The 132,137-nt window shown below is 56.1% G+C and overlaps 2 protein-coding genes across 5 annotated transcripts in view; both read left to right on the top strand.

Annotated features, from left to right (window-relative positions):
* The first annotated feature begins 41,653 nt into the window (after positions 1 to 41,653).
* LOC144733301 (receptor-type tyrosine-protein phosphatase delta-like) lies at positions 41,654 to 108,385 on the top strand. Of its 4 annotated transcripts, none has more exons than XM_078615128.1 (29): positions 41,654 to 41,860; positions 51,357 to 51,467; positions 61,722 to 61,991; positions 62,187 to 62,792; positions 64,306 to 64,439; positions 64,870 to 65,014; positions 67,185 to 67,526; positions 73,652 to 73,845; positions 74,267 to 74,293; positions 74,985 to 75,102; positions 77,806 to 78,414; positions 79,216 to 79,313; positions 82,826 to 83,082; positions 83,391 to 83,481; positions 83,727 to 83,978; positions 84,954 to 85,114; positions 86,315 to 86,430; positions 88,789 to 88,886; positions 93,370 to 93,493; positions 95,235 to 95,410; positions 100,818 to 100,937; positions 101,640 to 101,794; positions 102,529 to 102,814; positions 103,357 to 103,535; positions 104,690 to 104,816; positions 105,463 to 105,588; positions 105,793 to 105,947; positions 106,421 to 106,556; positions 107,414 to 108,385. In XM_078615128.1, exons 1-29 carry the CDS (start codon positions 41,707 to 41,709, stop codon positions 107,480 to 107,482), a joined length of 5,436 nt encoding a protein of 1,811 aa, XP_078471254.1. In that variant the 5' UTR covers positions 41,654 to 41,706; the 3' UTR covers positions 107,483 to 108,385. The 4 variants fall into 4 exon arrangements, with proteins under 4 accessions (XP_078471254.1, XP_078471255.1, XP_078471257.1 ...); XM_078615129.1 differs by having other exon boundaries at positions 41,655 to 41,860; positions 79,213 to 79,313; XM_078615131.1 differs by lacking the exons at positions 73,652 to 73,845; positions 74,267 to 74,293; positions 74,985 to 75,102; positions 77,806 to 78,414 and having other exon boundaries at positions 41,655 to 41,860.
* Positions 108,386 to 121,836: 13,451 nt separating this feature from the next.
* Positions 121,837 to 132,137, top strand: part of TYRP1 (tyrosinase related protein 1) — a 26,159-nt gene continuing 15,858 nt past the window's right edge. The window contains exons 1-4 of the mRNA XM_078615126.1: positions 121,837 to 122,836; positions 127,837 to 128,152; positions 128,613 to 128,746; positions 131,372 to 131,636. Of these exons, the coding sequence (XP_078471252.1) occupies positions 122,624 to 122,836; positions 127,837 to 128,152; positions 128,613 to 128,746; positions 131,372 to 131,636 (928 nt within the window). The 5' untranslated portion in view covers positions 121,837 to 122,623. The remainder of the gene's footprint in view (positions 122,837 to 127,836; positions 128,153 to 128,612; positions 128,747 to 131,371; positions 131,637 to 132,137) is intronic.

Here is a 132,137-nt window from a genome sequence, read left to right as displayed (position 1 = left end):
GACAACCGCAAGCCGCCGTCGTTGTTTTACCGCGGGGGGGGGGGGGGTGCAGGTGGGGGGGGAAGGCAGGGGGGGCAGATGGGGGGGCAGGCAGGGGGGGCAGATGGGGGGGGCAGGGGCAGGCGGGGGGGCAGGCGGGGGGGCAGACGGGGGGGCAAGCAGGGGTGGACAGGCAGGGGGGGCCAGGCAGGGGGGGCCAGGCAGTGGGGGGGGACAGGCGGGGGGGGTAGGCGGGGGGCAGGCAGGGGGGGGCCAGGCAGGGGGGGGGACAGGCGGGGGGGGTAGGCAGGGGTGGACAGGCGGGGGGGGCCAGGCAGTGGGGGGGGACAGGCGGGGGGGGGTAGGCGGGGGGGCAGGCAGGGGGGGGACAAGCAGGGGGGGCCAGGCAGTGGGGGGGGGACAGGCGGGGGGGGTAGGCGGGGGGGTAGGCGGGGGGGCAGGCAGGGGGGGGGGCAGGCAGGGGGGGACAGGCAGGGGGGGGGGACAGGCGGGGGGGGGGGCAGGCAGTGGGGGGGGGTAGGCGGGGGGGCAGGCAGGGGGGGGGGGGCTCACCTTTGTTTCTCTGACCCAAGGACGTTCGCTTGGAGCGAACGAATCGGAGGTGGTGCGAGCGCGAGACGCGCGGGGTAGAGAGAGAGCGGGGGGGTCCCGCTTGTTGTTATCGGCGGCTCTGATTAAAAGGGAGTGTGGCGCATGTGAAGTGACGCAAGTGAGAAGTAGATTTAGAGCACGAGTCGCGGCACACATGTCCCGGAGAGGCACAGCAATTAGATTTTCTGGTCGGTGGGGTTGGGGAGGAGGGTACAAGCATGACGGCAGAAGAGAGCAGGAAAGGGGAGAGCGCAACGTGGGATTTAAACGGCGCCGCGCTGCACGCCGCTGCTGGGCTGCGCAGGCTCCATGCGGTGACGGATATCAGGAACGATCGCGCCGTCAGGATCGAGGTGCGCGCGGCAGGATGGCTCAGCAGGGGTCCCGGGAGAGGTGGGGGGACGCCGAGGCCACGTTTTTCTGTTCCCGTTCGCGCCGACCGCTGGGCCAGACGATGCGATGATGATTGTTCATCGTCCGTCGCTGCCACCACCGTGGTTTCCACTAACGTCCACCCCGTGGTTGATGAGGACTCGGTCCACCCAGACTGACTCTTTTGCCTCCCGCACGCAGTGTTAGACCCCAGTACACTGCAGGTCACAGCAACACGCTCGCTCGCTCGTCCACTCACCCACCCACTCAGTCGCTCACTTAGTCACCCACCCACTGACTCACTCACCCACCCACTGACTCACCCACCACTCACTCACTCACCCACTCAGTCGCTCACTTAATCACTCACCCACTCGCTCACCCACCCACTGACTAACCCACCACTCCTCAGTCACCCACACACTCAGTCGCTCACTTACCCACGCACTCACTCGCCACACTGCACTGCTCCACTGTGGATTCTCTCCTCCCATCGTTAGCTGTGACAGGCATCACGTTTTCCAACACTTTCATTCCCTTTAGTTTGGGCATTGATTCTTTCCCCTGGCAGCCTCCCGGAATGAATTACCCTTGAGGTGGTAGAGGCACAGCCTTGCAATGTCCCACTCACGCCACTGCCGGCTCTCGCGCCACTGCCGGCTCTCGCGCCAGACGGAGCTCTGGAGGGTATTTTTGGCCTACTCTTCCATGCTGCCTCGACATCTTGGACGACGTGGGAGTGCCCACACTTTACCCCACCACACATGACCTGCCGATCGACTCACCCATGGTGAAGTCTTTTATTTTACATATATATACTCGTTGGTGGACAGAGGCGGTGTGGGGCGGTGGGCGGGATTTGGGAAACTCGCCTCCATTGTTTCAAATGCTGCTCCGGGGAGATGGAATCAAACCCGTGACATGTGGGTTGCAAGTCCAGTGTGCTGACCATAACACCACACTTGTTTTTTTTTCATCAATTTATATATATTCTTGGAGCCCGCGCATCCTTCGAACGTGTCCAGACAGCCAGCAAAACTTTTTGTTTCATAACATCGTATGATAATTTATTAGTTTATTTTAACAACAAAAAAACCTCCGTTAATCGAGATTGTGTTAATGCACCACTGCTTGTTTACCCGGCGGGAATCGAGGGGTGGCGGTGTGCGTCGCTGTTTGTGTATTTATGTTACCCGCGAGCTGGGAGTTTTGCGAGCCGAAGTGGTCGATGGATGGTGGCCCGGGAGGGAGCGAGCGGTGACGGCCGGGGCTTTATTAACGAGGCCCGCTAATGAGCAACGCAAACACGGCGTAATTAACACGCACGGCGCGCGCGACAATGGTAACGGCAGCTTACGTAAATAATACATTAGCGACGTAAACATACACGTGCGCGCGTGTGTGTGTGTGCGCATTGTATAATGGGGATCGGTGGTGTAGCAGTCAGTGCGCTGCGCTACGACACCCGGAGACACGAGTTCGATTCCCGCTCACGGCCAACATCGGTGACGATTATCTGAATCGGTCCCGGGCGTCCCCTAGGTCGACTTTGGCCTCAATTGAGTTACCTGGTGCTATGTGTAAAAAAAATAAAACATCGCCACGAGGGAGACAAAGGCGGCCGGGCGTGGTGTTGGCCACCCCCACCCCCTTGTTTGCTGTGCCGGCCTTCATAGGTGCTCGCTAACAGCACTTGCCCAAACAGTCTTGTTAAGGCTATACTGGGGATCTTTGTCTTTTTTTATAAATATGCACTGGGTTCAACCAAGACGCAGACGTAGACTTGGAGGTAACACAACACAAAACTGTATTCAGTTCCAACACACGGGGTGACTTCCCCTTAACAGAATAACAACCTATGGTGGTGACCACCCGGCTAACTGCACTAGTCACAACGTAACTGGTGTAGTTAACCGGGTGGTGACCACCAGGCTAGCTACACTAGTTACAACGTAACTGCTACTACAGACCGTGACCAACAGCTTCGGCCCGGGTCCACGTGTTGGAGACTCGTTGAACGGAGATCGTAGATGAAGGGTTTCTTCCAAGATGAACAACTTCCCCGGTCCCTCTGGAGAATATAAGCCGGTGGACCCGGCTTATATTCTCTGTGGCGTGGCCGGCTCCACCCTTGGCCACGTCCACCTTCCAGAATCCTCGGGAAGGATCTGGGTCCCAATCACGTGACCCCCCCCCCCAGCCCCCTCTTGGGGCCCCTCTGTCAACTTACCCGGTCACGTGTCCTCCCGGGTCAACCAGAGCGCCATGGCCTCACATGACCTCATCCTTCGGTCGGCACCCACACACCCTGTCGTGTAGGGCCGGCACTGCACTTGAGACCTGGTGCCATCCAGCGCTATTATTCAGCGCACACCGTGCCCCTCTAAGGCCGGTACCACACCCACAACATGTAACATGTTGGCATCCAGCGATGTCACGACAAATACACATCTACACATGATGTTCACTGCGAGATGGCTGGGAGACGGTAATGCAGTGCTCAATGTTCCGTCTCTCCTTGCGAGCGGCAATACGTCCAGCGGCTAGACAGCAACATCGTAGTCTGCTAGCCTCGAGATGGCTTCGGGGGGGGAAAAAAAGAGCGCATGGTTTTTTGCGATTCCTCCGTTTGAAGGAGTGCAGTGGTTTGCTGTATTGATCATAGTTTTGGTTTGCCGTGGCCACAATCGCACCGCTGTGGCCTGTCTTTAATGTTTCACTACGCATCTCTGCGGGTCTCTGGGCATCCCTCTGTATCTCTGTGGGTTTACTTTGTGGTCCGTAGTTTGTGTCGCATGGCCACGCTTGCACCACTGTGGCTCGTGCCTCTTAGTTTTCCCATTCATGAAGGAGATGCGGTGCAGTATCGGCCTGCTGTTGGTGTTCCGGTGATGTGCGGTTCATGGTTCCACCACCGGTGTCTTCGAGGAGCATGAATGTCAAAGCCAGGAGATGCAATGTTTGAGTCTCGTGAAGTGTTTATTTCGTAGAACAAATCTTCATTTGAGGGACAGATTTGTGAAGGATTACATTATCTGCCTTTTTTAATTATCCGCAGTGATTCTAATGATTATTTTGTGTTGTGTTTTCTAACGGAGTGGACCATTGCCTATAAACATCTGGGCAGTTATCCAGCGTTGGTTCAAGCAAGCGTGACAGTGCTGATGAGACACTCAATGTCAAAACCGGTCCGGAGATTATTTTCTGTTGAACCAATGAATGCTGGTAAAATGATACACTCCCAGAAGGGCCATGTGGCTGATAGGTTCTCCAACATTGATTCAAGCAAGCCTGACAGTGCTGATGAGACACTGAATATCAAAACCGGTCCATATATTTGTTTCTGTTGAACCAATGAATGCTGATAAAATTATACACTCCCAGAAGGGCCATGTGGCTGATAAAAAAATATGTTTCATGCAGAGGAGGTGGCATTCTCTGCTTTTGTATTTTGCCACGGTTGTGGATTGCCGCTGCCAACGTGGCAGAATGCAATTCCCCGCAGAAGCCGACGACGCTTGGCAGCAGCCACGGGGCAGCAATCCGACCACGGGGACAGCAGCAACCCGACCTGCCCCGGGTGGCAACGTGAGAGCCTCCACGGACCAGTCGGGGAATGCGCGCCTAGTCCTCGCGGTCCCTTAGCCGCGAGCCGCCGGCGTGAGACGGTTGAGACGGCCGTGATGACCGCGGCCTGGCCGCCCAGGGCGAGGCCTCGCGTCGCGCGCCGTGACGCTGGGCGCGGTGCTGTCTGGAGCCGCTCCCGCGCCGCTGGGCCCAGAGGGGGGGGGGGGGGTTGCGGTGTTAACCCTCTCACCTCCCCACACGCCTTTGTCGCAAACTCTCCTGGCCTGTCATCTGAACTCAAAAGGCTTCAGGCCAATTTCCTATCCGGAGCATTCCTAGCCTCTTGCTGAGCAGACGTGCTTGAAATTAAGTTTGGTCTAAAGAGAACCTGATTCACAGACGGCCCAGTTTATAGAAGGCTTGGCTCTTAGAAATATGTTTTCAAGATAATGTTAGTTCATAGATCACCTGGTTTACAGATTGCTTGAGTTAGAGAGGAGTCTGGCTTATGTTTTAGGGAGGACCTACAGTTACGAAAGTTTTAAGTAAAAATGTAGGACCTGTCTTATTCTTAGCTTGGAAAGTGTGATTGTCCGTGTAAAATACCCGCTTGGCTCAATGGGCCTTACTGGCTAAAATAACGTCTGCATCTGCGAGTGCCTGGTTCAGAGAGAGAGATGTATTTTGAAGAGTATCTACTTTGGAGATGATCTTGTTTATCCATGACCTGGTTTGTAGATGGCTTGATGTACAGAGGGCCTTGTGTTTAGGGTAGCGACACTAAAGCCACATCTGCTGGTTGCGCTGCATGCCCGGCTGTGCCATCATTTTCACATTGCACTGAACCCACAGAGGCGCGAGCGAGAGAGACAGCGAGAGAGAGAGGGGGGGGGCGAGAGAGAGGAGGGGGGCTAGAGAGAGAAAGAGGGAGCGAGCGAGACGGAGCGAAAGAGAGGGAGAGAGAGAGAGGGGGGGAGGGAGAGCGAGAGAGCGTGAGACTGCGTGCGAGAGTGGCCGCCAGGGTTGGCCGGGGGCCACCGTGCGAAGCGCGTATTGGGGTTAGTTTCGGATGTTTGCCTTCCCATGCGGCAGATGGTATCGGGCGCAGGAATGCCGCCCGGGCGAGGGAGTGGATGTGGGGAGGGCCGGGGTCGGTGCCGGGGCCGGGCGTGGCGGCAGGTCATAGGCCACGCGCCGTCGCGATGGGCAGGCGTGCAAGAATGTGAAGGAGGGCCCCGTGGCTTGTAGACGACGCCCCGTGAGCGGTGATTTATGATTTACGGCGAACCGGGATCGTCATCCCGCACCCGAAACGCGCGGCGTGACATTTCTTTTGTTTTGTTTTTTTTTCTTTCAAATCGTGGAAGGTGAAAGAAGAAAACTAATTGTGCACCTTGTGCGTCAACGTCGAAAGTGATCTCTGGTACGCAGCGTAAAAAAAACTGCTGCTGCTGCTGCTGCTGCCAAAGTACAAAACGCATCACCTGCCAAAGTTGCAAGTGAGCGGGCGAGTGGGTAAGCTACTTGGTGGGTGGGTGGGTGGGGGGGTGAGTTAGTGGGTGGGTGAGCGAGTTGGTGGATGGGTGGGGGGTGAGTTGGTGGGTGGGTGAGCGAGTTGGTGGGTGGGTGAGCGAGTTAGTGGGTGGGTGAGCAAGTTGGTGGGTGGGTGGGTGAGCGACTTGGTGGATGTGTGAGCGAGTTGGTGGGTGGGTGGGTGTGTAGGGGGTGAGTTGGTGGGTGGGTGGGTAGGTGAGCGACATGGAGGGTGGGTGAGCGAGTTGGTGGGTGGGTGGGTGGGTGAGTGGGTGGGTGGGAGGGTGAGTTGGTGGGTGGGTGAGCGACTTGGTGGATGGGTGAGCGATTTGGTGGGTGGGTAGGGGGTGAGTTGGTGGGTGGGTGGGTAGGTGAGCAACATGGTGGGTGGGTGAGCGACTTGGTGGGTGGGTGGGGGAGTGAGGGAGCAGATGAGCAAGTGGTCGGTAAAAGGCAGTGATTGACGAGTGAGTAGTTGGTTTGTGAGTAAGCGAGTAAAGTCGGTGAGTGAATGAATGGTTAACGAGCGAGGTGAATAAGCACGAGAACAGGTCGATGAATGATGCAGCAATCCTCTAAGTTAGGGTCCTGCTAAGTTATCGCAGTCGGGGAGCGACGATGTTCCTGCTGTGTGAGATCTCAGTTGAGTTATTTCGCAGGTAGTTGTTCGGCAGTGAGATGTTTAGCCAATAGCAGTTGCACTGAACGTCTATAACCGCCCCCCCCCACACCAAACTCTGAGCCCGCGAGTGCCATGGAACATGAAACCACGCGATGTGAACTGCGGTTCACTCAACAAGCGCCTGCAACGGGTCTTCTAATCACTGTCACTTTTTTTTCACGAATGAGTGAGTGAGTAGTCGGCGAGTGAGCAGATCGGTGAGAGAGACGCCGTCGTCGGCTCGTTGTCACGATTTGTGTAAACGTTGCTGGGCATCGCCCCGCTGTGGGCACCCGCGATCCTAAACCCATCAAAGAGGTCCCAAATGCCCCCCCCCCCACCTCCCACCCCCGTTTCAAAGCGGCACGGCGAGGGCAAACGCCGCTGCAACTCCACAAGCGCTAATCCCGTAATGTTCCACCGACAAGCAACGAGATTTAAGCGCGGCTGACGTCACCGTTGTTTTGACGGAGCTGTTGGGACCCAGGGGGCGGCTGCGGCGGACGGAGACATCGCGGACACCGTAGACATTTCGGGCAAATGGAGAGCGAAGCGGGGGGGGGCCGGGGGGGGGGGGCAGGTTGAGGTGATTGAGATAGATAGGGAAGCGCTGCAGATAGGCAGAAAGTGAGATGGATAGACGTGGGGAGCGAGCGCGTGAAGGGTGGGAGAGAAAGAAAGACGCGGGGAGGCATGGTGGGGGATGGAGGCTTGCGAGCCGTGCGCCGACCGTGGCGGATGGAATAAGCTTTCGTTTGTTAGAGCGGTGGAGGAGTGGTGGCGCAGCGGTTAGGCTCGCTGCGGTCTAAACGCGGGCGCCTGAGTTCGAATCCCAGGCAAGGCTTGACCATCAATCGCAGGTGATGCCTTAACGGGTACCAGAACACCCCCCCCCTTCCCAACCCAACTCTCACTAACCATCCTGACGGGCGTGGTGAAGTATGGTCAAACAATCGCCGTGACCTAAAGGCGGTGTCGCGGGCGACTCCGTACAGCCAGTGTTGAGTGACCGAAGGGGCTTGTCGATTATTCTGGTTGTTGAAAAAAAAACTGGCGTGGTCCAGATGTCCAGTTAGGGATGGGCCATCAAGTTACAAAATAGAGAAAAGGTGAACAAGTCACGATAAAAAAATACATGTAAATAAATTATGTGAGTCTAAATTGCACATCAATGCCTGCCGACATTTCAACACCAAGTGCGAGCTTGGACAAGGCAGTAAAACAACAAGAACAGTCCCAGACCGCAGCAAGACAACCCACAGTCCCTTAATAAAATTGCACGTAAAAATTGGCCCATCGATACTACACGGGAGCGGGGGAGTGGGATGGTAAGGATCAAAGTGTAAAAAAAAACCACATTTGTAAAGGTGATTGTATACAGCGCACCAATCTTCTGCTTCAGGATATCTTTCGAGAGCTCCGTTCGACGTCGCTCCGTCTCGATGCACAAACTCCGGCAGCAAATGCTGCTGCTCGCTTCCTTCCGTTGGCGGTCGACGTTCGAAGTGGATCACGACCCTCGAAGGAATGGCACTGCCCCCGTGCTCGCCCCCCCCCCACCGCGTGATCCGTGGATCAAACAAATCACTAGAGACACACCGGAATATGGCAACAAGAGCAGTTCACGCGAACGCTTGTCGCAAGAGGTCACACGTGTGCGGCAACGGTCCTTCGCCGACTGTGCGTGATGAATGAATGAGCGTTATAGTTTAGCCTGTGGAGCCAACGGGAAAGCAAGACAAAAACACGAAAAAAAACATTGTCATTTACGTGTAGAGACGCAGAGAGCGGCGGGGGGGACCTTGCCTTGTCTCCGTGTCCTCCGCGTGCTGTGTGGGGTCGTTGGCAGAGGGGGGAATGTGCGGGTACATGGAACCGGCTACGGTGGTCTGCGTGCATCAGTCGGCACGGCGCGCGTGGGGAGGTGCGGTACAACGCTCGCTTGGACCGTGCCCGCCTCCCGAGTATTTATAGCGCGACGTGACGTTTGATATCAACCCCGTTGGCATTTTTCACCTGAATCCCTCTCGTAAATTTCTTAATTAGATTCCAGTTAATTATCGGCGCCGTCACCTGCTGACGTTTGTTCTTTCGAGGGCGTGGCGCAGCGGCGAGCGCATTGCGCTATGAACGTGGCGACCGGGGCCGCGTCTGACATCGGTGGCGAGTGAAATGTGAACCGGTCCTGGGCCTCCCCCCCTCCCAGCCTCGCTCCACCTACCTCTCTCGCCCCGCCTTCACCAACACGCGCACGGACCAGCGTGGTGAAGTATGTCCAAACAGTTCACACAGCTGACATGACGTCGGGAGGGCCTTCATCCGGCAGCGGATTGACCCAGAGGGCTGCAAACAAACCAAAATCAGATTTCTGCATTCACCACCGTGTAAAAAAGTGTATATATATACGTATATTAAATTATCGAATTTTCTCCTTGAAATGCGACAATTAATTAAATCGCCAGAGGGGCTGTGGGCTGAAACATTGCGCATCGAGCCGTTTATTCGACGGCATAACAATCATCGCTATCATCGCTCTACGCCCCCCTCCCTCCTCCCTTCTGTGGGTCCTGCCCCCACTGGAGCCACCACTGCAACGGTGGGGAAATCTCAGCCCGTCGATGGCTCCAGTCGACTCGCTGCACTCCAAATATCTCCATTTATTAATGAACTGGAAGGAGGCCGTCGTGGCCCTGGTGTGGCCCCATCTTGTTGTCCTCGGGTGTTCCAATTTCCAGCCGCCTTCGAACTATTCCTCCGTTTTGGCAAAGAATTCTAGAAAAACGATCAATGAAATGAGTACAAAATTGGCCGCAATTCTGTTTGTGTGAGTGTGTGTGTCAACAGAGGCTGGCGTTGTTGGTGTGCGCACGTCACATTAGGAACGGCCTCCCCGAGCGCTCGATCGCAAACTTTTATCGGAGACCTCGCGAGAGGCGTGTGTTATTGTTTTTTAAATCCGTCGTTTTTCCTCTCATCCTCCCCGTCTTGTGAGCCGCATTTGATTTGGCCTTCCTCTTTTTAAATAAATAAATAGATGAATAAGGGGGAGGCCGATTTACCCACACGCTCTTTTTGTCAAACTCAATGTGGTTTTTAAGTTTGTCGATTTTATTTTGTTAATATTTACCGAGCCCAAGAGCCGGTTTCTCGTTTGCGAGAGCGGGCCCGGTCGCCAAAATGACGGAAAGGAATACAACGAATTGTAAGTGTGTGTATGTTGAACTTCTTTCGCACCGTACGTAGCCAACCGTGTTAATCAGAGGAGCGGGGTCGGACAACAAATGAAATACAAAAAGTAATTCTAAAGAAATTAACAGTGAGAAACGAAAAGAAAATTGCAGCAAAACAGACGCATTGCAGCAGTGAGGGGGGGAGAGATCAGAATGGGCTGGGCAAACGTTTGTCAATATTGAATAAAAAATCTAATTCCCCACGAAATACACATGCTGGCTCTGTCAAATTACTTTCATAACATTTCGAGCGGAATTAAGTTTGAGAAAACAATACCCTGAGCTACCCTGTACTAGGAGGTACAGAGGCATGGATGGATATTTATCAAAAACCGTGGTATTTAAAAAGTAAAATCCAGCAATTGCATTCGTGCTCACTGTGAACACACCACCACTCACAATAAAGTCGACGTACAACCCTCTGTCAGTCCACTGCTGGATGAAGGCCTCCCCGTGCAGTATCAATCGGTCTTGGGGAGGGCGGAGAGAGGGGGACGGGCGGCTTGTCTGATAGTACTTCACCACGCTGACTCGGCGCGGGTTGGAAGAAGCCCCGTATGCTAAAAGCAATATTTACACTTCCACACCGCTGCACCGCGGGACTTGTCAAAAGTATTTTTTTTCAAAAAATTCCTGTATATTTGTTTTTATTTTTATCAAGAAAGAGAGGGGGGGGGGGAAAGCGACGACGCGCGGTTGTTGCAGTACACGGGATGCTTTATAGTGAAGTGTAAAGTAAAGCAACGTCAAACATCAGGCTTTTATGCGCTGGCATAAAAAATCCCGCAAGCGTTGTGCCGTGACCCGTGGATATGGAGGGCGGCCCGCCAGCCCCGCTGCGGTATTTACGAGACACGGCTGGGCCCAGTGAAGGCCCTGCGCGTGCTGGTAGCCACTAGGGGGGGAGGGGGAGGTGGGGAGCGGTGGCGCAGCGGTTAGCGCGCTGCGCTGCAAACCCGGCTCCCCGAATTCGAAGCGCGCTCACGGCCAACGCCGGTGACGATTGTCTAAAGCGGTCCTGGTCCTCCCCTAAGTCGACTCGGCCTCGAATTAATAGCTGGTGCGGTGTGCAAATATCGCCACTGGGGAGATGAAGGGGGTCACACGTGGTGCTGGCCAGCCAACCCTTCGTGTTCCATGCCAGCCTTCATGAATGTTCGCTAATAACACTTGCGCCAACAGTTTGTTAAGGCTATAAGGGGGATCTTTGTCTTTGGGGGCGAGTAAAATTCCTGCCGTCTGACGCACAAAGACAAAGGTCCCCCGTGTATCCTTAACATGATATTGGGGCAAGTGCGTTTTGCAAATATCACCTATGAAGTAATGAAGGCCAGCACGGCACACGCGGGGGGTGGGTGACCAACACCATGCCCGACTGCCTTTGTCTCCCCAGTAGCGATTTTTTGACACACCGCACCAGGTACTCATTTGCGGCTGAGTCGATCTAGTGCACTGACCACTTACGCCACCGCTGCCCACACACAAACACAAATACTGTACACATACTGTACATACAGACACGTGGATACACAAGCACACACACGCTCGCCCCAGCACGCACCCCGCGTACGTAGCTCACACGTTGTCGTAAATATTAATGTGGTTCCAACGCAGCTGACTCGGCATTTATTTAGACATATACCAGACATCGCAGATTAAATTAGCCTCGGCTCGACCTGGGGAATACAGCCCCTACCCCCCTACACAGGTGCGCGCTCCTCCCCTGGAAATAATTCATTTCTATGCCCTCCCCCCCGCTGGTTGATAAAATAACAACAATGCCCTCTGTGATCATCAACCACCAAAGGCTCACCGAGTCTCAGGACTCGTTCTAGGGAGGGTTGCCGCTACATTGCGATGTTTTTTCACTTTCCTTTTCGGAGTGTTTACCCGTTCCACGTGAACCCCTTCCCTGATCCACTTTCTCTCTTTCCCCCCCCTCTCAGCTTTAGTTTCATTTTATTTCACCGACGTCCACGTTAATGATCCGTTATCTCTCAGTGGGTAACATCCGCCAATTTAAAACTCTTTTTTTTCCTCTCTCTCTCTTTCTCGAAGGAAAATTTGCTACGCTGACCGAGATTTCAAACTGTAAATTGGGCGGGCGGGCGGGCGGGCGAGAGTGAGTTCGAGTGCTTTCAGTGGTAAAAGCTGAACTTAAACGATGATGATGATGGTGGCGGCGATAAGCAAGCTCGGGACATTGACAGCGGGCGCTTATTTTTCTTAGCACAAACTTTATTGCCTTAGATTACGTCAGGTGTGTTGACAGAGGCATTAAACTTCCACCAGCGCCGTTAATCTGTTTGTTAGTTGCCCTCCGTGGCCGGGCGGCGTCTACCTCCGCCTGCAACCCACCGGTTGAAGCGGATGGTTATCTCGCTAAAAGACTTAACCACGGTCGCGCAGGGAATCCGGGGGCCTGCTATCTGTGTCCGGACGTGGTGAGCAGGCGAATACGTCGCAGCTTATTTATCTGCCCCATTCCCACGGTATCATCCGTGCGCATCGTCGCTCCAGCCTCACGTTCACAGGCTTCCGTAAACTTGCTGGCTGTAAGATTGTGCTTCCGGTTCCGGCCAAAAACATTTAGATAAAAAACAATTTAATTTTCTCTCTCTTTTTGTTTACACTCAACAAGACGCGGTTGTCTCTGGGTTGCGCGGAAATTCTCCCAGACTGCACGGTGCTCCATTCGGCGATGCCACCTTGTGGAGTCTCACTCCACGACCCAAACGATGCCACGAAATGCCCGGGCGTGTGGTCGCCGGTGCTAGTACTTCATTGCATAGAATGTAAACAATAAAATTAAACAATTGTTGTGTTTTACCAGGTAAGGCCCCCCCCCTCCCTTGAGCTAAGTGGCTAATTTTTCAAAAGCGACCTGGCCCATCACAAATGAGAGCTCAACGAAGTGGCTTCTCACGTGGAACATTTGTAGCAGCCAAATACTCTGAACGCACGTTGATTCTAAATGTGGAGGGGGAAAAAACCCGGAGTAAAATCAACGCGATCCCAGGGAGAACACGCAAACTCCAAATATACAGCAGGCGTCAGTGTCGGGATCGAACCCGTGAACCTCTTGTATACCAGGCCAGGTAGTTAACATCTCGCCACCGTGACGCCCATGGACGCCTGTGTTCGTCAACGTTTGCCACCTGTCCTGGAATATACCCACGATTGCCCTGCTTTTCAGAGGATAGCAATCCTGGGAAGGTAAATCTGTAAGCCTTCCCAGTTGGCTACGTATGATGTGAACGAGGTTCAACATACAGGACACATGTAATGTTGCACATTTCACCATGCCACACTACAGAGGGCGGTTACCTGTAGTTCTGTTCTTATTGCCATGAAATGTCCCAGTTTACTTGTTTTTGTTGGCAGGTCGAGTTTCCACCTGTCCGCGTTTGACTGGCAGGAACTGATATGAGAATAGGTTTTCCCCTTTTAACTGGCAACGAAACAGGTGTTAAGATGTTAAAACACCAAACTGAAACCTTTTACAAGGAATCATGTCATAGCCACAATACTTGTGGTCACAATGCATTCTGACCACAAGTATTGTGGTTAATGCAGAAAAAAGGGGAAAACCTATTCTCATATTTCGGTACTGGCAAAGAAGGTCCCGTGGCATGGGACTGATTTGTGGCCGAGGATTGGTGGCATCATGTTGAAACCTCGTCGCTTGATTGCTGCACAACGTTGATAACACTGGTCAACAACAACAACAAAATTTCTGGCCTGGACTTTTGCTGATTCCAAATCTCATCTCATATTTGCTCTATCACATCTCATTTTTATGCTATAGGCATACCCCATTTTTATTGATTTTACCCGAAATTAACTCTGTCACTTATGATCGCAAGTTGTTGCCAGTCAGTGACTGCTTTAGTGTTAAAATATGGTGCTGTATTTTTAGGATAGTGTGTTTATAATATCATGTTATGTAGATATCCACATTTATTTAATATTTTTCTTCTGCAGATTTTATTAAAAATGCAATATTTTATATCTCAAAAACCTGATGTGATAGCATATTCTCAGGTTTTTTTTTTTTTTTCGGTAAAGTCACGTAGGTAAAAACATTAAAATTAATGAAAGTAAAATAAAACAAAACAAAATAAAATTCACGACGTTTCGGAGGCAACACAAGTCTCCGTCATCAGGTGGGACCGTCACAGCCGAATTAGCTGCATCAAGTGAAGCAATGATTCAAGATGTAATCCCTTATAAGCAACTTGCAGTGTTATCAACGTTGTAAGCAACTTGCTTATAAGGGATTACATCTTGAATCATTGCTTCACTTGATGCAGCTAATTCGGCTGTGACGGTCCCACCTGATGACGGAGACTTGTGTTGCCTCCGAAACGTCGTGAATTTTATTTTGTTTTGTTTTATTTTACTTTCATTAATTTTAATGTTTTTACCTACGTGACTTTACCGAAAAAACCTGAGAATATGAATCATTGCAGTCACGAAAGCTTCAAATCTAGAAGAAATGATGTGATAGCACCCCAAAATTACCTTAAAACCGTTGAAATACCTTATGCCAGAAAAAGTGTGTTGACCAGTGTAATAGACCCCGCACTAACTGGATAATGCTGTCTGGGTTTTGGTCTGCACAGTGGAAAAAGGTGACGAGTTTATTGGTGAGGGGGGCGCAAGCCGGGTTGCCCCACCGCCGCCACTGTCTCCTCTCGATGGCAGTGGCCGGTTGCAGCGCCTGTGCCAACGTTCGGTGCCAGGGACAACCTCCCACCCCTCTCCACCCCTGCCCCTGCCACCATATGGATGGGGTGGATCGCTCCGATGTTTGGTCTGCGTGCCTGCCAGCCGACGGAAATCAAACCTGATTATTTTTTATAAACAAACTTTGCTTCCGCGGGTTGGAGGGGGGTGAAGGGCGATAGGGGGCGGCGGTTGTGGTGGCTGCTTGTTTAACATTTCTCGTTGGTTATTTTAAAGCCGTCCAGATTACGAGGGGAGGGTTGTTGTTTTTCTTCCCCTCGTTGGCTGATTATTATTATTATTGGCTGTGCCTGTAAATGTCGAGGCAGATAAAAAAAAACTAAAATTCCCCTCCGCTGAACGATGGGTTCCTAGAGATACGAGTGGCCCTGCGTTTGGCTTCAAGTCTCGAGTTACCTGGCCCCTTCGTAAGCGAGGAGGAGGAGGGGGTGGGTGTTGGTGGCGCGGCGGTGAGTGGCTCGTTCCCCCGCTTGTGGCAAGGGGTTCGCAGTTCCAGTCCAAACGGGTCACCCTGGCTGATGGTACTGCCAATGAAACAAACTGCTTAACAGGGGGGGAGGGAGAGGGGCGGTAGAGATCCCGTGACGCCATTCGCAAGAGCGACCGTCTCAGTTGCGTGCCGGCGACAGGGTCCGTGATGTGTCACGTTTGAGAATTACACCGGGAAATTACTCGATTTGGGAATCGCGCAGTACACATGAACGGAGAGGCAGGGTTCATGGGGGGGGGAGGGGGTGTAGATTTGCACTTGACACAAAGGGACTGAAGAAGGATTGAAGGAAATCGTCGCCGGTGTTCACCGTGAGCGGGAATCAAACCCGGGTCGCCGGGTTCGTAGTGCAGCGCGTGAACCGCTGCACCACCCCTCTCCAAAGAGAGAGAGACAAAGATCCCCCGTATAACCTTTACAGACTTTTGGGGCAAGTGCTGTGAGCGAGCACCTATGAAGGCCGGCGCACGGCACACGAGGGCGTGGGTGGCCAGCACCACGCCCGGCCGCCTTTGTCTACCGAGTGGCGATGATTCCACACCGCACCAGGTACTCATTCGAGGCCGAATCAACCTAGGCGAAGCCCAGGACCAGTTCACATAATCCTCACAGGTGTTGGCCATGAGCGGGAATCGAACTCGGTTGGGCCAGGTTCGTAGCGCAGCGCGCTAACCACTACACTACCGCCGCTCCCCAAACAAAGAGAGAGACGCACAGAGTGACAGGCACAGACGATTATGGGGTGGTGGTGGTGGTGGGAGGGGGGCACCCCTATGGAAATGGAGGGCACCACGTGTGGGTGCACACCTTGCCAACACGGGGTGGGGGGGGGGACCGTGAGTCTGAACTTCTTTGTTCTTTCGCATCCCGCCGTGGCGGCGGCAAACGCCGCGGCGCGCCTCTGATGTGGAGGAAACTCGTGGAGGTTTGTTTTTGAGAGCGACACCTCCGCCGTGGAGGTGCGGGTCGTCGGCTGCCGCAGCCGCCACTGTCGTCGGCGGAGGCGGTCGCGCGACGTTGGGGCGAGAGGGGGGGCAGGAAGGGGGGGGGTCGGCTGACTCCACGTGTCGCAACGATCAGGCGGCAGAGAGATGGAGAATTGCCCCCCCCCCCCTGCTGCACACAGCCAGGGCCACCCCCACTCCAACGCCCCCCCCTCTCTTCACCACAACCACCCCCCCCCCCGGGTGCTGCTGTAGAATATTAGGAGCCACTTTATGGCGCGAAGCCGACACGCGAATTACAGAGCCCTCGACGGCGCACTCGACAAAATGCGCGTGAAAAATTATCTCTCCCTCTCTCCAGCAGCAGGCACGCACCCTGCACGCACGCACCCTGCACGCACGCACCCTGCACGCACGCACCCTGCACGCACGCACCCTGCACGCACGCACCCTCCACGAACGCACCCTGCACGCACGCACCCTGCACGCACGCACCCTGCACGCATGCACCCTGCACGCACACTGCACACACACACCCTGCACACGCACCCTGCACACACGCACCCTGCACGCTGCACAAACGCACCCTGCACACTGCACAAACGCACCCTGCACACTGCACACACACTGCACACACACCCTGCACACACACACACCCTACACACACTGCACACACACACACCCTGCACACACACGCACGCACACACCCTGCACACACACACCCTGCACACACACACCCTGCACACACACACCCTGCACGCACACGCACACACGCGCACACACGCACCCTGCACACACTCACATGCGCACACACCCTACACACACACATGCACCCTGCACGCACACATGTACACATAAAACCGTGCACACACAAAGATCCCCCGAATAGCCTTAACAGACTGTTGGGGCAAGTGCTGTGAGGGAGAACCTATGAAGGCCGGCACGGCACACGATGGGGTGAGTGGCCAGCACCACGCCCGGTCGCCTTTGTCTGCCCAGTAGCGATGTTTACACATCGTACCAGGTACTCATTTAAGTCGACCTAGGGGTGGCCCAGGACCGGTTCAGATATCCGTCACCGATGTTGGCCGTGAGCGGGAATCGCACTCAGGCCTCGCCGGGTTTCTCAAAGTCAGCAGCGCGCCCACCGCTACTGCAGGCGCGCGTGTTCACGGAACACAAACACATGGATAGCAACATGGACACACACACACACATGGATACCAACACAGACACACACATGGATACCAACACAGACACACGCACGGATCACAAACACATGGATACCAACACAGACGCACACACACACATGTATACCAACACGGACACACACACACACGCACACATGGATAGCAACACGGACACACACGTACACATGGATAGCAACACAGACGCACGCACGCACGCACGGATACCAACACAGACACGCGTACACACGTACACACGCAGAGCCGAATTCGGCCGCGGCGAGCTGAAATTGAAAACAGTGGCTAAGATCCAGTGATAGTTGAAAATGAAAACACTTGTGAGACACTGGGCCACGATCCGGTGGCGATAGCTTCGAATGAAAGCCATCGCTTTCCGAGCCACCGCAACATCTGCGGCCCTATCGGCCGAACATCTCAAAGGTTGTTTTAACTGCTGTTTAACGACCATGTGACAACGCAGTCGGGGGGGGGACGGGTGTCTTGGGGGTGTGCTTGGTGGTCGGGGTGGGTGCTTGGTTTACGCATTGCCAGCGGCTGCCCCAGGGATCATCGGATGTGCTGTGTCCGCTGGGTGCCCGCCGCCGCTGCCGCTTGTCTCGCCATCGCCCGTTGGCATCGCTCGATCTGTGACCCATCCCGGGCCAGAGCTTCGGTCTCGTGGCTTCAACTCTGACGTCTCTGACCTCGGAAGCCGAACGCGCATTCACACCGGAGGAATCCGACGAGGTGTGCGTGGGTTTTAGTTCGTGCGATTTCCGCGTATTGTGCGGCGAACCTATTACTGCCTCAAAATTGGCTATCTCCGGTTTGAATTCACTCAGATGCGGCTTTGCGGTCATACGTGGAGCAGAATCGTTGCGTGTACTGTGCGCGTTAGTCGGCAGGCAGCTGTCTCGTGCGGTGCACTGTGGGTTGGGTGGCTGTGTGCGCGCTCCACGCTACGCGATTTCCCTTCGTACGCCCTTTTTCTTTTTTTGAGAACGCATCTACTACTGCGCCGCGTAGCGCGAGCGAGGGGCGGGGAGGGGGCAAACCTGTCGAGTAATTATTAGGCAGCTGACAACAAAAACATCCAGGAATGTTTCAAACTGCCCGGGAATGTACTGACAGATAGTTAATTTGTGTTACTTCCCTAAACAAGAGAGGGCGCTCCTGGTAAAACAAAAAAAAACCCTGGACAGGCATCCACCCTGGCGGGCAGCCACGCGCGATGGGCAGCCACGCGCGATGGGCAACACGCGAGTGAGCGAGGCGAACGCAACAGCGGCGTCGGCGGCTAACCGGCCGTCAACTTAATCCGGGAAGAGACGAGCAAATGGAGTCGCTGCGGTGTTGCCCCTCTCTTTAGTAGGCCACCCTTCACGTCCGCGTGACGAGGGGGTGGAGGGGAGGGAGGGAGCTGGCTTCACAAACCCCCCCCCCCCGCGGCTTTCGGAGTAAACGGATTGGCTATTCAACAAACGCAGCCTTCGTCCCTCGCCGCCGGGCAAGGCGATGTGGGGAGCTGCTGCTGTTTCTGCTGCTGCTGCCTCTGCTGCTGCTGTAGTTGTTGCTGTAGTTGCTGCTGCTGTCGCTGTTGCTGCTGTGGCTGCTGCTGGAGCTGCTGTAGCTGCTGCGGTAGCTGCTGCAGTAGCTGCTGCTGTAGCTGCTGCTGCTGTAGCTGCTGCGGCTGCTGCTGTAGCTGCTGTAGTTGCTGTGACTGCTGATGTAGCTGCTGCTGTGGCTGCTGCTGCTGTAGCTGCTGCTGTGGCTGCTGCTGCTGTAGCTGCTGCTGTAGCTGCTGGAGCAGCTGCTGTAGCTGCTGCTGTGGTAGCTGCTGCTGCGGCTGCTGCTATAGCTGCTGCTGTAGCTGCTGTAGTTGCTGTGACTGCTGCTGTAGCTGCTGTAGCTGCTGTTGCTGCTGTAGCTGCTGGAGCAGCTGCGGTAGCTGCTGCTGCGGTAGCTGCTGTTGCGGTAGCTGCTGCTGCGGTAGCTGCTGCTGCGGTAGCTGCTGCTGCGGTAGCTGCTGCGAGGTGTTGACGAGGCGTGAGCGCGCCGTGCAGGAGCGCGTCACGGTTGTTGTCGCTGTCTGCGAGACGTCTTTGCGGAAATGAAGCCGCTTCCTTCGAGGCTCTGTCGGCGTCATGAAGGCGCAGCCCTGCAATTCCCTTCTCACAAGGGCTTCGCCAACGGGCGAGATCTCTATGCAAACAGCAAACTATTCACTATTTTAAATAAAACTACCACAAATTTTGTATTTGACCATGTAAGGCCCCCACTGGCTGTGTAGCTCTTCAGAAGTGACCTCGCCACAAAGAATAGCTCAACGAATCGGCTTATTACGTGGCAATGTATTGCAGCCAAACGCTCGGAACGTGTGATGTCGATTATAAATGCGGAGGGAAAACACGCGTGACAAGGCCGACGTGATGGCCGTGATCACCTCGGCAGGTGCTCCTCGCCCTACCACGGTGGACACTGGTGCCGTATGAACTCAAGCATTAGGGGGCAGCAGCGACGGGGGGGGGGGGGGAGTAAGGCGGGGGCTGGTCAGGGGGTTGGGGGGGGGTGCCCCCCTCAGCCCACCAGATAATTGATGGCGCAAACGAAACGGTTTTTCGGTCCACAGATATATTGCTAGGTTAATGTGGCGTGTAGCAATCTGTTACCATAATGTACATCTCTCTCTCTGCTGTGTGCCTTTCCTCCCTCCCGCTTCTCGCTGTCACTCCGCCGGCCGATTCGCCGCACCTCCCTTGCCCGCTGCGTCGGTCGCTCCGCAGGCCAGTCTTGCGCGCGCACGTGGGTCCGTGCGTGCGCACGTGGGTCCGTGCGTGCGCACGTGGGTCCGTGCGCGCGCACGTGGGTCAGTGCGCGCGCACGTGGGTCCGTGCGCGCGCACGTGGGTCAGTGCGCGCGCACGTGGGTCCGTGCGCGCGCACGTGGGTCCGTGCGTGCGCACGTGGGTCCGTGCGTGCGCACGTGTGTATGTCGGTAGCCGCACGTGAGTACAGACCTGGTGCCGGGTGAGGAGTAATCATCGCCCGGAGTGGTGCTGGCCACCGGACCCTCCCCAGTGTGCCGTGCCGGCCTTGATAGGTGCTCACTCACAGCACTTGCCCCAAGAGTCTGGCAAGGCTATACCGGGGATCTTTGTCTTTGTGTGTATGTAGTGGTGACGACACTTGCCCCAAATGTCTGCGAATGCTATACGGGGGATTCTTGCCTTTGTTGGGGTGTGTCTGCACTTGTGGCCTGTCGAATGAGACACTGTGGGTTACCCACAATTTACCCCACAACAAACCGCTTGCTGCAAGGGTTAACGCGTTCTTGCAGAATAGAGTGTTGGGTGTGGATCGGTGGCACAGTAGTTCACACACACACGCTGCCCTATGAACTCGGCAACCTCTGTTTGATTCCCGGCTGTGGCTATTGTCAGAGGCAATTGATGTCTGAACCAGTCCTGGGACTCCTCCAGGTCAACTCGGCCTTAAAGTAGTAGCTGACGCCATGTTTAATGAAACATCAGGGTTGGGGGAATCAATGTTGGCTGGGCCGGTTGCTGGCCACAGTATCCGCTCGTGTACCACGTCGGCCTTAATAGGTGCTCACTAGCGCGACTTGCCCTAACAGTTTGTGTCAGCTATACGGGGGGCGGGGCTTTGTATATGTCGTCTGCTGTGGCTGTGGCTGTGATAATGGTCCGGTCTCCAAGCAGACGCGATGGTTTCTGCCCGTGCCGTACAACGCGCACTGACGCTGATGTCGGAGATGTGTCGATGTGGCCACGTGTGCAGCGCGAGGCGAGCACCAAAATACGGAACAGGGGAACGATAGAGCGGGCTAGCGACGGAGAGAGAGAGAGAGAGTGGGCGAACGATGGAGAGAGAAAGGGAGTAAGCGAGTGGTGGAGGGAGCAGGTGCGCGTTGGGGAAAGAGAGTGGGCGAGTGATGGAGAGAGAGCGCGCGTGATAGAGGTGGCAAGCGAGCGATTGGGAGAGTGAGGGAGAGAGAGACAAATGAGTGAGTGATAGAGAGAGCAGGCGGTGGGATGGAGACCGTGAGCGAGAGGGAGAGTGGGCGAGCGATGGAGAAAGAGAGTAAGCGAGTGATGGAGGGAGCAGGCGGTGGGATGGAGACCGTGAGCGAGAGGGAGAGTGGGCGAGCGATGGAGAAAGAGAGTAAGCGAGTGATGGAGGGAGCAGGCGGTGGGATGGAGACCGTGAGCGAGAGAGGACGGGCAGGCGAGGGCGAGAGAGTGACGATGTTGCAGCGGCGGTAGAGGAGGAGGAGGAAGAGACGAGGCCGTTATTGCCGCAGGCGCTGAACTTGCCGCCGCCGCTCGCCGAGCTGAGCGCTGCCACCGCTGCAGTTTTAAGTGGCCGAGCGGGGAATGGAGGGGAGGGAGAGAAAAAAGCCGACATGAGAGAGGCACTAAAGTGTGAAATTAGAATTTGCAGGACGGGGGGGCTCCTTCTGTTCATGTTTATTGTGGCCCATTCCGGAGGTCGCGACCGCACTCTGGGTACCTTCCCCCCCCCCCACTGCCGTGCCCACCCCAGCCCCCCTCGAGCCCCCCTCCCACACCCCTCCCGCACCCCCACCCCGCCACCAGCCCCTACTGCCTTCTCTCCGTTGCACGGACGCTGACGGTTCTGACATTAGCGCTTCGCTCGGCGCGGCTAATCGGCCGGGCGACGTGCGGACAGCCGAGCGGGAAGCGCCAAGACCCGGGAGAGAGGAGAGGAAAGATGGGAGATACAGAGAGAGACAGGGGGGAGGGGTTGGTGGAGAGATGTCTGGAGAGATGGGCGGCTATTAAGAGAGATTACAGACACTGAGAAAGAACGAGGTACCGACAGAGACCTTGTTGATAGAGAGGGTGACACGAGGGGTAGAGATGGGTGGCAATGGGCGAATTGGGCGTCAATTTTGAGAGTAAGTTGACACTATTCAGAGAGGTGGGTGGGGGTGATGCGACAGAGAGCTGGCTGGGATTGAGAGATGGATGACGTTCTAGAGACAGGTGGCGTTGTTGAGAGGGGAAGGTGCAACGTTGAGAAATGAGTGACGAGAGAGAATGAGAGAGATGAGCCGGATGACGCTTTTTGAGAGATGTGGCGACGTCGTGCGGGGAACTTCTCGACTCTCCATCCTCGGTCCCCAACTGCACGCCGAGCCCACGGAGGAGCGAACTTCTGGGACGCGGTGCAGGTGGGGGGGGGGGGGGCGTCTGGCCACGCGGTCGACCGGGGGGTGAGCCCCCCAAACCACCCCCCTCAACGGCGCGTGGGCGGCTGACAGTGCCGTCCGCTTGTCAGTACTTGAGGTGACATCCTGAAATCAGTATCGTGCGCGGCAAGTTTTTGGGGGGAAGTTTGGGGGCGAGAGATAAGCGTTCTGTCAGCAAGACTATTACAATAACCCCAGATATCACTCAGAGGCAGCACTCACACACACACACACTCGCTCACACTCGCACGCACACGCTCGCAACGCAGGAGTTTTTTTTTTGGTTAAACTATGGGCTTTTGTTCCATCTCGAACGTAATTGTACATTCTTGGGGTGGCTGTCGTGATAAGCATCTGCAAGCGAAGTTGAATGAGCGCTGCTGTGTCCGGCACAAAGCGGCCTGTGTGTTGTCCGGGCGGACGGAATCGGAATAGGAGACCGTCTCCGAAGCTCGCTCTCCCTCTCTCCGCTCTCTTGGCTCCGCCGACTTTCTCCCGACTCTCCCAGCTCTCCGAAGGCTCCCAGAATCCCAAATTCCCGCCCCCCCCCAGCCCAACCCTGGTCCTCTCCACGCCTCCCAGGCTCAGCACCCTCCCCACCCCCTCCTCTCCTGCCCCCAGCAAATCTAAAGAGTTCTCCAAGTTTCCCCACCAACGTGCATGCTGGTCATGTGCCTCGCTCCCCGGTTCTTTGGCTCGCCCCATCGCTCACCCGATCGCTTGTCCATCGCTCATCCTACCTCTCGTCCCATTGCCCGCCCCGTTGCTCGCTCCGTTGCTCGGTTGTTATGCACCCCATCGCCGACCCTGCTGCTCGTCCCATTGCTCACCCTCCCACTCGTCCCATCGCTCACCCAGTCACTTATCCCGTCGCGTCTCGTGCTGTCGCTCTCCGCCCGCTGCCGCGTGTTCCCGTGGGCTGTGCGGCAACGCACGCTGCAACCGCCAACACCCCCCTCCCCCTACCACTGTGTTGAACATCCATGCTCTCTGAAAAAGGACCATAGCCCGAAACGACGCCTGTTACGTACGTTTAATTTTAAGGTCACGGCGTTGTTATTGGCGAACGTGTTTGTGTGTGCTCGTGCGCCGATGTCAACGTAGCGTCACCAGGTAATTTGACACCGCCTGTATATGTTCACCCTGAACATTGACGCTCATCCCATCGCTCACCCCACGTCGCTCACCACCACCCCGCGCCTCTGCTCATCACGAGTGCCCACACTGTGTGCTCGCGCCGTGGAGGAAAAGAACCCGGTGGAAAAGCGCATTCCAGCGAATGTCCAACCACTCGGTGAAAATCCGGCCGGGCGCTGTCACCGTCCGACGCCGCAAAACCCGGGGGGTGGTCGTTGACGGCCTCCTCGACCTGCAGCCGAAGGGAAGGAAACTCGGCGGCCGCGCGGAGGCAGAGAGACGAGAGAAGATTCACCTCCACGGCGGCGGCTGTGTGAAGCCCTCGACGGACCCGGCGATAAACTTTTTTTTTTTAAGAAATCATCGGAGCAGTCGCATCGTTGCGAGAGAGAGCTGTGCGACCTTGGCTGTGTAGACACGGGGCGAGGTGACAGAGCGGCGGGGGGGGGGGGTGCGACCCCCTACAGCCGTGCCCTTCCACCTGCTGATGGGGGGAAGGGGCGTTTGGGGGGGGGGCGGTCGTGTGGGGGGGTGTTAAACGGTTCCTGTTTAACCGTTTACAGCCGTGAGAGAAGGCACACGCAGCGCCCGCACGATGTGGGGGGTAGGGATCGGTAGGGGGCGCGGGGGGGGTGGCTACGTGTGCGATGGGGGATGGGGGGCGACGAGGAGGAGACGTCGCTGTCGCCGCGGGCGATTACGGAGGAGACGCGTTGACGGGCGCTCCCCGAGACGCGGACTCCGCCATCGCCACCCCGCCGCTCACTCGGCCTCGTGGGGTCGCGCGTTGTGCCGGGAGTAGCGAAGGGCCCCCTCGTCGTTCGCGCCGGCTGTACGCACACCGGCTTGCCCCCCCCCCCTTCCCCCTAAGGGCTTGCCGTGTGTCTCCGTAGGCCCTCCCCCCAGCTGTCCCCACTGCCCCCTCCCTTACCTTCCACTCACCCCCCCACTCCATGACATGTCAAAGTTCATACCAAATAGCACGCGGCGGTACAACTCTTTAAGGTCTCCGTTGTCACACTCTCGTTGGTATTGTCCTCGCAGTTGTTCTGCCCGGAGTTTTACACCAACGATGAGCAACGTTTGGTGCTGGCATCGCCCTCGCAGCGCAGCGCAGGGCCATCGCGTAGGAAGGCGCCGTTTCTCACGGGGGCTGGTCTCGCCGTGAGGTCTTTGCTTCGGTGCATTTGCACGCAACATTTCTCGTTTGACAAACTTGGAGCATGACACCCTGGCGCACATGACCTATTTTTGTCCATTAACTTGACGGAATTAGCCGGAGCGACCGCTGGTCTCAAATCGCAAACGTCTGCAGCATAGCGGCAAACGCGCCACGTTACGGCCAAAATACCGGCATGTGGGTAGGTGGGTGAGCGGGTTGGTGGTGAATTTGCGTGTGTGTCCGTCTGCGTACTGATGTGTGGGTGGGTGAGTGGGTTGGGGGTGAATTTGCGTGTGTGTCCGTCTGCGTACTGATGTGTGGATGGGTGAGTGAGTTGGTGGTGAATTTGCGCGTGTGTCCGTCTGCGTACTGATGTGTGGGTGGGTGAGTTGGTGGTGAATGTGCGTGTGTGTCCATCTGCGTACTGATGTGTGGGTGGGTGAGTGAGTTGATGGTGAATGTGCGTGTGTGTCCATCTGCGTACTGATGTGTGGGTGGGTGAGTGGGTTGGGGGTGAATTTGCGCGTGTGTCCGTCTGCGTACTGGTGTGTGGGTGGGTGAGTTGGTTGGTGGTGAATTTGCGCGTGTGTCCGTCTGCGTACTGGTGTGTGGGTGAGTGAGTGAGTTGGCGGTGAATTTGCGTGTGTGCCCGTCTGCGTACTGATGTGTGGGTGGGTTGGTGATGAATTTGCGTGTGTGTCCGTCTGCGTACGATCGCCAGCGCCAGTTAAGTCACGCGGCTGCGTTCCCCATCCTCTGCGGATCGGCTGTGATGATGGCCCCCCCACCTCCCCCTTGAGTCAGGCGCAAAAGATCAGCGGCAATCGGCCTCTTTGCACTCGGGGGCAACGACAGCTGTGCTGGTGGCGGCGGGGGGGAGGGGCGAGTGGGGTGGGGAGCGGCGATGATGGTGCAGGCGATGGTGACGAATGAGTTTGTTTAGTAAAGTGGTGGTGGCGGCGGTGGTGGCGAAGCTGGAAGTTGTCGAGTGCTCATGTGGCCTTGACGGGACAGCTCCCAGCTACCGCCGCCGCCGCCGCCGCATTAGGAATTCGGGAACTCCGGTTGACGGTGCTCGGGCCCCCACTACGCCGATCGCCAGCGCTGCAGTTACCTCGTTTGATCGCCACAGAGGTTATTAGCCCCCTGGTGGCGGCGTGGGGGGGGGGGGCGGGCTGGTCAGTGATTTAAAGTTTGAAAGTGGCTATCCAATCATTGGCCGGATTATAGTCTAATCCTTCCTTGGTTTTCTGGGTTAGGGGTTTAGGCGTAGTGATATTGGTTATGGATAGTTTTGGGGATTAGGGTTACAGTATTGGTAAGGCAACAAAACAGGTGTTAAGATGTTAAAACACCAAACTGAAATCTTTTACAAGGAATCATGTCTGCATTAACCACAATGCTTGTGGTCAGAAACCTATTATCATATTTTGGTACTGGCAAAGGAGGTCCCATGATGTAGAATTGTAGATGCTCACCCCGAGCTCTCATTACTCTGATAGTGCATTGTCTTTGGGCTATACGCCTTTTGGCGTCCTCTGGTCTAACACCGTTTGAGACGAGGCTAAAAAATAAGCTGTCTCTGGTGTGGACCAATCAGTTTCAAAGACAATGCATATATTCTCGGAGAATGTTTTTTGTTTGCATTCTGACCACAAATATTGTGGTTAATGCAGACATGATTCCTTGTTAAAGGTTTCAGTTTGGTGTTTTAACATTTTAACACCTGTTTTTGTTGCCAGAATAAAGGGGAAAACCCCATTATCATATTTCGGTAATGGCAAAGGAAGTCCCATGAGATATTGGTAAGGGTATAACTGTATGGGTTTCGGAAGGAGTTGGCGATTAGGGTACGGGTTAGGATTTAGGTGTCCGAATTGATAAGGTTAGGGGGTTCGGGGGTTCGGGCTTTAGGGTTTTGTGGTTAACCTGCAAGGGTTCTGGGTTCAGGATACGGCGTAGGGGTTTAGGATTGCCGCTTGTGTTTGGGGGCTAGAGCCCGCGCCGGCTGATGTAGCATCATCAGCCCAGGCAGCCGCGGCGACTGCCGCCGCCTCTCATCATCGCCCGCGGCATCACGGGCATCGCGCCGCGTCCGCGCATCAGGCCGCAAATCTGCCACGTTGGGTGAAACACGCCGGGCCGTTAAATTACGGTCGATAATGCACCGTCGCCGGTTCTTCCGCCGAACAGATTAAAGGCCGTGATGCACGGTGGGGGGTGGCAGAGGGTGGGTGGGAGGCAATTTTGGAGCAATTGACGCCAGAAATCATCGGCGGCGACGCGCGTTCGTTACGTGCGACCCGCACGGTTGTGGCCGTGGGCCCCGAAAAGAGAAGGGAGTTTGCGTGTCGAGTTGGGCTCATGGTTCCAACGCGAGAGACAAAAAAAATTTCGATTTAAAGCTTTCGTGACTGCAGGGATTCATCTTCTTGGTTCTTTCGGTAAAGTCACGTAGAATGGAAATAAAATAATACAAATTCAACATAATAAAATAATTTTATTATGTTTTACTTTTATTATTTTATTATGTTTTATTATTATATTATTTCCATTCTACGTGACTTTACCGAAAGAACCAAAACAAAAACATTTTGCTTGTTTTAGCACGAGACTCGGATATATACGTGGGACTTTATTTGAGCACGTCTGTCGGCCGAGTCGCGCAGCTAAAGCCCGGCTAAACGGGCTTTACTTGGGAAAAAAGCTTCTGAATTTGATGTTAGGGTATGCCTCTACCCTGTGCGTGACAACCAATCAAACCACAGGCCACACATTTGTTTTGCGAGACCCAAGCTGAAAAAAGTGTCGCTTTCCGATATGCCCAGGTGTGAGCGTTGCCTCGACCATGTTTGTGCCAGATTTTGGGCTTTGTAAACCCCGCCCCCTCTCCCCCTATGAACATCAGAAGCTTCTCTTTTAACGCTGCCTCTTTGCCGACTGCCTCTATCGACATCAACAAAAAACCTCGTCTTGCAGCCACACGCTTGGCCAATGCTACAGAAACGCACGCGGCACTGCGTTGCAATGCAGCGCATCAGTCGCTCGGTTACAGTCGTCGACATGGATTAGATAAGCTACCCATAATGCCTCGTGACGTGAGCATAATTCATTTAATCTACCCTGTTGCATAGAGGTGGCGAGACACCAAGGGGGGGGTCTCGTATGGAGCAGGTCCCCACGAATACATTTAACAGAAGAGCGTGTTCACCCTGCCCAAAAGCTGGGGGGTGGGGGGGGCAGGTGCATTTGCCCCCCTAATGTTTCCTTCCACCGATGTTCTCGAGGCAATGCGCCCGATGCGGCTGCTCTGAACCTGGGCCCGGACCTCGCAAGAGAAGCGCTGAACGGCAGCGATCCGGCAAGCTCACCCTGTGGCCTCTCCTGAGCACGGAGGGAGGGAGGGATATGAAACAACAGCTCCAATCGAGCGTTTGATGCTCTCTCTCTTAACCCAGCCGTGGGGCTTTGATTGGCAGGCTCGTGTCCCGGCTTGCAGTTTTCGAATTATATATATACTTTTTATAAAAAGACCAAAAAATATAAATAAATTGACTCTTTCTCCCAGAGTATCGCCACTGTTATCGTCGCTTCCATCGCTTCCTGTCCGCGCCGCCATCTGCTTGCGGGAAAATGAATAACGCCCGCCCGCCCGCCTGCCCCGCGCAGCCCTCGGAAACGCACACCCGTGGCGGCGGTGGCAACGGCGCGGGTGGTGAGGAGTGAGGGGTGGGGAATGTGCGGGCGGGCATCGTGGAAGGCATTCCGCCTCGGCCTCGTGCTCCTCGTCCGCGCGCCCCGCTCGATCGGCGGCGCAGCCGCGGTCGCCTGATAAGGAGGGCTTTTTGAGTTGAGGGTGTTGAGGTCACGAGAGCCTTGCGCTTCGACCGGGTGTCGTGACCGCACGAACGACCGTCGTTCGACCGCGTCTCTCGAGTGCACGGCGGTGAAGATTTTCACCCCCCCCCCTCCCCCGGGTTAGCGGTGACTGGCATCGCGATCCGCAGACTCTCGCACGGAGACCTATAACACTCACACGGGAACCAATAGGGATGCAGAGACACCCACAGAAATGTAGCATTCCATAGATAGACGTAGATTTGCAGAGACCCAGATTGCATAGAGACACCACAGGGCCACACAGACTAGCCCTTTGTTTATCCAATAACGGCGTCCTGAGTTTCAAGACTCTCCTTTTAGAAGTTTTTTTTTTAAGCCAGGGTCTCAAATATCAAGAGTTGATGGTCTCAGCATCATGCGGTCACCAGTGATCCTGCATCGTGACCCATAGTCCCCATGTGAGTCTGTGGATAGACTAACATTGGGTCGACACCCGTAGCCTTTCTTACGTAGAGACCCATGGACTCTCAACATGAGCACACAGGTTCTGTGTGACCATGGCACAGCAATTCGTAATGCATCGCGGAGCGCATCCTTCGTCGGCACTCCGCCCACAGCACTTGCCCCGACAGCCTGTGTGGGCCTCACGGGGGGGGGGATCTTTGTCTTTGTGTGTGTGGTCGGTCCCCCCTCGTCTCATCCCTCGGGGCACAAAGAGGGCCATTGTGTCCGCAGGCGTCCGCACAGCCATCATTCTCCAGGCCCTGTCCTGTTAACAGATTTTAATTTTGAGAGCCGCACGGAACAACAACACAAAATCAACACGAAACAAAAGGGAGACAAAGGTGGCCCTGAGAAATCCCGCATCCCTCCCCCCCCCCACACTCTTTCTCGGAGGCGTCAGCTAACGCCGGCGCAGATCTGCGTGCTCAGGTCTATGTGCGCAGGTCTACGTGCGGCGTGACAGCCTCTTGGCTCGCACACCGCTCCCGGACGTTTACAAAGGCCCGCGCTGCTTCGTATACACTCCTCCTGGATTTCTCCTGAATTAAAACCATATTTTAAGGCCACCACTCGGACGCTCTCCCTCCAGAGGGACTCTCTGGAGCTCCCATCAGTGGGAGGCAGTTTCGAGCACACGCGCACAAGCAATTGCGGATGCTGCCCCTTTACCGCCACCACCACCGCCACGGATGAGCGTGTTGAGCAGCGGTGGCGCTGTGACCGACTCGGTGGATTCACAAAGGGCTGCGAATTATTGTATCGCTGTACTCTGTGGTTCTTTCCGTAAAGTCATGTAGGTATAAAATGAAATCAATTACGACGTTTCGGGCGCGACACAAGCGTCCATCATCAGGTGGGACGCTTGTGTTGTGCCTGAAACGTCGTGATTCATTTTATTTTATTTTCTACCTACGTGACTTTACACAAAAGAACCAAAGAGTATGGATTCCTGCAGTCACGAAAGCTTCAAATCAAGATTATTGTATTATTATTTTAAATATAACGGTGATCATGATTAGAGTGGTGATCAGGGTTTAATTGCTGACCAAATATTGCCCAGGTCGCTGCGAGACTGGAGTAGGTGGTACGTGCCACAGCTTGAGCAAGGTGTATACTGGATGTGGTGTGCCGGGTCACGTACATATTTTCCGGGATGACGACCCGGACAGATGCGGATGAAGCGACAACCTTGGCGGTGATGACACCCGGGTAGCGATGTCACCGATGAGGAGAAAGTCGCTGTGGTAGCGAAGCATCGATGATGTCATCGGCGGTTGTAGTGAGATGTCCGTGGTGGCACGGCACGCATAACTCCGGCAGACGGGCATCGTCTAACCGCCCCACCACGCACGAGATGCCAGCCTCTGGAAAGTCTCCCATTATTTACTCCGGTCCTCCACAGTCCAGACCCCGAGTGTGCCGGTCAATTAAGCTGCACCAATCACGAGGCCCGGCCAGGGAGGTTGGATGAGGAGGAGATGGAGTCGGGGGGGGTGGAGTGGGGCTGGGGTAGTGGGGTGGGGGGGTGGGGGGGAAGGGGACGTGTGGGGCAGCATTGAACAGATTAAATTCTCCCAATCGGGGCACCAAACCCATAACTGTAATTGAAAGCATCTCTGCGCGATCGTCCGGCGCGTAATTACCGAGACAACCTGCAGAAGCCCGCGCGGAGATCGGAGATCGGGCGTGCGATTGGGCGGGGAGGAAAGAAGGGGGGGGGGGTTGGGGGGGGGCTTTGGGTGGGGGGAGGTGCAAAAACGAAAAGATATATGGAGTTGTCGAGGGGGGGGAAAGGTGCATTAGGGGGATGTAATGAATACGGATGGCACTAGCATTGTGGGGTCCTGATTGATGCGACCTGGCTGCTGTTTGCATTATTAATACAGTTGTTGCACACCGCCGTCCTTCTCGCAAACCCTAAAGGTCGTTTTGCCTGATTTGACTTTAACTGTCGGCCGCTTGCCTCCGCCGCCGCCGCCGTCGCCGCTGGCCCGTGGGCCGCATGCGGAATGGGAATTAGGGGCCGGGTTTACGGCCCCTTCCCGCTGACGCCCGCGAGCGTCGTAATTTACACGCGCGGGGGAAAATCTGCAAAGCTGCGATGAGAGAGAGAGAGCGAGCGAGCGAGGGCTTGTGTGGTGGGAAATAAATAACCGTCCGTGGGGATGACGACGACGGTGGTGGTGGTGGTGGTGCCGCCTAGCACTGGCCAATATCGGGTTGCTGTCTCAACCCTTGGATGCGCGTGGGGGGGGATTTGATTTCGGCTGGGTTGGCGACCTCGAATATATTTCCGTACCTGGATTGCATTTCGGTAGCCCGACATGTCACCACACCCGCCGCACCTTTCGCTGTGGCCGCGGTTACACCGCTCGCATGCCACGCTTCTCTCGAGCCGACCGCCGACCCGGAACATATTCGGTCGGAAACGAAGCCCTGGCTGGGTGCGTATTGCGTCGCTGTCACTTGGAGTTTCTCTCCTCTCGATGATGTCTCGACAGTGGAGCGGAGAGGCATTCCGGCACGTGCTGTTTATCTGAACGGATGAACCACCGCCAGCCCCCCAACCCTCCCTCGGGCTTGGATCCATTTCCTGTCGTTCATCCCAAGTGATCGTCCCAAACCTCTTCTGAAGGCTCCATAAGGCCTCGGATCGCACCCCTTGACCCCTGCCCCCCCCCAAATTCTCACAGCTGGCACCTGTCACCCTTTTTAGGGGGGCTCCTGCCGCCCCCACCTGCCAGCCCTCACGTTCCTTGCCGCACGACTGCATCAACAACAAAAAAAACTAATTAGGAATAATCCTGCGGAAGGATGGATTCTGCGAGGCTCGCCAACGCGCACTCAAGTTGGATGTATTTATTGAGCGGAATGTAAGCGAGGTAGTCGCACAAGCTAAACATATAAATAGTCTCCTTTGCGTTGCTGGTATGTCTTCATGTTTTGAGCTACGCTCTCACGAATTTGTCTGCTTTGTATTTGGCAACTTCATCCCAAAGTTTTGTTCATATTGGATAAATAAAGAGTTATCGTTCTGCCACCCACCCCCCCTCACCCGCCGTCAGTGACACGCAGACAAAGCCACAGGCTGAGCTGAAACTCTTTCAAGCTCGGTTGGAAAGGGTTCAAAAACACCGGTGAACCTTTTTTTCTTGCGACAAATAAATCACCGGCTGTAATGAACCGCAATTCTGACTGGAGGACTGACACCTGGCTATGCATCGCTCAGGGACACACGGGGGGGGGGGGTGTGGGGGGGGAGTAGGAAGGGAGGGAGGGGTGGAAGGGGGGTGGGGTGGGAGTGGGGACGTCAAAAGGAGAAAACCTGCGGAAGAAGCACGTTTTCTGATTTAATTAAGCCAAAGGCCAAGCCACGTTTGGCTAAATCGGGGAACAAGAAAACCCGCCGACGCAGGCGCTTATGTTAAACAGGGTGCTCGCTCGAGGGCTGTGTGGTCGAGCGGGTGGCGATGTGGGGGGCCCAGCGTGTCAGCCACACTGTGCCTCTCTCTCTCACCCCGCCCCATGCGCCCGCCCGCCCGTTTGCCCGTCAGCAGGGCGCCAAATAAAAATTTTAACAAAAATCCACCCTCTTATCGTCCTCGTGAAAGGAACGGGCCACGTGGTCTGCACGCGGGTCCCCTCATGGGGCCTGTTGGTACGACGCCACCCCCTCCCCTCCCCCCTCTATAAGCCTGCACCGAATTACTGAACCACTCCCACGCTCGCGGCAGTTCTCATCGTAACAATGACATCTTACATCAACTTATCGGCGGTAATTCGTTATATCCGTGGTAATGAACGTATCGGTACGGGGTGGAGGCCTCCCCCGCACCGTGTCAGCCATGGGGGGTTGTGTGGTCCATACTTCACCACGCCGGTTCGGCGCGGGTTGGTGAAGCGGGGCGTGGGGTGGCTCGGTAGGCACCGGTCGGCGTGAGCCGCGGCCGGGAATCTGAGTCGGGCCGCCGGGTACGCAGCTGTTTGTGACATCAGCCCCGAATTGTAACAACCTCAAAATCTCGCTTGCACAAGTCCCGAATCATCCGTTCTCACGAGGACACCTCTGTGTGTGGGAAGTTGCTCCCTCGGGGTTATTTTACTGCACCGCGAAAAGAATCCAGAATGCCGCGTAGGATACGCCAGGGGGCCCAGGGTCACCGTCGCCCTCACCCTCGTATATCCCCCCCAGCCCCTCAACCCCCCCACCCCTTCTCTCGTACATTCCACAGTGCCCTCAGTTTGTATCTCCCGGCCCTCCTCTATTTCGAATCGGCTGCCAATCAGAGGGCGCCCTCTGGCCAGTTTGGCCATTCAATTTGATTCGGCTTACTCCTCAACCAATAGGAGCAAGCCCGGGCAGCTACTGAGCCTTACGAAGATTGCCAGTGCCGAGTTCAGGCATCAACGGTGGCGAGTTTACGCCGGGAGAGGTGGCGTTGTTTGTACAATGAATGAGGTTCGTCTTTCAACGACGCTACACCTCAATTATAAGCACGTGCCACATTGAAGAGAACGTTTGAGAAAACGCTACTAATGAGGTGGTGAAAGCTAGAGGATAAAAACAACATCCGAGCGTGCTGTTGGGTACGACCTGCCGTGTTTCAATCCACGTTGCTGCATGGGAGAGCTGAACATTCGTGTCCTGAAGCACGTGCAGCGAAACGTCGGACACCGTGCCGGATAGTGCGCAGCGGCACGACCCTAAAACGCGTCGCAGCACAACTTCGAAAAAACGCGACGCGGTGGTTTAAAAAGGATTCTCGAATCGCATCGTGACCTCTAAAATAGCGATGAGTCATTATCTCGTGAGCGGCGGGTGACCTTCCACGTGCCTAATAACCGCTCGCAAAATTGGAAAAACCCGACGGGGAAAGTGACTGCGTGGCTGTCAGTTCGGGGTTCGCTGCCACGCAGGAGGCGAGGCCCCCCCCGTGACACTTGACCCCTTGTTTTTTTTGGTAAAAAGAAAAAAAACTGAAGACATTTTTTTTTTTGCCCAGAGGTCACTCTCAGCCTTCAAAGGCGCTACTGCCAGGGACCCCGTGAAGTGCCCCGAGTCATGGACCGGACCCACAGTGACGGCAAGGGCCCACCACGTGTCGGGTTTCCGGTTTCGCCCTTCACGGATCGAGACGCGGAAACGTCCACCGCCTTGTGAAGCGGCAAATGATTGCCGGAGCCACCCCGCCGAAACGAGCGTTGGCAGGAATCGAGCGGTGATGAGCGAGTCACGCACCGGTTTATTTATGGCCTCCAATGATGGGTTTGGCCAATTTCGTCCAGGTGGCTTTTACATTTTCGGGCCGCAGTTACCAGGCGACGAAATGGGTTATCTCTCCCGATGCGTTTCCGCGTTGCGGCACACGTTCTCACGAACATCAGCGGTGGAAGCGGCCCTCCCGGTGCGCAATGCCCCATATCTGTCGATCCGTTCACCGCGACGGAAATTTGCAGGCACGCGATGAAGTGGCACGTGGTCATATTCTGCCCGTGCTGGGTCAATGTATTCTGCGTTTTTGAAGAGAAAGGCTCTGCAGTGAATCTCCCCTCTCTGCCTCTCTTGTGAGCGCCATCTCATTGCTCGGCACTGAAATGGCTTCTCCGGGCCCGTGTACCCATGCGTGCATCCTGGGTGTGCGACGCGTGATGCCGTGGGCCGGTTTGTCATCGTGGGGCCTGTACAGATGCTCATGGCGCTGGTATTTGATTTATCCGACATGATCATCGCTCCAGGTGACAAGACTCTGCTCTGGGCTCGTCTTGCAATTTGTCCCACACGTACGCACACAGATATACGTGGATAACCCTCTTTGCAAATTGAGGCAAGTGCCGGCACAGCACACGATGCGGTGGGTGGCCAGCACCACGCCCGGCCGCCTTTGTCTGCCAAATGATGACGTTTACACACTGCACTGGGTACTCGTGCAATGCTGAGTCTACCTAGGGGATGGCCAGGAACGGTTTAAATATTCACCCACTGTTATTGATCGTGGACGGGATATCGAACCCAGGCCGCCGGGTTCGTAGCACGCAACGCTAACCCCCCCCCCCCCCACCACGGTACGGCGCATAAGGAGTCGCGAGCACGCGCGCCTTGCGCCGCGTACACGCGGGCACCGCGCGCACGCACAGACAGCCGCTACCCGCCTACCGTTTTCAAATCGGTTATGAGAAAGTGACACGAGCGAGATGAATGAGGGGGGGGGGCCCGCGCGCGTGCGAAGGTCGTTACCCGAGCGTGGGGGCCGGTCCCCCCCCCACCACCCCCACCCCGCACAGAAAAACCTCTCCCGTCAGCAAATGCTCGAAGGGAACTCCAATCGCGGCCGCTGCCGCAGGTGCCTTTTAAGTGTCGGGGCCGGGGAGAGAGGCGCGATGATATTGACGCAGTAAATCTCGCGCTCGTGGCCGCCTCTCGAGTTTCCATGCGAAGGAGCAGCCGGCGGGAGACCGATATAAATAAAGAAAAAGAAAGAAAAACAGCGCTTACCGCACGTGTGTGTGTGTTGAACTTGTTTCGCACCGTATGTAGCCAGTCGTGCTAATCGGAGGTGCGGGGAAGGACGACAAAACAAACGCAAAAAGCAGGTTGAAATCAAATAAAGTTTTCAATCTAGATTTACATGGCTATTGGGTCCCACCGTGCTGTACATAAACTCGCACCTGCCGTAGGAATGCGGAACTTCCACCACTGCCTCAGGACTATAAACATGAGATGGGCACCATTGCCTCAATGCTCAATTGAGAAGGACGTCTCCGTCGCTGCATGGATTCCGTGGCGCTTCTCAGCGTGCGTTGGTGTTCCTCGGAAGCGTTTGATTTGCCTTTAATTCGCGTTTTATTGACGGTGGTAACCACGACCCTCCGAATTCGCCCGAAGAAAAGGCTTATCGATTGTTTAATTTTATTTTTTTTATCGTCAAGCATTGGGTGACTCCTCGATCAATTTGCGCGGTTTTAGTTTTTTCTAAGTGTAGGTTCCTAATAGCTACACGACTCATCTTCTTGGTTCTTTCGGTAAAGTCACGTAAAAGGGAAATAATAAAAGAATAAAAATAAAACATAATAAAATACAATTCTCACGACGTTTCGGCCACAACGCAAGCAGCCGTCCTCAGGTGAAGAACAGGTCTGTGACTTTACCGAAAGAACCAAGAAGATGAATCCCTGCAGTCACGAAAGCTTTAAATCGAAAAAAGCTACACGACTGTATACTGAGATTTAACTCACATCGGCTCATCTTTGCGATAGTTATCATGACCCGCATATTACGGACAGACGTGCGGAGCTAATGCACGAACGCTTTCAACCTTTTTGAAAGGCATCGGCGAGAAGGAAGAATGGGAGCGAGAGAGTTGTGAATACATTAAAGAGAACCACATTTATGATATGGGCTAAGACCCTGTTTGAACGCTGTGGGAGTTTCCGCTCACTGCGGTGCCCTTTATACCATCACCCGTTACATTATGATAATTATTTTAAAAGTGAAATTGCATAGATCTCTTGGAAGGAGGGAGCATTGGGTGTACAATGCAAATGACAGATTCTGCATTCACGTGTCATCTCAGCGACGTCGGTTCTCGCTGTTGCGCTGCGCGGCTCTCCGACGCGCATGCGGATTGTTCTGCACGACGTTCGTCGTTTGGCTCCACGTGCTGGTCACGTGGTGCGAAACCTCGGCCGTCACGCCGAACATCGCGGGGTTGTGACCCGAGAGCACGTGGGAAAAGTGGCATGCGTCGTCTTGTTTGTTTCTTTTTCATTTCGAAATTATTTTTTTTTACATCTCTATTCGTATCGATCGGCGTCAGCGTCACGAGAATCCGAAATCTCACCGAGCAGTGCGAGGGGCAGCACTTCCCACTCGCACGGCCATAGGAGAGCGAGTTTCGTCACGTGACGGTCAAACAGATTTACCAAATCTCAGAGCTGATTATAATTATTATTATTATTATTATTTCAAAATGAGCGAAGAACCACATATTTCACGTCGCGATTTTCTTGCTGTGCCGTCGCCGGTGACCGCGTCGAGACAAATCCATTCGCTACAATTGAGAACGCGGTCTGTAATGACGGGCGGCTTGAAACATGGATTCGAACCCGTGATACCTGCGGTGTCAGATCAGCGCTCTGACCTCGGAGTCACCTAGTTGGGCCCTGCTCCACGTGTCACCTCGGACAGCACATGGAGCCTCTCCTGCAGAGGCGGTTGGGTGGGGGTGGCGGGATTAGGGAAACGTTTAAGGGATGCTGGGTCGCCGCTCAATTTCTGGCTCCAGATTTCGAGGTTTCTTGGAAACTCCCCGTCAAGGCGCGCTGCGGCGGCGTGTAACCCCCTAATCAATACGTCCGCGTGACTCCGGCGTGCCCATTGCGAAGGGGGCCCCGACTCCTTTTAATGTGCCCGCTCTCTCGTTAGGATCTCGCTCCCCCTCCTCCTCCCCCTCCTCCTCCGGTGATTCCCACTCGTGGCAAAAGGTGGCGGTGGCGCTCACGGTCTGTGAAGCGTTTCTGGTGAGGGGTGGGGGGTCGGTTTATAACGATGAACGTGGGAGGCAGTTCGCCTTGCAGGCACGCACACAGTGCGGGCATTAAGCAGCGCTAACAAACAACGCCCACGCTGTGTGTCTATTTTTGGGGGGGTTACAAAAAAAGGGGAGAGAGAGGGTGAGAGGGGAGGGTCCCCCTCGATCCGTTTGTTTTGTTTCGCGGTGTGAAGCGACTGAAGCGACGCTTTCAAGGCACGCCCGGGCAAGCGGGAGCACTCGTTGTAATGCGTCCCAACAGAAGAAGGGATTTGTGTTCAAAGCCATTTTTTGGTGCATCTAGCTTGCTGCTCCCTCTCTGTCGTGTCGGTCCTTTACTGGGTGCGGGGCGGTGGCCACCACGATGGGTCCGCGTGCGAGATTCTGTTAGACGCGAGTGGCAGTGAGGGCCGAGACACATTGTCGTCGTACCAAAGCATTGGCAATCAAAACTCTCATAGCTACCCGTCGGCTTCTGCCCCCCCCTACCGTCACCGCCAGTTAAATACCTTGCGAAGACAACACGCACGTTGGAAAGCGTTACGTAAGCCCATGCACACGCGGCCCCGATTAGCAACGGTTGGTTACGTACGGTGCGCAAGATATCTTCATCATGCAAGTACAAAAAAGATGCCCTTTGCAAGGAATCAAGTTTGCAGTATCCACGCGTGCTTGTGTTGAACGTGCAAACGAGACGTGATCCGATGATAATATATGGGCATTGTCTTTGAGGCTGATTGGCCTCCACCAGAGATATTAGCCTTCTTCATGGCTTAAGTCTCACCAGGGTATCTGTCGTATTGCCAGAAAGGGTAAAAACCTACTCTTGTTTTTCCTACTTTGCTACTGGCACAAAAATAAAGATCCCATGATACGTACTTAGGATCTTCCACCAACGTGTTGATCTGGCGGGTGACATGGCCGAGCCGGGAGCGCGCTTTCCGCCCCTTGCAATTGCGTTCTGACAAATCTATCCGAGCGTCCGCCCTGGTAAATACTGCCGAGTGTATTTCACCGCCCCGCTGTTAAATGTTTTAAAAGATTGGGTTGAAAGCTCACGGCAACATCGCCCCTTTACTGGCAGACTAAAAGGCGAAGCAGCGCCTTCACGATAGCCGCTTGCGCTGTCGCAATTGCGTGAATTCCAAACGTATTTCAATCACTATTATTACACACGCTGCACTGTGTAATTATAAAACCGCGTGCTGTCCCTCAGCGGTGGAGCAAGCGGCTGCTGGTTGAGGGCGGAGGGAGGCGGATTGCCTCCGCTCACCACCCCTCCGGGGGTCGATAAAATGAGTACAATCTTGATTTGAAGCTTTCGCGACTGCAGGAGTCCATACTCTTTGGTTCTTTCGGTAAATTCACGTAGGTATGAAATAAAATAAGTCACGACGTTTCGATCTCAACACAAGCAATCTTCACCAGGTGGAACAACCACAGCAAGAAAATGCTGATAGGCGAGAGGGCTGCCGTGGCAAGAGGTTACATAGGTAAGAAAGGGAGGAGGCAAGGGGAGAGAGAGAGAACATTAGTACAACTTTGTGGGATGGGAATGTGTAATTTCCCACCCACCGACTCTGAACGTTGAGCATCGGGACGCGAATGCCCGTTTTGAGCAGCACATCGCTTTGTTACGACTCGTTATGGTCATCACTATTTAATATTTAGTTGCATGCAACCTCCGAGGAGGAGGAGGATGACGCGTGACAAACGAGCGCCGGTGACATCATCGCTGCAAATGTCTCTCTGGCCTGGGATCGGCTTCGCTTCTCACGGTCCACAGGCCCATGACGTCAGCTCGCGTGCGCGCGCCCTAATCCCCCCCACCCCCTAAGGCATGGGGGGGTGTGGGCTAGAGTGGGGGCTTGGGGAGGGGCGGGGTGAGGGCTGGGGGGGCGGGGGTGAGGGCTGGGGGGGTGACACCTGGAGGAGGGGGGGGTACTGGGGTGTGGGGACGCGCCGGGGTGTGGGTGCGGTTGCCACCTGTCCTGGTTTTTTTTCACCCCAAATGGCTCTTTGTTTGTTGTGAGACAAGATTTGTGTTGAGTTTGTTGTCCTTTCCCCGCACCAACGTACATACAGGCATACAAATAACCCCCCCCCCCCCGCCGAAACGTTAAGCGGTCAGCAACAAACAGCACCAATCGACATTGTCACGAATAACGTGTCACGCGTGTGCAAAGAGGGCGGGGGTGTCCAGCGCCACGCCTCGGTCGGCCGCCTTTGTCTCCCGAGTGCCGATCTCTCTGCGCCGTGGTCCTCGACGGCTCTCCTCCTCCGCCCGCCTGTCCCGCGCTCGTTGTCTCCGGCCCCGTGGCCCCGTCGCGTCTCGCTGCAGCAGCAGCAGGAGGAGGGGTCAATGGGGTCACGTCCGCGAGCTCGCGTCGCCGTGGATGTTTCGCCCGGGACCCCGAAGGCTTCGCTAGTCTGGCTGCTTTTCATCAGAGCTGCTCTGTGAGCCGTCCCCATCTCCCCCACCACCACCGCCTCCCCTCCAGCCCCCCTCCCCTCCCACTTCCCTGTACACAGGCCCCCCCCCCACGCCCCCCAACTTGCCTCCATTCATCAGCCCACGGCATACACAAGAGCTTCAGCTATCTGGGAAATCCTTGTCTCTCAGCAACTCGCGACAATGTGACCCCGAGTGTGCATACCCGCGCAAGGACGCGTGCAAGCAAAAGCTGTTTGCGCGCGTTTATGCGTTCCCCCCCCCCTCCAACACACCACTTCGTATGCCTCCGACCCCCCCCCCTCTCGCCACTCCCGCTCTGTGCGCCCCCGTAATGCACCCCTCCCACCTCCCCTGCCCGTCACACTGCGAAGTCGCCCGTGTTTGAGTGACACCATTGTCTGCGGCGTTCACGCCAAGTTTAGACACGTCACCTTTTTGTGCCCCGACGGCTTTTTTTCCGTGTGTGCGTGCGTGCTTCTGCACGTGTATGTGTGTGTTTGTTTGCACGTGCGTGTGTGTGTGTTTGTGTGCTCATGGGGAGCGGTAGTGTAGCGGTTAGCGCGCTGCGCTATGAACCTGGCGACCCGGGTTCGATTCCAGCTCACGGCTAACACCAGTGACGATTATCTGAACCGGTCCTGGGCCTCCCCTAGGTCGACTCAGCCTTAAATGAGTACCTGGTGCGGTGTGTAAACATCGCCACTGGGAAGACAAAGGCGGTCGGGCGTGGTGCTGGCCACCCACCCCCTCGTTCGTGTACCGTTCCGGCCTTCATAGGTGCTCGCTAACAGCACTTGCCCCTACAGTCTGTTAAGGCTATACGGGGGATCTTTGTTTGTGTGCTGGCAGCGGTGGTGCAGTGGTTTACACCGCTGTGCTAAGGGAACCCAGACACCCGAGTTCCATTGCCGGCCACGGCTGTTGTCAGTGGCGGGCGATGTCCGAACCGTTCCTGTGCCTTGCCGGGCACCTGGTGTGGTGTGTGTGCGAAACATCGGCACTCGGGAGGCAAACGCGGCCGACCCAGGCGCGTGGCGCCGGCCACGCCGCCCCTTGTACACGCATGTCACGTTATTCGTGACAATTTTGATTGGTGCTGTTTGTTGCTGGCCGCTAAACGTTTCTGGGGGTCTTGGTATGTCTGTGTGTGTGTTGAACTTCCTTCACAACGTACGTAGCCAACCGCGCCAATCGGAGGTGCGGGGGAAGGACAACAAACTAAACACAAAAAGCAGTTCTAAACAAACGAGTTTTCAATGTCAATTATTTAAAAGTGCATAGCTCCAGTGGCTTCCTAATATCGGAAGGAAGAGCGTTCCAGACGGCCACAGAAAAGCGTTCCAGCAGCGGTGGGGCCAGCGAGTTAGACGGCTGCGTGTCGACTGTGCAGCAGCAATCTTCGAGCGCGCGCTCAGCAAAGGCCGCGACCACCGCCCCATCTAACCTGCTGCGCTGCCACCCCCCACCCCTCGTCGCCTTTCGCCCACAGAGGACCAGGTGCCCCCCGGGTTTCCGCGCATCGACATGATGCCGCAGCTGAAAGTGGTGGAGCGGACCCGCACCGCCACCATGCTGTGCGCCGCTACGGGCAACCCGGACCCCGACATCCGGTGGTTCAAGGACTTCTTCCCCGTGGACACGCAGGCCAGCGCCGGGCGCATCAAGCAGCTCCGCACCGGTAGGCGGTCCTCGTGAGACCACCCCTCACCCCATCGGGTGGGGGGCACACAGGGGGGGGGGGGGCGGGGGTGGGTGGTGGAGGGAGGAGGAGCGGTGGGGCGGAGGCCCCGGGGGGGGCAGTCGCTCCGCCATGTCCGTGCGTTGTGGAAGGTGGTGGTGATGTTAGAGGGTCGGGCAGTAGTGGTCGCGAGGGAGGGCCCATTTGAGCGGAGTTCATGGGGAGCTTAACTCAAGCCCCTAACCCTAAATCCAACCTCTATGACCCCAACCCCTAAACCTAGCCCTTAAGCCTAAACCTACCCCTAAATCATAGTCCAACTCTGTCTCTAACCCAAGCCCCGTACCCTCAATCTAACATATTACGCCCAAATATAAGCCGTGAAACTAAACCCTATCCCCTGATCCCTAAACCACAGCCTAAAACCCTAAGTCCTAACCATTAAACCATCATCTCTAACCCCATAAACCTCTAACCTCCAAACCCATCCTCCAATTCAACCCTTTTAAGTGAAAGTGACGCTCCCTTTAAAAAAAAAAATATCAACTGCAACCCAAGGGAGCTTCTTTGCTACAGGACATCAAATTTGCTCCGTAATTGGCGGTGCAACTCTGCGGGGACCGTGGTGCCGCACAGCCGGCTCCGTCACAAACCCGAGCGGCCAGGAGGGAGCGAGCATTGTCCACGACGAGCCAGACATTCCAACGCTGGCTCGCTCGCTCGTCCCGGTGCTTCGTATTCGCCGGGGCTGAATGCAGAGCGCGCGGCGCAAGTGCGCTAGTGCAGAGATGACTGCGATTAGATTCAGGGGCCCGAACCGTATCTCTGGCCGCGGCCATCCGAGTTCGTTCACTCAATTAGATGAGCACCGGCGCTGGCCCCGTCCCCTGGTTGCCGATCTAAATGGCGCCGCGCGCGCTTTCAGGCAGAGACCTCCGGGTGAGTCCCGCCGAGGTCCACCTAATATAATCCTCGCGAGGCCGCGCTGTTCCCCGAGCGATTGCGACGTGGCCGGCCTCCCGGCCCGCCCCCCCCCCTCCCCCGGCTCCTTCTCTGTGCCAGCACCAGGCCCAGGCGGGGGAACTCGTGGCCCACGAGGTGAGAGCTCGAAAGCGGCGCTCGATCATTTTATCGCCACGTTCTACCGCACGTTATTTGTTTGTTTCATTACATTAGCGAGCGTGAGAGTGTGCTCGAATTATCCCCTAACTCATTTTTATGTTTGCGTGCGCATGTGATTTTTTTTTTCTACTCCCACCATCCAGTTGTTATGTTTCCTATGAGCATTAGAATTGAATTCGCGGGGAGAAGATTGAAAACGATTACAGGAGCTGCTCAGTTCATTACGGCCTGGGCTGTGCATAACCACCAACCGCCAAGCGCAAACTCCCCCCCCCCCCGCACATCCCCATCTCCCCCACCTCCTCCACCACCCCCTCCGGAGCACGGCGTTTGTATGAAACGTCACCGCCATCGTTTATAATGAAGGAATGAAATTACGCGCTCGGCCCCCGTGTGCCGCCGAGCGATGAGAGAGCATGCGCGGGCACAACGGATTGAGCGCCACTCGCCGAGCCGGAATTTAATTCGAGGTTTCGCGAACGTCAAAATAAAAACTTGCCGCTCCAAACCCCCCCCATTGCGGATCATTTTGGTTCAATAGTTAGTGGCCCGAGTCCCCCGCCGCTTACGATCTCGCCCCGCCCCACCCCGGGGAGCGCTGGTCCCTGCGTGGAACCCACGAGGTCCCCGCGGTTAACCCGGTGGTCCACGTTGAGCAGCCGTGCAGCGATCGAGCGGGTGCAGGCGGTGCAATTGCACCCGTGGCCCACAGCCTCAGGGCCGACAGCCTCAGGTTCCGGGCAACAAAGTGGGGGGTGAGGGAATCGTACAGGAGGGGATTGGGGGGGGGCCCTAGGGAACAGTGTTGACCGCGCTAGGCCGCTGGGTAGGGCGTTAATCACTGCGGCTCCTAGAGCCAGACTAAGGCTGCCAAAGGGGTTCAGTGTTAATTCAGGAGGCTTGGAGAGCCGGACTAAGCCTCCCCTGGGGTTCAGACAGCGTGCAGGTGGCGCTACTGTGCCAGGACCCACGGGCTATGAAGGCGGGAATTGGAGGGGGGGGGGGATGGACAGCAGGGCCAGAGTGGGGGGGGGGAACGATTTCACTCCCACACCACCCTGAGCACTCCGAGCCCCGCAGCTCCAACACAACCAGCGGCGAGGGGCCCGGCGTTCCAGTCAAAGCCGCCCTCTTGCGGACCCATCGAGGGCGTCCGAGCCCAGACAAATCGAGGACCATGGCCCCTACGGCCCCGATGTTATGGTCCCCACCTCCCCCCCCCGTCACCTTTGCTCCTCGAAGCGAGAGAAAAAACCCATTTGCGGAGAGGGTTACATCCTTGCTACCACCTTTGCTCCCCCCCACCCGCCCAACTTCCCCCTTGCTCCGCATGGCCTGCTCCCAGCAGTAGACCGCACGGACCGTAACGGCGGAGTGCGTGTGTGTGTGCGTGCTTGACCTGGCACAAGCGTCGTGGTGACGTCACCGCCACTTAGTGGCGAATGGCGGTTGTTGTTGTTGTGCTTGCGGCTGTGGGGGGGGGGCGGTAGTGTAGCGGTTAGCGCGCTGCGCTACGAACCTGGCAACCCGAGTTCGATTCCCGCTTATGGCCAACACCAGTGATGGATATCTGAACCGGTCACGGGCCTCCCCTAGGTCGACTCAGTCTCAAATGAGCACCTCGTGCGGTGTGTAAGCATCAGCCACTGGGGAGACAAAGGCGGCCGGGCGTGGTGCTGGCCACCCACCCCCTCGTGTGCCGTGCCGGCCTTCATAGGTGCTCGCTAACAGCACTTGCCCCAGCAGTCTGTTGAAGCTACACGGGGGATTTTTGTCTTTGTTCCCAGGCAATCCCTAACGCGCGGCTCACGCGCGGCTCCGCTGCGATGCACGAGACGTTCACGTGCAGCGGCTTGGCCCCTCCAATAATGTCCTCGGGAAATAATGGGTAGAGTGCCGTGCGTGCGCGCATCTGCTTGTGTGTGTGTATCGCCATTTCTGGGGGTGTGCGTGCGCGCGCGCACGCGCGCGTGCGCGCGTCCGTGCGTGTGCACAGGCATGTGCGTGTGCGCGCGTGTGTGCGAGCGAGCGTGTGAGAGGCTGTGTGTGCGTGCGATCTGCCCGGGGGCCGCCTTCACTCGCGCCGCTCTTGGCACCTCCAAGTGCTGCCTTCACGAACACCATCTGCAGCTGCTGCTGCTGCTTCTCTGGTTCATTTCGTCGGTTGGACTTGTTTCGCATCTTTTCTTCACCTCCGTGTGTGTTCCCTATTTTTATGCGTTTCGTATCCCCCCCCCCACCCCACCTCCTCTGGCTGCTCTTCCCTGTCGGTGACACGGGTGAGGTGAGGTGAGGTTGACTTCCATCCCCCTGCCTCACCTTCCGCGTCATCCTCCCTCGTGCGCGATGGGTGTCATGGTGACAATTGGCCTTCTGTTTTTTTTTCACTCCTGCCTGTTTTCTGTTCTCACGCTGTCTTTTCTCTCTCTCTATTTTTTTTCGGCACCCCCGTCTGTCATTTCATCCTCGTCGTCAGAGTCGTTTGGTGAGTGCACGCGCCTCCATTTCGCTGGCAACAGACGTTCGTTCGCTCGGTCTGGAACGAGCCCGAGCCGGATGAGCGCGGGTCGCAAAACAAAAAAAAACTCTCACGGAGCAGACGGAGATGCTCGCGGGTGCGCTCCTAGATGAGCGAGCTCGGAGTCAGCCGAGCGAGCGAGCTCAACCGCGGCGGGGCTTTGGTCTTTGGCTCCCGCACGCACGGCGCTCTCGCCCGTGACGGCCGACACACAGCTCGCACACATCCAACCGCATCCACAACCACATCCTCAACCACATCCACAACGATATCCACAACCACAACCAGATCCTCAAACACATCCACAACGACATCCACAATCACAATCACATCCACAACCGCATCCACAACCACAACCGCGTTTCATAACCGCTGCCAACTCTGCTTCTCGTCCATCGCTAAGCGGGTCTCGGCACGTCACCCATCGGGAATCGTGGGGGGCCGGGGGGGGGGGGCCGGGAGGGGTGGGGCAGGTCCCCGTATTCCCGTGTGAAGTTGACTCCTGCGCCTCTGAGCGGAGGGGCAATGGGGATTAGCGTCGCCGCCGCCGCCGCCGCCGCAGAATTTTCCCGACGCTAAAAAACCCCGCGGCATTTCCCGTCGGGCGGCGCGCGCACACGAGTGTGTGTGTGTGTAATTAAGCGGCAGCTGACAAGTGGTAATTATTAGCTTAGCAACAATCGCCCCCGTCTTCCTGGAGGAGGAGGAGGAGGAGGAAGAGGGGGGCATTCTCGAGAGAAGATGTCACTGCTACGATTGCGAGAGGCGGTTTGTATTGAGAGAGGGCGGCCGCGGGAGGGTGGGGGCGGTCGCGAGACAATTTCTGGTTGGAGGTCAAACAAAACTTTAGAAAGTCGATAGACCCCGGGCCAAATCGACCTCCTTGAGAGGATTTAAAAAGTCAAAGTGAGATCCTGCTCAATTGAGCATTGAGGCTGCACTCATCTCCCGTTTACAGCCCTGAGCCAGTGCTGGAAATTCCACATTCCTGTGGTCGGAACAAGTCTATCCATAGGACAACAACCACTGTTGACTTGCCCACAGAGTGGTGGCACGAATTGCATCGACCCTGGAGGGATGATGAGCTGAGTCAACCCCCCCCCCCCCTTCATCCGCCCCCCCCCCCCTCCTCCTAACCGGGACTTGACCTCGCGACCTTCTTGATCGCGAGCCACTGGCTATTTCACTGAGCCACCCGGCCGGGATACAGGACCTTTCCAAAGTCGTCATAAAAAAAATTCTCTCGTCGATCTACTAAGCGTTAGGCGGAGTAAACCGACGCAGGATGATGAGAAATCAGATTAAGGTTTGACCCTTTCTGGTAATAAACAGCTGTTAAGATGTTCAAACAGTGCGTAAGATATCTTCTGCATTAACCACACATACTCGCCTGCAGAAACATGCAAACAAACATTCTCTGATGACCCATGTACCCGTTGTCTTGGGAACTGATTGGCCTACACCAGAGATGGCCTTCTTCTTCGTGGCCTTGTCTCACCACCGTTGTGCGTACACCAGAGCACGCCACAAGGCGAAGACTATGCAAGTATTATTGATGCATACCCGGGAATGGCATCACTTCGCCGATTCTGCCAGTAAGTGGGGGAGGGGGGAAGTTGCCACGTGGCTTCCCAATTTATTGACCGACCCTGGCAAGCGTGGACGGTGCGCGCCTTCCACAGGGCACCTCCGAGGCAGCGTCTGGACATCCGTGGAAAGGAGCGTTATAACTCATCGGATTCCTCCAGTGTTAGTAAAGATTCTGATTATGAGATCGGGGTCATAGCTGCCAGGCACTCCTTCACTAGCAGCACCAGCTAACCCCACCACCCTTCCCTCCCCCCCACCACCCGATCCTACCCTTACCTTCCTCCTTCGCAAGTTCCCTGCCCTGACCGACCCTACCCCACCCCCGCATCCGCGCTCCCCGCGTCCCGACTCGTGCGGTCTGCGCTAGGTGCTCGCGAGTTTCCTTCTGCTTGTGTCTCGGGGTTTCGGGAGCCCCAGGGGCGGTCGTGGCGATCGCGGGAGGAGGCCGGGTTCCGTGGAAGTCAAAGGAGGATTCTTTGTTTCAAAACAATCGCCAGCGGCAATTCCGACGACGGCCCTCGCACCGCATGTCCACGGCGAATGAATAGTCACGCGACTTGGCCGACGTCCCGTTAATTGCGACGTATCTATATAGCGCATTTGGTAACCGCGACAATCTTAGAGGTAAAGACACTGCGACGGGCATAGCCTGTACAAAAGGGAGGTGGCAATGTCCATCCCCTTGGAATTAACATCCACGAACCCTCCTCCTCCAGCAGCCACCCTTCCCCCCATGGTGGTCGCTAAAGCGACCTCTGCCCCCTAACAATTGTCGAATTGCTCTAACGCTCTCTCCTATTTCTGTTTTCTTTTTGTTTATTCATTTTCTCTTTCGTACACCCAGGCAGTGGCCCTATCAGAGGTAAGGCCGGCTCCACGCACCGCGTGCTGTCACGTGCCATCACGTACCATGGCTTTCGATTCACACCACAACCGCCATCGCCACCGATTCCAACCACAACCATCACCGATCCCAACCACCAACGATTTCAATCACAACCACCACCGGCCATCCCTGTGCCCTTCTTCCTCCGCCGTGTGAGCGTTTCCGCCACTGAGCCGTTGGTGCAGCTGAGTGCGTGTGTGCGTGCATTTGTGCGTGCATGAGCACGAACGCGTGAGAGTGAGTGTGTGCGTGCGTGAGCACGTGAGTGAATGCGTGAACGCGTGTGTGAGTGAGTGAGTTCCGTGCGTGCCCACGTTTCTGCGCTTCCTCCCCGTCGACGTCGCGAGCGCTTGCAGGCCACTGTTTAGTTACCCACGCACACACGCAACCACACGCCCATATGCCCACGCACACACGCGTTTTCGGGTCGCGCCGTGCGCCGTTTGACACAATGTCTCGACGTTTCGCTCGAACGTGCTGGGAGCTTCCTCGGGAGCCGAATCGCACGCACAGTGAAACGTCGGCACGTCGGGTCGACCCAAAAGTGCATCGCAGAGCGATACGGCAGGAGCACGAACACCGACGCGCTATTTACGTCTGTGTTGTGCCACGCTGACTGAAGTGACCTCGACAGGAGGCCTAAGCAGACAAAGACAAATATCCCCCGTATATCCTTTCACAGGCTGTTGGGACAAGTGCTGTTTGCGAGGAGCACCTATGAAGGCCAGAACCAGTCCAGTTGAATTGCTTTTGCACACTCCCCCAGGTATTCATTTAGTCGACGTAGGGGAGGCCCAGGACCAGTTCAGATAATCGTCACCGGTGTTGGTGGCCGTGAGTGGGAATCGGAATTCGGGTCGGCAGGTTCTTAGCACTGCGCGCTGACCGCTGCACCACCACTCTAGGAAGCCTAGACAGAGACCCACACTCACACCCAGCCCCACACTTGTAGCTCAATCATTAATGGAACTGGCCAAACAAGGACCCACCTGAAAATGGCCCTGAGCCTCGGCGAAACTTTCCTGGGTAAATAATTGCCGATCCCTGGGCCCAGTTCGTGTGGTGGCGGTGGCGGTGGTGACACAAAGGCAGCAGCGTCCGGTGATATCGCGAGGAAGTGGAGCCTTCCGCCACTTCTGTCGTCGAGAAAACTCTGGCACGAACTTTTCACCTCGGTTCCTGGCGGGGGTTTTTTTTCCAAACGCGTTTTTAATTAATCCTCTCGCACGAAAACAAATGCCACCTCGCTAAATTGCTCAACTATAAACGCGGAGTGTATTTCAAAGCAACACGAAAGCATCGCGCGTTCCGACGCACATTACCATTACATTTTTTTGGGAAGCGATTGATCGGCCGTGGCATCGATTTTTTTGCGTGCTTTTTTCCTTGCCACTCATGATTCACGTGGGGGGGGCGAATTAAACGTGCTTATGTTATAAATGGGCACCCATCGCCCTCTCCCCCCCCCCCCCAACCGCCCGCCACACATACCAGAAACCTCCCTGGTGCTTGTATGTAAAAAAAAAAATCATCGTCAACTTTTAAAAACCAATTTCCCTATCCCTGTTGAATGTGACCTCCACCGCTTCTAATCGCCGCGTTGCTCAGTTTTCATGAAATGGATTTTTAGCAACGGTCGCTCGGAAATGAACCGATTTTTTTTTTGCCTGCATCGTTCTGACCTTTTTTTTATTCCGCAAAAAAAAAAATATGGAATGTGACATTAGTTCCAAGAGTAGCTTTTCACATATATATAAATCGAGGCTTTCACATTGCCTCCAGTCTCCAGAAATTACTTTATATATATTTCGCAATCCCCCACAACCCCAAACCAATTTGTCCTGCGCGTTTCATTAAAGGAGAAATACAGCGGGGGGAAATATAATGTTCATCTTTAGAATCCCATTTCTGGGATGCGTACGACAATAATTGACAAATTCACAGAAAAGGCCTCGGCTATTTCATCTTTCATTACAATAGGAAATGAATTGCCCCACGCGGATTTCTTAGTTAAATTTTTTTTTTGAAAATGACTTGCGCTGAGGAAATGTTCGCATTTGTTGATTTACTTTCCCCGTGTTTTTCGAATAGGCGGGGGGGGGGGATTATTGTGACCATTATCATCACTAGTTTAGAAAGGGTGCCATGAGACTATCAGTAGCCGAGTGACCCTGCTGTGTAGCTCAAGAGGCTCTGAACATGGCCCGGACTCTCCTTGGGCCATGCCCGGTAGACCCCCCCCCCACATCCCCCCTCCCCCCAACCCCCGTCACTCACGACGCTCCATCGCTCCAACCGCTCAACGGCACATTTACCCACCCACATTCAATGTTTCTACACTTAATTTAGCTAAAGTATAGCTGTGGGCGTTAAAAAAAAAATACCCACTTGCATATCCATTCCATGAACATTGCTTTCTTCGGCCGAGTGGGTTGGGATATGTCTGCCCTCTGCCGTCTTGACCATGAGTCTTTTTAAAGGGTTCTCGGAGGTAGCCCTGTGATATCCGCCTCCGTTGCCCATTCTCTAGCACGTCAGACCTACACTGGTCCGCACCGGATATAAATGGATATCTTAAGCCTCGTGGCTTGACGCGGATGTAACGGAGCGATGGGGTAGCGGGGTCCGGAGCGAGTCCGTCCTGTCACGCCACCACCAAAAAGGTCTCGTTAAGCGAAGGCCACCCAGCGTCACGCTCCTCTTAGCGGCGGCGAGGAGCGCGTAGGCAGCGCGGACACCACGGGAGGCTGCCAAAATAAAAATCTTTAAAGAGGGGAAAATTGTGAAAGAGAGAGAGAGACAGTAAACATCTCGCGGGGAGCTCGGAAACAAATATTAACCAGCGCGGTTGCGCTGTGTTCCGCCAAGCTCCATGCTGCGCTCACAGGAAATGTTTGAAATTGTTCGGACGGAAAGCGCGGGGACGCGCGCCGAGCGCAGCACGTCCCTCGCCGCTCTGCGCTTTTGACTTCCCTTTTCGTGAGGCCAGCTCGGTCTCGGAGCGAGCGCCGGGTGGCCGACCGCTCTCCCTCTCTCCCTCTGCAGCCGCGTGGCTCACGGAGACGGGGCCCACTCTGGGTAGCGTACCCCGTGTCCCCCAGGCAGTTGGCGTAGCAGTGAAGTGTGCGGGCAGTGCAAACGCACCGGTGCCCACGGACTGTGGATGAGCCCAGGCAGGAGGCTATGGAGGGCGAGGGTTGGGGGGGGAATTGGACAGGGAGGGGGGAACTCCCATTCAATTGCTCCACGTCAATGACCATTCGATGACGACGACGATGGTGAACGCGACGCCGCCGCCATCACACGCGAAACCACGCTGACCCCGGACCCCCCCCCCCCCCTCCTGCACTCTTGACCCCGTTACCGTCCCCGACCTGCAGGCGCCCTGCAGATTGACCTGAGCGAGGACTCGGACCAGGGCAAGTACGAGTGCGTGGCGTCGAACGACGTCGGCACGGTCTACTCGGCTCCCGCCAACCTCTACGTGAGAGGTATGGAGCCTTCCGCCTTGACCTCCCCGACCCCGTCCGTTGCCCCCCCCCCCCCCCGCGCCCCTCCCCCACTCCGTCGCTCTCTCGGCCCGATCGGGGTGAAAGGGAATGGCTCGGTGGCCAACGGAGCCGCCGCCACCATCGCTGCTCTAACTGCGTCGGTCGATTGGCGTTGGCGTCGCTGCTTCCGCTCGCCGTGTTGTTTGCAGCTCCGCCGCGAGTCTCGCCGTGGAGGTCGGTGACCTTTGCCGCGGGGCGAGACACGAGTGGGACGAGTGCGACCGACGACGCCTCGACGCTTGTGCACGCGGTGGTGGTTGTGATGATGATGGTGGTTGTTGTTGTGGTAGTTGGTAGTGGAGGGGAGGAGGATGGAGGGCAGCATCGCGGAGCCTGCGACTGTGTACTATTTCAATATCAGCGGGTACTCCAGCCCTCCTCGACGCGGCCACAATCACGAGCGCTCGCTCAGCAGGCACGATCTCAAATAGCATATTTCTCCCTAATTTCCTAAATGTGCTCTTTCGCACGGCGGCAGCGATGGAGAGAGAGAGGCACTCATGAGTTGTAAAATTACGCACCGCTGACTAAATCCGGTAATGTTCAGCTTGCCGACGGAGCGAGCTCCGATCTCAAACACACACACATCTCAAACAGACACACACACACATCTCAAACAGACACACACACACACACATCTCAAACACACACACACATCTCAAACACACACACATATCTCTTTGAGTGCCTAATGAAGCGCCCCACCCCCCAACGCGCCGACTCGCTGTCACGTGCAGCTAGCCAAGGCATGTTGGGCAACACGGGGGGGGGGGGGGGGACAGCGTGGCGCTCATACGTGCCATCGGGAAGCATGGGGCAGCATGGGAATGATAAATGGCATGGGGCAGCGTCGGACAACTATAAGACACAGGGCAGCACAGAGCCAATGACAGCATGGAGATCTGAGATGACGGCAGGCGACATGGAGTGGATTAATGGTGTGGGGCAGCATGGGGTAGATGGATCAAATGGGACTTGGGGGGCAGCACTGCGCAGGCAGCTGGTGGAGGAGGGCATAGAACGGAGCGAGAGCCCCGGAGAGTAAACTCGTCGTGTGACTCGGGAAGGAGCCGCGACCACGAACCGTCTAGCAAACAGTGACGAGTGCGGCGAGCGCGTTTGTCGCGAACAAAGCACGCGCCGGGAGCCCTCGCGTTCAGTTTCCCCGATCGCCGCTCGGAGAGACGTGAAGCGAACGCAGCCCCCCCCCCCGGGGCTGTGTTGGCCGCGCGGAGAGGGCGGTGGCGGCGGCGCGGATGCGGATGCGGCCGGCCCCCATTTGTGCCCCGAATTTCCTCGACGCTCCTCGCGCTTCCCTTGGCTGCCCGCGATCTTCCTTAAGACGATTTCCTGTCGGGTCTCCCGTTGTCTGCCGTGTAGTCGCTGGCACGCGCTGCGTAACCCCCCCACCCCCACCCCTCAACAAAATCGGGCGACGAGTAGCGAGCCCAGCGTGGTGCTAGCGCTCCTCGGCCGTGATCTACCGACGATGAAAAATGCATGGCTCCCCCCCCCCCCCATGCCGCCCCCCCCATGCCGCCCCCCCCCCTCCCCCCGCCATTCGCGCTCACAGTGCTGGCTGCAAAATTTAACAAAGAGCCAAGCCAATTAAATGTATTCGGTGCAGCCGCTGAAGGCAGCAAACCCCCCGCCCCGCCATCCCCACCGTCTCCACCTTACCCTCTCCTCCGCCAACCCACCGCACCGCCGGCTCGAGCAGCAGAGAGCGCAGGCGTCCAGAGAGATCCACCGCTTTGCTGCACGAGAAAATTCAACACTTTGGCCTGAGCTTGACCTGCCAGCTTCGTTCGCGCTGCCGGCCGGCGGCGTCCACGGGGCCGCTCGCCGGTGCGGTTGAGGGGGTCGCGGGCCAGGCAGGCCGCGGTGTTTGGAAAACGAGGCGCGGGTTTTCCATGACCGATCGCGCCCGCGACCGCCCGCCGGCGTCGTCGTTCGAGCGATGCCGCGTGCGTGCGACGCGATGGGGAGAGCGGTCGCGGTGTGTCGATAGAAGGGGAGACCATTGGTGGTGGTGAGGGCACCAGACTGGGTTTGTGCCCTTGTTGGTTTTGAGAGGAGATGCATCAAAGATAATGGTAACGGCATCGCACTGTACTCGCGTTTTTGTTCTCCATCGCGAGGGTCTGTTAACACAGAGAGACGAGGTTTCTGGGATCAATGGTTAGGTGGGTGAGTGAGTGTGTGTGTGTCAGTCAGTGTGTGTGTCTGCAGCGAATTTCACCATGTAGCAGACGTCCAAAGTTGGGTTTCCAGCCGTGGCTAACATTATCATCATCAAGTGTTCTATCCGTAGACAGGTCGAAAGTGCAATTCTTTCCTCCGGCCAGCATCAGTGATGCGTTTATCTGTACCGGTCTTCGGCCTCCCCTTAAATGATTACCCAGTGCGGTAATTATCAGCACTGGGGAGTCAAAGGCGTCGTGTTGTGGGCACGCCACCGCCTCGTTGCGCCGTGCCGGCCTTCATAGGTGATACTCGCCAGCAGCACTTGCCCCGACAGCCTGTGTAGACTATGTGGGGGAACTCTGCCTGTGCGTGCGTCGAGGCGAAATCGCACGTGTGAAAGGAGCTGTGTTTCTGCTCAGTGGTATATCTCAAGTGAGGCGGAATGGAATTTGCGATGGTGGTTTATTTCGGGTTTTTTCTTTTTTTATCGCCTCTGCCCGAAATGTTTCAATTGGAGACGCGTGGGGGGGGGGGCGGGTGCGGCGCGGGGAGACATCGCGATCATCCCCGCTCCGATAGCCCCGCTAACGAGCCGAGCGCCCCCCCCCCCCTCCACGACGATCGTCCCACTCCTTCAGAGGCGGCGCGAAACATCTGCAACCATAACAGCCCCAGACAGCGCTGGAGGTGCGTTCCGACGTCCCGCAAACCGTCGGCGCTCCCTCCCGACATTATCACAGCTGTGCGATAAGGAGGAGGAGGCCCCCGTCATTATAAGTACGACGGCATTGCTGTTCTTTTTCCACGAAATTGAAAAAAAACGCTGCCTTATTGGTTTAACTAGCGTGCCGGGAGATGTAGCCAAACTGGCAATCTCTGGATTTGAAGTCCAGGATTGCAATTCCAGGCTGCCCATTTGGACCAAACGGCTCGAGTTGGCCTCATTACAGCTCTGTGTGGACGTGCGATCCTGTCCATTTATTGTTCATGTGCGGCTAACCGACTTTGTGCAAAATGACGAGTAATGAGACGTTCCCATTAGGCCGACTTTGCCTGCGCATCTCATTTTGGTGCCCTCTCTCCTCCTCTCCCCCACGCCGCCATCACCACCACCATCACCGTGCCTCCAATTAGCACGTTTGGCCACGTGGGGTGCGAAAGAAGTTCAACAATTGTACAACAGTCGCCAACCACCGCCGCCGGTGCCAACCCCCGTCTGCACGGCTCACCGAATGTGCAGAGAGGAGAAAGGGGGGTAACCCACTCTGTAGGTGCCTCCAGGGTTGTACGAAGCGTCTGTCTATGCGTTGCGTTATCGCGTTGCTCCACGCGCCCCCCACCCACCGTGCCCCCCACCCACCGTGCCCCCCACCCACCGTGCCCCCCACCCAGTGACCTCCGCGTCCAACAGTTCGCTAGCGCGCATTTCCGTTCCTGAAGAAAGGTGCCAGCACGCGGAGCATGACGCCGGACGGCCCGAAAACCACGAGCGCACGCGAGGATGATGATGATGATGATGACGATGGTGACGGTTGTGATAACGTCGATGCTGGTGACGGTGATGATGATGATGATGTTGTCGATGATGTCGTGGCCGTGTGGAGCCGGCCGGCCAGGCCTGGCTGTGAAGGCCGTGCCGGCGTGGCCCCCACGTGCGATGTGCCCTGTTATCGGCCTGTTTTACTCTCTCTGTTGTTTCCCCTCTCTTTCTTTCTTTCTTTGTTTTCCTCTCTCCTCTCCTCTTTTATTTCTTCTCTTCCTGCCCTTCCGTCATTTTCGTTTCGTTGCGCATTCAATCTTCCCGGCCCCGTCTCCCCCCCCCCTACTGCCCCCCACCCCCCACCACCATCACTCAACAACACTCACAACCCCCCCAGAGCTGCGACCAGGTTGGTGTGTTTCACCCTAATCTTTGTTTTCCTTCCCCCTCCGTCACAACAACGCCGTGAGAGAGAGAGACACACGAGTCACGTAGACAAACAAACAAACAAGCACACTAAAGTGCCACACCCTCAAAGAGTCGAGGTACCCACTCAACCCCCCCCACACCCCCAGCTGCCCCCCATCCCCTTACCCTGCGCTACCCACACACGCGCGCACACCTACCCACCCACTCACGCCACTCACCTTACCCACACGGTGAGCGCTATCGCTTACTTACCCGCCCAAGTCGCCTAGCGGTAGTCTCATGTGCCTGTCCGCCTTGCCTGTGGCCACCACCGCACTGTGCATGAGCCCGCCCCGGTGCTGTTCGTGCGCATGCCGTACGTACGTGGTGCACATACCGTGTGTGTGTGTGTGCGTGTTCGTCCACCCCCTTCCCCTACCCCCGTCGCCCCTCACCGCTGCATCCGAGCCTCCTCCTCGCTTTGCACCAACGTGGCCTCGGCGATTGAGACCCGACGATAATTCACGCGCTAACGAGGTCGACTCGTCTCACGATGATTTACGGGGGAGGGGGGGGGATGGCGAGGGGGGGGCAAGGTGGCTGGACCACCCCCCCCCCACCACCATCACCCCACACCACCAACCCACCTTTGTCTTACTTGGCGAGAGCACCCGCACCGAATCCGCTACGCAGCTGCCCAGCAGCCCCGGTCTGTGGAGGAGTTACACTTTATAATTATTGCTTGAGCGAGTTGAATGAAACTCTTTTATACATAGATTTTTTTTTACTCACGATTTAAATAAACGAAGCGGCGCTAATTTGTAATGCGTGCGCACTAAGGGCTGCTTGCCGTGCCTGGCGGCATAAACAGCCTCCTTGTTTGGCAGCTCCCATTAATAGGTAATGGAACAGTTGCTCTGTTAAACACGAAGCAATTGTCGTGACTCTGTAATCAAGCCGCGCGTCATTAATTCATGGCCTCGTCCGTCGCCGTCGGAGCGGCGGGGTGGACGGGTTTCTCCGGTGTATCTGGTGAGCGTGACGCTGCTGCCGCCGCTGCCACCACTGCTGTCACAGCTGCGCATCTGCTCCCTGCCTACCGGCCGGACACATCCCCTGCTTGCGCCCCCCCATCCCACATCCCCGCTCTCTCACCTTGCCGTCTTCAACCCCTCTACCCACCTCGTCTCGTTCGACTTTTCATCGAGCGCTCCAAGGGGGAACGTGCACCGCGCGCACGGGCAGCCCCAGCGCCACCCACGTGCCACGTGTGTCACGTGGGTGGTGCTGTCACAATCGTTGGTGACGACAGCAAAAATAAATTTTGTTGGGATGGGGCGGGGTTGGGTTTTCCATCCAAATTTCATCTCCTGAAAAAAATATATATATCGTGCCCACTCAATAGTTTTTGTTCTTTCACAGTTGGGATTGTATAGTGGGGAGAGAGACAAAAATGTGCACGGCACGCAGGTTTGCCGGGTACATAACTGTGGACGTAACGATCACTGCGACGCGAGGCATGGTTAAACGTGAAACACGCGTCGAGTGGACGGCGCTGGTGCAGAGCGGCCGAGGGATAGTAACGCGCCGTCGCAGAGTGAAGGGGTTCGCCACGCTTTTCCCACATTGGCCGCGCCGCTGGAAAAAAAAACACCGCGACTGGTGTCGGCCCCGGGCGAGATTCGCGAGAACCCCGGAGATTCTAATTCACAGGCGGAGTGCTTTTAAAAGTCTGCCCGTGCGTGCGTGCACACCCGTGGAACGGGCATCACCGCCTCCCCCCCCTTCCCACCACCACTGCCATGTTGCTGCCCCCTTTCATCAACCGCGTGCTCGTGACAGCCTCCTCCATTGCGTGGGATCGTTTCAACCGCCACTTGTGATCTAGTTGTTGTAGTTGTTGTAGTTGTTGTGGTTGTTGTTTTTCCTGATCTCTCGAATCGGAGCTCTGCGGTCGCCGTGAATCACGTTTTGCTTGCCGCGCCTGCAGCCCCTCGCCCCTCCTATCGTGCTGCCCCCCCCTCCCCTCCTATCGTGGTCCCCCCCCCCCCCTGCCTCCTCGTGCCTGCGTACCCCGCTCGCACCACATTTCCACGGCCCATGATGCCTTCTGTCTGACAGGCTGCTCCTTCACAGCCAGGTCATTTAAACCCGGGTTTCCTGACGAACTGGCTCACTGAAAGCCTGGGGACTCAGATTCTGGTTTCCGAGTCCAGTTTTTCCATTGCCCAACCGAGCCACGCCAGGTTGAGTTGTTACTGACTGGCGTCGCACGCAACTGACACGTCCACAGCCCCCCGCCCCCTGGCCCTGCTTGGCCACGAGCCAGACTCGGACGTCTTCCGGTGAGGCCGGCGTTTTGTTTCTGGCTCGGCGTGACAGCCGCCACGTACCGCGAAAGTCCCCCCACGCACAGGCTCAGCTCGGCGGCGGCAGTGGAAAAAAAATGGCCACCTAAGATCTAAGATCCTGGTCTTTGAACCTGGGTCCTTGAAAGTCAGGTCACTGGATTCTGAGAATCGGATTTCGGAGAGCCTGGTTTGACCTGGCTGTCGACGAGAACCAGATTGTTGAGGGCCTTGGACTCTTGAAGGTGCCAGATCTTCTGGGACCCTGGCTGCTGCTGCTGCTTGTTGCTGCTGCTGCTGTGGCTGCTGCTGTGTGTGTGTGTGTGAACGCTGCACGGGGGAGCAACGTCAAAGCCATGACCTCCGTGCCAAAGACGCGGCGAACGCCATTCGGCAGACACCCGCGGTGATTGACTTTCCTCGTCGAAAAACGTAAATTTCCTGCTCGAACGAGCCTTGTCAGGCCCTTTCATATTCCTATGGTGGGACCGAGTCACTTAATAAGACAACCACGACTGCCTTCACCGTAAAGTGATAGTTATTTTAGGAGCCGCAGAGGGATGATGATCGGCTGAGTCACCACCCCCCCCCCGACCCCCAAACCAGGATTTGAATTTGTAATCCTCCCGATTGTGAGCCGCTCCATCCGCCATAAGGCCGCGTGGTCCATTACAAAGACTCTACTTATGAAGCCTAAATACTACGGTATCAGATAGGCTGCCGTGGTATTGTAGAGGTATCGTCGGATTTGATGGACGGTATCGCTTTCAAAATACACCTTGAGATGTGATATCTTCCCATAAGTATTTGATAGACGTCGTAGTATTTGATGCCTGTCGGGATGCCATGACGTCTGTCAAAGGCTCTTACGTCTGTCAAGTTCAATGTTAGAACTCATATTTTATAGATTCCAAATTATTCGATAGTTGTCATGCTATTTGATAGACACCGCGGTATTTGATAGGTGTCGAGAGGCTCCGGAAGGTGTTCCGTAGGACGGCGCGGTAATTTCGGGATACTAGCGACGGTCTCCCGCCGGAAGGGAGCTCCTCTGTCCTCGTCCCACCCTCGCGATGACGTTCGTCGTGAAAAACGGCCCACAATTCTCACGCGAAAAAAAAACGCACAAAAAACAAAGGACGCAAATCCACAGCGGATAAATCAGCCGATCCTATCAAATCCGCTCGGCGGAGAATCGCGGGTAATGAATGAGATGCGGAGGCATCGATCTGGCGGACGTTCGCGACCTTGTGCGCGAGGCCGTGCATGTTCCTACCGCTGCTGCTGCCCATGCTGCTGCTGCTGCTGCCGCTGCTTCTGTCTCGTGCCGAATGCTTGCGCTATCTGTCCCCCCCAGCGGGAAGCGGAACGGTGATCCCTGCCTGCTACTCCCCTTGCTTTCTCGGTCCTCCCACTGCTGCTCCAACCCCCCCCCCTGCCCCCCAACCCCGCTCCTAGCCCCCCCGCCCCAACTCCCTCCCCCACCACCCACCGCCTTTTCCCAAAAAACCCTCTCGTTTGTTCCCCCTCTTTCCCAAATGTCCCGTTCCTCGATGGCATCGTCCCCGGGAGGAGAAGCGCCCTTCCCGAGCGGCAGAATTTGGCGGCAACTCCGCACGCGGATCCATAACCCTGACCTCTAACGCCCCCCCCCCATCCGCCGCCCATCCCACCCACCTCTTCCCCCACCACCAGCCCTGCCCCCCCATTAATGGCAGCTCGCGTTAAATTATTGAGACAAATTACCCGACGCACCTGCGTGTCGATACACGCCAAATTGAGATTTCAAATTTGGCGTTTACATTTTTTTTTATTTCAGTTTTGTTCGTCATCTTACGGGGACGCGGTCGATTCCGTAACGTTGAGCCGAGCCTCGTTCTCAGCCGCAAATTCATTCACGGCATTCAAAAAGCGACGACGAGATGCCCGTGGCCACGAGAATGCCAGAGGGAATGTGGAATCTTTTATTTTTCAACTGCATCCCCCCCCCCCCCCCCCACTGCGGCAAAGCTGGCTCCACAATTGGGGAAGCGGCCCCTCGTGGGATGAACACGACGGTGGAGCCGAGCTTCCGCAGAGCGAGCAAGCGGACTTGCTCAATCTGCCATCGTCGTCCCCTTCGCCGCCTCGGCTCCCCCCCCCCCACCACTCCTCCTCCATCCTCCCCTCATCCCCCGTGACCTTCGCCGTCCCGCATGCCCCTCGCGGCACGAAATCTGCCGCCCGGGCTGGGGCGTCTCTCGACGAGAGGGAAATGTCACTCAGGACGGAGCGGCTGTGGTTGCCAGCCCCCACCCCCCCCACGACCCCCCTTGCCCCTCCAGCCCCCCCCCCCCGTCCCCCTGTTACCCGACTCCAGCAGTGATGTGACAATGTGGGGGATTCACATTCACTCACATCGACCCAGCGATTGCTTCCCATCGTTTCCCGCGTCTTTTCGTTTTGCGTTCCGAATCTTTCTTACCCCAGGAGCCCAGCGCGCCCCCCGTCCCCACCCCCGCTCCGACCCTGCCAAACCCCTCCCACCTTCCTCCCCCACCCACCCACCCCTACCGTCCCCCCCCCCTCCCCCTCATCATGACGATGTGCATGGACCATCTCTCTTTGTTCCTCCTCCGACTTCCTTTCCTCTCTGTCCGTCCGGTCCCCCCCCCCCCCCCTCTGCATGCCAGCAGTCTCAAGTTCGCCCGCTGGGAAATGTTTTCTTCAGCTTCAACGATTCATCGCGCACAATAACGGATCAATTGATTGGGTAGCCCTCGATGGTAGTGCAAGTTAAATATGAGGGGGGGGGTGGTGGTCAGGGGGGGGGGGGGGAGGTCACAGGATCCCCCACAAATGATGGCACCGGAAAGTCTCCCACCGAAGTCAATATTGGATTGAAACTTACAACGACAACACGAAAAAACGACGTAACCGATACCTCTAGGGTGAAACCGCGACAAAATCAATGGATCCATTATTTGCACACAATAATCGTTGAAGACGTGCCGGTTATGGAAGTGACGAGGCAGTGCCTACGATAGCGTGTTGGTGTCTCCTGTGATCGTGACGACAGGAGGAACTGGGGGGTCGGGGAGGGAGGTGGGCCGGGGGGGGGGGGGGGGTCCCGTTACTCTTTTTCCGCCAACATCGATTATGCACCAGCCACAGTGGGGGCAATCTTCTTGTAATATTTATGTGTAACATAACAACCTGAAAGTGTTGGTCCCGTAAGGATTTCTGATCTCGTAAGCTAACTTTCAAAATTTGTATTTTAAAAAAATCAGCCCTTGCGAGTTCTGTACGCTTACCCGACAATACAGTACCGACACGGTACCGAAACGGTCCAATTTCGGATGTAACTTGCCAACATCGATGCGACCGCATCTCCGGATCGCCGAGGCGGCGGAGCCGACGCGACCACCGATTTACATCGGGACCGACGGTGCCACTGCAGTGCGTGTGCGCGCCCGCCGCATATGCGCCCGCGTACATATCTGTATACGCTTCCGCCGTATACACATACGTATATTGCATATCGCGCGCGCGTGCACACGCATCAGTGAACCGTGGGGGGCCCGGGCGGCGCCCCGCCGATTGCATGGATATCACGGCACTGCCTACTGCCCCCCCCCCGCCCCGACCCCTCGCCCCCCACGCCCTCCCCTCTTCCCTTCCCGTAAACCTACCCTCCCCCCACCTTCAACTCGTGCCCCTCCCCCGAAAACCCCCTTCACACGGCCCCCCACCCACCGCCCCCCCCCCCCCCACTCCCCACCCCCCTTCCAGTGAGGCACGTTCCTCCACGGTTCTCCATTCCGCCCAAGAGTCAGGAGATCATGCCGGGCGGCAGCGTGAACGTGTCCTGCGTGGCGGTGGGGTCGCCCATGCCCTACGTCAAGTGGATGTCGGGGGGCGAGGACCTGACCCCCGAGGAGGAGATGCCCATCGGGCGCAACGTCCTGGAGCTGAGCAACGTGCGCGAGAGCGCCAACTACACGTGCGTCGCCATGTCCTCGCTCGGGGTCGTCGAGGCCACCGCGCAGGTCACCGTCAAAGGTGCGTCGCGGGCACGGAGTCGCGCGGGTGTCGCGCCGTGGTGTGGCCGTGGTGTGGCCGTGGTGTGGCGTGGTTGTGGGTCTTAGGACACATCATTTCGTCGCGGCCTAACCCAAAAAAAAATCGCTTACGAACGACGACGACGATGACGACGCCGCTGTTGGTACTCCACGCCTGCCCCCTCCGCTCCCGTAGCGCTGCCCCGGCCTCCGTCAATGCCGGTGGTGACCGAGACGACGGCGACCAGCGTGACGCTGACATGGGACTCGGGCAACGCCGAGCCCATCACCTACTACGTGCTGCGCTACCGGCCCATCACCGGCGGGGGCGGCGGCGCGCCGGACGGCCGCGGGCACTACCAGGAGATTGACGGCGTGGCGACGACGCGCTACACGGTGGGCGGCCTGGGCCCCTACTCCGAGTACGAGTTCCTGGTGGCGGCCGTCAACAACATCGGGCGCGGCTCGCAGAGCGACGCGGTGCTGACGCGCACGAGCGAGCAGGCGCCGTCGAGCCCGCCGCGCAATGTGCAGGCGCGCATGCTCAGCGCCACCACTATGCTGGTGACGTGGGAGGAGCCCGAGGAGCCCAACGGGCAGATCCGCGGCTACCGCGTCTACTACACGACGGAGCGCGGGCAGCCCGTGAGCGCGTGGCTCAAGCACAACCTGGAGGACAGCCTGCTCACCACCATCGGTAGCCTCACGCCGCAAGCCGACTACACGGTGCGTGTGCTCGCGTTCACGTCGGTGGGCGACGGGCCGCACTCCCCGGAGCTGCACGTCAAGACGCAGCAGGGAGGTGAGGGTCCTCCTTGTCTCTCCCTCGCTCGCTCACTCGCTCGCTCTTTGCACGCTCGCTCCCTCCCTCCCTCCTCCTTCCCCTTCCTCCCTCCTCTGCTCTTTCCCAAACTCCTCTGCTGCTCTTCCTCCAACAATCTCCAGCCTTTCTTTCTCCTCCTCCTGCTCGTTCGTCCTCTCCTCTCTCCGCTCCTCTGCTCATCCTCCACCTCATCATCCCCTTCATGTTGCTTGACCCTTCTGCTGCAGGTGCAACACGTCCTTTGTGCATTCCGCGGGACGGACATTATTTTCCGTTCCTCAACGCGACCTCGCTCGTACTAAGTCTGCAGCGGTGCCGCATTGATCAAGGGGTGGTGGGGGGGGGGGGGGGTCGGGGGGGGGGGGGGAGCTTGAGGGGGGGCCCGTTAGTAAGTCACATGACACAGTGTGAATGCACAATGACCCCGTGTGACCTGGCTTGACGATCGACGTTATCGATGGCCGCCCACCCGCTCCTCGCGCGATTGGCTAACGCATCGCACCTCCGTGAGCCCCCCCCCCCTCCCCCTGCTATGTTTTATAAATTCCACGATCAATCAGTACGGCCGATTTATTGGGGGGGGAGGGGGGCGGAAAGGCGTAGGAGGGCGCCATCCATACATCCCCCGACTTATGTCGTGGGCCATTTATGAGATTTTTCTAAAACGTGAAATTGTAAAATGAATAATGAATGATTATTGACGCCCTTTTCAATTCAGACACCGTTAATATTAGGGTAATGAAAGCTTTGCGAATTATAACGCGGTCAATTGTGTGCTCAGATATGATGAGTGACTTTGAATTATGGTGGAAAACCACTCAATGCGAATTTGTAGGGCCTGGATAAAAAGGTTTGTGCCATCCAGCCCCTGTGTTTACCGAAATCCGTACGAGGTTTATGTATTCGTGCATTTAGTTTAAACTTTCAGATATACGAGACGTATGTTCCGGATTTTCAAATTAAGTCAAAAATGTTTAAATCGGGCCAAAATTAAATGAAAACTATTTGAGTGTCTGTTTTGGCCTGATCTGAAAGTTTCACTTCACAAGAAGTGATGTCTCTTCATTAATGTCACGTGGCGAAAATTTTGCTTTGATTATCACAACATTAACACGTTAACATGACACTTACCATGTCACTGTTGGAACGATTTTGTAAATCAAATCGAGTAAATTTATAAATGCTAAAAAAATTCGTAAAGTCGTTAGTGCGGAAACAATGAAGGTCACAATTCTTATCCAGAAATCATATGAAGTCTGAAATTGGGCCTTAAAAATAGGAAAACACGACACCTCAAAAAATGTCATCTCACACTGATCCCTAATTAATACGAACCTACGCATTGCAAGCACAATTTTGGCAAAACTATTTCTAACTTTTCCCCCCACCAACATATGAATCTCCGTGCGCCATCAATACGCGTGCGCGTGTTTGCGTGGTGTACTGACGTGCGTCGTCGTCACCGCCATCTCCTCGCCGTCCCCACCGTTAGTGCCGAGCCAGCCGATTAACCTGAAGGCGGAGGCCGAGTCGGCCACCAGCGTCCTGTTGTCGTGGATCCCCCCGCGGCAGGACTCCATCATCAAGTACGAGCTACTTTACCGGGACGGCCCACTCAGCAAGGAGGTGGGTCCTCCCCCTTCCCCTGCCCCCCCATCCCCCGCCCCCCCCCATCCCCCGCCCCCCCCCCCATCCCCCGCCCCCCCGCGCGTGTGCGTCTGTGTCGACTCGGCCAAGTGGCTTCTTTCACGAGCATCATAAAAGTGCGTAGCTCCAGTGGAAGGAAGAGCGTTCCAGATGGCCACAGAAGCGCATCTGAAAGTGCGCAATGCGTCGACCGTTTTTGTTCGATGGCGAGCCAGAAACCGCTGCGAGGATCAGTTATCCAACGTCTCTAAGTTATCAGGAAGACGTGGCGGGAAATGCTCCGGACATTTCTACTTGTGCGTGACTGCCCTGTCTTATCGCTCCCCCCCCCCCACCCCCACCTTTACGATCTGCCTCCTCCCCACCGAAATCGTCGCCGGATCATCGTCGGCGTGCGTCGAACAAGCAGCAGGTCGTGACCTTTGAACCCAGCATGACGTACCTGCTGGAGGGGCTGCGGCCCAACACGCTCTACCAGTTCCGCTTGGCGGCACGCTCGGAGCACGGCCTGGGGGCAGCCACCTCCATCGTCACCGCCCAGACGCTGCCCTCAAGTAGGTCCTGCCCCCCCCCGTGTCTCACGCACTCTCAAATCCTCCCTCACCCCCCCCCTGCCCCCCCCCCTGCCCCTCCTTCCCCATCAACTTAGTTTGCTGTCACGTATCCCCTTGGCATGGGTCTCCCCAGGGTCTCCCCTGGCTCCCTCGTGGAGTGGGGAGCCCTTACAGCGACACGGGCCACATACGACTGGCTACTTAATTTCACACAACCTGTGCCACCACGAGGCCCCACCAGCAAGCGATGTTCATCCGTCACGGCAATGCCACCGATATAAGCGTTCACACTTGCGACGGTTTGACACCTTCCTTACCGCGTACGGGATTTTCATAGCCGATCAAATCATGCTTGCGAACATTTTATTGGAGGGGGGGGGATAAAAATGAAATGGCGAAGGAATATCTCTCTTGAAATCGTAACTCGGACAAAGGGTTGAAAGTGCGCAGCAGCCTTGAATCTGGAGCGCGATCTCAGCTCCACGAATCGGACGCCAGAATGCAATATTTTCGATGTGGCCACGACACTTTCTTTCGAACTTTTCGCGTTGCACTCACATAAAGGTGGTGAAGCCTCATTAATTCTCACATTGATGTTATTATTATATAATGCCTGCGTTAATGTGGTGGCCCCCTGCCAACAGGATTTTGAAAGCCCTATCCAGGAAAATGTTCCCCCCCCCACCACCCCTTGCCCTAGCCGCCTCCTCCCTCACTCCCTCCCTCCCTCACTCCCCTTCCCGACTCCGTCGCTGCTCTTCGCAGAAAACAAAAGCCAAGTAAATCCCTCTCGTCTCCCTGGGCGACCGCGCTGCTCGGCAGCAGCAGTGGCGGTCGCGGTCGCCGTCCTCCCGGTGCCCGGCGCTGTGCGGCTGTAGGCCAAGGTCGATTGGCCGTACCGGGGAGGGGGGGGGGGGGCAGCACATCGTTCGGACGCGTACGCTGCCGCTTTACACCTCTGTTAGATTTTTCTTTTCCTTTTGAAGAGAGGGAGCGTGAGGATGAGAGAAAAAAATATATATATTGGGCGCGTTTTTTAATGTTTACCTCGCTATTCGACGGCGCGTATTCGGCATTCCGGTCGGTTTCACACACCCTCGATGGCGGGTGGCGGCCGGGTGAGAGCAAGGCTGGGACTGGTGGGTGTGGGGTGGTTCCGGTTGACCTGTTGCGTCGGCGGCGGCAACAGCCGGCAGCGGCAACAGCCGGCGGCCAGCCCGAGGGCATCCAGGACGGGTAAGTTAACGAGAGGAGGGGAGGGCGACCACCGTCCCGCAGGAGAGTGACCTGTGACCCAGCTCGCCATGCTGCTCTGCTCCCCCTTCGCTCGCGGGGGGCCGAGGAGGAGGAGGAGGAGGAAGAGGGCTGCGGTGGTCGACGCCGGCAGCTCGTCACGGGGATTAACGAGCGAGTTGGGGGGGTGGAGGGTCGAGGGGGGCGGGGAACGGGGGGATGGGGCGAGGGAAGTCTGCCTCCGCTCCTGGAGTTGATTGCTCAGCACCGCGGGCCGCGCGTTATCGCACCGCTCCGAATCGCACCGCGCTTCCCGTGGCGCACAGACAATGGCCGCGGCCTAGACGCCGCGGTTTAATTACATCTCCCTTTGTTTCGTGCCACTGCACACTCGCGCCGCGTCGCCCCCCACGCCCCCCCCGCGGCCATCGCTACCGCGATTCTCCCCGCCTCAGGGGTGGGAGGCGGAGGGGTGGGGGGAGGTGGGGGGGGTCGCCCGCGCAACCCCCGCGGATCGAGGATTGAGACGCCAACTAATCCGGCCGCGATGGCACGGGCAACGGGTCCGCGCCGCCGCGGCCACTCCGCCGCCAATTGCCGTCCCGGCGGGGCGCCCGCCGTCGGCGCGGGGCCTGCCGCGCGCTTCCTGAAGCGATTCCACGGCAATTAAAGCGACACGCCGCGCTAATTACCACGCGGCTGCGGCGTTGTAGCCGCTGTGGCGTCCCCCCACCCCAGAGTCACGCGACTTCAACGCTAGATATGATTTGCGCATCCCACGCTCCGTTATATCCATCGTCTGACATCCCATGCCGCCCCCCTCCCTCCCGCCCTCTATCCATTGCCATCCCCATCCCCTGCTCATCCCTCATCCTCCTTCCACGTCTCGCGTCCTCCCTCCGCCTCGAACGAACGAACCTCGGCCGCGCGTCGCCAGCCCCGTCGGCCGCCCCCCAAGACGTCTCCTGCTCGAGCCCGGGCTCCACCTCGCTGCTCGTCTCCTGGCAACCGCCGCCGGCGCACGCCCACAACGGCCCCATCGTGGGCTATGCCGTGCGCTACCGGGCGCTGCCCGACGGGCAGGGCCAGGACGGCGCGACGCGAGAGGAGGCCGTCGAGATGGGGGCGGCCGCGGGCGAAGCGGCCGCCCGCGGCGAGCTCCTGTGGACCCTGCAGGGCCTGCAGAAGTGGACCGAGTACCGCGTGACGGTGGTGGCCTACACCGCCGTGGGGGCCGGGCCAGAGAGCCGGGCCTGCACCGTGAGGACGGATGAGGATGGTACGGAGCGCAAAGGGTCATGACTCCTGGCACCGCAGTCATCGCTGCCATTACCGTGGCGACTATCACCACGATCACCACGATCGTCGCCATGATCTCCTCCCCATCACCGTGACCACCATCGGCATGACCAACGTCATCTCCATCGCCTCCACAACCATTACCATCATGGTCTCCATCACCACCATCATCTGCACCACCACGACTGTGATCACTTCCACCATCACAATGGTTTGTCCTTCTCACATCCACCACCACCATCACCACTGTGGTCACACGAATTACCTCCATCACCACAGTCACCATCTCCCCCTATCACCACCGATTCCACCATCGCCAGCATTGAACACCACCTCGTAAACCATCTCCACCATTACCACGGTGACCTCCCTCGCATCCACCACCATCGCCACCATATCCACATCGTCGTCACCACCATCACCACCATCCCCAACATCGCCATCGCCACCATCCATCGCTTCCGTTATCAGACGCGGTTATTTGTTTGTTTATTGCACTCCGCGTTATTTCATCGCGCCACGTCGGATTGCAATCCGGGAGATGATTGCAATCACTCGTTGCGCGCACGCCCGTGGGTCCGTAGTGGTAGTCTCCTAAACATCGCCCCGGGAATTAGAAAGCAGCCCCTGCAACCACTGCTGAAATGTAAGCATTGTTTGGGGAGGGGGGGTGGGGTTGGTCGGTTGCCTTTCTGCCAGAATGTTATCTTTGTCTTTATTAACCACCTGTTTATTAACCTCCTCCTTCTCAGTCGGCTTTCACTCACGGTGACACCGTCTTATTACCTGACAAGCTTCCCGGTCTCGTGCTCTGTGTGTGTGTGTACGTTGCACTTCTTTCGCACCGTACGTAGCCAACCGTGCTAATCGGAGGTGCGGGGGGAAGAACAACAAACTAAACAACAACAAGCAGCTCCCCTAACCACAGGTGGCGGCGGGAGGAACACCGTCTTTGACGGGTGGCTGGAATAAAAAAAAATTTGGACTGACCAAAATATGTTTTTTTAGTGATTTAAGACATGGATTATTATTTATATATATATATATTGTTCTAATGTCCCGCAAGCAAGAGAGAGGTTGTCCCTTGGCAGAGCCCGTGCAAGGGCGACACGTGTGGCCACGCCGGCGCACTCTGCGGGCTGTGCGCTCGCTCGCTCGCTCTCTCCAGGGATCGTCGAAATCGGGGGTCAGCAAAAACCTACAGCTCCAGAGCCGCACGCGGGTGGCTCCTTTCAGGAACTCCTTCGTGGCGTTATTCATTGAGTTTTTGTTTTTTGTTGTTCCGAAATCGCAAAAAAAAATGGCTCTTATTGTTATGCTTGCCGACCCCCCCCCCCCCCCCGGGTCTAAATGAACGGAATTGATTGCGCGCACCGATTGCCCCGCTCCGTAATCTATTAATTGGCGAGAAGAAATCCTCACCACGACGGGTCCTGCCAAGTCTTTTTGTGCAGTGGAGGAGAGGGAGGGGGAGCGGGGGGGGGATGGATGGTGCAATGATTGCTATGCTTAATCTCAATTGAGTCATTTTTCAAGTAGTTTTGACCGTTCCTCCGGCACAGAATGGCCTACTCTTGCGAATGACACCGTGGGATATTTAACGTCCGCAGTGAGGCAGACGGCGAGTAACACAGGAGTAGTATTTTTGCAGTTAATTCACACTGCAGTATTCACCAGGGCGACCGCTTGGAATCGAACCACAAACTTCTGCAACAAATGCCACACTGATAATTGGGTTTGAGTGGTGGGGGGGGGGGGGTTACCAGAGTTTAACTTGAGCCACCCGTTGCCTCCTTAGCAAGAGTATCCGTGTCCTCCTTAACAACACAGTCTCCGTGTCCTCCTTAACAACAGTCTTCGTGTCCTCCTTAACAACACAGTCTCCGTGTCCTCTTTAGCGACAAAGTCTCCGTGTCCTCCTTAGCAACACAGTCTCCGTGTCCTCTTTAGCAACACAGTCTCCGTGTCCTCCTTAGCAACACAGTCTCCGTGTCCTCCTTAGCAACACAGTTTCCGTGTCCTCCTTAACAACAGTCTCCGTGTCCTCCTTAACAACACAGTCTCCGTGTCCTCCTTAGCAACACAGTTTCCGTGTCCTCCTTAGCAACACAGTCTCCGTGTCCTCCTTAGCAACACAGTTTCCGTGTCCTCCTTAACAACAGTCTCCGTGTCCTCCTTAACAACACAGTCTCCGTGTCCTCCGTAGCAACAGAGTCTCAGTGTCCTCCTTAGCAACAAAGTCTCCGTGTCCTTCTTAGCAACAAAGTCTCAGTGTCCTCCTTAGCAACACAGTCTCCGTGTCCTCCTTAACAACACAGTCTCCGTGTCCTCCTTAACAACACAGTCTCCGTGTCCTCCTTAACAACACAGTCTCAGTGTCCTCCTTAACAACACAGTCTCAGTGTCCTCCTTAACAACAAAGCATCCGTGTCCTTCTTAAGAACACAGTCTCCGTGTCCTCCTTAACAACAAAGCCTCCGTGTCCTCCTTAAGAACAAAGTCTCCGTGTCCTCCTTAGCAACACAGTCTCAGTGTCCTCCTTAACAACAGTCTCCGTATCCTCCTTAAAAACAAAGCCTCCGTGTCCTCCTTAAGAACAAAGTCTCCGTGTCCTCCTTAGCAACACAGTCTCAGTGTCCTCCTTAACAACAGTCTCCGTATCCTCCTTAACAACAAAGCCTCCGTGTCCTCCTTAAGAACAAAGTCTCCGTGTCCTCCTTAGCAACACAGTCTCAGTGTCCTCCTTAACACAATCTCCGTATCCTCCTTAACAACAAAGTCTGCGTATCCTGCTTAATAACACAGTACGCCGGGCCCCCTGCTTCTGCTCACTTGCGTTGCGCGTCATCGTGTTACTTCTCTTAAGCCCCCCCCCCCCCCCTTGGATAACCAAACCGTCCGTGACAGTCAAGTCTCCACTAACCCCCGGGGGAGGCTGCGCTGTCCAAACTTGCGCGGAATGGCCCCCAAAATCCGGCCCATGAGCTCACTTAATCCGGCCCTCGGCGTCGCTCACATTTAGCCGTGAAAGGCGGCTCGCTGCGGCTTTGAAGTTAAATTAGCGAACTCGAATTTTGTTTCACACGGCCCGCCGTCCAACCACGTGGGCTTGGGTATGTCGGTGTTGTAATCGCATAATGCAGGCCACCGTCCCCCCTCCCTTTCCGTGGCCTGCAGTGGAGTGGCATTAGGCACTCTTCCCACCCGCTCCATCCACGCATCTCTCCGTCTCTTCCGATAACATCTCTCCCGTTTATCTCGTACAGCTCTCGCCCGCGCGTGCGTCTCTTCCGAATAATTTGCGACCCCTCTTCGCCTCGCCTTCTCGATCCATCTCCTTACCTCTCATGCTCGTACCTGCCCTCCTGATGAGTCTCACAATCAGAACATTTATTTATACTGGAAGAATCCGACGAGCTATAAAGCTCTTTTTCACTGACGTCCAGTAGTTTTCACAGATGTCCTGTGTATCTCTGCTGAATGCACTTCCGATCTCACTTCCCAATGCAAACTGCCTCCCATCTCCATCCCGTACGTCGTCTGAATGCATCTCTCGTAGTCTCTCTTCTCAATGCGTCTCATCTCTCTTCCTCTCCCCAACGTCGCTCCGTCCACGTGCAACCCACGTTCTCCAATCTGGGCCTCGACGCACACATACACACAGTGTGGACGCCCCTAATGATGCTCGAGCAATCCCATTGCCTGTTAACCAAGGCCCTGTATTGCCTATACTGCCTATAAACCACCTGTACTGCCTATACCGACCTGCCTGCCTATAACCGTCTGTACTGCCTAACCCCGCCTGCCTGCCTGTGCTTCCTATAACCAACCGCCTGTACTGCCTAACCACGTGTGCTGCCTGTGGTGCCGTGTCGGTGTCCCAGCGTGCTGCACACCTACACTGCGCTGCACACCTGCACTGCGCTGCACACCTGCACTGCGCTGCACACCTGCACCGCCGGTTGCTGCATCCTCTGCGCACCAATAAAGGAGGCACTGAAAACGCTTTGCGTGTCGCCTCGTTCTTCCGCAACCCTTCTCTCTGGCTCTCTTGACTCGCTCTCTCTCTCTCCATGTCTCTCTGTCTCTGTAATTCATCGCCTCTCCTCTTCCTCCCTTCTTCTTCAACGAATTAAATAATAAACTAATCCATTACAACCGAGCACGTGCCGTTTTCTTGGAGAGCTGAAATATATATATCACCGTGGCCGCCGCTCGCTGCCAAGTGTGATTCCGTGCCCAGGGGCCAGAAAAAAAAAAGCAATAAACCGAGAGGACTTTCTGGAATCATCCCGGCGAGCGCCGGTGTCTTGGCTGTCTCCTTGACCCCCCCCCCCCCCCTTCTTTCAAACCCCTCCCACCCGCGCCGGACTAACCAGCACGGCGACGTGACCACCGCACTGGCCGGGGCGGACACTGGAAGGGAGATGCGTGGCGATGGGGAGGGGCAGGGTGAGGGGCGAGACGTTTTGGGTGGAGGTCAGGGCTGAGGGCACCCGCTGGTCAAATGCTAACGCGAGCCCCCGGTCCGAGTTCGATCCGATTTAGCCAACCGGCTTACGAGCGCCAGCTCTACCCCTGACTCTGACCGACGAGCCTAAACGGCCGCTAACTCGAACCAACTATCCAAACAATGTCTCGACCTAACGAATCCTGTGATGTACGAAATGCTGGCCCTACTCCCAAGCGACGAACTCACACCTGTAATTACCCTGGTCTAACCAACTCGCCAATCAGCCGCGAGTACGAACCCTGACCAACGAGCCGACCACCGCTCGCCCTGTCACTGCTTAAAGCCCCAAAACAACTTAGACAACAACCACTTGTTGCAGCCCTCCATCTATTTGTGACTCCAACAATTATCCACTCGTGCTAGCATTACCTCTAACCTAAAACAGCACTCTGAGTACGAGTTTTCCTCCTGAACATAGCCCTAGAAGTAAATATAGTAAAACCTTGGATTGCGAGCATAATTCGTTCCGGAAACGTGTTTGTAATCCAAAGCACTCGTATATCAAAGCACTCGTATATCAAATCAGTTGTGATCACGTGACGCTCTGCAGACAAAGCATATACACGTACTACTCATATTGCAAGACCTCGCTCTTTATCAAATTAATATTTATTAAAACATTTTGCTCGTCTTGCAAAACACTCGCAGACCAAGTTACTCGCAATCCAAGGTTTTACTGTATAGATAAAAGATAAAAGATTGGGATTCTAACTCAGCCGCATCGCCAGGCCCCTCTTTTTGTATTTTTGTGCTCCGCTTTCTGGTGTCCGGTGTTCACGCCGCCGCCGCCAACTTTTTCGCTGTGGCGACATTCCTTTGCTCTCCGGTCCGGCCCCTCGGCGACTCTAACTCTCCTGGCAGAAAGTCTCTTTTGCCGGATCCGGCTGCACTGCGGCGCGGTTTCGGCAAACCCGGGGGACGGCCGCCGTGGTCCGTCGGCCGTGATAGTAAAGTTAGTCGGGTCGCTGCGAGCTGGCGGTACCTTGCGGTATGTCGTACGATGTGCGATCCACGGTAATCGTAACATCGTCCGTGACGATGAAAAGTGCTGCTGAAACTCGCGTTGCCTTGGCGATGGAGCGAGCGCAATTTCTTGGAACCGTAAAATAATTGTTGTTGCGCTTGCCGTTGCGTAGGTAATTTGCCAGTCGATAAAATATTTCATGAGAGTTGAACGGGCACCGATAATCACGAGACGAAGATGTTTTCCTGAAGGCGCACGGTGCGATCACTGTGGACCTTGCCACGTAATAACCGAAAGTGGAACGGTTCGCACACCGGACCTGCAATCCTGGGGTCACCGCTTCGATTCCACCTCCCGGTGTGGCCGTTCAAACAACGAGCACGGTTCCTCAATCGCCCTGCGCCTGTCCACCCAGCGCCTGGGTTAGCCAATCGGCGGGTCGCGTGCAGAGGGGCAAAGTGTTGGCACTGCCACCCCTTCTTAGACGTCGGATGATCGTGGATCTCGCATCGTGCGATGTCTATTCGCCGTTAGCATCGCCGTATCGCGGCGACCCGAGTCAATGGGATCGGGCGGTCGTACGCACGTACGCGGTTTGAGCTGTGCCGTGTCGCCGCCTGGGGATCAGTGCCGAGCGGGCCGCCCCGCCGCGTGGAGTCGGAGCCGCTGAACGCCACGGCGTTGCGCGTGTCGTGGCGCCCACCGGCGCCCGGGCGGCAGCACGGAGCCGTCCGCGGCTTCCACGTCCACCTGGTGCGCATCGTCAACGGGGAGCCGCGCGGAGCGACGCAGCTGCGCGACGTCATGCTGCCCGACGCGCAGGTGGGCGGCCGCTCTGCACGCTCACGCGCGCATGTGCACTCACCTGTACGCTCGCACGCACGCTCGCACGCGTACTCACACGCTCACCCGCCTGCTCGCCTGTACACTCGTTCATACGCTCACCCGCACACTCGCTCGTACTCTTACCCCCGATTCAACCTCTACACTGCCTGCATTCTAGCCCCCGCACGTGCGCTCAACCGCGCACTGGTCAGCATGCACGCCTGTGCATACACACACAAGGGCTGGCCCTGCACACTCGCCCACACATTCGCACACGCACCACTCCTCGCACCTGCGCTCACCTGCGCACTCTCGCCACGCGCACGTGTTTTACCGCGCGCTCGATGTTTACCACGCGCACTGATCTCTCCCCTTCCTCTCTTCCCTCCTCGGCCCGGACGTGCCGGCCGGTATCCAGGCGGACGCCAGCGATTCCACCGAACACGTGAGCACAGCGATTCGCCCGCACAGCCCTCGCACCGCACCTCCCACCGCCCATTCTCAATCCGCTGCTCGGCGGCCCGGTCGATGAGGGCCCAGGACTGGTTCGCATACCACTCAACCGGAATAGAAATGCGCCACCACTCCCATACCCCATGCAGATAAACCACCCCCTCCTCCCATATTTATGTTTAAATGAGATTGGCAATGAGAAATCAACGTGATTGTCCAGCCCATGAGCGACTCCCCACGCATTGCGGGTCGTGGGGGTTGTTTGATCATACATCACAGCGCTGGTCAGTGTGCGATGGTCAAGGTGGGGGAGCCCACACAGCGCGGGTTGTGTCCAACTTCTCGGAACGGTTTAATTCATCAGCGTGGAATCTGGCGGGTGGCTGCCAAGGCAAAGCACATTTGTGTCTCTGCGAGTTTTAGGCAAATCCTTGGGTCAACGTGGCAGTGGTCCCCAGTGTGATTCCCCAGTAGCTACACAACTCCACATTAAAGTGTCGTTCGTTTCGCATCATCTTTATGAGAGTTATCGCCCACCCCTCCCTCCCTGCCACTTTAATTGGGAAGCGTGTATAACACTCGCTGCCTCTCTCTCACTCCTCCCTCTACCCTTCGCCCCCCACGATACAACCCAACCCTTGCTGCCCCCATGTCCTGCCACACCCCCCCCCCCGTGCCCATAGGAGATGATTATCGGAGCCCTGACCCCCGAAACGACGTACTCCGTGACAGTGGCGGCATACACGGCCAAGGGAGACGGGGCCCGCAGCAAACCTCGTCTGGTCGTCACGCTCGGAGCAGGTGGGCAAGGCCTCTCCCGCTCCACGGTCTGGGTTCGATACCATCAGTAGGCTTGGGCTCTGAGTTGTTATTTTTGCTTTTGGAATCCATGGCTCTCTGCTCACAATCATTAAGGACCTTTATGATGGTGAGCAGACCCGGGTAAAACGACGTGGCCGGGAGTTGGAGCCATTCCCTGTTCAACTTGGGGTGTGACAGGGATGTCCTCTGGCTCCCACATTATTTAACATCTATTTCGACCACCTAGTATCTGGTACAGAACCAAAGGGAGGTTGATCAATGCCCAGGTGCGGTCAAGGGATGGCTCCCTATTGGTCAACCATGTTACGTATTCCGATGATCTGGTGATTGCTGCTCACTCGGAGGAGGAGTTTGAGGCGCTGCTGCCGAACCTGCAATGTGCCACCAACAGATGGGGCCTTACCATTAGCCCCGCCAAAGCTAAGCACCTGCCTGGGTATTTTGGACTATCAGACACATCACCTCCACAACTTCTAATTGGTGATGGGGCAGTTGTGGAGAGAGTGGAGAGTTTTTCATACCTGGGGAGTGTGCTCATGACCGGCTTCAGTTTGACAGCAGAGGTCTCACTCTGAATCAGTCGAGCGGCATTAACTTTTCATCGGCTGTTTAACGCTGTCTGGAAGCTCCCTGATATGTCGCTCCACACGAAGCTTTGGGTCTTCTCGGCTACGGTCCTGTCCTCCCTTCTCTACGCTTGCGAAATGTGGCCTGACTACGTTCCATCCTGGTTTTAACCAGGCTAGATTGTGTGGGTTCACAAATCCTCGACAGATATGGATGAAGTCCCATCGGTGAGCTCTTCCGGCAGGCAAGGCTGTGTTGGCTGGGTCATGTAGCCCGCAGCTTTTGTTCGGCTGGATAGAGGGGACTAAACAGGCGTGGCATGGGCTAGAGAAGAGATGGAGTAATGTGGTAAAAGAAGATGTGGAGCTGAGTGGACTTGCCAATGACCGGTTCCAGCAGTGTCAAGATCGGCCTCTGTGGAGGAGGCCCATGAAGGACGCTACTGGGCAGTTAGAGGCAGTCGCCCTCCAGCAACAATGGAGGGCAGAGGAGCGACGCTCAGTACAATGAGCGGAGCGCCGGGTGGCTAAAATACAGCAAGTTGGCACAGTAAGGGGCACAGGTGGTGGATCGGCCAGTCATCTCAGTCCATCGACCCATCGCACCTGGGTCTGCCCAGTGTACACTTCACGTGGCCTTGATGACATCACCGCCACTTAGTGGTGAATGGCGGTCATTGTTGTTGCGTGTATGTTGAACTTCTTTTGCACGGTAAGTAGCCAGCTGTACTAATCAGAGGGAAAGACAACAAACTATAGGTCTCTGTGTGAGTCTATGGGTCTCCGTGTGAGTCTATGTATGTGGGTGTACGTTGAACTTCTTTCGCACCGTACGTAGCCAACCGTGCGAATTGGAGGTGCGGGGGAGGGACAACAACCACTCTAATGCTCAGGGCCGATCCAACGGAAGCCGATGCCTATGGGGGGCAGTGCCAGGCGAACACCTGCTGGGCTTTTATTTATCGAGACGATTACTCGAGACAGATTGCCAGATAAACAACTGTGCGGCCGCATGTGGCGGTTTTCTTTCTGTTATTGCTATTATCCCCGAAATTTTAATTTTTCTCTTTAACGACGGCAAAACAAAAAAAGTGCAAACTTCTGTCGATTTTATGGCCGAATGGGTTTAATGGAGGACAATAAAATCAGAGGGGAAGTTCCTAATCGTCGCCAGCCCGCAGCTTCGTACGCACGCATGCATTCACACACACACGCACGCACTCACACTCGCACACACTCACGTGCACACTCACGCATTCTCACACACATGCACACATTCACGCACGCACTCATGCACGCACTCACACACTCACGCACACACGCACTCGCATATGCACGCACGCACTCACGAACGCACTCACACCCTCACAGACTCACGCACGCATGCACTCACACACGCACGCACTCACGCACGCACTCACGCACGCACTCACGAACTCACTCACACACTCACGCACTCACAGACTCACACACGCATGCACTCACACACGCACGCACTCACGCACTCACGCACGCACTCACATATGCACGCACTCGCACACTCACACACTCACTCTCACACACACGCACTCTCACACACACGCACTCACGCACATGCTCACGCACACTCATGCATGCACTCACTCTTTCCGAAGGCTTCCACGGTTCAATGGATAACAGCGCCACCGGACTTGCAGTCCAGAGGTCATTGGTGCGATTGAAAGTTTCTTAAATCCCTCACTCCACCGCCCCTGTGCAGCCAGCAGTGGGAATGGATTCCGTGAGAAAGAGCTTCATTTGCTTTATCGAATTCCTCCAGTATAAATACAGATTCTAATTCGCCGCAGTTGGTCGACGGTCGTGGAAGAGTAGGCCAAAATACACTCCAAAGCTCCACATAAGCAGAGGCACCTCTGCCAGCAGTGGCGTGAGAAAATAAATATGAGCGCTGCGCAGACTTGGAAAAGTTTGGACCGTAACAGTAGCACACACACGTGGCGGGCAGGCGGGCGCCACGTTACATCCATTGCAGCCGCAGTATTAACCGGGGCGGGCAGGGGGGGGAACCACTGGGCTCGAACCGCAAACCCGAGTGGCTGACGCTCCTAACGCTCGTGTCGTCGCCTCTCCCCGACAGTGCCCGGCCGGCCCCGTCTCTCCGTGAGCTACACCCAGGCCAACACGGCGCTGGTGCAGTGGCAGGCGCCCACAGAGACCCACGGCGCGCTGCTCGGATACCGCCTCGCGTTCGGCCGCGCTGACGGCGACCGCCCCACCTCCCTCGACTTCTCGACGCGCGAGGACCACTACACGGTGACGGAGCTGCACCGCGGCGCCGTCTACTCGTTCCGCCTGTCGGCGCGCAACCGCGCCGGGCTCGGCGAAGAGGCCACGCGCGAGGTCGTGACCCCCGAGGCGGCGCCGTCGGGCTTCCCGCGCGGCCTGCGCGTGGTGGCGGCGACGGCCACCGGCGTGCAGGTGGCCTGGGAGGCGCCGGCGCTCCCCGAGCGCAACGGGCGCGTGTCGCGGTACACGCTGTCGTGCCGCGACATCGACGGCGCCGCCGAGCAGCTCGCCGAGGTGGAGCCGGCGGCGGGCGCCGACGCGACGACGGAGCAGGCGCTTGCGGGGCTGCGCGCCGGCGCCACCTACGACATCCGCGTGCGAGCGCACACGGCGCAGGGCCCCGGGCCCTACAGCCCCAGCATTCAGGCGCGAATTGCGCCATCGGGCACCGGCGACAGGGGTAAGGCCGATGGAGCGTCTACACCGCAACCGCCCCCCCACACCCCCCGCCGCTTCGGGCGACCGGTACCACGGTACACGGCGCCAGCCAGGTCCCGTGGCCTCCAGCCGCCGCCAGGATGAGGAGCAACTCTTCTCGGCGAGAGATGATCAGGATCAGGTCCGACTCTTCGTGGCCGCCACCCTGGATGCTGCCACTGCGCCGTGCCGGATGGACTCGGCGTTGGGTGGACTCGGGCCGTCGCGAACGAGCGAACCACCCAGCCAGCCAGCAAGCCAGGGAGCGAGCGAGCGCGCTCTGCAACGGAGCTGCAAAGCTGTGGTTGGGGTCACTGCCGGTGGCCGATGGCAAACCCACGGACGTTCAGGGCTTTTTGTTCGCACGGCCGTGAACTCACGGCCGCGCGAACAGTGGCGAGCGAACGAGCGAGCGAGTGTGCGGCGGTGCCGCCCGCTCGACGCGCGATTGAATCTGATCCGGAATTCAATCGCGAGAGGGTGTCGATTGTTTTCGTTGGGAAGGACGCGGCAGTGTGTTCGTTGCCGATCGGAGCGGGAGGCCGTGCTGCGATCACTCCCCGTCACGATCGCGGGAGCGTGCGCGTCTCGGATTGTGCTCGGGAGGGACGGTTCCATCTCCTCTCCGACGGTTGCCATCCACTCGTCTGATCGACGAGCAAATCGGTTGACGAGCTTCTCACCTGGGCCCCGTTGTTCTCCCCTCCCTGCCCCGCCGCACCACCTCTCCTCCTCCTCCTCGCCCTCTCCCCTCCTCCGCCCTGTGCCTTTTTGCCTCCAGCAGCTTTCGTGAAGAACTTTGGGGTGAAGTCGGTGAGCCGCTCCTCGGCCTTGCTCACCTGGGAGCTGCCGGACTCCTACAGCCCCCAGCAGCCCTTCAAGGTGGGGTGGGGGGGGGCACTACCAAAGGGGCACTACCAAGGGGGGGGTACTACCAGGGGGCACTTTCACAGGAACACGACCAAGGAGGTACTACCAATGGGGCAATACCACGAGGGCACTACCGGGGGGGGGTATAACGACACCCCGCCCAGCGTGCACTCCCACATGGTCAACACCGCCGGTTCGACCGCCACGCCCCGGTCGAGCGCTCGCACGGGAGCGCTGGAATGGGAGCGGCGCAGGGTTGGTGCCGCGCTCGCTCCACCATCCGGCGCGTTGTGCTCCCGCCCGCGTGTTTAAGACACAGGGCCGCCACTGCTCTGCTTGCTCTTTCTCTGTCTCTCTCTCCGCCTGCGATACCTCCTGCATCCCAACCGCCCGTGCGCTTGCGTCTCTCGCTCAGCGGTTCAAGCTCCGCATCGCTTTCCCCGCCCTATCGCTTCTTCACATGTCTCCACCCCCACCGCACCGCCCCCCCCCCCCATCTCAGCTCCCCGCTCAGGGCCGTGCCGTTCCCACGGCAAGCATATCTCGCTACGCAGGCCCCCCACTCCTCCCTCCCGTGCGTGTTTCTACCTTGGGGGGGGGGGGTCAATCACTTTTGTCTGCCCCCCCACCCCCCGCCCGGATAAAAAAAAGCCAGCGACATTCTTCACAAAGGAAGGACTCATTCGGCCAAATTTTACCTTTTCCTCTTAGCCCGGGCTGCCTTCAGCCTGATTCACCACGATCTGGTGCCACTCAACCAGCGCCGTGTTGGCCTAGGTGCAGCTCATGGAGAGACGGGGCCGGCCGGGCACTGTCGGGGAGAGGCGACGACACGAGCGTTAGGAGCGTCAGCCACTCGGGTTTGCGGTTATAGCCCAGTGTCCCCCCCCCGCCCCGGTTAATACTGCGGCTGCAATGGATGTAACGTGGCGCCCGCCTGCCCGCCCTCCCTTCCCGCTTCAATAAAGTAGAGGCCACGTGTGTGTGCTACCGTTACGGTCCAAACTTTGGCAAGTCTGCGCAGCGCTGATATTTGCTCGCGCTGCTGCTGGCAGAGGTGCCTCTACTTAAGTGGAGCTTCGCAGTGTATTTTGGCCTACTCTTCCACGACCGTAGACCAACTGCGGTGGGGTCTTGATGTTCGCAGGAACTGTCGGCACTGGGTGCCTCCAGTCGCGCCTTGAGATCAGCTGCTGGAGAACTTCCTGGCGGTTCCCGGAAGTCGTTTGCAATTGCGGGGCATGAGCCTTTAGTTGCTGTGCTCCTTGCATTTGTAACTCCCTCTTCTAACTGTCGTGTGAGAAATGCTGTTGGCAACAGTCGGTGAGTTAGTGGGCGAGTGGCCGAGTGGGTGAGGGAGTCAGTGGGTGGTTGGCTAAGTGAGTGGCTGAATGAGTTTGTCGGTGGGTGAGTAGATCGGGAGGCGAGTGAGTGAGCGAATAGGGTTGTAGGCATATCAAGAATGCTGCAGGCACAGTCGGTTAAATATCTCAAGATAAATGTAGAAACATACTTGCGTGCTTTGGCTGGGCCGTTTGGTATATTAAACCTCAATACAGGTTGATCAATTTAGGATTCATGTCGCTTCTAAATGCGGCACACCACCTCCAGCATACATCTCGCTATGGCTGTGGCTACTCGTCACGTGCCAACTGCTCCAGTCGAACAGTGAGCCGGAACATGTTCGGCGAGCAATTAATCCCTGGCATGAGGTTGGCCTTCGATCGGGCGCAAGAGCAAGCGCCGAGACACGTCTTGTCTGTAGACATTAGCAGGGGTCGGGGAGGGGGGGGGCACGGGAAACACAATCACAGCGGCCGCTCCTACACCCCTAAAGGTCGGAGGTTAAGTGTGCATGGCGTCACCGGCGCCACGCCACCGCAAAAGGGTTCACGATCAATCGATGAGTGCCGGGAAAAGGAAACGATATGAGCGGTGGGGTTGGTGGTGACAATGGTGGTGGTTGTGACAGTTTTGGTGGTGACAGTGGTGGTGGTTGTCACAGTGGTGGTGGTGACAGTGGTGGTGGTTGTGACAGTGGTAGTGGGGAGCACAGGTGGTGCATCTGTCAGTCATCTCAGTCGGTCAACCCATGGCACTACCTGAGTCTGTCCCGTGACCTCCTGTCAGCGAGCCTTCGACACTTCACGTGGCCTCAAAGTGCACCTGGCCTGGCACAGGCGCCGTGGTGGCATCCCTGTCACTTAGCCGCGAATGGTGGGTATTGGTGGTGGTGGTGATGACAGTAACTATGGGGGTGTCGGTGGTGGTTGTGATGATATTGGTGGTGGTGGTGATAGTGGTGGCAGACAGCCAAATAAAATTGTCCTGCCATTTAATCAACACCCAGAATATAATTAGCAATGGTGATAGTGATACTTAGCCGAGAGCTTAAAAAGCCAGATATCTCAGCACAACCTTCAACTTATTTTTCTTAACCCTGACTCTAGAACTAGCCTTAACCTTCATCTCCAACCCTAACTAACCCTAGCCCTATCCCAAACCCACCCCCTGCTCTCATCCTTGACTCGAACGCCCGAACAGCATCAAATAAAAACAAACAACGCATATCTCAACACTTGCCCATAACCCTGATCCTCCCGCTCGTCATCCCTCTGTCATCGGACGTGTTCAGTCCGTCCGCTGGATGAAGGCTTCCCCCCCCCCGCCCCCCAAGTCATCACCTTCCGTCACGGTTCTGCGGTTGTCACGAGCCCATGTGGATCCGGCACACTGGCTGGACGTCCAACTCTCGGAGCGCCGTCCGCTTCGCTCCGTCCCCCCCCCCACACCCCCCAGGATGGACGGATAGACCAACGCACCACTTCGTGGCTAGCCCGTCGAAAATTACGCGACCCGCCCAGTGGTGGCGAGATGTTAACTCCCTCGCCTGGTATGCAGGAGGCGGTGGGTTCGATCCCGGCCCTGATGCCTGCTGCTGTGTATTTGGAGTTTGCGTCTATCTCTCTCCCCGTGGTCGCTCAGATTTTTCTCCGGGTCCTCCGGATTTTCCCTCCATATTTTGAATCAACATCACGCGTTTAGAGTATTTCGTTGCTATAAATTTCCATATTCTTAGGTTTTTTTCGGTAAAGTCACGTAGGTAAAACATCAAAATTAATGAAAATAAAATAAAATAAAACAAAAAATCACGACGTTTCGGAGGCAACACAAGTCTCCGTCATCAGGTGGGACCGTCACAGCCGAATTAGCTGCATCTTGATGCAGCTAATTCGTTTTATTTTATTTTCATTAATGTTGATGTTTTACCTACGTGACTTTACCGAAAAAACCTAAGAATATGATTCCTTGCAGTCACGAAAGCTTCAAATCTAGTATAAATTTCCACGTGATAAGCCACTTCGTTGGGCTATCATTTGTGGCCAGATCACTTCTGAAAAATAACTACATTCGGCCTTACCTGGAAAAAATAGAGTATTTTTAAGAATCTGGAATTTCCACCACTCGTCTCGAGGCTCATGTTCCCACGCGTGCCACCCTCCTCTTCACCCCGCCCACGGCAGATCGTGGTGAACAACGGGCAGCAGATCGAGGTGGACGGCTGGGCGACTCGCAAGCGTATCGCCGGCCTGCTGCCCAACACCGAGTACTACTTTGGGTTGGCGAGCCGCGGCGACGGCGCCGGGGGGCTCCAGCAGGAGGTGGGGGTGCGCACGGCTCCCGACCTCCCCCAGGGAAAGCCGCTGGCGTTGGGCCGTGTGCGGCCCGATGGCACGCTGCCCACCGAGCTGCCGGACCCACCGGAGGAGGTCAGCTTGAGGTGAGGGGGAGCCCTGCCCGGCGCTGCCGATCCCTGCCCGATTCAGGCCACAACTTTTCACGAGGGTGCCGCAGGCATCGGATCATCGTTTCGAGAGTTATCGTGACCTTCCCCCCCTGTTACAGACAGACAGATGCTACAAAGCATTAGAAAAATCTGTGATATTGATCGATGCATCGTTAGACCCGGAAGAACCCATGTTAATCGTCACACCCTGACTGCCCATCTCTCCCGTCTGCGTACGAAACCATAAAACGGACCGCGTGTCGTCTGCACGTCGTCGTCTGCGTGTCGTCTGCGTGTCGCAGAGCGTACTACGTGGTGGTCGTGCCGCTGAAAAGACACAAGGGCCGCTTCGTGAAACCAGCCGAGATTCCCGACGATCTGGACCTCGACGAGGTGACCCAACCCCGCCCCCCCCCCCCCCGAATCGCGACGACCCATTGCCAATTCAATTCACCGCGACCCGCCGCGACCCGCCGCGACCCGCCGCGACCCGCCGCGACCCGCCGCGACCCGCCGCGACTCGCCGCGACCCGCCGCGACCCGCCGCGCCCCACTTTAAACAAAAATCCGGCCAAAAACGGCAACAACGAGCAGCTCGCCTCTCCCCCCCCCCCCACAAACCGCGCCCCCCGCCGCAGATCGTGGACGGCGGCAACCAGCAGCGGAGGAGGAGGAGACGGAGGCGGCACGGGCCCGTGGCGCGCGCGGCCCGGGACGTCGAGGGGCCGCGGCCGTATGTGGCGGCCCGCTTCCCGGGGGGGCGGCTCCCCGCCGACTTCACGCTGGGCGACGGGCTGGAGTACGGCGGGCACGTGAACCGCCGGCTCTCCGCCGGGCAGGACTACGTCTTCTTCGTGCTCTACGAGCTGGAGCCACACGATGCGGGCAGCGTGAGTACCGCCAGCGCCACTCCCGCGCCGCCACCCCCCCCCACCTCCAACTTCCTGCCGGTGCGAGCCCGACGGCCGCTCTGGTTAATGCCGCTCCGAGCCGTGCGTCTCGCTCGGGTCGCAGGTCACCCAGATCGTAGGTCACATGGTTCAGAGGTCGACTGGGTCTCGGGTCAGCCGGACCGCAAGCTTCCTGGGTCACAGGTTATCTGGCCATGGTGGTGAGATGTTAACTCCCTCGCCTGGTATGCAGGAGGTCGTGGATTCAATCCCGACCCTGACGCCTGCATATTTGGAGTTTGCATGTCTCCCTGTGGTTGTGTAGAATATTTCTCCAGGTCTTCTGGTGTTTCCCTCCACATTTAAGAAATATGCATTTAAAGTATTTGGCTGCTATAAATTTCCACATAAGCCACTTCCTTGAACTACCATTTGTAGCCAGGTTTATTCTGAATAAGAGCCCTATAGCTCAGTGGGCTTGACCAGGTAAATAAATAAATACATTTCATCGTTTAAAAATACGCACCGTCTGCTCTGCAATGGACGTTCAAGATCTCCGTGGGGTTATTTGAGAACCAGTAGGCCAAGTATTTCCCAGCGTCGCGGTCCACGTTCGCCAAAGTTAACGAGTTACTCGCAAATGGCTAAGTCGGTAAAACAGCCACAGCAACGCCGCTCCTTGCTGGCAGGCGGATTCCCAACTGGGTATCTGCGCTGGCGGGGTCTGTTGCCGCATGACGCGTCGCCACGTCCGGCATGGCAGGAAAGGTGTGAATATTAAGCGAAGAAGAATACGAAAATCAAGAAGACGATGACGATGATGATGCTGCAATCGGAGCCAGGATAATGAGCATGTGCCGGCTGAGCATCTTTAACCCCTGAGCCGACCCGGCCAGGATGATTCGTGAATCCGCGCGTTGAGTGAATGACCCCGTTGCGTCGTACCTCTCTCTCTCCGTCTCTGCACTCGTTTAGCGGATGTTCGTGGCGAGCCCCTACTCGGACCCCGTCGTGTCTCCCGACCCCGAGCCGCTGCCCATCACGGAGGAGGAGGAGGGCCTGCTCTGGGTGGTGGGGCCCGTGCTGGCCGTCGTCTTCATCATCTGCGTCGTCATAGCGATCCTCCTCTACAAGAGGTGCGGTCCCTTCGTCTTCCCCTCGCCCACGCCGTTCGAAGCGAGCCCGGCTTTGCCGCTGGCGAGGCGCCGATTGTCGGAAACCGCTCCGGCGTTTTTTGCCTGTGTTCCACCGATGCTGCCGAAAACATAATGCGTGCTGCCAAGAAGGCCGTGCGGCCGATGGGATGTGACGGGGGGCGCCGTTGTCTGATCATTTATTTTTTATATCCGCTATGATAGCCCGCCAAAACACCACCCACGCGCCATCACCCACCACGTCGCCAGCCACCATCCATCACACGGCGCTGCTGCTTGCCAACGGCAACAAGGCCATCTTTTTCACGTCACGCGGTGCAGCAGGTGGCGTGCCCCCGGCGGTAGCGCATTCGCCGCCCTCTGTTACGAAGGTTCACTGTTGGAATCAAGCGGCCACCTTGGTTAATGCCGCGGCGGGCGTTAACCGTGAAGAGACTACGCGCCGTCCGCTTCGCTCGCAGTGGACGTTAAAGATCCCGCCACCCCTGACAGCCAATCGCTAGAGCAGGCCATCGTGTGCCGACATCAGCGTCCAAATTTGCCAATTGCGATATTCTACCAACCGCAAAATGTTCTCAATTAGGGTCACACACGCGCACACGGAGGTAGCGATCATCTCTGGTCAGCGGACTAATGCCCCCCCCGTGTCGCACTTGCAAATCGCGAGTTTCGGGCAGCGTCGTTGACAGTGGATAACAACGTTTGTGTCCTTGTCCCCTTCTTCTGCTCTCATGGAAACCGCAGCAAACCGGACAGGTAAGACATCGGGAAGCCATCGCTCACCCAGCCGTCACCGGCCACCGTGATAGAAATAAAATCCCCAGACGATGCCCGACTATTCGTAGTTTCCTCCGTGAGTTTGTGCCAGCTGTGAACGCGAAACAGCCTGAGCTAGCGTGAACCAGGTGGGAGCGACCAGAGAGTGTGGGCGAGCTGGCAACAGGTACGAACACTTCTGGGAACCTCAACAATCAGTAATCAAGGTGCGGAATTGGCTCTGCGTCCCAGCGAGCGCGTCCCAATTTTGAGCGTTGGCACCCAGTCCCAGTGGGGGTGTAGGATATCTAACCGGGGGGGGGGGTGTCAAGCAACAGCCAGGAGTCATGGCGGGGTCAGAACTCCTTCATTGACGAGCTACGATGGCTGCCCCCCCCACCCGCCCACCCTGCCCGGGCACCACAGGAAGAGGAGTGACTCGGACCCAGGGAAGCCGATGCTGCCAGGAGGAGCGAAGGAGACATCGCCACTGCACACGTCGGACCCCGTGGAGATGCGGAGGATCAACTTCCAGACTCCAGGTGCCGCCCCCCCCCCCCACCACCACCTCCCCCCCCGCCCCCCCCGTCCCGCCCACCCCCACCACCCACATCCTTTATCCACCATCGCCGCTGCCGCCTCCTCTCCGTGTGTTTGACGCTGCGGGGGGCCCGCCGCGTCAGCTGCTCTCTCCGTGCGGAAATCGCTGCCGCGAGCACCGTTACAGTTGCCGTTATTTTATTTCCGTCGGCGGTTCTCCGTTATTTTTAATTTACTTCTCCCTCAAGATGTTCCTTTGTCGCTTGTCTCCGTGCGTTTTATTTTCATACCTTTATTTGTTCCGTTTTTTTCTTCCTCCCCTCCGTTATTTTTTTTTATTTCTTCTCCTCGCAGGTTTTCCTGCAGGCAGTCTGCCCGGCGAGCTGGCCGCCCCCCAAAGTTAGTCGCCATCCCTCGTCCGCTACCCTCCCCCCTCTCTCTCCATCTCACTCACGTTAACCCCCCCCACACACCGCCGCCACCTTTCCAACCCCCGCCCTCTCCCATCCGCTCATGGCATGCCAGGCCCGGCAGGGTCCAGGGTGGGTGGGGAGCCCAGGGTGTGCGGGTGGCTGCTCTTTTAAAAGTTCGCTGGGGCTCATTCAAAACTGCATCCCTGCACCCCCTCCCGCTCCCCCCCACTTTATCATAATTCTTTGGCTGACAGGGCCCAGCCGAGCCAACAGGCCCCAGCCGATGATGATGCCACCACTAGCTTTCTCCTCACCCTGGCCCTTTGACATTTGTGCAATGAGGGGCCAATCTGCTGAGACAAAAATGGGGGGGGGGGGCCTGTCCTGTGCTGTTGGTCGCCCACACCCCTCGGCCTAGGGGAGCCGCCCCCCACTCCCCCCACCACCCCCCCCCCCCCATTTCGGCTGCAAAGCACTGACCTCCACCCGCTCGGCACCAACTCACGTCTCTCCCAATCGGCGTCATTTCTCCAGCCTCGTGCCGGAAACACTAACCGCCCCTCGCCCTTTCTTCCCTCCACATGCGCGCTGCCTCTTTAACTGTCGGCGTGGCTGGCGAACGCGTGTCTATTTAAAGCCATCCATCCCCAGGCTTCCTCTCCCTCCGCTCTCTTTCTCTCTCTCTCCCTCTCTCTCTTTCTTCATAGGGCGAGAGCCGCGAAATGATCGGGTCGCATTTTTAACCGCGACCCCCATTCGCCGCGACCGCATAGCCACGTAACCGTCCCCGTTTGCTGCCGGCCACGCTAACGCGCATGCCGTCCGTTCTCACGGAGGGGCCGAGGCCCCAACGGCTTCTGCCCCCCCCTGCCTCCGCCTCCATCCCATGCTCCTGGTGGACACCGGTTGCCACCAGCGCCGTCCACCCCCACCCCCCCCCCCCCCACTGGCTGCCCGCGTTCATATGGACGACGGCACCAAGATCCACGGCCCGCGATCTGGGAAAAAAAAGGCCCGCGGCCGTCTCGCGCCCGTCCAATTCGGCCGCCTTGTTACGTCTCGCTCGGGTCGCGGGTCGCTCGGGTCATAGGTCACGTGGTCCAGAGGTGGACTGGGTCTCACGTCAGCTGCACCGCAAGCTTCCTGGGTCATGGTTCATCCGTGTCACAGGTCATCTCGCCATGGTGGCGAGGTGTTGACCACCTTGCCTGGTATACAGGAGGTCATGGGTTCGATTCCGACCCTGACGTCTGCATATTTGGAGTTTGCGTGTCTCTCTCTCCAGGTGGTCGCTTGGACTTTTTCTCCAGGTCCCCCGGTTTTTCCCTCCACATGTAGAATCAACGTGCATTTAGAGCATTTGGCCGCCATAAATTTGCACGCGAAAAGCCACTTCATTGAGCTATCATTTGTGGCCAGGTCGCTCCTCAAAACGAGCTATACAGCTCAGTGGTGGGCCTTACCTTGGAACAAAAAAAATGTGTTTAGTTTAGTTTATTGGGTTTCCTGGCTTCTCGGCCACAGCATCTTCACGCCATTAACCCCGTCCGCATTAACACCGGAGTGCAGCGCCGGACGCGTCCATGCACGTGTGCTCTTCTCATGACGATCGCGTGTGCTGCTCTCACGATTGTCGTGTGCGCCGTTCTCATGGCGATAGTGTGTGATTTTCCCATGACGATCGCATGTTCACCATTCTCGCGGTCACATGTTTGCCATTGTCATGCCTATCACATGTTTACTCATCCCGTGACAACACATGTTCAACTCATCTAATATCCATCCAATGACCATTCGATGGCGCGATTTAGCCTGTCTCATGACGATCACACGTGCGCGTGCTGTCTGTCCTGTGCTGTGCGTGTGCTGTGCGCGTGCTGTGCATCGTGTGCTGTGCATGGGCCCGGTGGTCCATCTCCCCACTCCCCCGTGCCCCCCTTACCCCAGGCATGATCAACCACCCTCCGATCCCCATCGCGGAGCTCTCCGACCACGTCGAGCGACTCAAGTCCAACAACAACCTCAAGTTCTCGCAGGAGTACGAGGTATGCGCACGATTCGCTGGCCACTCGGGGGCGACTTGCGGGCGACTTGCGGGCGACTTGCGGGCGACTCTCGGGCGACTCGCGGGTGACTTGGGGGCGACTCCCCCCCTCCCTGTGGTCACTCTGTGCCAGCCACCGGACCTGTGACCTGTCTGCATACCCCTCCCTCGCAGGCCCGACCGCCTCCTTATCACTCTTTTATCGCTCCTGTCATGGTCACTGGTCCCGTGAACTTAAATTACTGATTCCTGCACCCGTGAATTTCACTCGCCTTCTCTGGCCTCTCTGTGTGCAGGGAAGAAGGGCCATTCCCGAAACGTCGCCTTTTGCTTATTAAGGCCCGTGGTGTTATTGATGAATGCGTTGACTTAGGTTCATGCACCATGTCCATATTATCTCATCGGTGTCATCATCAACCGCATCAGAACTTCAGCAGGCCGATGCGCACATCTCCCTCACGAGTGGAGAGTTAAAGGCACGAGCCACAGCGGTGCGACTGCGGCCATGCAAGCGACGCTACGAAGTTAATTATGTTGTCCTTTGAAAAACGTGACACATTTTTTACTGTTTGGCCGTGTTGGGTGGTGGAGGGTTACGACACATTTATAAATAACGCGATCTGACCCAAAAACCTATATTATGAATAATATTGGTCGCGAAAGCCTACGTGTTAAATTGACACTACGGACCGTTCAGTAAACCCACTAGTAACGAATTGGCACGTTCTGTTTACATGACAAAACTCATCAATTGGCTGTGTTAATTTACGCGATCTAACCCAACAAAACCTCGGTTATGGAAACCCACTGTCGCCTGCGCTCCTTCAATGGACGAGGGACGGCAACGCCACGCCAACTCTCTCCTGAATCCCTCTCGTGACGAGCAGACCTCGTTCGTTGGCGTCCAGCTTGCTGACCACCTTGCTGCTGCCATCTCGCACGAGGATGGAACTCGTTAGTGAATGTATTCATACTCTCGGTAAAGTCACGTAGGTATAAAATACAATCGAAAATAAATCACGACGTTTCGATTGCAACACAAGCAATCACCATCAGGTGGGAAAACCACAGCAATAATGTTTTTGTTTTGCTGAAGTGGTGAGAGATGCCGTGGATAAGAGGTTATATCGGTAAGGGAGGGGGGAGGGGCAAGGGAGGGGGGTAGGGGGAGGGGGGCGTTGCGTGGACGCGAGGAGAGGGACGTGAGCTGGACGGAGGGGGAGGGAAGTGGGCGGGGCTGGAAGTGGGCGGAGCTGAGAGAGCTGGGGGGGGGGTGCGCGGGGTGGGGGTGCAACAACGCCAATGCAGCAGCAATGCCAATGAAGCCACCAATGCCAATGCAGCAGCAATGGCAAAACGCTGCGGATGCAATTAGCTCGGCAAAATAGACTAGTGCCCACCCACGTGACTTTACCGAAAAAAAGCAGAGAGTATGGATTCCTGCAGTCACGAAAGCTTCAAATCTAGATTCATTTATTCATGTACGAGCCGTCTCTTTGGGTTGGCGGGGGGGGGCAATGTCACGTGCGGAGTGACGTGACGCACGGCTACAGGCCACGTGCCTTTTTTGTTTGTCCTAACGGGTCGGAGGTTAGGGTTAGCAGGTATACTTGGGAGTTAGGGGTCGCGTTATACGCAGGGGGATAGTATTAGGCTTGGGGTTATGAGACCGGGTTAGGGGGTGAGCGCAAATGTTAGGATTTGGGTGAAGGTTACGGATAGGGGAAGCTCGGGGTTAAAATGTCTGGTTATGGTGGGGTTACGGTTAGACGTAAAGTGGGATTAAACAATGTAAAAATCAGCTACCTACCACTTGAATTCGTAGGGTTGGGAAGTGTGTGGAGTACGGTTATAGTGGTAGAGGTAGGAATATGGTAGGGGTAGAGCTTATGCCTGGTGGTAGTGTAAGTGATATCCATTATCGCTCAGGTATAGTGTGAGTGTTAGTGTTAGGGTGTACTTTCGTTGGTAGTGGTGGTGTTTGTGGGTAGGTGTAGCGGTAGGGTAGTGTCCCCGTTAGTTGCTAGGCGTAGTGTTAGGGGTTAGGTGTAGTATTCGGGGTAGTGGTGGTTTATGTTCGTGTTGGCGGTAGAGCTCCCCCAGGTAGCCATGTCATCCTGATTGGGAGTTGGGGCCACGTCGAGCCGAGGTTTGTGTGACCGCCGGGGGCATCATCGTCCAATTATTCAGCAGATTTGTGACGCCCGCGTCTCCGCTGAGCTGAAAGAATAACTGAATTACATTTAAATTAGTTCTGACAACAAAGCCTGTTCAAATGCATCCCCTACCCACCCCCCTCGCCTCCTCCCCCCGTTGTGCCCCCCACCACCACCGCCATCAACAACCACCAGCAACAACCACCACCACATCTCCCTCCCTCCCTCCACTTCACCCGCGCAGTGTGTCTGCACACTCACACGTGCACGCACACACTTGCGGAATCACACGCACACTTGCACACACACCCATACACATGCGAACGAGAGCACACTCACACATGCACGCACACACGCGCACTTACGGAATGGCATGCACACTTGCACACACACCCATACACAAGCGAACGCGAGCACACTCACACTCACACGTGCATGCTTGCGCACATGCGCACACACTTATACACTCGCACGCTTGCACATTTGCACATACACAAACGCACACACATGCACCCACACTTGCACAAGCACACACACGCGCGTGTCGTAGTGAAAGCCAGATGTGTGCGTGTGTGCATCGCAGCGCCACAGATGCCAGGAGGCAGAATTCAGTTCCATGTGACACAAAACCTCGCTGATGTGATGCCTCCGCTTGACACCTGCGTGTGCGTGCGTGTATGCGTGTGCGTTGTTTGCGTGCGTGTATGCGTGTGCGTTGTTTGCGTGTGTGTATGCGCGCATGTGGGGAGCGGTGGTGTCTTGGTAGCTTACTGCACTACGAACCCGGCGACCAGAATTCGAATTCCGCTTACGGCCAACACCAGTCTGAACCAGTTCTGGGCCTCCCCTAAGTCAACTCAGCATTAAATGAGTACCTGGTGCGATGAGATCAACATCACCACTCGGGAGAGAAAGGCGACGTGGCGTGGTGCTGGCCACCCACCCCCTCGTGTGCCGTGCCAGCCTTTCATAGGTGCTCATTAACAGCACTTTCCCCAACAGTCTGTTTTGCCTAAAAGGGGGATCTTTGTCTTTGTGTGCATGTGTAAGCGTACGTGTGTGGCGTAACCGTGTACGAGCATGCATGCGTGCGCTTGTACGAGCGTACACGCGCACGCACGTGCGTGTGCGTGAAAATATCTCGTGTGCAGCCTGAGTGCACACACTCGCATGCATCACACGCGCCCCACCCCCCCCCCCCCCCCCGCACGTACGTACGAGCGCACGCACGTCATGCGGGCCACGTACTTGAGTCGCATCTGTCAAGGTCGCACGTGTGCGTCGCTCAAAGGTAAATCCTGCGTCGTCGGATTTGTGTTCCGCGCGCGTTTGATATTATTTCGTCACGAAGGCTGCTTTCAAATCTCACTGCCACGGGGGGCCGAATGCGTCTCCATTTCATTCTTCTTGGGGAAAATCCCCAATAAATCATATTTACTGGTTAACCCTTAATCCATTTATGCGCCATGCAAATTGCCTATCTCCAATCTTATTCTTTATTCTCTCATCACGGATGTACCGTTGCGAGCGTGTCGCACGGCGGCGCGGCGGATTTATCGCCCCGCGCCCGCTCGCCACTCCATCACCCCCTCCCTCCCTCCTCGCGTCATCTCTGTCTTCATCTCTCCCTCCTTTGCAAAGCTCCCAGCTCCGTCCCTCACTTTATCTTCAGCCTCGATCATTCAAATTGTTCCTGCTGCGTATATTTCGTCCCCCCTCCCCTCCCCTCCCTTCCCCCGTGCTCAATTCGAAGAGAATTCACTGTGGGGTGTCCGTTAGGCGATGACTCGTTGCCAACCCAGCACGGCGGTCGCTTACGAGACCATCACAAACCAAAGCCGATTTCCTCCTCAAATGAGCAACGAGGGGCGGTGATCATCTTCCCCGTTGACAGCCCCTGCAGAGGCAGCGGCGACATTTTGACGTTGCCGTGGTGGGGGCTCGGCTCGGCTTTTATGCCGTGCGAGCTCATGAAGAGCGTGTGCCGTTGGATGGGGCGCCCTTACTTTGGATCTCGGATTCGTGGACATTGCCCCGATTATTCTGAGCGCCCGTGCAAAAATGACTGTGCGTGTGCAGCGGGCAATGCGTAGTGGAAGAGGCCAGGTGGTGGCACAGGCCCTTGCGATCTTCAGGGTTGGTGGATTACGCAGAGATCTGTAAATCTCCCACCAGCGTCTGGCATTCCGAAGAGAAGTGCTTCCGTTGGAGTTTGCAAATATTAGGTGACGATGAATACGATGTTGTTGTAGAGTTGACCGTGGATGCACTGTGCCGGTGTCTGTGTGGTTGACCGTGGCTGCGATGCGTGTGCGTGTCCCTCCCTAGTCGATCGACCCCGGGCAGCAGTTCACGTGGGAGCACTCGAACCTGGAGGTGAACAAGCCGAAGAACCGCTACGCTAACGTCATCGCGTACGACCACTCGCGCGTCATCCTGCAGACGCAGGACGGTGAGCGAGCGAGCGCGACGTGGCGTGCGACGTGAAGCGGGGGGGTGGGGGTGAATCTTTGTTTTTATGTGTGAGCGTACACGTGACTGTGGACAAGCACACGATGCCGTGCGCTTGCACGAGCGTACGTGTGCATGCGCGTGTGTGTGCGCATGTGCGTGGGTGCACACGCACGTGTATGTGAAACATCTCACGTGCCGCCCACGCCACCCGATCGGCCCGAACCAACGACCTTTGGATGGCAAGTCCGGTGTGATAGCCGTTACACTGCGGCAGCCGTCCCCACGTGCCTCTGCAGCACGTGTCTAGAAAGCAGCACACGTTGCAGACAGGGCACGATTGCAGTGTCCTGCATGTGCTGCAGCACAGTATGCAAGTCAAGTAGATTTTGTTTAACCCCGGTTGGGAATTCCAGAGACCCGGGATGGAAGTCTCATTCGCAAGAGGGGCCTGGGCCACCAGTTCAGGAAATAAGCGAATAGCAATCGGCGCAAAAACAACTGCGTCGTCACGTGAGAAATGAAAAATAACATTGCACGAGCACGGATCCATGTTCAATAATGAATTCCCTGCAGCGTGCGTTGGCTCGGGGAAGATTATTTTCAGACCGATCGCAGTACAGTCACGACGAATTTAACGTATAATAAATATGAATCCTAATAATGCGCACATTCATTTGCGTCCAGCGATAAAGTCACGAGGCCGTGGCCCCCCGTGGCGCCGCTGCGCACGAGTGCAGAGGCTAGACTAAATGGCGACCGACGCGCGAGCGGACGAGGGCTGCGCGCGACGGGCAATCGCAACGGAGGGGGAGGGGGGGGGAGGATGGACGCTGTCGCAAAAAATCGACGGCGGCGGCAGCACCGCTCGCTTCTCCCCGCGCACCCCACCGCAGCCCAGAACCGCGGCCGGCGAGTGCATCTCCGCCGCGCAAGCCGCGTGATTAAAATTGCAGCGTTCGTGCATAAATCCTGCGGCGCATATAAAGCGCACACCTTGACCGTGCACATTAACATAATCCAATATTTCGCAAGCATTATAATCCAATATCCTGCATTAACATAATCCAATATTACGATATTAACATAACTCAATAACTCACATTAACATGAATCAATATCAGGGGGGAAAGGGCAGGCTGGGGAGGTGTGTGAGGGCAGTGCGTGCGTGTGTCCGTACGTTTCCGTGTCCATCTCTAGGTACGCATGTATGTCTGTGTGTCCGTGTGTATGTGAGTGTCTGTGTGTGTCTTTGATTTTTGTCCGTGTGTGTGTATGTCTTTAAGGCTATACTGGGGGATCTTTGTCATTTTGGGGGAACGATTTCCGCTCACGGGCAAACATCGGACGACGAATATTTGAACCGGTCCTGGACCTCCCCTAGGTCGACTCGGCCTTAAATGAGTACCTGGTGCTGTGCGTAAAACGTCGACATCAGTCGAAACAAGTCGGCCATTGTCTGCTAGCATCAAGGTCCAAAATTTACCAAATCCGAGAAATACTCAATGAGTTTACACACAGCGGCAATCATCGCCCCATCTTTGAGTGCTGTTCAGGAACAGCTGCCACCGGGGGGGTGCCCCTTTCAAAATGTTTATCACGTGTGAAATGCTCCGTGACACCCACCGGCTTAAAGGGTGGGAGGGAGGGCCCTTATCAAAGAGAAATCTCATCGTCATCATCTTCGTCGTCATTTTATATCTCCCCGTGCTCCCCTGCTTCCTCCCACTCTTGCCTTGCAGGAGTCCCAGGTAGCGACTACATCAACGCCAACTACATGGACGGCTACCGCAAGCAGAACGCCTACATCGCCACGCAGGGCCCGCTGCCCGAGACCTTCGCCGACTTCTGGAGGATGGTGTGGGAGCAGCGCAGTTCCACCATCGTCATGATGACGCGCCTGGAAGAGCGCTGCCGGGTGAGAGCGGGCGACGTCGCACCTCCTCCTTCCTCCTTCCTCCTTCATCGCGACTACGACGATGCGACGGGGTGGATTGGCGGTGGCGTTGACTGCATGGCAATCCGCTCGCGTGAAATGCAAGCGATGGGAATTGTTCGGTGTCCGTTCCGCGCGGATAGAGGCGGCCCTCTCCGAACCAGGGAGGGAGGGAGGGAGTAAATCCGCCGCGACGCGGAGGGAGGGGGAGGAGGTGGGGGGAGGAGGGGTAGGAGGAGGCTGTGGGGGCATAGGTCAGAAAGGGGTCGGGGCCACAGATGCAGACGAATTGGGCGGAGATGCCAATCAGAGCGCTTGCAAAGGAAGCCACGGGCTGCCACGGGCTGCCACGGGCCGGGTTCCCATGTCCGTGCCATAAAGGGTGTGCCAGGAGGGGGCAATGTCGCTGCGTGGTTTTACCCAGTGAAGTAAACTTGGGTCTTGACGCCAGGCACAGTTGGCCCCTCCGCTCATTTTCGAATGAACGTCGCGGGCTCTTTAAAGCCCACCGCGGCGAAGACGGCACGTCGTCGTGTGTTGGGTTCGTACGCCCGGATGTATGAACCAGGGCGGCCGCCAGATCCGTGCCGCGAGCCTCTCCACAGCAAGAGGGGCAGCCGTCCGGCGTGCCCGCCTCCTTCCCCCCGGACGGCGCCGCGCGCTTCCGGGCTGCGCCGCTGCGGCGTTCGGGACGCGACGTCCGGCTATTCGGACCCGGCAAGGAATTCCGAGGAAGGGGAGCGCCCTTTCGGGTGACCCGTGGCGGTGAAACGTCGGACGGGGTTTCCGGAACGACGCGCGGCACGGCCCGAAAACAGCAAGGCCGGAGGGCGAATGCCAAACAATGATCCGCGTCGTTCGTGCCATCGAAAATTAACTTCTTTAGAACTGCTTTTTGTTTGTTGTCCTTCCCCCCGCACCTCCAATTAGCACGTACAGTGAGAAAGAAGTTCCACATACATACACACACAGAGACCCATAGACTCACACAGAGACCCATAGACTCACACAGAGACCCATAGACTCACACAGAGACCCATAGACTCACACAGAGACCCATAGACTCACACAGAGACCCATAGACTCACACAGAGACCCATAGACACACACAGAGACCCATAGACTCACACAGAGACCCATAGACTCACACAGAGACCCATAGACTCACACAGAGACCCATAGACTCACACAGAGACCCATAGACTCACACAGAGACCCATAGACTCACACAGAGACCCATAGACTCACACAGAAGCCCATAGACTCATACAGAGACCCATTGACTCACACAGAGACCCATATACTCACACAGAGACCCATAGACTCACACAGAGACCCATAGACTCACACAGAGACCCATAGACACACACAGAGACCCATAGACTCACACAGAAGCCCATAGACTCATACAGAGACCCATTGACTCACACAGAGACCCATATATTCACACAGAGACCCATAGACTCACACAGAGACCCATAGACTCACACAGAGACCCATAGACTCACACAGAGACCCATAGACTCACACAGAGACCCATAGACTCACACAGAGACCCATAGACTCACACAGAAGCCCATAGACTCATACAGAGACCCATTGACTCACACAGAGACCCATATATTCACACGGAGACCCATAGACTCACACAGAGACCCATAGACTCACACAGAGACCCATAGACTCACACAGAAGCCCATAGACTCATACAGAGACCCATTGACTCACACAGAGACCCATATATTCACACAGAGACCCATAGACTCACACAGAAGCCCATAGACTCACACAGAAGCCCATAGACTCATACAGAGACCCATTGACTCACACAGAGACCCATAGACTCACACAGAGGCCCATAGACTCACACAGAGACCCATATACTCACACAGAGACCCATAGACTCACACAAAGACCCGTAGACTCACACAGAGACCCATATACTCACACAGAGACCCATAGACTCACACAGAGACCCATAGACTCACACAGAAGCCCATAGACTCACACAGAGACCCATAGACTCACACAGAAGCCCATAGACTCATACAGAGACCCATAGACTCACACAGAGACCCATATACTCACACAGAGACCCATAGACTCACACAGAGACCCATAGACTCACACAGAAGCCCATAGACTCACACAGAGACCCATAGACTCACACAGAGGCCCATAGACTCACACAGAGACCCATAGACTCACACAAAGACCCATAGACTCACACAGAAGCCCATAGACTCACACAGAGACCCATAGACTCACACAGAAGCCCATAGACTCACACAGAGACCCATAGACTCACACAAAGACCCATAGACTCACACAGAAGCCCATAGACTCACACAGAGACCCATAGACTCACACAGAGACCCATAGACTCATACAGAGACCCATAGACTCACACAGAGACCCATATACTCACACAGAGACCCATAGACTCACACAGAGACCCATAGACTCACACAGAAGTCCATAGACTCACACAGAGACCCATAGACTCACACAGAGGCCCATAGACTCACACAGATAGACTCACACAGAAGCCCATAGACTCGCACAGAAGCCCATAGACTCACACAGAGACCCATAGACTCACACAGAAGCCCATAGACTCACACAGAGACCCATAGACTCACACAGAGACCCATAGACTCACACAGAGACCCATAGACTCACACAGAGACCCATATACTCACACAGAGACCCATAGACTCCTCGTCTCGATCGTGCCGACCGATCGACTTCGTCAAATTCATCATCTTTCGCCGGCCATCGCAGGCGTCACCCACCACCCCCCCCTCCGCCCGTCATCTCTCCCCATCATCATCACCATCACCATCAATCACCGCCACCGCCTCTAATTACGTTTCCCATCAGTGCGGCGCTCTGGGAGAAGCTTTTCAATATTTCATGTTTGCTCTTGATGTCCAATCACGGGGGTTTTTATTTTTTATTATCGAGTCGGCTCAGTCGGTTGCTGTCCCTCCTCCCCTCCCCTCCCTCCCTCTCTCTCAACTTTTCTGTTCTTCGTTTCAAGTGCCCCCACTGACCCCCATCCCCCCATCCTCCTTCCCCCCCTCTCTCTCCATCCCCTGCCACGGACCGTCTCTGCCGGTGTCCGTATATTTATTTTAAACACCTGTCATTTACATACGCATTAAAATGGATGAGCCTCTCTATTTGCTTTCCGCTCCTATTCATATTTAATGCCTCCTCGCGCGGATAATAGCGTTGGCGTGGCCGCGCTGCGGTGGCGCGTTCCGTGCGCCGCCGCCAGCCAATGGTGCCGTGCCACGCCACCCGTGCGCCCACCGTGCCCGCTTTCCCCACCCGCACCCCGTCCACCACCCCGCGATGATCGCCCGCCCGTGTGATCGCGTGACCACGTGATGATGGAGCGCACGGTGTGAGCGTGTGACCGTGTGAATGCGTGCTCATCTGTTCGAATCTTTAATTCATTCATTCCATCTCTCTCTCCCTCTCGCTCCCTCTCCATCTTTTCAGATTCAGTGCCAGTCAGTGCTGTCTGAAAAGGCAAGGGCTGTGTGTTGTGCCCCCCCCCCCCCTCCTCTTGCCCACTCCTCTTCATCCCACTCATCACCCTGCTCTTCCTGCACGAACACTAATAACCTTCTCCTCCCTCCCCCCCTTCCCCCACCGCTCTCTCACCCAGCGTAGGTTTTTTGTGGTGCTGTGCCTTTTGGGTTGTGCCCGTGTGAAACGAATTCGGTTTCCGTTTCGCTCGCCCCCCCACGCCGAGACATTCTTCGGCAACCGAATCGAGCGTGTGCCACGCTGCTATCGCAGTCGGGCGTGTTCCGCTTGCTTGAAGGAGCGCCCAGCACGTGGGGCGAAACGTCGGACATCGTACCAAACAACGCCACAACGACACAAAACGACCCGAGAGCAGACAGCTAGAGGAGCCCGGTCCCGCCAGCCAGAACTAACGCGCGCCGTGTGCAGTGGGACACCACCACGTCGTCTCTGTCTGTGTGTGTCTGGGCGTGTGTCCCTCCGATTGTCTCTGTTAGTGTCTCGAGCGTGCGTGGGGAGCTGGAGCGCGGCGGTTAGCGCTCCACGTTACGAAACCCCGGCGACCCCAGTTTCGATCGCCGCTCAGCCAACACCGGTGACGATTATCTGAACCGGTCCTGGACCTCCCCTAGGTCGACTCAGGCGATTGCTGTCCGAGCCGGTCACGTCCTGGGGACAATTCGGCACGAACGGGGCGGTGCGCAAACGCCGGCGCTCTGTTGCTCGTAGCAACCGGGCGATGGTGAGCGCCCGCAGGCTGCTCGTGACAATGCGTGTAACATGATGTCCTGCTGCCAGCAGAGGGAGGCAGGCAGGCAGGCAGCAGCAGCAGCAGCATGGGGATTATTTTTTCATTGGGTCCTAGAGGAGATTTAACAAAATCCACTTGGTGAGTGTGCATTGGCAGTGGTGACTCAAACACACGTAACGAAACAACGCAGCACGTTCACCAAGAGCACTGCCATCTATATGCTATGAAGAAGGACCATGTCCCGAAACGTCGCCTATTTTTTTTATATTGTGTATTTTTCGCGTTAATGCCGCGGCGTTATTCACAAACGCGTTGAGCCCAGCTCTGCACGTTCCAATCGGATTACTCTTCCGATTATCAGTTCAAGTACCCAACCCATCAGATACCACGAAAAATAGTTTGGTGGAGGGCGGGGCAAGATTTCTATGTGTGCCACTGGACGGGTGGTGATGGGCAGGGCTTGGTGACATCATCGGCCGTGTCACGCCGGGTGTGGCTCGTTGGCTGGTTTCCCGCCTTCGGAATGCAGGGACGTGGTGACTGCCGCCGTTTATGAAAGAGTCGATTCGAAAAGTCCAGTCGATCGGTCAACTTTAATCGGCCAATCGATGTCGCGTTCCCAAGCTGCACAAAAATCCTTTCAGGTGACCTGGTGGACACGGCAGAGGGCAGGGCGTGCCCGTGCGGCCGCCGCGTAAGTGCGGTGTTCGTCGCACGGCAGTGAAACCGGGACGGTTAATCTCCGGCGGCTGGTATTTAGCCTAATTCATCGCCGAACCAAAACAGTTCACCGGGCTGTGACCATCAACTCACTTGTTTAATCACAGTCCAGTCTTTGAGTCTCTGTGTGAGTCTATGGATCTCCGCGGACGTCTGTGTATTTCCCTGTGATCAACCGCATCATGAACTTGTGACCGCACTGAGACCACCAACTCACCATCGCGAGAGATCCCAGTCACAAATCACAGTTGGGCGGCTGAATCCCGAATTCACATTCAGCGTCTCGGCGTCTCTGACCTCCGAGCCACCCCGCTTCTGCCAGCTGACCCCCGTGCCCCCTGCACCCCCCCCCCCCCCACCCCCCGTGCCCCCCGGCAGGTGAAGTGTGACCAGTACTGGCCAGCGCGGGGCAGCGAGACGTACGGGCTGGTGCAGGTGTCTCTGGTGGACACCCTGGAGCTCGCCTCCTACGCCGTGCGCACCTTCACGCTGCACAAGGTACCGTCGCTCACCCCCCCAATCACCCACGATTCCCCCATATTCTCCCACTGCGCACACACGCACACCTATATATACTCACCCACAAGATCTCACCCACACCCAGGTACGCTCCCACGCGCTCGTCCACGTACTGATACACTCACCCACATACCCACACCATGCTACACTCGCCCACATACTCACCAAACACCCTGGTACACTGACCCACGTGATGAGACCCATTCCCTGGTACACTCACATACATACTCGCACACGTCCTAATACACTCACCTACATAGGCACCCACACCCCAGTACACTCACCCACACCCTGGTACATTCAAACAAAAACAAAGATCCCCCATATAGCCTTAACAGACTGTAGGGGCACCCATATACTCACCCACACCATGATACACTCCCCCACATAATGATAGACTCACCCACATACTCACACATGCCCTGATACACTCACCCACATACCCACACCCTGATACACTCACCCACATATCCACACCTTGGTACCATCGCCCACACACTCACCCACACCGCCCGTTGTTGCCTCCGTGCCCTTTCTCACCGTCGTCACGACATCGCTGCGTCGCGAGACCGCGGACGACGCATTACACGGATGCCTTCATCCGGCAGTGGAGAGAACGTGGTTGACGACCGCACGCACGATGACCAGTGACGACGACGATGTCGACCCCCACCCCTCTAGAACGGCTCCAACGAGAAGCGCGAGGTGCGGCAGTTCCAGTTCACGGCGTGGCCGGACCACGGCGTCCCCGAGTACCCGACGCCGTTCCTGGCGTTCCTGCGGCGCGTCAAGACCTGCAACCCGTCCGACGCGGGCCCCATGGTGGTGCACTGCAGGTGCTGCCCCCCACCCCCCTCAACCCTCGCCCTCCCCCATCCCCACCTCCCCCCCTGTCCCACCACTTACCCCGTGTGTTGAGCGATATACAAATGAATTACTAAATTTTTCCAACATTTTATTTAAAACTGTAAACACATAAACTTTGATTGCTTCAACCAGAAAAACTTTAATAATAACCCTAACTCTATCCCTAACCCTATCCATAACCTTAACCTTATCCCTAACCCTAACTCTATCCCTAACCCTAACCCTATCACTAACCCTAAAAATGCCTCAATTGATTAAATTGAGATTCTTACTTCCATTTATATGCTTTTTAGATATCGATTGAAGTTCGTTTGAACTTTCACATGGGGCATCTTCTTGCCTGGAGGGGTATAGTCTGGCCCAGTCAAGTTTAAACCCCCGGGGGGTATAGTTTAGCCTAGGACACTTCATCCCCCCGGGTATACTCTGGCCTGGGCCAAACTATACCCGGGTTTAATCGGGTTAGGGGTTATTATAGCCTGTTACACCGGGTCAATCTAAACTACACACGATTCCTGCCACCCGAACACAAACGCGGACGTGCGCGCGGTGACGTCACCGCTGAACTCTTGCCCGCCCGCCCGCAAAACTTTTTTGTTCCAATCCCAGTACGAAACCGCACTGCGGGGGCAACGGACCCTCACCTTCGGCCTTTGTTTCTCTCCGCTCTCTGGGCCCGAACGCTCGCCTGGGTGTTCCGCAGCGCCGGCGTGGGCCGCACGGGCTGCTTCGTCGTGCTGGACGCCACCCTGGAGCGCCTGCGCTCGGAGCGCACGGCGGACGTGTACGGCTTCGTCACGTGCTTGCGCTCGCAGCGCAACTACACGGTGCAGACGGAGGAGCAGTACGTGTTCGTGCACGAGGCGCTGCTCGAGGCGGCGACGGCGGGCCCCACCGAGGTGCCGGCGCGCACGCTCTACGCGCACCTGCAGCAGCTGGGCACGGCGGAGCCCGGCGAGAACACCACGCGCATGCAGCTCGAGTTCCGGGTGAGTCCCGACGTCCGTCGTTCGGGAGTTCGGGAGTCCGGGAGTCCGTCTGAAGCGGCGGGGGAGGAGGGGGCCCACGATAAGTCTCGTAAATATGAAGCGATGTGAACGAAACGTTAGGGCAAAGCTGTGATACTGTAAAGACAACCGTTCACACTGATCGAAGCGTAGCCCCATCGTTGCCTCCACGGCAGAGGCGCTATCCGAGCCTCAGTGTCGCGCCGCGACCCACGATCACACGGCTTCCTGCGCACCCGGCGCGAGCGCTGCCGTCGTGGTCACGACTCAAACGCATCCGAGGACAAACGCTCGTGTGTGTCTGAGCAGCACAGAATCCTTGCACGTGCATGATTTTTCTTCCCCGATTTAAATGTGTCCAGAACGGTTATTCCCGGGCCCATGGGATCGTCGACGAACCCGCCGCGTGGGCCTGCCGCTCCCGAAGCGAGGTCGCGACCTTTATCCCTCGTGCGCGAGAGTTCGTGGCCTGACCTCGCGATGTACGCTCGTTCTCTTGCGCGCGTGTGCGTGCGTGCGTGCAGCGGTTGGCACTGGGCAAGTCGAGCCCGTCACGCTTCATCAGCGCCAACCTGCCGTGCAACAAGTTCAAGAACCGGCTGGTGAACGTGATGCCGTACGAGGCGACGCGCGTGCCGCTGCAGCCGATCCGCGGCGTCGAGGGCTCCGACTACATCAACGCCAGCTTCGTCGACGGATACCGGTACGCGCCGCCAGCCAGGCGCCCACCCGCCGGCCCACACACCGGTGCCTCTCCGGCCGGTGTTTGTGCCACACTCTGTGCCGGCACCTCCGCGGCCGGTATTTAAACCCTCCGACTGACAGGTTGAAAACTGCCTTTTGTGTTTAGTTTGTTGTCCTTCCCCCGCGTCTCCGATTGGCATGGTTGGCTACGTAAGGTGCGAAAGATGTTCAACGTACATACGACTAATTCCCCAGGCCTCTCGTGCAGTTGAGACTACGCTGTTTCGCTTGAGTTCTCACCTCTGGTTGAACAAAATTAAGTTGAACTTAACTAGGCTATTGCGACCTCTACCTCGCTGGCCTCTGTGTGTGTGTGCCATCAAGAAGTGTTATTGCCCGAAACGACACGTCTAAGGCTGCAGGTGCCGGTAAGCTGCCGGCGAGCCGGTAGCTGCCACCGGGCCGCGTGCCAGGGTAACCTCCGGCCAGCCGACGGCAACGCCATCCGGTGGACTCGTGCTGTGAGCCTACTGGACATTGAACAGTTGTCGTATTCCATCAATCGTAGATTCGCCCCCCCCCCCCCCCCCCCACCATTCATTGCAAATGCAATTCCGCCGATCGGCCACGAGATCGCCCGTCATGGCAAGTCCCCGAGCGCCGACGGTTCCTCGTTTAACGCGGCAGTCCGGGGTGCTCGTGAAGCAACAAACGCTTCCGGCGAGGATTTGCCACGTAGGGAGTCGCCCTGGCGCTGCGTAGTCGGCCCCGCGGACGTCCCGTGGCTGAGTGGCAAGCGACCGAGATGAGGGCACGCCAACGCATACTTTATTGTTCCCCCGTGCCGTATCACCGTACCGCTCAGCCGCGCAGCTCAAGGGAGCAGATCGTCGTCGAGCCTTCAGAAGGCGCATCATAACGGCGTGCGGTCCACGTCCGTAAAAAAAAGTGTTCCCAGTTGCCCTGGGTGCAAAGTGGTGGTGCGCGTGTCCTTGTCCAATCCTGGCCCAGCTTGGCTCACCAACTCAACGAGCACTTTGTTGATAATAAAGAAATAAAAACCAACAATCGCTGCACGGTTCTGGGCTAGGGTTCGTGGGAATTGGCCAATGGGGTTGCTGCGTGCGGCGTACTGACGCACGCGTGTGTGCACGCGTACGCGCGTGAGCGCAGGCAGCAGGCAGCGTACATCGCCACGCAGGGTCCGATGGCCGAGACGACGGAGGACTTCTGGAGGATGCTGTGGGAGCACAACTCCACCATCGTGGTGATGCTCACCAAGCTGCGCGAGATGGGACGGGTAAGGCGCGCACGCACACACACACACGGACAATCAAGCACGCACACGAAGACACAACAACAACAGCTGACATCACCATCCCGCTTGTGCCATGTGAAGTGAGGAAGGCTCGCTGCTGGCAGGGGGTCATGGCACTGACCCAGGTGCCATGGTTTGACTGACTGAGATGACCGGCAGATGCAGCACCTGTGCTCCCTACTGTGCCAACTTGCCGCGTCTTGGCCCGCTAGGGCTCCGCTCGTTGTTTAGAGAATTGCTCCTCAGCTCTCTGTCACACTTAGATAGAAACACAATCATACACTCGTCTGAACGCACGGGTATACAAGCACACAAACAACACACGTGCACACTCACGCACGTCATGATAAATGGCAATTCAGACATTGAGGCAAGGTTAGGGTTTTTTCCCGTAGCTGCTATACATCTTTGTGACTGATGTGGGCAGTTGCTTATACGTTAATAACATTCCGTGTGTCCCGTGTGTATCGCGTGTGTCCCCGTGTGTCCCCCATGTGTCCCTCGTGTGTCCCCGTGTGTGTTCCCTGTGTCCCTTGTGTATCTGTGTGTATCGCGTGTGTCCCCCATGTGTCCCTCGTGTGCCTGCCGTGTTCCCGCCGTGTGTCCCCCGTGTGTGTCCCGAGCGTAGGAGAAGTGCCACCAGTACTGGCCGGCGGAGCGCTCGGCGCGCTACCAGTACTTCGTGGTGGACCCCATGGCCGAGTACAACATGCCGCAGTACATCCTGCGCGAGTTCAAGGTCACCGACGCCAGGGTGAGTAGGAGCTTTCATCCTGCCCGCGCGCCTGCGCACTCGCGCATCCGTGTGGCCGTGCATCTGTGTGGCCATATGCCTGGCTGTCTATGTTCGTTGACCGTAATGATTCCCCAAATTCGTGACCTGTTGTGTGATCGACCACATGACTGCACGTGTGCCTGACCGGCTGTCTTGACTCTGTATGTCGGTTGCTGTGCGCAGGACGGGCAGTCCCGCACCGTGCGCCAGTTCCAGTTCACGGACTGGCCCGAGCAGGGCGTGCCCAAGTCGGGCGAGGGCTTCATCGACTTCATCGGCCAGGTGCACAAGACCAAGGAGCAGTTCGGCCAGGACGGGCCCATCACCGTGCACTGCAGGTGACCCTCGCCGGCACTCACGCCACCGACTCACCCGCTCGCTCACCAGCAACTCACCCGCACTCACACCGCCGACTTCACCCGCTCGCCCGCCCGCTACCGACTCGCCTACTGGCTTGCCCACCGACTCGCCTACTGGCTTGCCCACCGACTCGCCCGCTCGCCCACTCACCCACTCACCCGCTCACACTTCACCACACCTGCTCTCCTGCACTCCGAAGCCCATTCTGCCACCCTCGGTCACCCATTCTGTCACCCGCTGAGCCAAACTCCACCAACCTCCGCACAGCCCACAACGGCCACGCGTCAACCGCAATGCCCCCGTGTGCCCTTCCCTCCATAACTCCCTCCCTCTATTCCCACTTCCTCCATGCCCCCCCCCCCTCCTCCTCCCCCCCCTGATCCTCCACTCCCCCTTCCTCCCCTTGCAACTCCCTGCCCCCCACCAACCCCTGCTCCCCCCCCCGCTGCAGTGCGGGCGTGGGCCGGACGGGCGTGTTCATCACGCTGAGCATCGTGCTGGAGCGCATGCGCTACGAGGGCGTGGTGGACGTGTTCCAGACGGTGAAGATGCTGCGCACGCAGAGGCCGGCAGCCGTCCAGACGGAGGTGAGTCGCGCACAGAGACACGGAAACACAGGGGCGTACACGCAGAGACACCGAAGACACACGACACAGAGACACGGATACACAGACACACACACACACAGACACGGAAACACACAGGCATCCACAGAGATACGGGAGACACGCACACATATGGAAACACAAAGACGCACGCATAGACACTTGAAAGATGCACAAAAAGACACGAAAACACAGATACATACAGACAGAGATGCGAGAGATACACACATGCAAAGACACGGAAACAGACACACATAGACACAGAAACACAGAGACACACACACACTTCCTGTCACCCTGTGAACTTATCCATGACTCAGTGACCTTTCGGATCTGACTTGGTGACCTGTCTTACCTGTGCCCCTGTCTCACCTTTGCCCCTGTGACCATGTTACCTGTCTCATGTGAGTCTGTCATTTGTCACCTGTGACCCTATGACCTTTTCAGCAGTCACTTTTCACCTCTTACCTGTGGCCCTATAACCCTGTGGCCCTCTTGACACTGCCACTCGTGACCCATTGATCTATCCACCTGTGACCCGTCTCCCGTGACCCACCGACCTGCCACCTATAACCCCGTGACATTGAGGGACGGGGGGCTGCCATGCATCCCGGTTGAGCCCCCCCAAAAAATGTTGCAGGCGTTGTTTAAGCGGACTGGGAGACGCGGGCCACACAGCCAAAGGGAGCGGTGCCTTGAGTCGCACGCTTGCACTTACTGGGCTTTGAGGAAGGGCCGTTGCCCGAACCGCCGTCCGTCACAATACTGTTCCGTTTTGGCGTGGCGCGGTTGACGGACGAGTGCTGAGTCGTCGTCATCGTTGTTGTTCGTCGTTTCAGGATCAGTACCAGCTCTGCTACCGCGCCGCGCTCGAGTACCTGGGCAGCTTCGACCACTATGCAACATAAAGGCCGCGTCGCCACGGCGACCCCACTTACAAGCCTCCTGATTGGCCAAACGGTAAAACTTGAACCCGAGCCCTTCCTCCTCCTCCTCGTCCTCCTCCTTCTCGTCCTCATCCTCCTCGTCGTCGTCCAATCAAAAATTGAGGCCCCCCGTTTCCGGCGCAGTGCGGACCTCGGATTCTCCTAGCCCCGGGCGACGAGGGCGAGAAGACGGGCGGCGTTAGTGAGCACGGGCCGACTGCTCGCTCGCTCGCTCACCCGCCCGACCGCTCGCTCGCCCGCCAACTTTCACACGCGCCCCCCGTCTGCTGAGAACTCTTGGCGATGTGCCCTTGTACAGAGCAGAAAGAGACGAAGCTATTTTGTACGAAAGAACGGAACACTGGGGGAAGAAACGGGGAGGGGGGGGGGCGGATGGGGGGCGGTGGTGGGGGGTGAGGAGGGGGGCGGAGGAGGAGAAGAACTGACGTCATTAACGCTGCACTCGGTCTGGACTTCGGCACCAGTTTTGGGGGGGGGGGGTGGGGGCGGTGGGATTTAGAAGCGAATATTCAAAAGAAGGAAAAATCGGAGTTGCAATTTTGTGGAAGCAACAAGAAGCAATGGCAGCGATGGCGGAACGAGAGTCGAGTCTCCGTGATCACAGGACGACGCTTTCCTGTCGGCAAAAAAACTCCCCCGCCACCAATGGTACGGTCCGAGAGCACCTTGCCAAGACCACCGCCCTCCATCACCCCCTGCCGCCCACCCCCACCCCACTGACCCCCCCCACTCCACTAAACCCCCCACCCCACTGACCCCCCCCAGCCCCCCAATCTCCTGACACCCGATTGGATGCAGCGATTCTTCGCGCTGCCAAGTCTGGAAATGAAAACCAACGGGCGACCACTAAACGATTGAAATTTTTTTCTCCTCCTTCCCTCTTTTTTTAATGTACATTATTATTATAACCAGCCTGTGCTTTTTATTATTGAGAGAGAGAAGTAACACTAAAATGTACATTTTTAAAGAGCAAAACTCTGTAAGTACACTTTTTCCGCGTAGCATCGCCGGAGTGGTGAGTTGGGGGTGGGGGGTTTGTGCGTGGTATGTATGGGGTGGGGGGTAAAAGGTGGGTGGGGCGGGGGTAGGTGGGGGGGGGTCAGGGTTGGTTCGTTAAGTCTCTGTGCCTGTGTGTGCATTTACTAGGGAATAGAATTCCCCGCAGTGGTTTTGGGGGGGGGTGATTTGGTCTCGGAAGGGGGGGGATGGGTTGGGGGGGGTTGGGGGGGGGTCATTCCTGGATGCACATTTTCTTTCCGTGCAATTCATCGTAGCTGCCTCTTGTCGAGAGATGGACGCGCGACTCCCGCGCGCTACCCGACCGGTGCATCCGCCGCCACCACCACCACGCTCCGCTGAACACTCAACGACAACACACAAGCGGTCCCTTTTTTTTCTATCGTTTTATTTTTGTAATTTTGTTACGGTAATTAAGGTGCCCCCCCACCCTTTACCTTTTAATCATGCAATTATGGTCGCCGTCGTTATTTGTTTTATCGTCAAACGTCGTCGTCGTCGTCGTCGTCGTCGCTATCGTTTCTCCATTCGTACGGGGGACCCGGGTTAAGGAATTGTGTGTACAGTGACTCGGTGCCCACGTGGGTTCACTCTGCAAAGGTGCGTTGTGGCCGTGGGGAGGTGGGAAGGAGGCCCTCGCGAGATGCGGGCCACCGCGTCGCGTTGCGGGGCCTCGTATGACCCAGTGGGAGGAGGACGGGCACTGTGCGTGCGAGCCAAACACACCGCAACACCGAGTCACCTCCCCGGCGTGAGACCGGGCCACTCCATCCTCCCGATAACCGTGCCGCCGTCGTCTCTTGGTGCCGGGGGAGGAGGGGCTACGGCCCCGACAAATCTTCTCGACCGCACACGGCACCCACACCGCAACCACCACTATCCGTCGCCGTCAATCCCCCGTTCACACCATCACCACGAGCCGCGCCGACGTCCGGAGTGGTCTCCCGCCAGGCCCGTGTGTAGGCCCCCGCGTGTGTATAATCGCGTGCAACAACAAACAAAATTAAGTTTGTATTTTTATTTCATATCTCTCTCGCTCCCTTTATTTTTGTACTCGAAATGCTTCGCGCTGAGATTTCGTTCGCGGCAATATTAGCGGGCTACGCTTCTTACTTTTGGAGATTTCCGCGGTCGGATTGGCCTTGCCGCCGGTGGGCCCGTGTGACCCTGATCGGTGGCCCTGCGGTTGCCGGGAGGAGTTTTTGACGTCGCGAGCCACAGCCGGGGGGGGGGGAGGGGGGGGGGTCGCCCGTCGCGTGACCCAGAGAGGTCACCTCGCAGCCCTGGAGTGTGGCCTTGTGGGGGGTGGGGGTGGGGTTGGAGAGGTTTGGGGGGGGGGACATTCACAAACTCAGGGGTGGTTCACAACACGGTCGGAGTGAAACAAACACGTTGAAGTGCTGAACAGAGTGAGTCAATCATACAACACCCGGCTGTCGGTCCCCCTCATGTGTTCTGCATGGAACTTGTTCACAATTCAGATGTTGGGGAGTGGGGTGCCGTGCCCCCTCCAGCCCCCTCCATACCCCCCATGCTACAGGGCTGTGGTCTAGGGAAGCAACCCTCGGGGCTAATAGGCCATGCCATGGGGGGCGGGGGGGGGGGCACGGGCCCACTAGGCCTTTATCGCCGAGGCTAATGGGATTGAAGAGGTCACGGTGATGATGCGGACAGAGGTCGCCAGTGCAGTCTCCCTGGGCGGCAGTTGATACCATGGCCCAAGTTTCTTAAATACCCCCCCCCCCCCCACTCTCTGTCTCACCGTCACCTCCTCTGTCCTCCCATAAGTTGTAGATACAACCACAGGTATTCGATCGGCAGGTCGCATACGGTGGGGTAAAGTGTGGGTACACCCGCCTCGTCTTTAAAGACGGTTTGGCCATCGCGGAAGAGGAGGCCAAACACACTCGAACGTTGGGGGGGGGGGGGGCGGGCTGTCTTGAGCTCCCTCTCTAGTGGAGGCCGCCAGCCAGTCGCATGAGCAAGGCAAATCGCAGGGCTGCGCCTTCACCGTCTACCTGTGTGTGCGTGTTTTTGTGCGGAGTTTGCGAGCGCCACTCGCTCGCACCGCGTATTAACCACTCGTGCCAAAAGAACAGGAACTCGTCTTGCGTGCGTGCGCTCTCTGCGCCTCGAGGAATCGAGACACAACGCAGAGCTGGGATCCGCCATCCGTTCCACCGCAGGCCAAACACCCCCCGGCGTGTTTCTCCGTTGGCGTTTGGTCTGTTGGCAACGACTGCAATAAATAAAAAACCCACAACAGTATACAGGTACCAGATCTTGGTACACATCACAAGCCGATGCCAAGTTTTGGACACTTCGGGTGAAACCTGGACCAGGTGGCGACCCTACGCAGAGCGGATCACGATGTTACTCGTTTGTCAAGTCGGGTTTCGGCCTACTCACTGATCCCTGACCCTAACCGACCAGACAACCAGCCGTGAGTAGCAAGCCCCACTCCTGACCAGAGCTCCACCCTAACTCGACATTCATCAATTCGCCTGACGTCCCCGTTTCACCGTCGCTTTGTTATAACGTCCGGTGTCCGGAGAACCGACACCTCCAGCAGCGGCGCTGAGTCCTCGCTCGGGGGTGGTGAGGGGGCAGGCAGAGCCCCTGCCAGGGTACCCCCCCCCCCCACCGCCCACCGATCCAGGACTCATTCAAAGTATTTTCTACGGTACCTCAATGTTCAGGGTCTCAAGGTGGAGAGGAGAGGGGATGGGGGCATTGTCGCCCGCATCCCCTCCCCCACTATACCCCTCCATACCCACCCCCTTGTTGGCTCCACCGTTGAATCTCAGAGGCCGTGCCGCAGTTATGGTGGTGGCGGTGGCTGGCCCGGCTGCGTGGTGTTGGCCGCGAATCGGGTTGGCCCCCCGAGCGATCACCGCCCCCCCCCCTCTCAGTCCGTGCAGCCACGGTGGAGATCCGGTACGGCGCGGACGTTCGGCTGGCGCAGGTACCAAGCCGCGCTCGGGCTGCGACGCGGAGGGTTGCGGAAGGGGGAAAACGTCTATCGATCGCGTGGGTTTTTTCGCGGTCGCGCCACGTTTATCGGTGAGGGGGCGGTGGGGGGGGTCCGGGGTTGGGAGAGGGTCACGCTGCCCGCCGACGTTTCGGTCCCCGCCCCCCCCCCGGGAGCTTCTTCGGAGCCCCCGGCTAATTCTGCCGGGGCACCAGCAACCCCTGCGGTTGAGACGTGCCCATCGTCTGCTGGGTGAAAATTCAGGGTTCTGACCTTTCTGACCTGGGCCCAGTGGCCTGTGTGTCAGATGAAGTGGGGGGGGGGGGGGGGGTGGCGGGGGCTTTGGCTTTGTCCAGCGGGGGCGGGCAAGGGATACGTACGGGGTTGGGGGGGGTTTGGTCTGCGAGGGGGTAGACCATGGGGGTCGCGGTGGGGAGTGCGGGGATGTCTGCCGCACGGGTCGTCCCCTCTTCGTACCCCTACCACCGGCAGCGCCTCTGACGCCGTCTCACTCCTCGCCTCCGTCGCTGCGTGCCATGCGTCCGATCATGATTATAACGATGATTATTATTATAATGATTCAGTTTTTTGTATAAGGGACGGATCGTTTTTTTTTGTTTCTGGTATCAATATCGGTTCCGTTTATATTCACGACGAGTACCTCTTAGACAGGTATGTTTTACCCTGATCATCTCTCTCTTTTTTTTATTTTAGATTTGCGCTATCTCCCTCTCTCTCTCGCGTACAAGTGTTTATTTGTTAGCCAAATATTCTAATAAAGCCCGAGGTGTTAACATCTCCCCACCGGCTCCCGTCTGCCTCTTCGTCGCTGTGCATGGCAAATGCGGCACGCAACGATACTGTGTCAGATGTGTGCTGTGTCACTGTGTGTGTCACTGTGTGTGTGTCACTGTGTGTGTCACTAGGTGTGTGTGTGTGTCACTAGGTGTGTGTCACTGTATGTGTGTCACTGTGTGTGGTCTGTCGCTCCGCACGAAGCTTCAGGTCTTCTCGGCCACGGTCATTCCCTCCCTTCTCTACGCTTGCGAAACGTGGACCCCCCTAGTGGAGCATCTTCGCCGGTTGGAAACATTTAGGCTGGCCTGCCTACGATCCATCCTGGGTTTAACCAGGCTGGATTGTGTGAGGAGCTCACAAGTCCTTGAAAGATCTGGGCAAAGTCCCATCAGTGAGCTCCTCCGGCAGGCAAGGCTGCGTTGGCTGGGTCATGTAGCCCGCATGCCCAGCCACCGCATGCCTAAACAGCTTTTGTTCGGCCGGATCGAGGGGGCTAAACGGGCGCGGCACGGGCTGGAGAAGAGATGGAGTGATGTGGTACAGGAGGATGTGGAGCTGAGTGGACTTGCCGATGACTGGTACCAGCGGTGTCAAGATCGGCCTCAGTGGAGGAGGCTCGTGAAGGACGCTACTGGGCAGTTGGAGGCAGTCGCCCTCCAGCAACAACGGAGGGCGGAGGAGCAACGCTCACAACAACGAGCGGAGCGCCGGGTAGCTAAAGCACAGCAAGTTGGTACAGTAGGGGGCACAGGTGGTGCATCAGCCAGTCATCTCGGTCATCTCGGTCAGTCGACCTGTGGCACCTGGGTCTGCCCCGTGACCTCCTGCCAGCGGGCGTTCGACACTTCACGTGGCCTCAAGGTGCACATGGCCTGGCACAAGCGTCGTGGTGACGTCACCGCCACTTAGTGGCGAATGGCGGTTGTTGTCACTGTGTGTGTGTCACTAGGTGTGTGTGTCACTGTGTGGGGTGTCACTGTGTGTGTGTGTCACTGTGTGTCACTAGGTGTGTGTGTGTCACTGTGTGGGGTGTCACTGTGTGTGTGTGTCACTGTGTGAGTGCCACTGTGTGAGTGTCACTGTGTGTGTGTGTCACTGTGTGAGGTGTCACGTGGGAGGTGTCACTGTGTCACGTGTCACTGTGTGAGGTGTCACGTGGGAGTTGTCACTGTGTGAGGTGTCACGTGGGAGGTTTCACGTGTGAGGTGTCACGTGGGAGGTGTCACTGTGTGAGGTGTCTGTGTGTGTGTGTCACTGTGTCACGTGTCACTATGTGGGGTGTCACTGTGTGTGTGTCACTGTGTGTGTGTGTCACAGTGTGTGGGGTGTCACTGTGTGTGTCACTGTGTGTGTGTGTGTCACTGTGTGGGGTGTCACTGTGCCACGTGAGTGAGCACATCACAGCTGAGCGTCGGTACCAGGTGAAGTCACACCACAGGTGTACGGTCCCGTGACAGGTGAGCCCATGACTCACAGGAGCACAACGGCTGAGTCTCTGCAGGTGAGGTCACAATACCTGACACCTGCACAGGTGACGTGACCTTACCTGACCGCTACCTGCCCCCACCCGTTCAACTAAGATCTCAAGGACATGTGAGTCTATGCGTCTCTTTTTTTCCGTGAAAATAAGTCTGTGGAAATTACTCCGCGAGCCAAATAAAATACTCTATGCCGTTGGTTGTTGTGGGTTTAACGAATCCTGATTTTTCGTAATTGGTCGGTTTTGTAGCGGTGGCGCAGTGGTTAGCCCACCCTGCAGCTGGTGCACAAAGTCGGCACACCTGCAGCCATCTCCCAAGGACTCATCCAACCAGAGCGACGTATTTCACGAATTTTTAGAGTTGGAGGGGGGGGGGCATTTTCGCCGATAAGACATCATCAGTGTGAGGGCCGCCACACATTTTAAACCATTGGGGGGGGGGGTTGACAGCAGCACGATGATGATGATGATGATGGGGGTTGTTATCACCATTTGTGTATTGTCGGTGGGCGGCAGATCGCTCCAGGACACCGAGGCACCGCCAGTGTCCCCCTGACCCAGAGAAACGGATGGACCGACCTCCACAACCGACACAGCCACGCAGCCTTGCACCACCGTGTCCCATCTGTAAAATGATGATTATGTCGAGTCTCTTGTGTCGGCGTTTAACGAAAATCGCTCAAGAAGGTGGCAGTAGCCAGGGGCGGTGTTCCGGCGATACCGATAATTGCCCGAGTTCTGGAGGTCCTCGACATACTGGGATGTTAGTCGATTCACGAGCGTCCGTACTCGTGGGGATTGAAGCCGGAGCACCTCGAGAAAACGCACGCGGTGCGAGCGAGAGGAGGGCAACACTCGCGCACACGAGCGCGGGTGTTACAGATGAAGATGAGCCCGAACTTTGCTGGACCGCCGACTCGTGGCGAGCCAGGGCAATGTGTGTGTGGCTGTACTCCTCGACGCCCACGGGGGAGGGAGTTTCACACGACATACGTTCCGTGATCCACCAACCCTGGCTAACAGGCGCGCGCGCGCGTGCTCCCCCATCCGCTGGGCTCGAAGAATAGCCCAACCCCTGCCTGCCCCCTCCCCGGGTTTTTATTTTGTGTTTTATTATAGATCGACTGAGCGGAATGTTACGCAATTCATCTCGATGATCGATGCACAGTGAGCATATATGGGAAAATCTCTGATCGGTGATATTGTCGGGTGTACGGTTTTATCGCTCTATAGGGACTCCTCTACTTGCGAACGAGTTAGTTTCTAGAGTTCTGTTCATAAGTCGATTTCTTCGTAAGTCCAACTTTACTCCCGTCGATTCCAAACACGTTGTACGGCGTGTACACTAAACACGGGGAATGGCTTTAAAAGTTGTATGATATTGTAGATGTTCTGCAGATGGAGATGCGACCACGGCCACTTATTGCGCGGCATCTGAACTTACGAGTCTCGGTCCGAACGGGCACCTGGACATACGAACCAGGTTTGTTCGTATCTCTGAAAGTTCGTAAGTCGAATGTTCGTATGTAGAGGAATCCCTGTCTACCAGTGCACCTGCCACCCCCCCCTCCTTTTTTACGATCAGTGGAAACAAGAAGATGCTCGGTGTATTCGGCACTTTGCTTCGTTCATCATTTCGTATTTTTTTTTTATAACTTTGCTTTATGTAAATCCCCACCTCTCGCTCACTCTCTCGCTCACTCTCTCGTTCACTCTCTCGGTCACTCTCTCGCTCACTCTCTCGCTCACTCTCTCGCTCACTCTCTCGGTCACTCTCTCGCTCACTCTCTCGCTCACTCTCTCGGTCACTCTCTCGGTCACTCTCTCGCTCACTCTCTCGCTCACTCTCTCGCTCACTCTCTCGTTCACTCTCTCGGTCACTCTCTCGCTCACTCTCTCGCTCACTCTCTCGCTCACTCTCTCGGTCACTCTCTCGCTCACTCTCTCGCTCACTCTCTCGCTCACTCTCTCGCTCACTCTCTCGGTCACTCTCTCGGTCACTCTCTCGCTCACTCTCTCGGTCACTCTCTCGTTCACTCTCTCGCTCACTCTCTCGTTCACTCTCTCGCTCACTCTCTCGTTCACTCTCTCGCTCACTCTCTCGCTCACTCTCTCGCTCCCCCCCGCCTCACACTTCATGCCAGCACGCGCCGCCGCACACAGACCGCTTTGTGATCCATCATCGCTTGCCGTGATCTGATTGCGACCGCCTCTATGCTGGCATCGTGAAATACGATCTAAACCTAAATAAATATATAATCGGATACACTTTAAATAGTTTACTGTGTTTGTGTGTGTGTGTACAGACAGGGTCATTGTGTGTGTGTCTCTTGTGTTTCTATAAACAGACGACAATTTGGGTCGTGCCCACCCGTCGAATGAAGAAACTGAAGCTAGCAGCAGAGGTGTGGACTCGAGTCATGTGACTTGGACTCGAGTCAGACTCGAGTCATGAATTTGATGACTTGCGACTCGACTTGGACTTGCATAACAATGACTTTGTCCCACCTCTGGTTAGCAGTGCCCTTGAGCCCCCCTGCTTGCTGCTCGTGGGTTTGTCTCCGGATCGTCGTGTCCCAATGTCCCTGCCGGGGGGCGACGTTGCTCTCCGCGTGGTGGCCACCAGAGGGCAGTAGAGCGGGTCACGTGGCAGACGGATGGGCGTGGGGGGAGGTAGTAGATGCGTTCCAAAGTAGCGTGCGCAGCGCGTAAGACAGAGCCGCCGAGAAAAGGGCCGTCCATAAATGACGTCACGCACCCAGAGGGGGGGGGGGAAGGGTCAGACATTTGTGACGATGTGCAACGAGGGGGGGGTGGGTTTGAGAAATGTGACGTCACATAAAATTGCGCAACTTTAAATAAATATATAATTGTTATAACAACACTAATTATTATAACAACACTCCTACAACATCAGAGTGCAGCGCCACATTAAATACGCACTACAATGATAATAGTTTAAAGCGATCTGAAGCATGTTTTATTTTCAAAATGGAAATAACGTTTTGGTGGGGGGGGGGCAGAGCTTTGTGACGTCATATTTGGGGGGGGGGGTCTTTTTGTGACGCCGTGTGACGAGGGGGGGGTCAAAAATCGTCCAAAATCGCGTGACGTCATTTATGGACGGCCCCTAAACGTTTGTCGCGTTGGGGTTGTCGCCTCGACGCGACATCGCACAAACGGATCACGGCCACAAAGCGAGGTGAAACCTGCGATTTGCTCTCCCTGGCGGCGTGTCAGCTCCTCTCCCCCTACGGATACCCCGCCCAGCACCACCTCACTCCATCCCCACAGCCTCTCGCCACGGCGGCATCCGTTAAAATTCGTCAAAACCCACGCTGGCCAGCGCGGTGAAGTATGGTCGAAATGTACCACCACCACCCGCACAGGTACGGGGCCTCATTCAGCAGTGGACTGACAAAGCAGGACCTCATCAATCGATACGAACATCACCATAACAGTGGTCATTCACAACAACCATTTGGTCATTCACAACCATTTGTTCATTCACAACCATTTGGGCATTCACAACAACCATTTGTTCATTCACAACCATTTGGTCATTCACAACCATTTGGGCATTCACAACAACCATTTGTTCATTCACAACCATTTGTTCATTCACAACCATTTGTTCATTCACAACCATTTGGTCATTCACAACCATTTGGGCATTCACAACAACCATTTGTTCATTCACAACCATTTGTTCATTCACAACCATTTGTTCATTCACAACCATTTGGTCATTCACAACCATTTGGGCATTCACAACAACCATTTGTTCATTCACAACCATTTGTTCATTCACAACCATTTGTTCATTCACAACCATTTGGTCATTCACAACCATTTGGGCATTCACAACAACCATTTGTTCATTCACAACCATTTGGTCATTCACAACCATTTGGGCATTCACAACAACCATTTGTTCATTCACAACCATTTGTTCATTCACAACCATTTGTTCATTCACAACCATTTGGTCATTCACAACCATTTGGGCATTCACAACAACCATTTGTTCATTCACAACCATTTGGGCATTCACAACAACCATTTGGGCATTCACAACCATTTGGTCATTCACAACAACCATTTGTTCATTCACAACCATTTGGTCATTCACAACCATTTGGTCATTCACAACCATTTGGTCATTCACAACCATTTGGGCATTCACAACAACCATTTGTTCATTCACAACCATTTGGGCATTCACAACAACCATTTGTTCATTCACAACAACCATTTGGTCATTCACAACCATTTGGGCATTCACAACAACCATTTGGGCATTCACAACAACCATTTGTTCATTCACAACCATTTGGGCATTCACAACAACCATTTGGGCATTCACAACAACCATTTGGGCATTCACAACAACCATTTGGGCATTCACAACAACCATTTGGTCATTCACAACAACCATTTGGGCATTCACAACAACCATTTGTTCATTCACAACCATTTGGGCATTCACAACAACCATTTGGGCATTCACAACAACCATTTGGGCATTCACAACCATTTGGTCATTCACAACCATTTGTTCATTCACAACCATTTGTTCATTCACAACCATTTGGGCATTCACAACCATTTGGGCATTCACAACCATTTGGGCATTCACAACCATTTGGGCATTCACAACCATTTGGTCATTCACAACCATTTGGGCATTCACAACAACCATTTGGTCATTCACAACAACCATTTGTTCATTCACAACCATTTGTTCATTCACAACCATTTGTTCATTCACAACAACCATTTGTTCATTCACAACCATTTGTTCATTCACAACCATTTGGTCATTCACAACAACCATTTGTTCATTCACAACCATTTGTTCATTCACAACCATTTGGTCATTCACAACAACCATTTGTTCATTCACAACCATTTGGTCATTCACAACCATTTGGTCATTCACAACAACCATTCGGTCATTCACAACCATTTGCCAGCCAGTGCATTGCTCTCTCTCTCCACGCTCTGTGGGCTATGTGTGTGCTGTCTGTTGAACTTCTCTCGCACCGTGCTAATCGTAGGTGCGGTGGAGGAAGGACAACAAACTAAACACAAAAAGCCAGAGGTGGGACAAAGTCATTGTTATGCAAGTCCAAGTCGAGTCGCAAGTCATCAAATTCATGACTCGAGTCTGACTCGAGTCCAAGTCACATAACTCGAGTCCACATCTCATAGGTGGGACAAAGTCATTGTTATGCAAGTCCAAGTCGAGTCGCAAGTCATCAAATTCATGACTCGAGTCTGACTCGAGTCCAAGTCACATGACTCGAGTCCACACCTCTGCAAAAAGCAGTTCTAAAGAAATTCTTTTCTATGTAAATCATGGGGGGGGGGGGGGTGGTATTTTGACCATACCTCCCGCGCTCGTCAATTACGATCGCTGAGCGTTGGGGAGGTTGACCGGGAGAGGTTCCGATTTTGTTTTGATTCACCTGTGACGCCACAGGTGAAACCCCATCGGGCAATGAATGGCCCCATTTCCAATTGGGGGACCCCGGTTACCCCTCAGACACCCCGGGTTTACAGAGGGACGCGTGAGCAAGTTAAAATATTTAAAACAACTTTTTGAAAAACACGCTTTTATGAAATTTACTAGTAATGGAAGAATTCCACGACTCCAGGAAGTGGCCCCGAAGCTTGCCATCACGTAAGGGACCGTGGGCAATTACAGCCAACGTCAGTTGACCGTGGACAATTAGACCCAAGCCGAAACATAACATATAAAAAATAACGTCAAAAAAAATGTATTATGATAGAATATTGTATTGTCATCAGTATGACGTAAACATACCAAGTTTGCAGTCGATACCACATTGGGAAGTGGGTTATAATTGAGTTACAAGATTTGAGGATACAACAACGACAACAACAACAACAGACAGAGTTCAATAAAAGCGTGTAACAAAAATAAAACTGTGTCTTGCTTGCGCACAGTTTCCGAGATGCAGGGTCGTGCATCAAGTCTGGTCAAAGCAACACCGGGGATTAAAGGGCCCCGAGGCTGGCTAGAACCCTACGTAGCCGTACGCACGTTGAATTTCTTTCGCGCCGTACGCCTCTCGTCCGCGAGGCATTGGAGATTGTTCCGCGAAATAAACAAGCCCGCGTTGATAACCCACGGCGTCTCGCGGAGCGGAGCGATCAATGGGGGCGCGTGCGCGTGCGAGGAAATCTGAGGTCCAAGGGTGAGTCACGGGAGGACTACGGTAGTGATTTGGTGGTGGTCCAAAACGTTGTCCCTCGCGAGCTTGGGAGCCGCCACACGGAACGTATGTGTGTGTATATATATGTTGAACTTCTTTCGCGCCTTACGTAGCCAACCGTTGCTAATCGGAGGTGCGGGACAAGAACATCAAACTATGGGTCTCTGTGTGAGTCTATGGGTCTCTGTATGAGTCTATGAGTCTCTGTGTGAGTCTGTGGGTCTCTGCGTGAGTCTGTGGGTCTCTGTGTGAGTCTGTGTGTCTCTGTGTGAGTCTGTGGGTCTCTATGTGAGTCTATGAGTCTCTGTGTGAGTCTATGGGTCTCTGTGTGAGTCTGTGTGTCTCTGTGTGAGTCTGTGGGTCTCTGTGTGAGTCTGTGGGTCTCTGTGTGAGTCTATGGGTCTATGTGTGAGTCTATGGGTCTCTGTGTGAGTCTATGGGTCTCTGTGTGAGTCTGTGGGTCTCTGTGTGAGTCTGTGAGTCTCTGTGTGAGTCTATGGGTCTCTGTGTGAGTGTATGGGTCTCTATGTGAGTCTATGCGTCTCTGTGTGAGTCTGTGGGTCTCTGTGTGAGTCTATGGGTCTCTGTGTGAGTGTATAGGTATCTGTGTGAGTCTATGCGTCTCTGTGTGAGTCTGTGGGTCTCTGTGTGAGTCGATGGGTCTTTGTGTGAGCTAATGGGTCTCTGTGTGAGTCTGTGGGTCTCTGTGTGAGTAGTCTTTGGGTCTCTGTGTGAGTCTGTGGGTCTCTGTGTGAACCTATGGGTCTCTGTGTGAGTCTGTGGGTCTTTGTGTGAGTCTATGGGTCTCTGTGTGAGTCTATAGGTCTCTGTGTGTATGTTGAACTTCTTTCGCACCGTACGTAGCCAACCATTGCTAGTCGGCGGTTCGGGGAAAGGACAACAAACTAAACGCAAGAATCAGTCCTAAAGGAATGAGTTCCCAATCGAGACGATGTACAAGTGCAAGAAGCTCCCAGTGGCTCCCCCATGCCGGAAGGATCGCGCGCGGTGCCGTGACCGAAGGTTGGCCCTGTCGGCGTCGAGCAGACAACCACCGATATCTGTGCCACCGCTCCGCGGAGAGAACGACTACCTCATCAATGATCGTAATGAACAATAGAATGTATCCAAGGGATGTCTCGCCGAGTCTCGAAGGCTCGTAATTGAGGAGGGACCTGCTTGCCGGGGATGTTTTTTTGGGAGGCAGTTCAAGAAACGAGATTTTTGGCTTCGCGATGGGAGGAGGAAACTGGCGAACCCAAAGGAAACCCATCGCCCGCAACACGAAGGCAGCTGACTCCCAAATGAAGGCTCCGCACAGATAGATTCAATAATCCATTGCTGTACGTGGCATATCCTGGTCATCACTTTGCTGAATCGTATCCCCAGGTGGCCCTGCCATACAAGTCCGCAACTAGCCAGGCTCAACGCCGCTTAGCTTGCAAGGTCTGACCAGGTGACACGCGCTGTCACGTGCAGCGAGAGTGATAGAGAGAGACGTGAACTTGACAACCGAGACTCTCCCTGCAGGCAGAGTGGGCTGGGACCGGCGCGGTGAAGTATGGTCAAATGGGGCACAGCGGAGGTCATTGTTTGGCCGAATGCCATTCCAAACGGCCCTTACGCAGAATCACGAGACTGGCCATCATCCTGCGTTGGTCGTGACCACCACGAGGCCCTGTTGAGGTGGGGCGGGGGGTGCGAGAAGAGGGAGGGGGGCTGAGGATTTTAATCCTCATCATGCGCTCTCTCCGAGTGATCACGGGACACGTCTGCTTCTTAAAGGGACCACTCACCCGCCCGCTGGTCTTTGTCTCTCTCGCTCTCCCTTACTCTCTCGCTCTCTCTCTCTCCCCTACTCTCTCTCCTTGAGAGAGTGCACTCACTCTCAGCGCTCGCTCGCTCGCTTGCTCTCTTCGCATTTCCTTCACCTCTCTCCTCGCTTCAGCAGAGTCGCATCCTCGAAAGTCTGATCCCATCCCACATCTGAGTCCCATCCCACATCTGAGTCCCATTCTTCAGAGTCTGAGTCCCATCCCACGTCTGAGTCCCATCCCACATCTGAGTCCCATCCCACATCTGAGTCCCATCCCACGTCTGAGTCCCATCCCACATCTGAGTCCCATCCCACGTCTGAGTCCCATCCCACATCTGAGTCCCATCCCACATCTGAGTCCCATCCCACATCAGAGTCCCATCCCACGTCTGAGTCCCATCCCACGTCTGAGTCCCATCCCACATCAGAGTCCCATCCCACATCTGAGTCCCATCCCACGTCTGAGTCCCATCCCACATCTGAGTCCCATCCCACACCTGAGTCCCATCCCACATCTGAGTCCCATCCCACATCTGAGTCCCATCCCACATCTGAGTCCCATCCCACATCTGAGTCCCATCCCACGTCTGAGTCCCATCCCACATCAGCGTCAAATCCCACGTCCGCATCCCTCGTCCTCTGCCCCATTGCGCCGCAGCTCTTTAAAATCAAAAACTCGCTCCGTCGATACGCGCGTCCCACCGCTCAATAAAGGGCGTCTGAGGTGGACTAAAGAGGCCACTGACGAGTGCCGCGCGCGGTCTGTGTCGGAGCCGTCATGACGCCGCTTCGCCCTCACCCCGAGCCTCTTCGCCTCCTGCTGCCGGCACCGCTGCTGCTCCTGCTGCTGCTGCCGATCTCCAGCCGCGCGCAGTTCCCCAGAGTTTGCGCCACCGTGGAAGCGCTCAACTCCGGTGACTGCTGCCCGCCGATGCCGGGGGCAGGGCCCGGAGACCGATGCGGAGACACTGAGGGTCGAGGTTCCTGCCAGGTACCCCCCCCCCCCTACACCCCCCCCCCCCCCACACAGGCCCCCTCTCCCACCACATTCTCTGTGCTTTCGTCGTATATTTATACGGCGCCTTGATGCGAGGCGCTTTACACGGGTTGTCTTTTATATTCTTAAGTTTTTTCGGTAAAGTCACGTAGGTAAAAATGTTTAATTAATAAAAGTAAAATAAAAATCACGACGTTTCGGAGGCAACACAAGCTTCCGTCTTCAGGTGGAACCGTCACAGCACGATAGCTGTATTACCTACGTGACTTTACCGAAAAAACCTAAGAATATGATTCCTTGCAGTCACGAAAGCTTCAAATCTGGGTTGTCTTTTCTTGGATTTTCTGTTTGCACATAGTCACTTTAAGATGTTTTCTTGTTCATGTTTTTGTTTTCTGTTTGTTGCGGTTGCACCCGATTCAAGAGCCGAATGGCTCACAGGGCTATACCTAATAAATGCAACTTGAAACTTGAAAACTTGAGTGGCACAATGAGGGTGGCTACAAGTGATGCGGTGAATAGGGGATGGGGTATTGGGAGGTTTAGTGGGTGCGGGAATTACGACGGGTGCCTAGGGATGGGAGGGGGCGGTGCTTTCCCACCTGATGATGGACGCTTGTGTTGCGCCCGAAACGTCGTGATTTATTTTACTTTATACCTACGTGACTTTACCGAAAGAACCAAAGAGCAGGGAGAAAATGTCTTGAAGAAAGAGCGGAAACTCGACAGGGCGGGTGGCTTGCTCCTCGCTTCACGCGGAGGGGAAGTTTATTCGAGTGCAAGGAGGGGAGATTGAGAGCGGAGCGGGCGGGAGGAGACGTCAGCGAGAGGAGAGGAAGCGAGGCGCGGTGGGGGGCAAGGCAGCGGACAGATTGTCTCTACCAGCGCAAGGAGCTTGAACAGACGCCGCGAGTAGATGGGGAGCCAGGTGCATTTCCATACGAGGTGCGGGAGAGGCGTGGGAGTTTGTAAACTAATCGTGCAGAAGACGCATTGTGAAACTGCTGGAGTGGAATGGATGCTATGGGCTGGGAGACCGAGTATGGTCAAGTTGCAGTCGTCTCACCGAGTGAAAGATGAGCGAGTGGATTTGTAGTTTGGCGGTGGACTGAGTGATGAGAGGGCGCATGTTCCCAATGTTTTGCAAGGTGGAATCGTCGGGTGCGGGTGATGGCGGAGGTGTGAGGGCCCAGGGGTGAGGGGCGAGTCGGAGTGGGGAATCGAGGTTGCGGGCAGAGGGCACAGGGTGTTAGTGAGAAAGATGGGGTGGTGATGGTGGGGTGGGTGGGTGGAGGGGGAAGAACAGCGGGGCGAAGGAAAACTTCGGGTTGTGGAGGTTGATGGCGAGGAAGTGGAGCGGCATCTAAGACTGAAGGGCGGCTGGGCAGGCTGAGATGCGAGAAGAGCGGTCCGGAGTGAACGTGGACAAAGAGAGTCCAGGGGAGATGAAGATGAATGACGATGATGATTGATGTTGGTGGTGGTTGATGATGATGATTGATGCTGGTGGTCGTGGTTGATGATGATGATGATGGTGGTCGTGGTTGATGATGATGATTGATGCTGGTGGTCGTGGTTGATGATGATGATGATGGTCGTGGTTGATGATGATGATGATGGTGGTCGTGGTTGATGATGATGATTGATGCTGGTGGTCGTGGTTGATGATGATGATGATGGTGGTCGTGGTTGATGATGATGATTGATGCTGGTGGTCGTGGTTGATGATGATGATGATGGTCGTGGTTGATGATGATGATGATGATGGTGGTCGTGGTTGATGATGATGATTGATGCTGGTGGTCGTGGTTGATGATGATGATGATGGTGGTCGTGGTTGATGATGATGATTGATGCTGGTGGTCGTGGTTGATGATGATGATGATGATGGTCGTGGTTGATGATGATGATGATGGTGGTCGTGGTTGATGATGATGATTGATGCTGGTGGTCGTGGTTGATGATGATGATGATGGTCGTGGTTGATGATGATGATGATGGTGGTTGTGGTTGATGATGATGATTGATGCTGGTGGTCGTGGTTGATGATGATGATTGATGCTGGTGGTGGTTGATGATGATGATTGATGCTGGTGGTCGTGGTTGATGATGATGATGATGGTGGTCGTGGTTGATGATGATGATTGATGCTGGTGGTCGTGGTTGATGATGATGATTGATGCTGGTGGTGGTTGATGATGATGATTGATGCTGGTGGTCGTGGTTGATGATGATGATTGATGCTGGTGGTCGTGGTTGATGATGATGATGATGGGAGGAAATTGATCGATATTTTGAAACAGATTCAATAATCCTCGTTAATTTGTGCGTGGCGACGAAGTGGTTAGCGGGCTGCACTATGAACCCGGCGAACCGATGTTCGATTCCTGGCCACGGCTAACATCAGCGGCGAGTGATATCAAAACCAGGTGCGGAGGAAGGACAACAAACTATGGGTCTCTGTGTGAGTCTATGGGTCTCTGTGTGAGTCTGTGGGTCTCTGTGTGAGTCTGTGGGTCTCTGTGTGAGTTTGTGGGTCACTGTGGGAGTCTATGGGTCTCTGTGTGAGTCTATGGGTCTCTGTGTGAGTCTATGGGTCTCTGTGTGAGTCTATCGGTCTCTGTGTGAGTCTATCGGTCTCTGTGTGAGTCTATGGGTCTCTGTGGGAGTCTACCGGTCTCTGTGTGAGTCTATGGGTCTCCGTGTGAGTCTATGGGTCTCTGTGGGAGTCTACCGGTCTCTGTGTGAGTCTATGGGTCTCTGTGTGAGTCTATGGGTCTCTGTGTGAGTCTATCGGTCTCTGTGTGAGTCTATGGGTCTCTGTGGGAGTCTACCGGTCTCTGTGTGAGTCTATGGGTCTCCGTGTGAGTCTATGGGTCTCTGTGTGAGTCTACGGGTCTCTGTGTGAGTCTATGGGTCTTTGTGTGAGTCTATGGGTCTCTGTGGGAGTCTACCGGTCTCTGTGTGAGTCTATGGGTCTCCGTGTGAGTCTATGGGTCTCTGTGTGAGTCTATGGGTCTCTGTGTAAGTCTATGGGTCTCTGTGTGAGTCTATGGGTCTCTGTGTGAGTCTATGGGTCTCTGTGTGAGTCTATGGGTCTCTGTGTGAGTCTATGGGTCTCCGTGTGAGTCTATGGGTCTCTGTGTGAGTCTATGGGTCTCTGTGTGAGTCTATGGGTCTCTGTGTGAGTCTATGGGTCTCCGTGTGTATATTTAACTTCTTTCGCACCATACGTAGCCAACCGTTGCTAATCGGATGTGCGGGGGAAGGACAACAACCTAAAGACAAAAAAGGCCGCCCCAAAGAAATGAGTTTTCAATCTTGATTTTAAAATCCAGATTGATCGTGACTGCGTTCACGACAGCGGGTGTGCTCGGCTGTGATTATGGTCGCCGTGTTTATGGCCGTGCGAGCCCGGCGGTTCGATAGCCCATCGTGTTTGCAATCATCTCATTCCATCCCCAGGCGGCAGGGCATTCCCCCCATAGGCCGTGTCCATGCGTGTGCTGACGTGCTTTGGCGTCTTAACTGCGCTGCTCCCTGTGGCTCCTTGTGCCTTTTGACGGCTCGTTACGGCTCGTCAAGGCTCGCTGTGGCTCTTCGTGGCTTGTGCGTAAGGGGCTGTCCATAAATGACGTCACGCACCTAGGGAGGGGTCAGACATTTGTGACGAGGGGGGGGGGGTGAGAAATGCGCAACTTTAAATAGATATAGACAACACGTTCTACTTAATTAAATAGACTTTTTAATAAATGTTTTCTCCTACAACATCAGAGTGCAGCGCCACCATAAATACGCACTACAATGACAATAGTTTAAAGCGATTTGAAGCATGTTTTATTTAGAGGGGGGGGGGGGTGCAGAGCTTTGTGACGTCATATTTGAAGGGGGGTCTGACTTTTTGTGACGCCGTGTGACGAAGGTTGGGGGGGGGGGTCAAAAATCATCCAAAATCGTGTGACGTCATTTATGGACGGCCCCTAAACATTTGTCGCAGCGCTCTATTTTTTCTGTGATCGCACCGTCGGTTTTCGCGGTTGCTCTGTGCATCTCTCCGATGCGCGACCAGGCAGTGCCGAGTGTCGGTCGGCAACCTGCCCGACGTTTCGCAACCACGCGACGAGATGTCATCGGTGGGAACCTAAGTCCCACGGCTACGACGAATCTGCGGGGGTACCGAGTATGCAGGCGATGCGGGGGCTGTTTCATGGCGAGGACTCTGGCTGGCTGGAGGCGTGTGCAGCTTACTGGTGGTCTTGGGCACTGAGGGTGGACCCAGGGATCGCCAAGAACTGGGGCCTTGGTCACTGCCGGGCGTCGTCGTTGCCCCGTGGCAGCCCCTTCCGTCTGGAACGCGGCCATCATTATCGTGGTCGTCCCGCCGCTGCTGCTGCTGCTGCTGTTCCTGTTGCACTTTCGCAGCAGCAGCAGGAGCAGCAGCGTTCACTCGACACCGATCTTCTAAGAGACACCTAAATTCCCAATCTCTTTCTTGAAGGGCTCTTTCTGCAGACTTTCCAGTGACGCAGAGCTCGGCTCCGCGCTTCAAGACTCACGGCCACGTGTCTGTGAAATATCGTGCTGCGGTATAAATCGCGTTGTGACAATAATAATCCATCCATCCATCATCATCATCGTCATCATCGTAGCCATCGTCGTCTTCATTGTCTTTTTGGTTCTTTCGGTAAAGTCACGTAGAAGTGAAATAATAAAATAATCAAAATAAACATAATAAAATAATTCTCGCGACGTTTCGGCCACAACGCAAGCAGCCGTCCTCAGGTGAAGAATGAAACACCACCAAGCTTTCATTCTTCACATGAGGACGGCTGCTTGCGTTGTGGCCGAAACGTCGTGAGAATTATTTTATTATGTTTTATTTTTATTATTTGATCATTTCCCTTCTACGTGACTTTACCGAAAGAACCAAGAAGATTAATCCCTGCAGTCACGAAAGAAGCTTTAAATCGAAATTCATTGTCTTTGTTCATCAGCCCGTCGTGGTGGAAGACCTCCCGCATGGCCCCCAATTCTCGCTCGACGGCCGTGACGACCGCGAGCGATGGCCCCTTCGCTTCTTCAACCGCTCGTGCGCCTGCGCGGGCTCCTTCTGGGGCCCCGCGTGCTCGCGCTGCCGCTGGGGATGGACGGGCGCTCGCTGCGAGCTGCGGAGCGCTCCGGTGGCGCGCCGCGACATCGCGACGCTCGCGGGCGCCGAGCGGGAGCGCCTCGTCGCGACGCTCGACCTCGCCAAGCGCACGCCGCACCCGGAGATCGTGATCGCCACGCGGGCACGGGATGAGATCCTCGGTGAGTGAGGGGCGGGGGAGGGGGGTGCGGAGGTTTGCGAGAGACGGCGCGGAGGACGCGATGTCACCGTCGTGTTGTTCATCTTTATTGTCGTGGTTATCAGTATCGCACCGTGTGCTGTGGCATGGTGTGTGTGGCGCGCTATGGCATGGTGTGTGTGGTGTGTGGCGTGCTATGGCATGGTGTGTGTGGTGTGGCGCGCTATGGCATGGTGCGTGTGTGTGGCACCGTGGCGGTGGTGTGGCGTGAACACGTGGTGTTGCGTGGCACTATTGCGTGGTGTGGTCTGACAGGTGGAGTGGTGGCGCTATAGGCTTGGTGTGTGGCGTGAACACGTGGCTTTGCGCGACGCGTGGCACGTGATGTGGTGCGTCACAATTGCGTGGCGTGAACACGTGGCTTTGCGCGTCACGCGGCACGTGACGTGGCGTTGACACGTGGTTGTGACGCGCACACCCAGGCCCGGACGGGGCCACCCCGCAGGTGCAGAACGTGAGCGTCTACGACGCGTTCGTGTGGACCCACTACTACTCGGTGCGCCGCACCTACCTCGGCAACGGCACGAGCAGCGCCGAGGCGGACTTCTCGCACAAGGTCGGTGTCGCTCTCCAACCCGAACGAGCGCCACGCCTCGAGAGCCTTCCATTCTCGACGTGCATAGCGAGCACCACGCGCATGGCATATCGTGCTGTGGTCTAGAGTGGGTGATCTATCGTGCATGGCATGCCGTGCGTGGTAGGTCGTCCATAATATGTTGTGCATGTTGTGTCGTGCATGGTATGCCGTGCATGGTATACAGTGCGCAGTATATACTGTATGCTGTTTTAATCTTGGCATTAGATTAATCGGCTGACCCCTCCCTCCTCCCTGTACGCACGCGGGCTTTTTACACCCCCCCCCCCCCCCCCCGAATCCTATAGAACGGCCGATATTTAATCCACGCAGAAAGGATCAAGGATTAATAATATTAACGTGTTTAAGAAAACAGAAAGTCCACCGCCGGACTATCTAACTCATTTGAAGGCCAATGTAGACAAATTATTATCGAGGCTTCACACACCCCGTCTCCTATGCGTACGCACATTGTCAGTCGACCTCCCATACGCAAGCGAACGCATTTGGGTTAACCTTCCCCCCCCCCACTCCATGCGTACGGTACTAAAATACTCAATGGATGGCCCCTGATGAGTGCATGATTGAGTGAGAGCGCGCGTAATTGAGTTTGTGAGTGAGAGCGCGAGCCAATTAGTGAGCGATTGAGTTTGAGCGCGCGTGAGTGATTGAGTTGGTCACAGAGCGAGTCAATGAGTGAGTTTGGGAGTGGTTGAGTTCGGGAGTGGACTGCGTGCGCTCGAGCGGGCGATTAAGTTACGTAGCTAAGTGAGCGGATACGTTCGTGAATGACAGCGTGAGTGAATGCGTGCGTGAGTGAATGGGTGCGTGAGTGAGTGAATGAGTGCGTGAGTGAGTGAATGAGTGCGTGAGTGCGTGGATGCGTGCGTGCGTGAGTGAGTGCGTGAATGAGTGCGTGCGTGAGGGAATGAGTGCGGGCGTGCGTGATTGAGTGAACGTGTGCGTGAGTGAGTGAATGAATGAGTGAATAAGTGCGTGAGTGAATGAGTGCGTGAATGAGTGAATGAGTGCGTGCGTGCGTGAGCGAGTTAATGAGTGCGTGAATGAGTGAGTGCGTGAGTGAGTGCGTGTGTAAATGAATGAGTGAATGAGTAAGTGAGTTAATGAGTGCGTGAATGAGTGAATGAGTAAGTGAGTGAATGAGTGCGTGAGTGAGTGAATGAGTGCGTGAGTGAGTGAGTGAGTTAATGAGTGCGTGAATGAGTGAATGCGTGCGTGAGTGAGTGAATGAGTGCGTGAGTGAATGAGTGAGTGAGTTAATGAGTGCGTGAATGAGTAAATGAGTGAATGCGTGCGTAAGTGAATGAGTGAATGTGTGCGTGAATGAGTGCGTGAGTGAGTGAGTGTATTAGTGAATGAGTGAGTAGGTTATCGAGCGAGTCGGTGCGTACCTGATTGGTCAAGTACAGTAAGTTGGTGATTGAACAGCTGTATGATCCGGTCGGTAATTGGGAAAATGAATGATTTAGTTAATATGTGTTATCGTACACATCACACGTATTAAGACCCTTGCCTAGAAACATCTTGGCAGTTCAAGCGAGCCTGGCTGCTGATGAGACATTGAATGTCCAAACCGATTCAGAGTTGGGTTTGCAATGAACCGACGATGCTGAAATAACAATCCACTCCTCGGAATGCCGTGAGGCTGATGGTATGCGTAAAGTGCGCAACACAATTATTGTCATTGTTTTACGTGGAGGGATATGTCTGTGAAGGAATCTAAATGTATATTATTAGTTATTTCGGTAAAGTCACGTAGAAGGGAAACAATAAAATAATAAAAATATAAAATAATACAATTCTCACGACGTTTCGATTGCAACACAAGCAATCATCATCAGGTGTGAAAAACACACCTTTTTTATTTTTATTATTTTATTGGTTCCCTTCTACGTGACTTTACCGAAAGAACCAAGAATATGAATCCCTGCAGTCACGAAAGCTTTAAATCGAAATTTTAATTGAAATGTGTTTGGTTGGTAAGAGCGTGCGTACGAATCGCACTTCCCCCCCCCCCCCCCCCCCGTTATCCACACAAAGATCCCCCGTATAAATAATTGGTTTTTTACCCTTTTATCTGGCAACAAAACTGACACCTTTTTTCAAGGAGTCATGTTTGCATAGACCACAATGCCTGCAGTCATAATGCAAACAAAACACACAACTCTGATAATGTATGCACTGTCCTTGAAGTTGATTGGTCCACACCCGAGATAGCTTTCCTTAGAGCCTAGTCTCACATGGTGTTGGACCAGATGACGCCAAAAGGCGCACCGTTTAGTCTGAACAGACTGTTGGGGCAAGTGCTGTTAGCGAGTAGCACCTATGAAGGCCGACACAGCAACCACGCCCGACCACCTTTGTCTCCCCAGTGGCGATGTTGTTTTGTTACACACAACACCAGGTACTCATCTGAGGCTGAGTCGACCTAGGGGTGGCCCAGAACCGGTTCAGATAATCGTCACCGCTGTTTGGCCGTGAGCGGGAAATCCAACTCGGGATGGCCGTCTTAATAAAAGCGCTGCGGGTTAACCACTGCGCCACCGCTCCTCGTGTATCCGCACGCACGCCCCCCCCCCCCCACAGGGTCCCGGGTTCCTCACGTGGCACCGCTACCACCTCTTGGCACTGGAGCGCGACCTCCAGGAGCTGCTGGGGGACCCGGCCTTCGCCATCCCCTACTGGAACTTCGCGCGCGGCGGAGCGGAGTGCGACGCGTGCGACGACTCTCTGCTGGGCGCGCGGCACCCCCAGGACCCCTCCCTGCTCAGCCCCGCGTCGCCCTTCTCGCGGTGGCGCCTCCTGTGCAGCGACAACGTCTACTACGACACGACGGGCGCGCTCTGCAACGGTGAGGCCACATTCGCCCGCCCGATCGCCTTCCCGATCGCCCTCTTCATCGCCCGCCCGCTCGCCTTCCCGATCGCCCTGCCGATCGCCCGCCCGATCACCTTCCCACTCGTTCGCCCGCCCGCTCGCTCTCCTGATCGCCCTCCTGATCACCCTCCTGACCGCACGCCCGATCACCTTCCCACTCGTTCGCCCGCCCGCTCGCTCTCCTGATCGCTCTCCTGATCGCTCTCCTGATCGCCAGTCCGATCGCCCTCTCGGTCGCCCGCCCACTCGCCCTCCCGGTCGCCATCCCGATCGTCCGCCCGATCGCCTTCCCGCTCGTTCGCCCGCCCGCTCGCTCTCCTGATCGTCCTCCTGATCGCCCATCTGATCGCCTTCCCAATCGCCCGCTCACTAGCCCGTCCGCTCGCCCGCCCGGTCGCCCACCCGGTCGCCCACCCAGTCGCCATCCCGATCGTCCGCCCGATCGCCCTCCCGCTCGCTCGCTCGCTCGCTCGCC

Source organism: Lampetra planeri, chromosome 46 (genome assembly GCF_965212315.1).
Source record: "Lampetra planeri chromosome 46, kcLamPlan1.2.h2, whole genome shotgun sequence".
NCBI lineage: Eukaryota > Metazoa > Chordata > Hyperoartia > Petromyzontiformes > Petromyzontidae > Lampetra > Lampetra planeri.
The sequence above is the reverse complement of the archived record's forward strand: the minus strand, read 5'-3'. Positions and strand labels throughout refer to the sequence as shown.

Excerpts from the sequence above, each read along its gene's own strand:
- LOC144733301 (XM_078615129.1), top strand. The coding sequence starts at position 41,707 with ATGATGCCGCAGCTGAAAGTGGTGGAGCGGACCCGCACCGCCACCATG. Across the intron at positions 102,815-103,356 it reads GCATGCAGCTCGAGTTCCGG|CGGTTGGCACTGGGCAAGTC; the intron begins GTGAGTCCCGAC and ends GCGTGCGTGCAG. Across the intron at positions 103,536-104,689 it reads AGCTTCGTCGACGGATACCG|GCAGCAGGCAGCGTACATCG; the intron begins GTACGCGCCGCC and ends GCGTGAGCGCAG.